The 144,179-nt window shown below is 34.6% G+C and overlaps 4 protein-coding genes across 12 annotated transcripts in view; 1 reads left to right on the top strand and 3 right to left on the bottom strand.

Annotated features, from left to right (window-relative positions):
- The window catches only part of LOC136031204 (sushi, von Willebrand factor type A, EGF and pentraxin domain-containing protein 1-like), a 196,603-nt gene extending 170,998 nt beyond the window's left edge, over positions 1-25,605 (top strand). For 3 of the 4 annotated variants that reach the window (XM_065710568.1, XM_065710569.1, XM_065710571.1), the window contains 4 exons: positions 7,956-8,132; positions 19,420-19,599; positions 22,078-22,293; positions 25,263-25,605. In XM_065710568.1, coding sequence (XP_065566640.1) covers positions 7,956-8,132; positions 19,420-19,599; positions 22,078-22,293; positions 25,263-25,456 — 767 coding nt within the window. In that variant the 3' untranslated portion in view covers positions 25,457-25,605. The remainder of the gene's footprint in view (positions 1-7,955; positions 8,133-19,419; positions 19,600-22,077; positions 22,294-25,262) is intronic. The other variant, XM_065710570.1, reaches the window with a different exon arrangement.
- A 4,543-nt stretch (positions 25,606-30,148) lies between these two features.
- On the bottom strand, positions 30,149-43,464 carry LOC136031202 (uncharacterized). 2 transcript variants are annotated; one of them, XM_065710566.1, is made up of 3 exons: positions 43,100-43,464; positions 37,060-38,476; positions 30,149-31,742 (listed from the first exon to the last, which is right to left on the bottom strand). In XM_065710566.1, the coding sequence occupies exons 2-3, from the start codon at positions 38,461-38,463 to the stop codon at positions 31,380-31,382; spliced, it is 1,767 nt and encodes a 588-aa protein (XP_065566638.1). In that variant the 5' UTR covers positions 38,464-38,476; positions 43,100-43,464; the 3' UTR covers positions 30,149-31,379. The 2 variants fall into 2 exon arrangements, with proteins under 2 accessions (XP_065566638.1, XP_065566639.1); XM_065710567.1 differs by lacking the exon at positions 43,100-43,464 and adding an exon at positions 42,021-42,419.
- Positions 43,465-52,169: 8,705 nt separating this feature from the next.
- On the bottom strand, positions 52,170-88,633 carry LOC136031201 (STE20-related kinase adapter protein alpha-like). The gene is made up of 8 exons (XM_065710565.1): positions 88,562-88,633; positions 81,656-81,837; positions 73,134-73,346; positions 70,456-70,685; positions 69,032-69,203; positions 65,741-65,945; positions 64,182-64,448; positions 52,170-52,330 (listed from the first exon to the last, which is right to left on the bottom strand). The coding sequence occupies exons 2-8, from the start codon at positions 81,770-81,772 to the stop codon at positions 52,254-52,256; spliced, it is 1,281 nt and encodes a 426-aa protein (XP_065566637.1). The 5' UTR covers positions 81,773-81,837; positions 88,562-88,633; the 3' UTR covers positions 52,170-52,253.
- A 19,191-nt stretch (positions 88,634-107,824) lies between these two features.
- LOC136031200 (protein madd-4-like) overlaps positions 107,825-144,179 on the bottom strand; it is a 369,461-nt gene continuing 333,106 nt past the window's right edge. For 4 of the 5 annotated variants that reach the window (XM_065710561.1, XM_065710563.1, XM_065710560.1 and 1 more), the window contains 5 exons: positions 132,464-132,635; positions 129,187-129,269; positions 116,043-116,232; positions 112,742-112,890; positions 109,382-109,631 (listed from right to left, as the gene is read on the bottom strand). In XM_065710561.1, coding sequence (XP_065566633.1) covers positions 109,593-109,631; positions 112,742-112,890; positions 116,043-116,232; positions 129,187-129,269; positions 132,464-132,635 — 633 coding nt within the window. In that variant the 3' untranslated portion in view covers positions 109,382-109,592. Of the gene's footprint in view, positions 109,632-112,741; positions 112,891-116,042; positions 116,233-129,186; positions 129,270-132,463; positions 132,636-144,179 lie in introns of all 5 variants that reach the window. The other variant, XM_065710562.1, reaches the window with a different exon arrangement.

Raw genomic sequence — 144,179 nt, 5'->3', positions numbered from 1 at the left:
ACGGCAGAAGTTGCAACCTATCTATTTCTAGCAGCAGTTTTCACACCATGAAGTGGCAAAACCATGAGACTAAGTCGAAAAATTTCTGAGAAAATAGGAATAAAACAAGAGCTAAGAGCTCATATGGCACTTGTGACGAGGTCGGAAGAGCCAAGAGCTCATATAGCATGAGCTCTAGCAAAATTATAAGAATCAATAGATTAATTTAGAAGAAATATTAGAGGCGTAATGCCGGTCGGCATTTAAAATAAGAGCTCTGAGACACTAGGTCCTTTTAAATATCAAAATTCATTAAGATCCGATCACCCACTCGCAAGTTATAAATACCTCATTTTTCTATTTTTTCATCTCCCTTCAGCCCCCCCCCCAGATGGTTGAATCGGGGAAATCAACTTTATCAAGTCAATTTGTGCAGGTCCCTGACACGCCTACCAATTTTCATTGTCCTAGCATGTCCAGAAGTAGCAAACTCACCGAAGCACTGGACCCTCTTAACTACCCCAAAGAGAGTGGATCCAGTCCGGTTTCGTCAATCACGTATCTACGACATTGGCTTATTCTACCCACCAAGTTTCATCTCGATCTCTCCACTCTAAGCATTTTCCGAGATTTCCGGTTTCACCCTCCAACTCTCCCCCAATGTCACCAGAACTGGCCGGGGTTTAAAATAAGACATATGAGACATGAGTTCCTTCTTAATATCAAATTCAAAAATACCTCACGAACGGTCACCCGCTCTTAAATTAAAATACCTCAATTTTTATAATTATTCCAAATTACCACCCCCTCCAACTCCCCAAAAGATATCGAATCCATTTCATTTATGTCAATCACGTATCTAGGACTTGTGCTTATTCTTCCCACCAAGTTTCATCCTGATCACTCCACTCTAAGCATTTTCAAGATTTCCGATCCCCCCTCCCAAATCCCCCCAATGACACTAGATCCGGTCGGGATTTAAAACATGAGATCACAGTTACGAGGTCCTTATAAATATGAAATTTCATCCAATGAAATTCGTGAAGATCTGATCACTCCTTCGTAGGTTAAAAATACCTCATTTTTTCTAATTTTTCAGAATTAACCATCCCCCCAACTCCGCAAAAGAGAGCGAATTCGTTCTGTTTATGTCAATCACGTATCTAGGACTTGTGTTTATTTTTCCCACTAATTTTCATCCCAATCCCTCCACTCTAAGTATTTTCCAAGATTTTAGGTTTCCCCCTCCAGTGTCACCTGATCCGGTAGGAATTTAAAATAAGAGCTCTGAGACATGATATCCTTCTAAATATCAAATTTAATTAAGATCCGATCTAATGTTTGTCCTCCCACTCCCCCCAGATGGTTGAATCGGGGAAACAACTATTTCAAATTTAACCTGTTCTGGTCCCTGATACGCCTGCCAAATTTCATCGTCCTAGCTTATCTGGAAGTGCCTAAACTAGCAAGACTGGGATTGACAGACTGACAGAATTTGCGATAACTGTATGTCACTTGGTAAATACCAAGTGTCATACAAAGTAATTTTTCTCTGGGGATGGAATATTTGGTTGAAGGTTTGCTTCAATTTGACTCATTTTGGAAAAGGGCTATTTTCAGGCTTTGGGCAAGCCATGGGTGGAAGAAGTTGTAGGCCCTACTAAACTGAAGGAAAACTCGACTTACTTAAAACTTGAACCCCCCCCCCTTCACCCTATTTTAGATAGGGCTTGATATCAGAGCTCGATTTGAGCCCTGATCCTAGTCATCTTTGGTCTAGCTTTTATTTGGATCCGTTGCTCCATTTGCAAACTATACTAAATTAAACCGTAAGATTTCAGCACTTAAAACCCACTCCCCCTCGTTCTATTTGAGCTAGGGTTTTCATCTCAAAACGTGATGCCTGTCACGGTCTTAGGCACCTTTGGTTCACTATTCACTAAGATCCATCAATCTCTCGCAAGTTACACTGAAGTAAGTGAAAAACTCAACTTTTTTAGCACTTAAAGCCCCCTCCCCCTAATTAAGCTAGGGTCTTCATCTCCAAACATTGTGTGTCTTATGGTTTTGGCATCTTTGGCTTGACTTTCATTGAGATCCATTACTTCATTCCCTAGTTAAACTGAGTCAAACAAAAAACTCAACTTTTTTAGCACTTTTTCCTCCCCCTCTTCCTAATTAAGCTTGGGTCTCCATCCTAGAACTCAATGCATATCATACTCTTGGGCATCTTTATTCAATTCTCATCGAAATTAATCTCTCCATTTGCATGTTACAGTGAAGTAAATGAAAAACTCAAATTTTTTTAACACTTAAATCCCCATCGCTCTAATTAAGCTCAATTTTAATCCAAATAGTTCAATTTTCATACAAATCCGATTAGCGGTTCTCCCGCTATACTCGATTGCACAGACGGGCGGACAGACAGACAGATCTCAAAAACCTATCTTGATGGATATTTCCCACTATCCAAATAGGTGATGATGCCTGGATGATGATATGCTATTGTTTTCCTTTTTTGGATCCAATGAGCCAACATGGCTACCTAAGACGTTGCAAAATCCGTCCGTCCGTCTGTGTAATCACACTTAGGGGGAGAACCGCTGGTTGGATTTGGATGAAAATTTTTATGGCCAGATTTGGTGCCAAGGATCATGAGACACATTAAGTTGAAAGATGAAGACCCTAGCTCAAATAAAACAGGGGGAGAGGGCTTTACCTGCTAATAACAGTTTTCGCGTAATTCAGAGTAACTTGCGACTAAAGTGATGGATCTGAATTAAAATTGAACCAAAGAGGCCTAAGACCATGACACATTTCAAGTTTTGAGATAAAGACCCTAGCTCAAATTTAACAAAGGGGAGTTGGTTTTAATTCTTGAAAAATTTAAGTTTTCTGTTTAATTTAGTATAACTGGCAAATGAAGTAACGGATCCGAATGAAAACTAAACCAAAGATGCCTAAGATCTGGTTCAAGTTCTGGTATCACAAACCCTAAATCAAACAGGGTGATGGGGAGAGGGTTCTAAGTCTTAAGAAAGTTGAGTTTTCCTTTAATTTAGTAGGGCCTATAACTTATGAATGGAGTGACAAATCTGAAGTCAGATTCGTCTGAATACCTGAATTTGCTGGAACAAATTTGACAAAATACCACTGCATTGGATCCAGCTAGAATTAAATAAAAAAAAAAAACAGTTTTTTAACTGAAAGTAAGGAGCAACATTAAAACTTAAAACGAACAGAAATTACTCCGTATATGAAATGAGTTGTCCCCTCCGCAATCCCTCGCTCTTTACGCTAAAGTTTTTAATTGTTTAAAAAAGTAGAATTGTGATAAAGAGTCAAACTTTAGCGTAAAGAGCGAGGGATTGCGGAGGGGACAACCCATTTCATATACGGATTAATTTCTGTTCGTTTTAAGTTTTAATGTCGCTCCTTACTTTCAGTTAAAAAAATAGTTCTTTTTATTTAATTTCTGAACGTTTTTGAATTAATACATGTTTGATTTTGGCTCTCCGCACATAAATTATTAAAATGAAATTTGCATATTAATTCTTTTTTGGGCTAAATGGCTTTCTCTTAGTTTTGATCAGACGATTTTGAGAAAGAAGGGGTGGGGAAGGAGCCCTGTTGCCCTCCAATTTTTCGGTTACATAAAAAGGCAACTAGAACTTTTAATTTTTAACGAACGTTTTTATTAGTAAAAAATATACGTAACTTAAGAATTAACTTACGTAACAAACTTTTATATTCTTATATTTTTATTATGTATATGAGGAGGTTTGTCCCCTCGTTAATACCTCGCTCTTTACACTAAATCTTAAGTTTTGTCCCAATTCTTTAAGAATAACCCCTGAATCAGAAAGGCTATAGAATAAATAGTTCAAATTACTAAAAATACTTTAGCATAAAGAGCGAGGTTCATTATCTTCTCCTAAATACTTTCGCTCTTTATGCTAAGGTATTTTAGAACCCCTCATATGCGTAATAATCTCTGTTCGTTTTAAGTTTTAATGCTACTCCTTACTTTCAATTGAAAAAACTATTTCATGTTTATTTTTTCATTTTTTTTTATAGTTATGCTAGAAAATCCCGCGCCCTTTTCATTGAATTTCTCTTCCCCCATGACTTATTCCTCCAAGGAAAGATCCTCCCACAAAGCCCCCTCCCCTCAACCCCCCCCCCCCAAAAAAAAAGAAAAAAATCCCCCTGAAAACGTCTGTACACTTCCCAATAACCATTACTGTATGTAAACACTGGTCGAAGTTTGTAACTTGCAGCCCCTCCCCCAGGGACTGTGGGGGAGTAAGTCATCCCCAAAGACATAGTTATTATGGTTTTCGACTATGCGGAACAAAATGGCTATCTAAAAATTTTGATCCGTTGACTTCGGGAAAAAAATAGCGTGGGAGGGGGCCTAGGTGCCCTCGAATTTTTTTGGTCACTTAAAAAGAGCACTAGAACTTTTCATTTCCGTTTGAATGAGCCCTCTTGCGACATTCTAGGACCACTTGGTCGATACGATGACCCCCGGAAAAACAGAAAACAAATAAACAAATAAACACGCACCCGTGATCTGTCTTCTGGCAAAAAATACGAAATTCCACATTTTTGTAGATAGGAGCTTGAAATTTTTGCTATAGGGTTCTCTGATGCGTTGAATGCGATGGTGTGATTTTCGTTAAGATTCTATGACTTTTAGGGGGTGTTTCCCCCTATTTTCCAAAATGAGGCAAGTTTTATTAGGCTCGTAACTTTTCATGACAAAGACTAAATTTGATGAAACTTATATATTTAAAATCAGCATCAAAATCTGATTTTTTTTTTTTATGTATCTTTTAGCATCAAAATTCCGTTTTTTAGAGTTACGTTTACTATTGAGCCGGGTCGCTCCTTACTATAGTTCGTTACCACGAACTGTTTGATTCCCTAGACTTGTTTATTGCAGACAACATTTAGATGGGCAAAGATTCATAGCTTCAGTAGTTTTACCAATAATATGGTCCTGAAGATCATGAAATGGTAGAAATCTGGTTCAGTTGATGAGATGACAAAACTTAAACACCAATATCAGAAATATAAGCCCATATGGACTACAGTATGCAACATTTAGCACAAAACAAGGGATTTTAGCTCACTATCGATCAGTGAACTGTGAAATAATTTCAATTTTCTTTGTTATATAACTTTTAAACAAAAATTAAACCAAGGGTTAATCATACTATAATTTTTTTCGTCAAAAACAAATACCTTATTTCATATAAAAAATAGGGCATGGAGCTACATCTGAGTTTACTCTAAATTTAAAGGGTCATGTTTTCATGTATCAGTAATGGAAAATTTTACTTAAGTAGTGCTTCAAGTAAAAGTACTTCAAGTAAGTGACAGCACTGGTGTTCACAATAATACTAATACTACTACTGCTGGAACATTTACTAGTTCTGCTACTACTATTAATATTGCTCCAACTATTACTTTTACCGATACTACTTGTAAGGTTAAGAAAATTAAGATCAAAATTTTAAAATTATATGGATATACAGGTTGTGAAAAGAGCAAGTTGACAATATCATCGCAATGCCTAATTGTATTGAGTTGAGTAGTTATACTGCTGCTGCAACTATACCTAAGGGTACGAAGGTGAAATTTTCAGAGAATATTTCTGAAAATTTCTGTTGTACGGATGACAACCTGCCATCCGTATGCTGGTTATCAAAAGGTCAAATAAACAATATCTTAGGAACAATTTCGTCTGTGAAATTATTACTTAGAACGCTTTTTTTGGGTAATGTTGAACTAACCAACAGACAATATTTGCATCACAATACCACCCCTTCTATTCCTATGACTACTACTACTGCTAATATTATTATTACTGCTGTTACTACTAATGCAACTAAAGATAAGACTACTACTATTAACTTTACTCCAACTTCTACTACTATAACTGTTGGCGCTACTACTACTACTAATTAACTTATGGTTATTAAAACGAAAATTTTGGGCAATATTTTAACTGTACTGAAATGAATCAAAACACACTACGCCCACATAGGTTGCCAAGAGGACGTATCAGCAATGCTTCAGGACCGGTTGATGGAATTAAGGTAAATATTTCATCTTGTGTTGAAAGAGATGCTAAAAAAAAGGTGCTATGAGCATACTGCTACTAATGCTACCACTTCTACTACAACTGTTCCTACTGCACAAGCTAAAGGTACTGGAATGAAGCTTTCAAGGAATATTTAGGCGGATGCTGAACTAAATCAAAGCGAACTATGATCATGCAGATTGTCAATACGGTGACAAAGCAGTATCACAATAACGGTTTACATTATGAAGTCAGACTTTTCAGAGTAAGTTGTGACAGATTTTGAACTTTTCAGAAGACACTGTGTATACTTTTGATACTATTTCTACGGTTACTGTAACTAATGACATGCAGAGCTGCTGTATCATAGCAAGTAGCATCATTGATATTTTAAAGGAGCTAATTTGATTGGAAATTCAAATCTCTAGTGCCCTTTTCAAGAGTCAAAAGTGATTGGAGGGCAATCAGCCTCCTCTTTAGCTCTTAATTTTCCAAACATTTCCAATCAAAATTTAAGGAAGCAACTTTGTTCAGCATAGCTGAACGATCTTGTAACTCTATCTCTAGGGTTATTGCGTCGACCAAAGTTATGAAATTTGCCCATTATGTTAAAAAACTAAATTTGGGCTTAAGATTAAGTCAAAATCATTATGTGTATGCGGATTGCCAATAAGGCATCTCAGCAGTATCCCAAGAACGACTGAGGGTAATATATTTAATCTTTGAGGGTTACTTCTGTTACTACTTCTGCTCTTAAAATTTAAGTATATCAAAAGAGTGCATGTGTATACAGGCTATCAAAGAGCAAAGATGAATTTTTTTTTTCCGAATGGTATCAAGTTTATTTACAGGTCAACTAGAGGTTGTATAAAACAAAATTCAACACTACTATTTGTGTCCAGATTTTCAAAAGGTTGTATGTTTTTAAAAATTGTTGAAAAATTTTCTCCAGCATATAAACAACGGGCTAAACTTTAAATTTTGTAAAGAAAAACTGAAAGATTTAAACTATTTTTTTTTCCTGAAAAGACGATGTCATTGTAAAACGAATAGAAATTAATTAAAAAGTGTCTTCCACAAAATAAGTTTTTCAAGGAAAAATAAAGAACTCCACTAAACCGAAATGAGCAAAAATTAAATCAAATAAACTACAAAGCGTAAAACTACCGCAAATCAGCTTCGATAATAAATGAAACCCAAAACAAACAGAAATTACAATAAATAACCGGTTCAAACTCAAAACGAGCAGGAATTATCATGAGTAGGGGTCAAAACCCCCTGTACTATTATTAACATTTAACGAATAAATATCAGCATTTGTATATTAAATTGACAATGCACATTCATTTTCCAACTATATTCCAACTATAAAATTTTAACTACCTTCATATTTTCGGTAGCTGATCCAGGGTAATAAAGCATTTGCTTGATTTTTTTGCTAAGTTTTGCTTTAACAGTTACCATTTCAATTAATAAATCTAATTTTTGTTGTCACCTAGGTTAACAATTTTTTGTAACTCTATTCCACAAGGGCTACGATTATAGCTTAAGATTATTTTTTTAGCCTAAGTCTAAGACTAATTTTTACTCTTTACCTTCTTCTCCATACCATTTGAGTATCACCTGTAACTATAGCTTAGTCACCACACCAAGATTTTTGATTTTGAGTAAATAGCAAAGAAACAGTTTTTCCTTGTTTTGCCCTTAATTTCCATGTCTAAATAACTAGAATACACTTGGTTATATATATTCATTGTATACTATTTTCAATTGTTTTGAGGGAAAAGTGTTAATAATATTTTACTTGTTTAAAAACGGAGAAATTTGTACTTTGAATTCCATTCTACTAGAATAAGTGGCAATCATTTGCTACGTTACATTTCAGCGGTTCAGTGTCAATCTTTAATGGATCTTAGGCGTGGATTAAAAGTTTCTACTGCAGCGAATAAGATGGCAACGAAAGTTAACTTTACATGTGCAAATGGCAATAGTTTAATTGGCCCTTCTGAGTTAACGTGTCTTCCTTCTGGCAATTGGAGTGCAAAGCCGCCTCATTGTGAAAGTAAGTTCAACTCAAGTGATCTTCCATTTCCTATATTTAATGCTATGTTTTGTTATTTTGCCAGCATCCCTGTTTTGTATTTCTTGAAAATATGTAGTTTTGGGTTTGTTTACTTCTGAGATGTGTATAGTTGTCACTTTCATTATGCACTTTCATTTAATATGCTGCTTGATGGCTTAGCTTAAATGATCCGTTTCTGTTCTTTTTAAGTTTGAATTGATCTTTTATTGTAATTTCTTTTTGTTTTGTGCATTATTTAGTCATTCATAGTGATCCCTATTCGTTATAAGTTTTTGAGCTATCGTGATTTCTACAGAAAACTGATTAAACTGCACTGTTACCAAAATAAGTGCAAAAACGATGAGTGTGCTTTGTTTTTATTGTTTAACTCCAAGCTAGTAGAAACCCCTAATTAAAGTGAATTCCTGATTTTTTTTTTATTTTGACAAACTTTTACAATTTTCCTTTCAACCAATTCAGGCAATCTGGTTTCCTGTTCACTGTCCTCGGTACTTTATGAATTTGCTTTATTTTTATTGTTTAACTCCAAATTAAAAAGAATTACTCGATTAAAATCACTATTTTCATTTTGTTTTTCAAAAATATCATAAGAAAATTTCTACCTTCTCTTAGATATAGCGTAAGAATCAAGCAAAATACAAAACGTGGCTGACAATTATGTAGTCGTATCTGAATCTAACGAATTAAGAATTTTTATATCATTGTGATTTCTACAGAAAAATGGTTAAACTGCACTGTTACCAAAATAAGTGCAAAAACCAGTACAAAACACAAATCCACAAACTCAGTGTCTTGCGTAGGGCTATATTTAACAAATACGAGGTGCTGGGTGAGTCAGATGCAGTTAAACTGGAGGTAACTGAAAATTTAATCAATTGGAATTCTCTGAATCTAATGAAGTAAGAAGTTTTTATATCATTTTATTTGCTCCTGGAAAATGTTTAAATCGCCTTTTTACCAAAATTAGTGCAAAGAAATAGTACAAAACAACAAATCAGCAAACTCAGTCTTTGACATAGGGCTATATTTAGGACCTAAGAGGAGCTGGGTGGCTGATAGGCAGTTAAACTGGAAGTAACTCTTTAAATCTAATTAATTGAAATTCTCTTAATATAATGAAGTAAGAAGTTGTTTTTTACTATTGTGTTTTCTTCACAAAAATGTTTACTCAGCAAACCTTAGTGTTATTAATAGGGCTATATCTAAGAACTAGGAGGTGGTGGATGAGTGAGAGGCAGGTAAACTGGAAGTAATTTTGAAAATCTAATAAATCGAAATTCTCAAATTCTAATGAAGTAAGCAGTTTCTTTCTACCATTGTATTTCCTTCAGGAAAGTAAATAAACTGCACTGCTATCGAAATAAGTGCAAAAACCAGTAGGCTACACATGTCTCAAACTGCATTGGTTTAATTATAAGCATGTGCTAATTGGATTTCACATACGTCTTAGTTATCCTAACGTTGCTTAAACTATATTCGACTTTATTTATTTTGTTAGAATGTTTTAAGAGGCTTAGGTTTCAGTTTTGAGAAAAATATATGCCTTCATGTCTCAAATGGCATCCTATAATAAGACGTATTTCCAATGCCTTGTTATATAAAAATAAATTTGACTCAACAAAACGCTTTATTTAAGTTGTTTATGTTGAGACCAATTTTTAACCCTTAGATGGAACATTTAATAATCTAGTTATCATAGATGACTCCCAAATAAATTCAATTATCAGCAAATCAGTAAACTCAGTGCTTGGCTTAGGGCTATGTCTAGGAATTAGGATGTAGTGGGTGACTGAGAAGCAGTTAAACTGGAAGTAACTCTGAAAATCTAATAAATTTTAATTATCTGAATCTAATAAGTATGAAGTTTTTTATCTTTTTTTTCCTTCAGAAAAATGTTTAATCAACAAATCATAGTGTTTGGTATAAGGCTATATCTAGGAACTAGGAGGAGGTGGGTGACTGAGAGACAGTTAAACTGGAAGTAACTGGGGAAATCTAATAGATTGAAAATCTCTGAATCTAATGAAGTAAAAAGTTTTTTTCTGTCGTAGTTTTTTTCATAAAAATTTTTAAATTGCAATGTTACCGAAATAATTGCAAAAACTATTACAAAACAACAAAATCAGCAAGCTCGGCGTTTGGCATAGTGCTATATCTAGGCATTAAGGCTTCAAAAACCAATAGAAAACAACAAATCAGCAAACTCAATATAACAGGGGTCAAGCAGAGTGCCAATACTAGGGTGCCATAAAAGGACCAACCATATTTTTGAAAACTCTACCCCCTCCCTTGTCCCAAAGCAATCAGGTTTTATGTTCACTATCCTTGGTACTTTGTGAGTGTGCTTTATTTATTGTTTAACTCCAAATTAAAAAGGATTCCTGATTAACATGACTTCCTGAATTTTTTTTTCTTAAGATATATTTATGCAGGTTTAAACTGGTTTACTTTATCCACGCGAGTTAAAGTTCTGATGCCCTTAGAAAGGATGCTCTACTTTAATCCATAACAGCCATAAGAGAGTGCTCTGCTTTAACGTACTATCGAATTACTAAGGGCTGCAATGTTTTGCGCAGTCCTTTAACGTAGTATGGTATTAATAAGGGCGAAGTGCTTTTTGCAATGCTTTAACGTATTATGGACATACTACTGCTGTATTCAGGGGAGGGCCGCTAAACAGGGTTTAAGCGTGGGTCTGGTTGTGTTTATTCGCATTTTAATCGAAAAAGGTTACTAGAATTTTCCATTTCCAATCGAATGAGCTCCCTGGGAAGCTTGTACAAATAATATTTACATGTGCACACAGCAATAAACCCAGCAATGAGGTGTGTTCTGCCGTTTTGTGCCACAAAACAGAAACTTTGCCGAAAGAGGATTCACTGTCAATTGGCTTGTCATCTTCTGTAGTCCTAAAGTATAAAGTTTTTGGGTAAATAGATTTCTAACATTAGGCCTAACATGGCGAAATGGGTTTTCTTTTACTATGACGTGTTATCATCAGTTTGAATTTGAGACCTATAAGGATTAAAAGCTTTGAGCATGAGTAAGGCGAGCATAAAATGTATGAATGTGAGTGTTTTTACAGAACTTCGATGAAATATTAAGCAGACTAACAAACAGATAGTGATAAAACAAGATATATAGCTATAGCTTTTGGCATTATGTATCTATTAATAATAATAATAATAATTTATTTCTTAGCCACAACAACACTATAAAAGTATTAAAATGTGGAGTACAAACAATTAAATACGCACAAAAAAAGCAAAACATACAAAAAATGAAAAGTAATGACAATAGAAATTTTTTACGTTAAAACAAAAAATTAAATAAACACACAAAATAACGAACTATGAAAAAAAAATGAACATTAGATACACACAAAAAATGAAATTCAAAAAACACAAAGAGAAAAACAAATACATACACAAAGTCAATGAAAAAAACGGATAAGACGGTGGTGAGGGGATAGGCGCGCAGAAGCTGTAGATAGCAGAGGTATGTTTAATAACTTAATTAAAAGCTGCTGGCTCTTATAAATTCGTCTCGGTAACTTTTTGTGAAAACACCATTCAGGCATATGACAATTTTTGGTGTCATTTCTAGACCTGAGATACTGGAAAGTATAACAAAGTTACTGCTGTCCTCTCCATGGTCGAACAGCTTAAATTGGATGTATACAATTCCTTTTCCTATATACTCCACCTTCTAATCACTTATTATGTGAAAACTGAAAAATCAGGCTTTAAAAAAAATAAATGTATAAAACGTTATTTGTTTACTTTTATGAAAATAGCTAAATTTCTTATGTTCAAACTCTCAAATATATTGATGAAAACGCACCTCTTGGGCTCTTTATTTATGTTACATATTTGCACATATCTTGAGTGGAAATTTAAGGGCCATAAGAATAAAATATATGCATAATGACCTTAAAAATTTCTTAAGCATTTTTTTTTAGTTTCATCACCCAAGTTAGGGAATCGTTAAGGCTAAGTCAAACGTTTTTTACAGTTTGTTCTTTATACATTATTTCAAAAAATTAGAAACGAGTAAAAATTAATTTCAAAAACCAAGTTCTTATTATATAAATATAGACTAAATGATTGCGTCGTAAATAATGAAAGATACATCTACAAAACTAGCTCAAATAAACTGACTCTTGGAATAACTGTAGGATTCTAGAAAACAAACACTTTACTGAAAACTGTGCTTGCTTGAGCTTTCTTTGGAGCATTACTATTGTAACTAAAATTATATTGATATCATGGTCGATATAGATAATTATTAAATAAAAAAACAAGTTTTTTTTAACTGAAAGTAAGGAGCGACATTAAAACTTAAAACGAACAGAAATTACTTCGTATATGAAAGAGGCTGCTTCCTCATCAACGCCCCGCTCTTTACGCTAAAATTTGACTCTATCTCTCAATTCTTCTTTTTAAAACAGTAAAAAACTTTAGCGTAAAGAGCGGGGCGTTTTTTCATTTTTTAGAGTTTTGGTTACTATTGAGCCGGGTCGCTCCTTACTACAGTTCGTTGCCACGAACTGTTTGATAAGTTAGCTTTAATTTTCTGTAGGCTACTCATGGATTTTTATGCTCCTAAATGAACATCCTGTTTTTGGGAGATTGGTCTTATGTTTTCAGCAAAGCGGCTGTTTTGAAATTCTCCAAATATGAAAAAACATCACTAATCAGTATATTGAAGCTGGTTTTGCAGATATTTTTGTGTTGTCTGCGAAGCAATAATTTTGTTCGTTTTAATGTTTATCTTCACTCTTTGCTTCCGTAAGAAAAGCTTTCTTTTGTTGTTTTTTTTTGTTAGCCCAAAGGAAATAATAGCCTACATGCAAGAATAATATTTGTAGTAATAGTAGTAATAGCAATTTATCATATATATATACTAGCTGTTGGGGTGGCGCTTCGCGCCACCCCAACACCTAGTTGGTGGGGGCGCTTCGCGCCCCCCAAGCCCCCCGCGTGCGTAAGTCGTTACGCGCCATTGTAGTTGTGTCCCTATGTCCCACCTGTGAATATAGATAGATATATATATATATATATATATATATATATATATATATATATATATATATATATATATATATATATATATATATATATATATATATGTTTTTAACAACGTAAAACTTGCGAATATACAACATTCTTTGCTGTCCCATTGTCTGTGCATATAAATAGATTGTCAGATTTACCGACTCTTGAACATAGAACATATAATGGTCCATGGGAAAACAATCCGTATTCAGATCTATACCTCATGATCCTAATGATTTTCCTTGAGCTTTGTTGATGGTGATTGCTAATCGACCATTCCCTGTGTCACCGTCGTCATTTATATATCCCCCTGTGCCCCCCGGCGTCCCCTTTGTAGTTGTGTCCCTGTGTCCCGGTCGTCATTTATATTCCCTGTGTCCCGGTCGTCATTTGTATCCCGGTGTCCCAGTCTGTGATTTCTCTTTGAGTGTCCCGGGCGTCATTTATATTCCTTGTGTCCCGGTGTTCCGGTCGTCATTTGTGTCCCAGTGTCCCGGTCTGTATATACATTCGTTTTTGAATTTGTCTTTGTTTTGGTTTTTAGTTTTTTACCTTTTTTTAATTTTTTTAGTTATACCTCATGATTCTAATGATTGCCCTTGAGCTTTGTTGATGGTGATTGCTAATCGAACATTCCCTGTGTCCCCGTCGTCATTTATATATCCCCCTGTGCCCCCCGCCGCCCCCGTTGTAGTTGTGTCCCTGTGTCCCGGTCGTCATTTATATTCCCTGTGTCCCGGTCGTCATTTGTATCCCGGTGTCCCGGTCTGTATATACATTCGTTTTTTTAGTTTTGTTTTTCTCCTTTATTTTTCTTTTTTTTCTTTTTTTATTTTTTTTATTTTTTAGTTTTTTAGTTTTTTAGCTTTTTTAGTTTTTTTTATTAGTTTTTAGTTGTTGTTTTTTTTTTAGTTTTTTTGTAGTTTTTACCTTTTTTTTAGTTTTTTTAGTTTTTTTTTTTACTTATGTCCTGGTCGTCATTTATACTCTCTGTGTCGCGGTCGTCATTTATGTCCCGGTGCTTTGTTGATGGTGATTGCTAATCGAACATTCCTTGTGTCCCGGTCGCTTTCTCTTTGAGTGTCGTCATTTATATTCCCTATATGCCGGTGTCCCGGTCGTCATTTGTGTCCCGATGTCCCGGTCTGTAATTTCGTCAGTCGAAAACATGACGTCAGTCGACACACAAACATGACGTCACTCGACAGACACACAGACAACTTATTTATATATATATATATATACTAGCTGTTGGGGTGGCGCTTCGCGCCACCCCGACACCTAGTTGGTGGGGCGCTTCGCGCCCCCCCCCAAGCCCCCCCGCGCGCGTAAGTCGTTACGCGCCATATTAGTTATGCGCCATTGTAGTTGTGTCCCTGTGTCCCACCTGTGAATATAGATAGATTTATATATGTGTTTCAAACTACGCAAAAATTGCGAATAAACAACATTCTTGGCTTTCCCATTGTCTGTGCATATGCAAAGCCGTATGTACTAATAATGACGTCATATACAAACGCTCTTTTTACAAACAAACAAACATGCATCCACATAACTCGTTTTTATATAGATAGATACAATACAAATTAACTGCGTAAAACTTGCGAATAAACAACATTCTTCGCTGTCCAATTGTCGCTGCATATAAATACATTGTCAGGTTTACCGACCCTCGAACATGCAACGTACAATTGTCCATGGGAAAAACAATCAGGATTAAGATCTATACCACATTTTTCTAATGATTGACCTTGAGCTTTGTTAATGGTGATTGCAAATACTAATCGAATTGGGAATTGCAATCTTTTAAATTGAAAAAGCAGATCCGTTGGAATCATGGGAATGCGAGGAATAAAAACAGCCTCACCCTCATAAGGCCCTGTCAAGATTGTGGCCTCTATTAGGTTTTCCATTGTTTTTTTTTAAGGCAAGTCGCGTGCCATTGCAAAGCTTTGGTGGGTTGATATTTCTTAAAAGTATTATTGGTACGCCTATTTTTAGTTGTAGCACGTGTGGTGGAAACCCTGAAGGATCTATGGAATTTAAAAATTCAGATGGATAATTAACCGCTTCATTTGGTTCCAAAACTGTGTCAACTGACTTGTAAAGGACTGCCTGGTCTCGAATCTTGTTCAAAACAATATTGTTGATTTCGTGGACGTCTATATTTTTGGGTGCGAGAATGACATCATATGCAAACGCTCTTTTTACAAACAAACAAACATGCATACATACAACTCGTTTTTATATAGATAGATAGATAGATAGATAGATAAAATACAAATTAACTGCGTAAAACTTGCGAATATACAACATTCTTCGCTGTCCAATTGTCGCTGCATATAAATAGATTGTCAGGTTTACCGACCCTCGAACATGCAACGTACAATTGTCAATGGGAAAAACAATCAGTATTAAGATCTATACCACATTTTTCTAATGATTGACCTTGAGCTTTGTTAATGGTGATTGCAAATGCTAATCGAATTGGGAATTGCAATCTTTTAAATTGAAAAGGCAGATCCGTTGGAATCTTGGGAATGCGAGGAATAAGAACAGCCTCACCCTCAAAAGGCCCTGTCAAGATTGTGGCCTCTATTAGGTTTTCCATTGTTTTTTTTACGGCAGGTCGAGTGCCATAGCAAAGCTTTGGTGGGTTTATATTTCTTAAAAGTATTATTGGTAGGCCTATTTTTAGTTGTAGCACGTGTGGTGGAAACCCTGAGAATAATATCTCGAGGTAAAAACTGATCACCGACCATAACGATGGCCACTTCGTCGATAGTTGGAGCATTGTATCTACGCACATGTTGGCCAGGAGGCGTTTTGTCAGCGGAAATAACAATTTTATGCGTATAAGTAGGCATCAAATCGATGGCTGTTTTGAACAGACGCACTAAATTATTATTTTCGTGGAAAAGATGTTGTAATTGGGAAACGATTGTCCTTTCAATGTTGGGAGAAATTTCGCAACGTGCATTCAATTCAGAATTTCTATCACTGATGAAGTACAATTGTAAAAATTTATGATTCTCGCCTGAGAATGGTAGAAGAGACCCTGCTCTATGATAAATTTGCCCTTTTACTTTGAAAGTAGACATAAATTGATCTGGATTTTCAATTTGGGCTCCAAACGACGTCATTTGGAAACATGAGTTGTATTTTCTGATTCATATATATTCCTTATGTCCCGGTGTCCCGGTCGTCATTTATATCCCCCTGTTTTATATCCCGCTTATTTTTCAGTTTTTTCCTTTTTTTAGTTTTTTTTTTACTTTTTTAGTTCTTTTAGTTTTTACGTTTTTTAGTTTTTTTTAGTTTTTTAGATGAATTTTTTTTTTAGTTTTTTACCTTTTTTTCTTTTTAGTTTTTATTGGTTTTTACCTTTTTTTAGCTTTTTATCTTTTTTAATTTTTTTTATTTTTATTTTTAATTTTATTAGTATTCTTTTTCTCTTCTATTTTTCTTTTTTCCTTTTTTTTAGTTTTTTTTAGTTTTTAGTTTTTTAAGTTTTTTCCTTTTTTTAGTTTCTTTAGTTTTTTTAGTTTTTCGGCTTTTTTATTTTTTTATTAGTTTTTAGTTTTTTTTGTAGTTTTTGCCTTTTTTTAGTTTTTTCAGTTTTTTTTTTAGTTTTTAGTTTTTTACCTTTTTTAGCCTAACCAGGATTTGAACCTGGGACCTTCATTCTCCGTTCTGACACCCTCTCTCACCGAGTGACTACTCCAGCATGTTCATTTTGGTGTTTTAAATGGTATATTATTAACCAAATTAATGTGTTTTACAATATACTAAGCATCGTCATAACAAAAATGACGGCAACTAATTTCATGACGTCAGCCGAAACATGACGTCACCTGATCCACAGATCCACAGACCCACAGACAGACAGACAACTTATTTTTATATATATAGATATATATATATATATATATATATATATATATATATATATATATATATATATAATACATATATATATATATATATATATATATATATATATATATATATATATATATATATATATATATATATATATATATATATATATATATATATATATATATATATATATATATATATATATATATATATATATATATATATATATACATATATATATAGAAAAAGAAATGAAAAAAATAATAATAAGGGTGAAACCGTGTACCGAAAAAAAAACATCCGTAATTAATTCATACACAATAGAACAACATAATATCATAGCCCCGTAGCAAAAAAAAAACTATAGACACTTATTGTCAATTTTAATTCCATAAATCTCAATCTGTTTCGAAGGTATACTTACCAAGCAGCCCCTCACGTAGCTCAGATTTAAATTAACTAATGGGTAATTCCTTGGTAGTTAGAATAAGCTTATTCCATAGTTTACTACCTCCATAAATAACTGAAAAAGCAGTCTTACTGAAACGAGGCGAGGAGCCTAAATATTTCCACTTGTCCGAGTTCCGTGCCAATGAACGTCGGACCTTTCCCGAAACCTTCCTGTAAAACAGTCTAGAAGGCACCCATAACAATACGTGTACATAAGAGCCAGGGTATAAAAATCATGCATTAGCTCCAGTACTATACACTGGCTCAAACTATCTCCTACGAAGTATCTTTAATCATCATTATTCTTTCCCCTCTTATACTAAATAAGAAATTCGACCTAGAGGGATACTTAATTTGCTAAAATCAACTAAGAGGATTTTTCTGCTTTCTACACCATAAACTTTGTTACATCATACGCCACAATCAACAGACTAATAAGTGAAAAGAAATTATAGAAAAAAAACGGTTATAACTTTTCGATAAGAATATTTCCAATATTTTGACTAAGCATCCAGAAACGTCTATCAACGAGGAAAAAAAAAGGGCAAATTAACTAGCCTATAGTAAATAAAATATGAAGGAAAGTGCAAAGAAGAACAAAACTATAAAAAAAAAATCAAAAGCCTACACAAAACTAAAGAAAAACTCACATCTTGTTGAAAAATTATTCCCCCATTTTATATATTTTCGTTTCGTTTTAATTATAAATAGAAAGGCAGTGTTGTCTACGAAATCATATTCTAGTAAACGAACAGGGTAAACCAACAAACCAATGTTTAGCTCAATTTTTGGTGATTTTTCACCCACGTATCTTTCTCCTTTTTTGACAGCCCCTACTGCCGATAGCCACATAACTGCACGAGGAATTCTTTTTCATTAGGATTAAATTCTCTTTTATTTTTGATTTTTATGGTATAGATGGTTGTTTAAGGTTGCAATTAATCAATTCAAACAATAATAATTCATTTTTGTTTTCCTTTGTACGTTAAGGTTGACGTTGAAAACCGAACTAATGTTAAAAATTATAATCCAAACAGGCCAAATATTTAATTTTAAAAAATTAGCAAAGACCTGATAATAAGGAGAGGAAAAGGGGAGGGGGTCAAAACACAAAAGAAAACTAATTTTTGTATTTACTTTTTCTCCTTAGATGAGCGTTCATCTTGTCAATCTCAAAGAAGCAGTTACAATCTAGTCGCTAAAATTTCATAAGTCCAAGATGAATTGAAACGATCTCCTGTGGAGTACGTCAATCCTACTATTCTCATTTTCAAATATTAAATTGTTCTTATTTGCTTAATTGTTCTTATATGGGAGAGAATTTGCAGTTTTATGGAATTACCTGGTTAATTGTATATGCGAGTATTAATTATGCATATACTTAGGCCATTTTAGTTATATATTTATTATTTGTATTATCTTTATCGATATCCATCAATTAGTTAAATTTCAATTCATTATTTTTTGAAATAGTATTTAAACATTTTTAATTGTTGAATTTATTTCCAAAAGTTTCAAAGACTGTTATTGTTTTTGACGCAACTTCTTTGTTTGAAAACGAAACTTAGTCTTAAAATTTTAGCCTAATAGAATAATTTTGCTAGATTAGTAGTATTGCTTGACCTTGAAACTTGAGATCTATAAATTTTTCTGACTTCAGTAAGAATCAGGGGCGAATCTCCAGCATTTTTATTGGGGGAGGCAAGAGGAATCCACATCCGAATAGTCAAAGGCCATGGGATATATAATAATTTTTTCTCTATGTTATTGGGGGGCAACTTTCTCCATCCCCCCATAAAAAAATAACGACGCCCCTGTTAAGAATCTGTGCCTTTTAGTGAATTAATCAGGTAATGATTCGTTTCATGATTCACTAGGTATTCAGTGTCCTAAGTTATCAGATGATACAGATCGCGTTCTTAAAATCTCAGTTGTAAGCAACGAAGTTGGTGGCCGAGCCTATTTTTCATGTCCTCCAGGCTACAACCTAAAAGGACCAGCCGAAGTGGCATGCAAAGATAATGGTAAATGGTCTCACCCAGGGCCTAAATGTGAAGGTAATCATTCTCATTTTTTTTTGCAATATTTACATAACTCGATTATGTCTTCTCTATAGGCTAATCAGTTTCCCAACCAAAATATTATCAATTACTGATATAGGAACTATTTGAAAAGGTTTAATCTGGGCTTCCACCCAGACTAATTTTTTACATAATTCCTAAGGCAGATCTAGATCAAAATCTTGGTAGGGGAAGGGAGGATGTGACAGTGAAGCCAATAATTGACCAAATTGACAAGTATATTTAAAAAAACGAATAAGGGTGCGAGAAAAATCTTTGGGGACCCATCTGGATCTGTCCCTGCATAAACCCACTATAAGAAATTGCCATTGCTTTATGATCGTACTGATATCTAAATACGAGTAATTCTTTGAAGACAAAGCATCGGCCAGATTCTTTGTTGACAGTATGTATTCTAAAAAATTTAGATTCGAGTTCTAGCCCAGGTCTAAAAGTGTTCTCAAGATAAACTACATATGTCAACGCCATGCTCATATTTTCTAAAATTCGCATCAGCAACAAAAATACTATCTATGTATAGCATAGACACTATTCTAAGAGGTTTGACCTAAGTTGTTATCCGTGTCTAATTTTTACATGGATTTATTGTCGTCAAGGAAATTGGCCAATGTTTTGTGGCTAAATATTAAACACTAATAATTTTATGAACTTAATATTTATGTCTTTAATATCTTAAAGCATAAATTAACTATATGTCTTAAAAGACCCAAAAGTCAAATTCACTTGAAAATATACTATAATTGAAACGAAATAAGAGGATATTTATACAAAGGACACAAAATAGTTTGACTAGTTCTTAGGTTTTCCTTTAAAATTATAAAACAATGAATATATTATAAGTGCTGCGAAAGAGTTCTAAAGTGAAAATGAAGCTAATTTTGGGTTAAAATAACTTTTGGTTCTTCAACCAGCATACGGATGCTTGATATTAGAAAATATAGCTACGAAGAGGCCAACAAATCACACGATAAATACTGCAAACAAATCCAGAGTCTTTAAGAATTAGTGTCTTATTAGAGTCGGAATTGATAACCTTTAGTGTTCAAGAGACGTCCGGATTTCCAACTGAAATTCACCAACAGCCTGGCAAAGTTTTCGGTTTTTTCTTTATCTATTGTGTATTAAAGGTAACAGAGTATGAAGATAATAGTATCGGAGTCTCCTTTGAATATTTTTAGGCATGGAGGATAGGGCTCAGGATTATGTTTTTATGTTTCAAAGAGAATATATGAAAAATATCAACGTTGATGGTTATTTACAAATTTGTCTCACAGTTCAACTATTTCTCAGTTCAGTTTTTATATAGATAATCTGTATAACATATTTAGTCTGTAAAAGGTCTCCATAAAAGTTTTGCTATCGTAAATTTACAAATATCTTTTTCTATTGTCATCTAAATGATTTACTTGGAAGACAATTTGCCCCTTTAATTTGGGTTTCTATGTCACTTCTTAGCCTTGCGCTTAATTTTTCAGTTCATTGCTCTGAAATTCGTTGGAAATCCCCTCTTATTCCACGGAAAAACGAAGTCAATCTTCCAAAAACTACTGTAAATTTCAAGTAAATAAATTGAGTGATGTTCATGAAACATCTAAATTAATATGCCTTCAAGATCTTCCCTCCCTCGCTCCGTCAAATTAAAATTAGGAATGCCTGTCCTTTCCCCCTCCCATCCCAATTAAAATCAAAGCTGTTCCCATTATTTCATCTTTTAAATGCTGGTCAGAATCCCAGAATATATGAAATTAGGGATGTAAGTAGAAATGGAGGGAGGGGCAGGGGTACTTCTATCACGAAATGATTCAGTTAAACGGCGAGATCGTGTAATTTTTAGACTATTCGCTTCTGTGTGCTATTTTGACGAATTTTTATTATGAGCAATTTCGCTTTAAAATTTATCACATTAATGAAAAAAAATGTGGATTCGAGTTTTCAAATACTATACTTAATAAAAGTAATAAACAGCTCATTTTGCGATGTTATCTTCACTAAAACATTGAAAAAAATACACAAAAAATGTCGCAGCCATTTCTTACAACACTACTGTGTTTTCAAATACCTAAATATGATGACTGAATATGATGATAAATATGATACTATGTAAAATATAATGACCAAATATAAGGTCTATTTAAGCCTAAGGAATTATCCTTCTCCATGATATGTTAGTTTCATCTGAGGATAATCTGCAGAACCACTCTTTTTTTTACAGTACAATTCTAAGTGATAAACAATTAAAATGATAATAACATAAGCAACATAAGTAGTAATACCCTGGAAATCTTTACGATATGACCTTTCATCTTCGTTCTTTTGAGGAGACATTTTTGGCATTCTTTCAAATTCCTTTTCTTGTGTTTTGTACTAAAGTGAGGAAAATGGTTTTTCTCTTCTGAATAATTTATCTCTCCAATTAGCATATTTGCCTCTAAAAATTTCCTTTTTACTTTCTAGAAGTTATGTGTGAGCCCCCTGAGCCCCCTGAAAATGGTTACATTCCGACGACTGGAGGCTATAGAGCTGGTGATGTTTTGCAATTCCAGTGTCATCGTGGTTTCATGATGGAAGGGCAGCCCTTAATAACTTGCCAAGAAACAGGGAGATGGTCCGGCCCTACCCCGAAATGTGAGTTTGCGCCGATTAGAACCAACCATAGCCGGCGAAGTCCCGGTTTGTTTAATTTCCCTTTTGAAAAGCCTTTGATTGTCAATTTAGAATTTCAGTTCATAAAAATAAATCTTTCTTTTTAACTTTATCATATTAAAATTTAAGTATAAGCCAGGACTCGGGGCTGTTGAGAAGGAAGTTTATTAAGAAAACAATTCTTACTTCAGAATAAGCAGAATAATTGTAATCAACACATTTTGAATAAACTGGGTTAGATATTGGAGCATTAGGGGGGGGGGGGTTAAAGCACAGTGAAACGACACTCAAAATGTGTTAGCTACAACTTTTGCATATTATGGAGTAAGAATTGTTTTGTTAATGTTTCCCTCTCAACAGCCCCAGTTCTAAACTTTTACCAAAACTTAGAAAATTTTATCTCGAATTAACTGCTATTGCCTGTGTACAGTTTTTACTGAGTTAAGCATAGTAAAGTCGTTTGGACAGAGTTTTGAAGCTAGCGTGGCTTTAAAAAGTAGAAATGTAGAATGTCCCATACTTCTAATCCATTACTAGGTTTTGGTTAGTAGGACGTCTGCTCCAAAATATATAGAAATTCTAAGATAGTTTTAAAATAATACTTAACGAAAATGCCACCATTAGATTCAGCGTATCAAAGAACCCTACTGTAGAAGTTTCAAGCTCCTATCTATAAAAATGTGGAATTTTGTATTTTTTGCCAGAAGACAAATCACGGGTGCGTGTTTATTTGTTTGTTGGTTTTTTTTTCCCAGGGGTCATCGTATCGACCACGTGGTCCTAGAATGTCGCAAGAGGGCTAATTCTAACGGAAATAAAAAGTTCTAGTGCCCTTTTTAAGTGACCAAAAAAATTGGAGGGCATCTTGGCCCCCTCCCACGCTCATTTTTTCCCAAAGCCAACGGATCAAAATTTTGAGATAGCCATTTTGTTCAGCATAGTCGAAAACACTAATGACTATGTCTTTGGGGATGACTTACTCCCCCACAATCCCTGGGGAAGGGGCTGCAAGTTACAAACTTTGACCAGTGTTTACATATAGTAATGGTTATTGGGAAGTGTACAGACGTTATCAGGGGGATTTTATTTTGTTTGGGGGTGGGGCTGAGGAGAGGGGGCTATGTTGGAGGATCTTTCCTTGGAGGAATCTGTCATGGGGGAATAAAAATTCAATGAAAAGGGCACAGGATTCTCTAGCATTACTATAAGAAAACCATGAAAAATAAACATGAAAACGTTTTTTCTAATGAAAGGAAGAAGTAGCATTGAAACTTAAAACGAACAGAGATTATTACGCATATGAGGGGTTCTAAAATTACTTTTGCATAAAGAGCGAGGTATTTAGGAGGAGATAAATACCTTGCTCTTTATGCTAAAGTATTTTTAGTAATTTCAACTATTTATTCTACGGCCTTTCTGATTCAGGGGTCATTCTTAAAGAATTGGGACAAAACTTACGATTTAGTGTAAAGAGCGAGGTATTAACGAGGGTACAAACCCCCTCGTACACATAATAAAAATATAAGGTTATGAAAGTTTGTTACGCAAGTTAATTCTTAAGTTACGTATATTTGTTACTAATAAAAAAGTTCGTTAAAAATTAAAAGTTCTAGTTGCCCTTTTAAGTAACCGAAAAATTGGAGGGCAACTAGGCCTCCTTCTCCACCCTTTATTTCTCAAAATCGTCTGATCAAAACTAAGAGAAAGCCATTTAGCCAAAAAAAAGAATTAATATACAAATTTCATTTTAATAATTTATGTGCGGAGAGCCAAAACCTCAGAAATTAAATAAAAAAAAATAATTTTTTTAGCTGAAAATAAGGAGTGACATTAAAACTTAAAACGAACAGAAATGGCTCCGTATATGAAATGGGTTGTCCCCTCCGCAATCCCTCGCTCTTTACGCTAAAGTTTGACTCTTTGCCACAATTCTACTTTTTAAAACCATTAAAAGCTTTAGCGTAAAGAGTGAGGGATTGCGGAGGGGACAACCCATTTCATATACGGAGCAATTTCTGTTCGTTTTAAGTTTTTATCTTTTTCAAAAGATATATAAAACTAAATCTTGGTAATTAAGTGGCAACAAAAATTCTTGTCATGCTTTTATTATTATTATTATATTAAAACCAAAGGATTTCAGAAATTAAAAATAATTAGTTTCTTCTGTATTTATGTTTTAATTTCTTCTAAGTGAACTTAAGTCCTATTCATATCTAACTTCTTTATATTTTTGAAGCTGACCAACACACGTCGGGATAACAATTTAGTAACTACCTCATTATTCAATTAATAATTTTTACTGTTCTTTTTCAAATTTTAGGGGACGGGAGTAAATTTCGTAAGGGGGATTACAAAGAGTGTACATGGCTTGAAAAGGAGGTCTACAGTTACACAGAAATCAACACATGCCCTATCCTCTTGTAGTTATTCTCTGTTGTCTTTACTTTGTTTAAACACCTTTTTTAGTTCATCTGAATTAACATTTATTTTTGATGTTGTAATCATTGGCAATTCGATTTAGAGTTGCTTAAAGACAGTCACAAAAATGGTTTTACAAATGATTCGATATTTTGCGCCAACTGGTCAAGTTTCCTTGAATTCTTTTGCTCAAAATTTTTTATTTTATTTAATTTTATAGTTAACCAGCTAATTCTTTAATAATTATTCTAGAAAATAATTCTTTATCGTCATTTAGAGGCTATAAATCTTTTGAACTTAATGAAAAAAAAGTGAAAAATAGCTTTCTTGCTTGGAAGCTCAAATGATGAAATTGCATTTCCTCTTAAACATTTGTTTTGTAAAATGAGTAGTATCAAAGTAAAATTGCGGGAGCAATTCATCAAAAAGAATTTTATTGTTTTTCTTCTACAGATAGTTGGGCGTAGAGGGGGACTTAAAAGGAGCAAAATTATAAATTTCTATAACTCTCCCTTAGGTATTTGTAGTCATATAGGTGTGATGGCTATATGTGTGATTAAAAGAATTAATTCTTTTAGGTGTGATGGCTTGTACGTATCCTGGTACAACAATTGGTGGTACCATATCGAGTGTGAAATTTTATTATAGCATTGGTGAAGTAATTTACTTTGACTGTGCACCAGGACTTAAGCTTCAGGGTGCCACCAATGGTCTGAGATGTTTGAAAAATGCAAAATGGTCAGCAGCAGTTCCAAAATGTGTTTCCACGTAAAACATCAATGTTTTTCAAAACTCTTTTCCACTTCATTTCTCATTATCTGTATTCGTCTATCCGTATTATCTTCTTGATTCTATTATTTTTTATGAATTATAAAAATGTTTTACTCATCTTTGGTATTAAAAACTCCTTCTTTATTGTCACTTCTTTCAACTCTTTTAACAAAAAGACTGTTCTGTTTTGATAATTTCTTTAGTGTTACCCCACTTTAGTATTTGAACCAATCATTAACCAATTTTTTCAAATCTGTGAAGATATAAAAAGGAAAATGACACTCTACTGTGTTTTAATTTCCAAGTCAAACAAAAGAAATCGAACTGTTTAATTTCTAACCAAATATGAAAATTTCTGGGCGTTTAGATGTTTGCTTATAAGAAGAAGAAGTGATATTTGATAATGATTGTGCAGAAAAAATGGAAGTGGTGGAAGCACTAAGAAAGCTAAAAATCGTAACAAGGCATCTGCTCTTCTGGTATTTTGAGAGCGGAGGTAATACAAACAAACACTTTGAAGTAAGAAAAGGGAACAAGATTAAGTCAGGAGCTTAGAAATTTATAAAAATTTTGTAACAAAGAACAAATTCTGATAACTAGTACGAGGATCTTCTAACCCTTCCACAACAGAGCAAATGCTTGGAGCTGACACCTGGCTCGAATACCTTGAATCACTGAATAACACATAGGGGATGGTGGACTGGAGAAATTATCACAGAGGCGTGCTACCAATTCAGAGAGGAGGATTATGCATCAGGAGATTGTTTAAGTCCTGAAGTCTATGAAGGGGGGAATCTGCAAAGGGGACAGATGGGTGATAAAAAACTTGGTCGGGGAAAACATATTTTGCTGCAATTTTAATTAGTTTATTTTCAGCTTTGGTAAGTTCGTGTATGTGGCTTGAACAGGGGAGTTTGTTATGATACCGTTATTTATGAAAGGGGATAGGCCTTGTCATTATAATTATCGAGAAATTCATTTAGAGAATAGTTTACCGAAGTTATTTTGTAAGGTGTATGACTTTAGACTAAGGATGTGGATAAAATATTAAATAGTGATTTTTTGGATAAGGTCCAGGCGGGTTTTAGAGAAGGCTTTGGAACAACAGGTCATATATTTAGTCTGCAGGCTTTGGTTAATCAATGTGTAAATACTAAAAAAAAAGGTTGACTGTACACGGCACTCATAGATATTAAAAGAGCTTTTTATAATGTCTGTAGGTTTCTATTAATGGAAAGTTTGTTAAAGATAGGTCTCCCGATCCAATTTGCGTTAGTTTTAGTTCAAATGTATAGTTTTACTAGAGTGGTGGTGAGAGATGGTAGGCAAGTTTCAAGGGTAGTTAGAGGGTACAGATGTGTTACACAGGGTTGCACATTGTCTTCTAAATTGTTCACCTTGTTTATGAATTCTGTAGTGGCGTTTCTGAAAAAGAACGAGGCGCCGATGGTGAGTTTAGATATTGTACCCACTTAAATTATGTTGTTCACAGATGATATTATCTTGGTTGCAGATTCACAAAGGAACCTTCAGAAATTACTTGATATTTTAGGAGAATATCTGGATAGAGAAAAAGTTAGAACTTTATTTGGATAAAAGTGTAGTGCTAGTTTTCGTAAATGTGGTAGGCTTGAGGAGGATCTTAAACTTATTTTGAAGGGTGGAAGGGTTAGATTAGTGGATGGATGGTTATATTTAGATGTTATGTTTACGGCAAAAGGGAATATGTTTAGTAGCCATATAAAAAGTAGGATTGAAAAAGGTAAGGTATGTTGTAATACGGTATTCAAAAGTCGGCTTAGGGATATTAAAAAGATCCAAGTAGTTAAAGAGGTTCTCAAGGCTAAAATTTTAGGTATGATGCACTATGGATCTGAGGTATGGGGATATGCGAAGGGAGGCAAGAATATAAGAGGTGGCTTGGGATAAGTAAGCACACAAATAGTTTAGCAGTTAGAGGTTACTTAGGTTTGTTTTCTTTAAGAAGTTGTATGTTAATTAACATGGTTAGACTTTGGGAAAAATTTTTTAGTGATGCCTAGGCTGTGGGTGATGAAGGCGGCTTATTTAGAAATGTTGAAGGGCAGCTCAGTTAGGGGTTACCACTGGGTCAAAGAAGAAAGTTTATCGGGGGGAAAAGGTCAAAGGCTGGTCTTTATTTGTGTTCTATGTGCAGATGTTTAAATTAGAGTGCATATCACAAAATGTGTGAGTGTGATGAGCTGAGTGATTGGAGCTTTGAAGTGTTTGGTAGGGGGGTTATGATTTTGAGAGGTTCGGGAGAGTGTGTGTGGAAGAATGTTTTTATGGGTGTCAGAAGCTTAGAACGATCCCTTCGTCTCGCGATAAATCATAGAAGTAGATTTCTGTACGAATATATAGGAATTTGTGTAATTTCTTTGTAATTGCTTTGTTTATATTTTTTGCTATGGTATGTGGGCTTTTAGCGCAAATAAATTCTATTCTATTCTATGCTTGAGCATAATGTCCTTAAATGCATTGCAGAACGGATTAAAAAATTATCTTCTACTCGATTACGAAACTTTTTTCTGTCATTTCTATTATTACTCCTCGTATTTAGAGGCTACTCATTTCTACGGGGAAAATCTTGGATGTCAATACTTCAAAATCTTTCAGGATAGATAAAAGCATGAATTCAAGAGTTTTTTTTTTTGCTCAACTCGATTTAGGCATCATCCAGACTGTGTGGCTGTATTGGGGCTCCTTCTTTTCTGAAGCTTCGATAAATTTGGGAGCGGTGTTTTGATTGGTCCAGTGCTAGTCAGACTAGCTAGAAGAGGTTATAGGTCTGGAAGTTGACTATCCATCCCTTCCCATATTGGCCTTGGGAGCGTGTGCCGTGTACTTGTCCTTCAAAGCCAATATCCTGTAGGTGGTTGGCCAAAAGGAGTGTTGAAATCAACTAAGCCATTGGAGTTGTTTACTTTTTATCTGGTCTGCGATGGTTCGAGAGCAACGGTCAAGTTTACGGAGATCTTCATTTGCTGCAGAGTATACGCAGGTAATCCCTTCTGTGCGGTGAAGGTTGAAAATTCTTCGTTCATCATCAGTTTTTATTGTCAAGTTTCACTAGAGTATAAAGTGATGAGGAATATTAGGGAGTTAAAAAGTTGTATATTTAAAGATATCAACAATGACTTGCTTTTCCAGATTGATGGTAGGCCCTTGAAGCTGGAACTGGTCAGGGCAAATCTTCACCTTAGTGATAATTGTTAGGAACTAGGAGACTGCCTGACGAAAAATTCGAAGTTTTCATACATTGATTGTTATCTTACCAGTTTTTGACACAGGGTCTCGATATACCCACCTGAATTTAGTTTTAGTTTTATTTATAATCATCCCAGTGGCATCAGTGAGTGCAGTTACTGACACTAGTTTTTGAGTGTCTGCTTAAAGAAGGTGCTTTCTTTTTTTTTACTAGAAAGGTATCATTTTTCTGATCATTGCAGAGTTTTTGTTATTCTGTATATGTTCTTATCCCTCTTTTGTGTCTTATTTTATGTACATCCCTACTTTTCATTAGGTTTGAGAAGGGAATGCACCCAGTTTGATCTCCCTAATCTTTTTGACAGCCTTTTACATTAGCAATAGAAAATAATTGACATAAGAACTCAGAATTACTGGAATATCATTTTTGGGGGAACATGCAGCCTATTACGGCATTTTTTAAAAGCAACATTTATGGAATCAGCAATAATTACGGTACGTCGCTAATTTCAACATTTATTTCTTATAATCTAAGGTGTTCATTTCTCCTTTTTAAAAAGTTATAATATTGTTCTGCAAGGTCTTCTGATGGCATTTCCTGCTTAGGCACTATCCTACGTTGTAATTGATGCCACAGGTTAAAAGTTTATGGTGAAGGAACACATTGCGAGGATACCTTTCAGCTGCTTCAACTTGCCCCGGTTTCATGTTAAAATTCTCGTCAAAATAGAATAAATGCTCGTGTAATACTAAAAAGCGCAACTCTTTTTCAGTTTTGCTCACTGGTTTTTTTCACAACGGAATATAGAAATAGAAAATTTAGACGTCTATGCTCTATAAAGCTATTTCAGAGTTAACTTGTGTATTTGAAGTTTCCGAAATTCCATAAATGGAACAAATTTGTCTTATTTAATTTGTTTCTTATTTTTTTACTGTGAAAATAAGTTATTCTTCAAAAATTGACATTTAATAAGCTTGAGCATACCACACAGAAACAATTTCCATAAGAATTTTATGTTAAGGAATCGCATAACCCAAAGTATGCTTTAGTAGCCTACACATTGCTTTGAAAATTGATAATCTTAGTGTAAATAAAAATCTTTATTTACCGCTGTTGCAAAACCACAATTTTTCGCCAATTTCAATATAAATTCAAACGTTCACGTTTCTTTTAAGGAAAATTGTGCATGTTGACCTCGTAATTTATAGCCCTATCCATGTACTGATATAGATTATGTACAGGAACACTATAATACGTATCTAAGATTTATTCTTCAGTTATTTTTCTTTCATTTCTAAATTATTGAAAAAATTTTGATTAAAATTGTGCTTTAATAGAAAAGCTTCTTAAGACATTAAAACTCGATATATATCCAAGTCAAAGAACTTGCAATCTCCTTTTTGACTTGGACTTTGAATTTAAAGAAATGTCGAGGAGCAAAACAGGAAGAATTGCATGGAAAAAAGTTTTTTCTTCAAAGAAGTATCAAATAAGTCTTAAACGAAAAATGTTGCTTTAGATTTGACCATCAAAGTCACTTGCTTTTTAGTCTGCCAACATGGACTTGATGGAATTTTTATACGTAAAGAACTTAATGTCATTATTATTTAACTGCAATAACGTCAGCACAGTCATTTTTCAAAACACTCTGAAGCCACTTGACACCCAGTCTACGTGCGCTCCTGAGTGTATTTATATTATAAGATACGTGTCTGAGCATAGGGAGTGCAAATAGTAAAGAATATAAGAAATGTTTTAATCAGTCTAAAAAACAAAATTTCTTTTTCATGAATTTCTGATACAAACAAGATCACTTTGTAAAAATCTACGCATCAAGGATGGTCCTACCCGAGTGGATTGGTGCGTTGGATTTGGGATCCTTCGTTTGAGAGGACAAGGATTTGAATCCCAGTGTATCTAATTATTTCGTTTGAACAGGGGTCAGTACCAAGACTCTACAACCTGAGCCAGTGTTGACCCAGCTCTAAATGGGTACTTGGAGAAACCTGGGGAAGATGAACAGGGAGGCTGTGCGAAAGCACAGGGTGGTTGGCCCCCATGCCCCTATTGCACTTCCTGGCTGAAGGGCCAAGAAACAGAGATTAGCACCGCCGGTATGCACTGTAAGGTCCAATGCCGTATTCTTTACCTTTACCTTTAGCATCAAGGATAGAGACAAAGCTGATAAAGCTACAAAAATATTATAAATAAACTGTTCTGTTCCACATTCATGCTCCATAATTTCTGCTGCTATATTTTTCAAACTATTTTCTATTTTGTTTTTTAGTACAATAATAATAGCATCTAGCTACATTAATATTATAAAAATATTAATGCTATAATAATCTCAATATCTATAGCACGCATCACATGTGTCATGGGCTACAAATCAAATACAATTTCTTGGCGTGTTTTGGGGCAGTTTTCTCTTTTCTTTACTATTTATATACTCATGGTAAATAATTCTTTTATTAGAAAAATTAATTTTCGTAAGAAGCTCATTTTTTCCTGCATGTGTTTTGCGTAACTATTAATTATTCACGGAACTATTATCCTCCTTTTTTACAATCGGCTGCTCTAAAGCTGTTATAAATTACCATCAACATTTATGAACTGTAGTGTATATGCAAACGAATAATAATCTTCATCACTATCCTAAAAGCCTTGTAAATCTTTATCAAATACCCAAAATAATTTATTTAGCTTCCTTAGAATAGATGAAAGATTCTATTCCAAAGGTGATAAGCCCAAATAGTAAGCCAAAACCAAAAACATAAAAGATACCCTGCAAATCTTCCATTGAGAAAGCTACTGTTTCTTCGGCTGTTTCTAAAATGCCTTTCGGAGTTGCTATTCGTCTATACGTATCAATGGCTTTGACCTTCAGATGAATAGAAAGTCCTGCCTGAGATATTCTTAAGGAAATGGGATTCAGTAGATCTCGAAGAACAGAATCATTCCTGACAAGAGCACCAATATGAAAAGACTTCAGGTAATCTTTCATAAGTTGTAAGCGCGGCTTGCCGTATTGATCTGTATATCGAACCATTGATTTAGCCTTAAATTGAAAAAAATAATATACAGTCTACATTAGTGGGATCCATGTATATTCGAATAGGATGTTAAAAAAGTGTCTAGAATATGATGCTTGCATTCAGAAACGATTTTTTTTAATTTATAGTTTATTGAATTTTTATCCCGAATAATCTAACGCTTCACAAAAAAAGAAATCTGAATTCTAATTTAATTGACAGGAAATACAAGAACAAAGAGTTTTCAACTTATATAGATAAATATAAAGTAAAATATAAAGTAAAATCCACTATTCAATGGCACTTGCAAAAATTTTGGATTCCCCTCATAGGTTATCGATCTCTTATTTCTTTGCTGTTCACTACAATAAAATAACTTGTGATTAAAACGAGTTTCAACTAGCCTTGATATCCTTGAATACCATTTTTTATAAAATTTCTCTTATTTTATTTGAAGAAATATACGTAAAATCTTCCCAAAACTTCTAAGATAACTAGCATATAACCCGACGGCTCATACTATAGCTAACATTGGCTGACGGACTAAGACGTGCTTTATTTCAAAACTTTTATTACATTACTCCTATTTGAGAGAATTCTGTGAAGCAATGAGAAACGATGTAAGCCAGCGTTCCCCCTTGTGTTTCCCCCTACGGAAAATTCACATGGAAAATTACTACCGCAGAAATCCCCCCCCCATGGGAAATTCCACAACACACAAAATGGAGAAGGCAAACAAAATAAATACCTAAAAGAGCACATTTCGATGTCCAAATTGTCTAATTCTTCATGAGCATTCAGATAAATATAGGAAAGAGTCTAAGCGAGATAGGAGTTAATCTTTAATCTCCCTTCATTTAGACTGAGCCTCGGTAAAGGTACTGCTGGAAGACACCCATCTTTTTATCTCACAAAACTTTTCTTATTTTATTTTGAAACTTTATTTAGTTAAACTGATTTGCCTCATATTTCTCAAAAATTATATGAAGTCATTTGTAAGTACACATCATTTTTATGAAAAAGTGGCGAGAGGCAAGTGACTCAAAGAGCGCATTTAATGCCCAAATATTTTAACCCTTCATATAAATATGGAATGAGTTTTGGGGAAGGAGGAGAAGGAGGTAGAAATTGATATTTAACCCCTCTTGATTCCCGGGAATACTTTTGGCATATGCCTCTGTTATCTGTACTGGGAGGGGGTTTACAAAAAAATTCTTGGGGGATGAAGGGTCAAGTACTACCAGGGGCTTTGTTTTCACTGGTTTTAAATGGTAATTTTCCTCTGTATAAAAATATGTAAATGTGTTTAAACATACGTGTACAATGTATTTCAACATCAGAGGAGTTTCCATCAATATGAACAATAATACCTGTCTCCGTCTACGCGAATTTCTTAAATAAAATTTTTATGAAAAACTTATTCAACAAACAACTGTCCTTCGAAAAATTTGACTAAATAATCAAATCTTGTTTAAAATTTTACTTACAATCGAACATTTCAATTTTCAGGCAGAAAACTGACAAAGTGGAAAGCTACCAACCAATTTACAATAATTGGTACATACATTTCAACAGAAATAAATCGTACGTCTTTTGGCTGGTAGCCCAAATCATGTCTTGGTTAAAACCTAGCATGATTTGAAAAACAATCAAAAATTCAGTTTTAAAAAATGACTTCCTCAGCTGAAAGTAAGGAATTAAATTTAGCCTTGAAAAAAATAATAATTACTTCGTATATGAGGGACTACTCCTACCCAAAACCTCACTCTTCATGCTAAAGTTGGACTTTTTGCCACAATTCTGTAAAAACTACTGCTAAAACACAAGAACTTTTGAATTGGAATAAGAAACTTTTTAAAGATCACTGCAGTTGGTAACAACTCATTCGATTACAACTGGTTGAAAAGCAGGCTAGATCTTCAAAAGGGAACTGAAACTTCTAATTTCCAGGAATGAGCCCCCTCCAAAGTCTATTCGGGCCACCCTTCCCATTGAAACCATACATCCTGCTAAGGGGTAACTTGCATAGCTTACAATCCTTCTCCCGGGGGCTATATGGGAGTTGTCAAACCCGAGGGCACGGTATGTGATCTTAGGACTATTTTCAGCAAGGTTTTGGGTTCTTGGGAGTAAGTGAAATAAATATTTAGTGAGTTTAAAATGTACTTAGTGGAGTTTACTTTTATCTGTTTGTGTTAAATTCTTCAAAGAAGTTTTGTATTGCCTGGAAGCATTGTACTTTGTTTCTTGAGTTTTCTCTTGGGTGATAATTGTATAGAATAAGCATTGGAGATTCTTCATCAATTAGAACTTCCCGCAGTTAGTTTTTCAATCGCTTGATTACCACAGGAGGTAAGGATTCTCGACATATTGGCACATACATTATTCCATAGATAATTCCAGTACTACAAATCAGAAGTGTGTCAATTTTTCATGCAATCATATTTAACATAGTTGCAGATCTAATTTATCAAAGCTACTGTGTCTAAAAATGGCAATGAAAAGATTTCTAATAAAATTCGCATGTCAAAAAGTCAATGTTACATTGGTAGGAATCAACGTGTTCATAAATTAATGACTTCACTAATAGTCTATTAAAATTGGGGTTTTAAATTGTGGTATTAAAATTGTATAGCAAACAAATTGCTATACAAATGGTTCTTTCTCTATCCAAATAAAAAATATGTGCTGATTCTCGAATCGGAAAAGTTTACTGCTCTAGCTCTTTTTCAAAAATTTGAATTTTTTTAGGTTGAGACAAAAAAGTGTTCTTTTTGCTTGATCTTTTTTGCTGATGAACATGAAACTAAATGCTTAAAGTCCAAAGAAATGTTTGGGGTTTATAGCTTTGAGAAAGAGTGAGGTTGGGGGAGAGATTCTAGCAAAATTGTGAAAAAATCGGTCAATCTCATACAAATTGCTAGACAGTTGATTCAGTCACATTTCGACTAAAAAAATGGACTGATTCCAAATCTGAAAAGTTTCCCGCTCTAGCTATTTCACAAATTTGAGTTTTTCTTAAGTTGAGGGTGAATTTTTTAATGTAAAGGATGCCGTCCTGAAAAGACAATTTTGAATTTAGGAAGTGGTTTAACATCCCTAATACATCAGAACATTGTAGCAACTTGGACTGAGGATAAAGAGGGTGATGTAGTCTCCGAGGCAAATTTGAGGCACATAAAAGTCTGACTTTTTCGAAAGTCGTCATCGTCCACGAGTTTTGAACGATTTTCGCGTCTCCGATTCTTTGTCTGAAAATTCTACTTTCTAATTGATGCTGGTGAAGGTTTGCGGTAGATACGGAGGTAGATTTGAGGTACAAGAATTAACGAAAAATCTGATTTGTCAATTAAAACTAGAATAAGTCCTGAAAATTTTAACAGAATCGCTAAAGTTATTGTTCAAAATGTAAAAATATTTATGGTGTCCGAGTGATAATTTTCTTTTATTTATTGTTTTTTATTCAAACTAGAAAAGTACCTGAATATTTTAAAATTAACTAGCTGGAAAAGGTTTGATGCTGAAGCTGGTAAAGGTTTGCGGTAGATACAGAGGTAGATTTGAGGTATAAGAGTTAACAATATATCTGATTTGTCAAAACAGCTAACTATAAAGCTAATACTTCAAACCAAAGACGCTCCAGCGGCCATCCTATGTTTATACAACAGGCAACAAAAACCCAAGAATGCGTACCTGGCGGTTTCGCTACTCACATTAGATCTAGTTCTACTATTCCGTATTTGAAACTATAACTATCGGCCACAAAAGTAGGCACAACGGCCTTTGTATGAGTGTTTGTGCCATATAATGAGAAAGCATCCTAGTCCCTTTAAGCTTTCAAATATATGTGCATCCAGCAAGAACAAGATTAAACTATATTGGTTCAAAAGTTCTTTAGAGTGGATAGTTCCTTGAAATGTTAGTCGTTATCTTTTGTTATAAGCTTTTCTCAATGCATTTCCTTTGGCATATAAAAAATTTTGAAGATACGTAAGTACATAGCAGTTACTTAAGTACCTCAGACCTAAGTTCTATCGTATCTTCCAGTGAACCGACTTTAGTTTCTTTACTTCGTGTGGATGCTGATAAAATACGAAAGATCATTTACTGTCCATATCTACATGCGCTACCCTCTTTGATAAAGTCCGACGTCATCTCTTTTAGTGTTTTGTATACTGTTCTACTACAATGATTGATTAATTTTTAAAAATTTCAGTAGCTCTTAGGAGCCCTAGCGTCACCAGATATTTTGAGAAGAAATCTCTTTGAAAATAGCGAAAAATCTTGGATTTTTGGAATTCCTGAAAGAAATTTTACCTAAGTAAAAAAAAATAATTTCAGGAGAATCTTCCAAATGAGAAAACACTAATTTGAAGCTTCAGTAGCTTCAGAAAACACTAAAGCATTGTTGATCAGAAATACTGATTAACAAGAGAGGCAGTAGCTTCAGGTTTGGAGCGACCAAGTGGATATTAACTTTTGGCTAATTGTGGGAGACGGATCTTAAAAATGTTGAGCCTAGATACATGATTACATACATAATAGGAAACAGAGATTTTCCAAGAGGACAAATATTGTTGCTGTTAACGCATCTCAAATAGGCTTAAATTGTCAAAGCATAGACCAGAAACAAGAGACTGCTGCTGAAAAGAAAAGCTTAAGCCAAAATATTTTTTTTGCGAATTTTGACAGGGAGCTAACACTTAGTTGCCCTATACCCCCAAAATACATGAAAGATTAGATAGTAAAAATTGTTTATGATTCTTCAGTGGTAATCTTTTTTTGCTTAGAACAGGATATTCTTGTGATTCTACAATTTTAGTTTAAGAGTCGATTAAGTGCTCTGGCCACGAAAATTAAAAAAAAAATCAAAAAAAGAAAAAAAAAGTGTAGTTTGTCAGTTTGACTTCTAAACTTTTCGAACGTTGAACCTTTGATCAATAATTTAAATTTTTCAGAACAAAGATCTTTCATTTGAAGTAAATAATGTGCATTCAGTGCTCTGGCCATAAAAATAAAAAAAAATAAAAAAAAAGTGTAGTTTGTCAGTTTGACTTCTAAACTTTTCGAACGTTGAACCTTTGATCAATAATTTAAATTTTTCAGAACAAAGATCTTTCATTTGAAGTAAATAATGTGCATAGAGAGGCTCAAACCCTTCCTCTGGGCCTTTGAAATTTTAGATATCTTGTATGCACTAGAAAACTAAGGGATTCTCTTACTTTTTAAGAAACGCAAGGGCATTCCGTAATGTTTACCTAGTGACGAAAAAATTCATTGATAGTAGTTAACCTTTGTCTTAGAAAGAGCTAGTAGCAGTACGTAAAGAACTCAGATTTTTACCTTTAGGGATTCAGATGATTCCATGAAAATTATTTTATCATTTGCAATATCATTTGCAATTTGATCCATATCAATACTAACATAAAATCTTTCCGCTAAAGCTTGCATTATTGGATCAGAAGATTCTTCGAAGCTTCGTAGAAACGAATCACCTGTTGAAACAACAGATAGTCCAAGTTGATAAGCATCTTCAAAAGTTTCTATTGGTGGCTCAAATAACGGTGCTGCTAAATTTGCCAATAAACTGGATTTATAATATATCCCGACGAAAAAATACGCAGCCCAAAGTAGAGAAATATAAACTTTCAACGATTCAGGACTTGCGTTGTTGCTAGCAGAGCTTCCAAAGAGAGCTTGAATATTATAAGTAGCAGCATTAACATAGCCATCTAGGATTCCGACTGGTTTAGACACTACTCTCTTGTAGGTTTTTGATATACTTAAGATTGCTATATAGCAGAATATCACAAAAGTAAATATAATTAGCCATGTTGTGGGTTTAAAAGGGACAATAAGTGATTTCCACTTTGCTAATCTCTTTCGAGGTGGTGCAAGTGCTCCAAACGTATCATAATCATGCGGATAAATATACTTAGCGTATGGTAAATAACTGTGCATGAGGAAGTAGTTTGCGACACCAATATCAACTTCTCCATGTACAATCATTCCAGTGTTGCCTGTGTGAAGTCGTGAATCGTTTGTTGGAGCTCCCCATAATAGGCCATCTGCTGGCTCAATTATTTTCAAATTTAGCTTTAAATATTCTGCATAAATGCGTGCGATGTCAATGTCAAGTCCTTCAAATCTCTCGTTTTTCTCATCGAAGATAATGCTGGGTGGAAAAGCAAACGTACCAAGTCTCATGTTAGATCCTTTTATTGAATTTATTCCAGACTTGAATAGGTTGGGTAGATCGTAAACATCACCTCGTGCTTTTAAGTCTACGTCTCCCTGAAGGTTCTGAATGTGTTGGGAATAAATCTGAGGTCCAGTCTTAGATAATTTAATGACTATTGTACTGCTAAAACTACCGATTAATTTTTTTCCAATTCCCCTTGGATTAGCAGATATGATTAGTAATTTATCTAGAGGTAACAAGATTTTCTTTGAAAGTAACTTGAGCATTATATTTTCTACTGATTTGTTTTTCTCTGGTGTTGAAAGCAAAAGAATATTATGACAATTACTAGGCTGGATATTTTGAAGGGACTTGACGTTGGTAATTCTGATCACAGGAAATTTAAGCTTTAAGTTTGAAATAGGGATTTGACTGATGACAATAATGCAAGTAGCTTCTGGAAACGCCCTTTTTATGAGATTTTGAATCTGTTGTGATGTGTGAACATAAGTGCTAATGTTAACGTAGAAGACAGCCGTTAGCAGCCCAACAGCCAGACATCTCATCTTTTGATGGTACCTAAAAGAGAGACGTAAGAAAGACATTATTCGGTTACTACTAACACGAATACCTCTTACTTACAGTGTCTTCTCGCAGTTTTTTATTCCATTTTTTGAGCCTTTTGTGTTTATTTAAGAAGGTTACTCTTTATTCACTGTTCGTTCATTACAAATGAATGGTTTGGTTTTTCTTAATCTTTGTTTGAGTATGTCCATGTATTTGAGACTTCGACAATTAGTGCAATGTATTACAGAGCTTGACATTAGCTAATAGAGGGGAAGTAAGGGGATGTAGGTGTCGGTATGCGTTGCTTAAAGCCCCAAAAAGTGCATTCTTGGTCTACATTTTTATAACAGCTCCTTTGGATCAATACTTAGCAGTGGGAAGGCTGTTAATATGATGGATATGAGATTAGAGATTAGCTACTGAAGATTATTAATATGATATTTGAAAAAATGGAAGTACTTAGCGATTCTAGAAAAAGTCGAACTAAATCCCTCTATAAGAAATGTGACAGGAATTGCTATTTTACTTATATTTACAATGGTCTGATTTCTTTATGAAGCAAATTAGTTATGTGTATGATGCTTTTTACACTTAGATCTGATTTAGATAAAATTTTAAGAGAAGAATAGTGTGGTTTTAAATAGTGGAGGGGGTGCGTCAACTATGTTTTCACTCTAAGATTAATAATTGATTAGGTTAATAATTATTTTTTTATACTTGAAAGATACTTAGATCCGCTGTCTAGGAAGAACTCCGAATATTTATGAATCAGATGAAAATGATAAGTGTACAGGTCTTGAAAGCATGTTAAATGGTGAACACAAATTATAGATAAGAAACTGAAATTATGCAAATTATTTTGCAAAGGCGGAAACATTCAATATCAAAGGGGAAATTTTACCAAACTAAGAATAAACGTAGTAGCTATAGACATAATGGCTTGTTTTAAATTTGAAACAAAACAAACAGTTCGTGGTAACGAACTATAAGGAGCGACGCGGCTCAATAGTAACCGAAACTAATAAGAAACGGAATTTTGATATCAATAGATATGCGAAAAGAATCTGTTTATTTCAAATATATAAGATTCATCAAGTTTAGTATTACCCCTCAAAGGTTACGCACCTGAAAAAAATTTGCCTTACTTTAGAAAATGGGAGGAATCGCTCCCTAAAATCAAAGGATTCTTATGAAAATTACATTGTCAGATCCAGCGTATCAGAAAAATGTGAAGCAGAGGTTTCAAGCTCCTACCTGGTAAAATGCGGATTTCCTTTCCACAAGAAAGATTTATTGGTTTTCCCCAGGGGTGATAGTATCAAATAAAAGGTCCTAGAATATGGGGAGAGGGCTCAAAAGGAATTAAAAGTTCTAGTACACTTTTTAATTGATCAAAAGATTGGACGGCAGCTAGTCCCCCCCCCCCTCTCACGTCCGTTTTTTCCTTAAAATTATTCAGTCGAATTTTTTAGATAGCCATCTTGTCCAGGATAGTTGAAAGGTCAAATAACCATGCATTTGGAGATAACACGACCCTTAAAGCCCCTGGAGAAAGGTCTTTAAGTTATAAGATTTGTCCACTGTGTACGTATAGTGTTTATTATTGAGAAGTGTGCTTACACTTTTTGGGTGGGTTGTGAGTTTTCTACCGGAGATTTTCTACGGAAAAAATTTTCCACGGGGAGAGATATTTCGGGGGGGGTAGAAATTTTCAAGGGAAAATTTAGATTTGGGAAATTTACCAAAATTCGTATCTGAAATTATTTTATTTGTCTTACTTTCTAATTTGCCGACTCAATTTTACGTGTGGAGATGTTAAAGGTAATTCTCTGGGGTAAATTTCTCCCGGTATCGAATTGTCTGGAGGATCTTTCAGTGAGAAAGGGGGGGGAGGGTATAGAGTCAAATTTTCTGGCATCATTCAAAAAAAGATCGGAAATTAAATTAAAAAAAATCAACTAAAAGTAAGGAGCAATATTACAAACGAACTGAAATTACTACGTTTATGAGGGAGATTGCCTTCTCATCAACACCTTGCTCTTGGCGCTAAAGTTTAAATGTTATCCCAATTCCTAAATAGCGACCCCTGAAACGCAGGGGCTGTTTAATAAGAACAATAAGAAGCTTTTTTTAAATTATCAAACAACTTTAGCCTAAAGAGCAAAGTGTTGATGAGGGGGGCAATCCCTCTCATAAACGAAATAATTTCTGTTTGTTTTAATGCTGCTTCTTACTTTGAGTTGAAAAAAAGCTTTTTTTCTGTAATCAATTAAAAGCATACTGCTTGTTATACTCGATGCGTTGGTTTGGAAGGAGATGATATAACCTAGCAAGGTTTTCACATCATTATCATTATTTCGGAAATTCCCTAATCATCAAACCCCTTTTATGAGATCGGCTACAAAAGTAATGCGTTAATGTGTGCTTTATTCATATAAGGTACACCCAATAAGCACGTTAAAAGTAGGAACATGGTTTTAAGTATTCCTTTGACTGACTATATAAATTGGGCGAAGAGAGGACATTAGTTGTATTGTACTGATACAAGATTGCAGCTATAAATGTAATGGAGGGGAAGACCAATGAAAGCAGTTCTAATTACTTTGGGGTAGCTTGATGCTGCAATGGGTTCTTGCTAACTGCGCTAGTAGAGTTTTGTTGAAAACAAGTTTCACAACGTTTTTTGAAACTTTCACAGAAACTAAATGATCAAACTTTCACAGAAACTAAATGATCAAGACTGAGATGTATCATTTGAAATTTTAGTAGAATATATTAAATTTCTCGGTTAATAAGTAAGATGAGGAATACGGCATTGTACTTTATAGCCCCTAACGGGGGTGCTGATATCCGTTTCATGGCTCTTCAGCCAGGAAGTGCATTAGGAGGTCTAACATTCTTTGCTTTCGAGTTACAGAGTCACACCAGTGACCTACATTCAATACCAAATAACGTACAACATCAAAACTCAAACCCCTGGACAAAGGATTTCAAGCCTAGAATGGCAATCAATCGGCTAGGACGGCTTTGTTTTCTAGGACTATATGTAAATTCAATTATTCCTTGGCGAGTACTTGTCGAAATTTTTTTTAACAAGGGTTGAATTTCAAATTCCCTTCCCCCCCCCCTCTTCTGAAAGAAACCTCAAAATTCAGGGAGCACTAAATTTGCCAAACCCATTTTTTGATAAAGCTCAAGTTTTTTGGTTTAACAGGACATTTTTTAATCACAAACCTTTAGCAAAATGAAAGCTATTTAAAAGAGAAATCTAGCTTTTTATGAGGAAACTAATATAGTCTCCTTACAATCGGTTTTGTCAGCTACATTGCTAAGTGAAAATTCCAAATTTTTATCATCTTGTTTCGGAAGAAGCAGAATTTATACGAGCTAACTGATACACTTAATTTAACTACTACTGAGAACTTGCTATTAAAGACTGACTCTTTAGTTTACTTTAAGTGTATATTAAACAACGAAAGCTACCTAAAATGATTTATGGGTATAAGAAACACTTCTGGACTTTAGCAAATGACATTCACATTCTAAATGTACTTACTTTTTGATCTGGTTAACTAGAAGAGACAGAGATAATAACTCACTTATTGGGAGTGAATTGTTCCCTTAATGTATCTTTATATAATATTGACTAAAACACACACGCCCATACTAACACTTCTGTATTTTTAATTCAAGGAGTGGCTCTTCGTTTTTTTTTAATGTTAGCAATAATAGACATGTCAACATCGGGAATAATGCCACGATTCGACCATCATCTATAAATTTTGTAGTAGCCCCTGTTAAATAACATGAAGTCCAAGCAGCTCATGAGTCGAATATCATGTCTATATTCCTAATTTTCCATTTTCTTTTTAGAATTTAGAGTCATCTCTGGGACATTCTGTTAAAATAGACACTGAGAGGGGCTGTCGTTACCGGTAATCAAAATCTCTAGAATCAATCCTAAAAAGAAATGCATGCATGAAGATTCAAAATTTACTTCAATTAAATTAGCCCAAAATGAAAAGAAACTAGACGCAAATAGTTTTGCAGTCTTTTAAAATTTCTCTAAAAACTCGAGTGCCTTTGCGCTTTCTTGAAAACAAAACGATTTAAGCAATTTCGCTTATAACATGTAATACAAAAGAAAAAAAGCTGTTTAAACCGTCAGAAAATTTTTGTTCGATATTTCAATATATTTGTAAAATATTACTAGTCTAACATTTTGTTCATTTTTATCAACGTTTTTTTTCTTTTTTTATCTACGATCTTTCCATACTACTAGAATATAATGTGGTCAAGAAATCCCTATACTATTTGTTTTAAGTCTTCAGTATAGCAGTTTCAATCTCAAACTTCTGCCGACGTTACTAACGACGTCGCATTTTGGCAAATTCTAAGGCTATCCTTTATGGCCTGTTCGAATAGTTTGTATAACTGTATCGAAGAAGGAAAAATCTTATCAAGTATTTTGCTACAGATCACATGAAAAAGCATCATTAAGTGAGGCGTTCATTTTGCCTTTTGAAGAAAACGTCATCAATGCTTCAAAGAAAAAAAAACAACAAAAGGAGTTCAAAGTACATTCATTGAACTGGCCAAAATTCTGGATGTGTATAGGGAAATTATGGGAATTACCTGTGCAGACAGTGTCTCTTCAATCTCGTCTACCCTCGTTAACGCAAAGAATGAAATTTCTAAATTTAAAGAAAATCTTCGTCAAGATATTCACAAACAGGTGCCTGAGAAATGTCAGGGGACAAAAATGTGATCAATGAACAAATGATTAACACTGTAGTCACTAAGATCTATGATGCAATCAATCTCGACTACAGCGCCAAATTTCCTAGTGTTGAAAAAATGCTAAAGGGCTTCATGCTCAAATTATATCGCTAGAAAACCGTATTGAGATTGTAGAATACCGCAACAATGATCTAGAACAGGAAAGAAGGTTGAATGCTCTTCTAATACACGGACTGTCTCAAACAGGTGGAGAAACACTGACTAATAATGTTTTAAGATTATTTGGTACAAGTTTGTGGATCTAAGTGAAAGAAAAGAGTGGCAGGTTATGGAGTGAGGAGGTTGGGCATTGTCGAAAAAGAAGGAGTTATGAGTAAAGACGGAGTAATCTATATATATATAAAAGTAATTTGTTTGTTTGTGTGTGTGTCTGTCTGTCCGCATATGACGTCTGAATTATTTCATCATATACCAATTCAAAAACGAATGTATTCAAGCCGAAGTAGCTGAGTTGGTAAAGCGTTATGTTCCAGGTTCTAGGTCCGAGAGGTTCCAGGTTCGAACCTTGGCTTTGGCATTATTACAAAAGAAGAAAAATAACTAAAAAAGGTAAAAACTACAAAAAAACTAAAAAGAAAATACCAAAAAAAAACTATAAAAGCTAAAAAACTAAAAAAACTTAAAAAAAAGGTAAAAACTAAAAATGAAAAAGAACTAAAAAAGGTAAAAACTACAAAAAGAAACTAAAAAAATAAAAATAAACTAAAAAAGGTAAAAACTACAAAAAAAAGCAATTCAAAAACGAATGTATATACAGACCGGGACACAGGGAATAAAAAAAACTAAAAAGAAAATAATAAAAAAACTAAAAAAGCTAAAAAACTAAAAAAAAAAACTAAAAAAAAGGTAAAAACTAAAAAAAACCTAAACAGAAAAAAAAATGAAAACTAATCAAAAAACTAAAAAAACTAAAAACTGAAAAAGAAAAAAAGTAAAAAAACTGAAAAATAAAGGAGAAAAAGAAAACTAAAAAAAAAAAAAAAAAATAAAAAAGGTAAATGCATTCAAGCCGAAGTAGCTGAGTTGCTCAAGCGTTATGTTCCAGGTTCTAGGTCCGAGAGGTTCCAGATTCGAACCTTGGCTTTAGCATTAATACAAAAGAAGAAAAAAAACTAAAAAAGGTAAAAACTACAAAAAAAACTAAAAAGAGAATGCTAAAGAAACTAAAAAAGCTAAAAAACTAAAAAAGGGTAAAAAACTAAAAACTAAAAAAGAAAAACTACAAAAAAAAACTAAAAAGAAAAAAAACTAAAAACTAATAAAAAAACTAAAAACTGAAAAAGAAAAAAAAACTAAAAAAAAAGGGAAAAAACTTAAAAATAAAGGAGAAAAAGAAAACTAAAAAAAATAAAAATAAACTAAAAAAGTTAAAAAGAAAAAGAAAAAAAACTAAAAAAGCTAAAAAAAAAGGTAAAAATCAAATAAAAACCAAAAACAAATAAGGAAAAAAACAAAAAATTTGTTTCATCATATACCAATTCAAAAACGAATGTATATACAGACCGGGACACAGGGAATATAAATGCCGACCGGGACACTCAAAGAGAAATTACAGACTGGGTTACCGGGACACAAATGACGACTGGGACGTGTGTGTCGACTGATGTCATGTTTATCGACTATAAATGACGACTGGAACACAGGGACACAACTACAACGGGGACGCCGGGGGGCACAAGGGGGATATATAAATGACGATGGGGACACAGGGAATGTTTGATTAGCAATCACCATCAACAAAGCTCAAGGGCAATCATTAGAATAATGAGGTATAGATCTGAATACGAATTGTTTTTCCTATGGACAATTATACGTTGAATGTTCAAGACTCGGTAAGCCTGACAATCTATTTATATGTACAGACAATGGGATAGCGAAGAATGTTGTATATTCGTAAGTTTTACGTAGTTTAAAACATATATATATATATATATATCTATCTATATTCACAGGTGGGACACAGGGACACAACTACAATGGCGCGTAACTAATATGGCGCGTAACGACCTACGCGCGCAGGGGGGGGGGCGCGAAGCACCCCCACCAGCTAGGTGTTGGGGTGGCGCAAAGCGCCACCCCAACAGTTAGTATCATCATATAATGATGATGTTTTTATTAGGGAGATGGACACTTGAATAGAAAATTTTAACAGTGAATCTATATATTGGGTGATTTTAATATTGACCTCCTTAAAAGTTCAAATCGTCTAGATTTTCTTAATTTAATGATTCCTTCTTTTCTATATCCACTGACAACTATCCCTACACGAGTTACTGGGAAATCGTAGATATTCGTGGGCGGAAATCTACTTGAATGTTAGCATGCCGATGTTTTAATTACGGATGGATCGGACCACTTTTTTCTCATGAGTAAAGTAAAGAATTCCTGTGGAATAATAACCCAGAATGATCATTTAAATAAAAGAATCTTCCGTGATTTAAGAGAAGAAAATTAAAAAAAAAAATATGATAGATATGGGTGATCTAGATTTTCTCCAGTATTTGAAGATGATACATGGGCTGCGTATGATATTTTATTGGACTCTTGCAAATGTATTAAATAAGATGTATCTTCTTAGAAGACCTAAAATGACAAGGGCGAAATTCGCCAGAAAACCATGGATTACTCAGGTTATTCTAAATTCTACAAACCGAGAAAATCGACTTTATAAAGTGTATTTAGCTTAACCATGTACTATTAATTTTAAGAAATTTAAAACCTATAGGAATATCTTGAATGGATTGAAAAGAAAAGCTGAAAAAAACGTATTTGCAAAATGAATTTACGAAGTGTAGAGGTGACATAAAAAAAAACCCTGGAAAACAGTAAATACGCTCCAGGGTCAAAAGGGTAAATGGAGGTTATCACTAAACTACAAACTTAAAGAGGACATTTGACCACACCGAATGACAGAGTAAACTATTATGTAATATTTAAGTATTTTTTTAGCGAGAGTGCAAAACTATGGGAAAATGCTGGGGAAAAAATACAGGTTCCCAAAATAGTTCAATCTGAAGTTCTAGTAAATACTCAAAGGACTTTTAATCCTTGTGATGTAGATGAAGTGGGAAAAATTATCAATAGATTGCATTCGAATGCAAGTGGTGTAGATGGGATTTCCCAGAAGATTGCAAAATCGGTTCAGTCAATTATAATACCCATTCTTTGTCATTTGATTAATAAATCAATGGAAAAGGGCATTTTCCCAGAAACCTCAAAGGTCGCTAAGATAATACCATTACACAAAGGTGGTTTGTGTAACCTTTCAAATGAGACCTATTTCTATTCTTCTTTTTTTCTAAAGTATATAAAAAGATAATTGGACCTAGGCTAAATGATTACACTGAAAAAAATAAAATTCTTGAAGACACTCAATATGGTTTCAGGAAAGGACTATCAACAGAAATGGCTACAATCAAACTTGTGGATTGGGTAAATAAAGTGTGCTAATTGGGTTTGATTCCAGCTGCCTTATTTCTAGATTTAAAGAAAGCCTTTAACACAATTGACCAAAAAGACTTATTAGCCTACTTGAGCTGGATAAATTCGGTGAGACTCGAAATAGCATCTTATGGTTTAAATCTTATTTGAGTGGATGGAAGCAAATCGTAGTGAATGGCTCTTCAATTTCTGTAGCTAATGGGATAAGATGCGGAGTAACCCAAGGGTCTATACTGGGTCCTTTTTTATTTTTACCAATCGAATTCAATATTATTTTTCTGAGACTGGTATAATCCTTTTTGCATATGATATTCTTTTACTTGTTGCTGCGCTATCGGTTAATCTACTTCTGATAAAATGAGAAAGGCATTGGTCGAGTTTATTGAGTGGGCAGACTTTAATCTTTTGACATTAAATTATACCGAGACTAATTACATTTTGTTTTCTCTGACATTCTATTATTGAGACTAATTCAGAGCTAATTGTAAATGGTAATCAAATAAAAAGAGTACTGATAACAAAGTATTTAGGTTTTATGATTGACGAAAATCTCACACTCTAATATTATAGCTTAAAAATTGTCATTATCTTTGGGTGTGCTTCGCCGAGTTAAAAACTTAGTATTAAAGAAAATTATTGGATTACTTTGTTTTGCTATTTTTCACCCGTATATTTCCTATGATTGATCTATATGTGCAAGTAATTTTGTGTCATGTTTTAAAAAATTCAGAAAAAGCTATTGAACTTTTGTCACCTAAAATATTTATTACTGAAAATACTAACGAATGTTACATTACCAATTAACTTCTTGATATTTCAAAAACTAGAGATTATCAAGTTAGTATTCTCATTTACAAACATCTTAATAATTTGCTTCCCTCTTCTTTTGAATTTTTTTTTATTAATAGTGATCTTCATAGTCATGATACACGAACAGCATCGAATCTACTACATCAATTTAGCAAAACGACTAGAGCTTCTTTTGTAATAAGAAATTTTGATCCCTGTGCATGGGATATAATACCGGTTGCGATTCAAAATGCAAGCCATCTGGTAACCTTCAAGGCCACAGCCAAAAAAATTTTCCTTGCAAAAGAATAGTATTTATGTATGTTTTGTGTAAGTAGAATGGTTATTTGTTTATGTGTGGATTTAGTGATACTACCAAGTAGAATAATATAAAATAGTATTTTTTAGAATACCTAGAATAGAAGATTTCCACCTGCTCCCAACAATCCCTTAGGGGTTTTCTTAGCAGGTGCAGCAAAATTATTCTTTTTTTTTTTGGCAAATAAAATTATCTTATCTTATAAGGGATTTGAACGGGACGGAAATTCCAGACTCATAAAACTCTTTGCTTAGTGCAACCTCATTTGTTGGAACATGCACTGGACTTGTCCCTATCTATATATATATATATATATATATATATATATATATATATATATATATATATATATATATATATATATATATGTGACATTTGAAAATGGCATACCTGAAATCATAAAAGTAACCAAGGAAGAAAGAAGGGGTTACTAGACTGCAAAGGTAACAGCAACCTAGCATTTTACCGTAGCCGAAAACTATATTCAGGAAACTCTAGTCTCCTTGTTAAACAACAACAACAACAACAAAAAACTTTTTTGCTTGAGCATCACTGATGTTTCTTCTTTTTCCTGTTTGTTCCTCCAATACTAGCAGGACAATTATAATTACATAGAAAGCTTTCCAAGGACCCATTTTAAAGTAAATCGCTCCATTTACGTGGCAAAGAATAACTTTAAAACCAAAATCAATTTTTTAACCAAAACTGCATCTTCGCTTACTATATGATGAGGTATGACCTCATAATCGTATGTCACATCCATGAATGATGTTACAGTAAAACTATATGATTATGTCAGTTACAACTAAGATTCGTTCTTTACTATATTGGGATAGTAAAAGATGAACTATGGGGAATCAGGCTTCGAAATCTAGCACCATACCCCAGGGAAGCAATATTTCAAAAAATAATTGTGTTATATCATCTTGTCGAAAGATAAGTGCATGTTGAATCACTAATTGTATTATGATTCATTTCGACACTTCGGTTATTATGGCTATAGCTCGTTCTTTAATATAATATCTCTGGATTTGATACCCTGCTTTTCCATAGCCGATGCTGTATTCCTTAGGAGCATTTGAGAATGCCCAATATGAAAGTTTGAAACAAACAAATCTTCTCTTAAAATCATATTCCCTCATATGTTAAATCTCCTTTCTGATAAATGTCCTTGTCTCATTCCAGTGTTTTTTTGTTGTTGCATACGTCTTATAAAAATGTCTCATTTTTGTTTTGTGTGGCACATTACAAGCAAAGCTTCTTGGGGTTAGTAACCGCTTTACATTTCTAATAGTTTTTTTTTTAGTATTAATAAATTGATTGACTGACTCTCCTTGAACTATAGTCTGCACAGCAAGACGTCATTTTATAGTAACAGTACTAAGATCATAATATCGGTTTTACTTTTTATGTCATTTGTGGTAATAACCTAGGGTTACGACGTCATTCATAGCCTTGTATACGAAAATGCGGTTCATTCTAAAGAGAAACTGATTTTATTTTAGACATTTTTTTTTATTTAATCACAAAAGCAGGTAGATGTAGCAATTTCCTTAAAAATGAGCCATTAAATAGCTCTTTTTGACATTTCAGTGCCCAGTTAGCTCCAGAGAAGAAAAAAGGAGAAAAAATGCTTTCAATTCCCAATTTTGTGGTTGCGGCCAATTTCCTTGTTTTTCAAGCCAAGGGAATATAAGTTCCCTTTATAGAGTGCCTTGCCAAGGCGGTTCCAGTAGTGTAGTTTGTTTTTCGATCTGCCACCATTTTTATGGTTTTAGGGCTTTTTTTGTTACAATGACGTGTCCATATTTTACTATGAGACTAGACCATACAGAACAGCTAAAGCAAAGGGCATTAAAAAATTGTAGGAAGTATTGAAAATCAAAAATGAGGAAGAAATTTAAAGAATTTTTTTTTTTAATGATAGCAATGATGATTGGGTTTCGGATTTTGACATGGATGAGGTCGTTAATATTTCCAGTGCCTTTGTTAAAAAAAAACAACGTTCGGCCATACGTATTTCATAATGACCAAAGAGAAGCCCAGGCAAAATGTAAAAATCCAATCAGAGAAAAAACAGTAAATAATGACGTTCAACATTTTATAAGACCTCTAAGCGATGAAATAACTATAAATAAAGACACCAGAGTTTATAAGATCATTAACGAACAGATTGATGCTGTATCGACCTCTTTTTGAAAAAAAACAACAACAAAGATTCAGTGTTATGTTTTTCATAAGGACAAAAGACAAGCCGAAGCAAAAGGTCCAATCAAAGAAAACGCAGTAAATAGAGACACTCGCGTTTTTTAAGAGTTCCTACCGAAGAACCGGATACTACGTTGAATGCTGTTAAACTTCACCTTAAAACTCTTAGTGAAAGAATAGTAATAGCTAAGGACGTTGATAATTCTATGTACTTCGACGAAAGATGCAACTATAGGCAAGTCTAAAGAAGAATCTGGTAAAATTTCAAAAGCGTAATTTTAAAAAGGCGCTACTTCAAATATAAGCTCCATTTTCTTAAATAAAGTACAAACAACATAACATGATTTAACCGACAATTGTTGAAACGATATTTCGTTGAAAGACAATTTCGTCCAACACCCCACATCATCATATGTGACAAGACATATTCAAACAGCTAAAGAAAACGATGTGGAAAAAATGTTCAACAGCAGCTTAATAAAAATGAATCACGGATAAATGTATGATTAGAAAACAAGCAAAAGTGAGAATGTCAACAGCTAAAGCAAAAGGCATGGAACAAACGACAGCGAGAATCACAATGAATTACCAACGAAAATTTGGAACAGCGATCTGTGGTTAGAAGCTGGGAAAAACAATTTTTGGTATCTATGATGTCTTAAGAAATCACATTGGATGATACATGAATCCAAACTGCTAAAGCAAAAGGGGTGGAAAAAATATCCTAGGTAATGATAAACGAAAATGAAAGAAAGAATCGTATTTGAAGAAGAAACAACAACACATTGAGATGAAAACGAAAATGTGTCTTTAAACTAACATGATAATTATGCTATTGCCGACCTTTGAGAAAATTACGACTGAATAAGGAACGTGTTAAGCAGGAAAGAGGAATGAATTCACGGCAGGAAATTTTAACCCAACTGAAATTGCTGATTTGCCATCCTATTGCTAATGATGATTATGCGAAATTTGAGATAATTCAGAGAACATAGGCATTTGAACACCTTATTTTGAATGAATCAGAACAGCCAAAGTAAAAGCATGGATAAAACTATGAGGTAATGATGCACGAAAATGAAGCGCAAGCGAGAGCTGCGGATGAAAGACATATTACAACCAGTACCACAACGCATGCATCGAATCCTAAATGCAATCTACGGTTAGGAGAAAAGCAACAGCAGGAACGACATCCACTTCCAGAAGAAAATCCCATTAAATAGATAATTCTTTAATGCTTTAACTGCAAGGAGGAATTGAATTCACACCAGACATTCTTGACTCAATTGTTATTGCTTATTTGACACCTCATTACAACGAACGTTTGCCCTTTTAGTATTATTCCCATGGTGGTTGTATAGAACCTAACGTAAGGCCATGACATCAAGAACAGTCCACATTATCTGCAGTTACAGGATAAGCAATAATGAAAATCATTATATACAAGCCTGCCGCGTGCGAAGGCCCGGCCTCGAAATCGGCTATATAGTTTTTTTTATCTTAAAACTGACCTATTGATATTTCTGGCTACAAAACCGATCTAAATAGGTCATAACCTTGAGGAGTAATTCGTCTTTATCCTAGGGTGATTGTATCAGACTTATATATAAATATATGATAACTGTGAATCTCTTCGAGCTAGAAATTACCAGCAATGGATAAGATGACAAGGCAAGCGCTGTACATGGATGAGTTCTACTCTTTTCTAATTGATTGAGTATGAAAACCGCTCTACTTAGATAGCTGGTGGTTGTGTATTATCTGGTATCTATTGTAAAAAAAAACATAATACTTGTTTATCATCTGAATTCAGACGCATCATTTTTTTTTTGTAGACCATCAATTCCTATAGTTAAAAACATTCTATGCAAGGAAGCCATATGGTTATTGAAAAAAGGGAAGCTGGTTCATCCTTGCAGCTACGAAAAAAAAATTAAAAGCAATGTGAGTTTTACTTAGAGTAGTTAAAATAAGTGATCAGACCCCAACTCGTGAGTATAGTAATACTAGTCCATCAAAATTCACGAGAAAAATCCCTCCCCCCTAATGACCTTAGTTTTGGCAAATCCTTGAACAAAAGAAAAAACACGACGCAATCTTATTTTTTAGTTGGTTGAGCAATAATAAATGAAAATTTAAAATACAATATAGCACAACAAATATTTTGATTAAAACATGAAGACACAAAAAAAAAAAAAATCACAGCTCTAATCGAGCAGTTAAACAGAGCGGTCAATCGAAGTCCCACTCTGGATATTCGGAAATCTGCTCTTCTAAATCGGGAGATATTGACTCCAGTAATGAGGTATCTGGAAAATGCAAAGGGTTATCAAATATCAGTAATTCAACCAAGCATTATAAAAGGGACAGGCTTAAAAACAGGTTGGTCATTGACACAGCATACATGCAAGAACAATGATACACTTAGCTACATATTGCGGAGCTTATTGTTTTGTATAAATCATTTTCGCTTTTTAACATAAAAAAAGGATACACACAGCATCAAATCTAAATTTAATCTAGAATAAAATTTAGAACTTAGTAATAACAAAAACATGCTTGGTCATCTATTAAAAATATGGGGATGCTGCATTCTTACCGGTCTAAGAAGTAGTTTAGCAGCATACTTTTTTGGCAAAACTCATTCAAAACAAGCCCATGTTAGCAGATGAAGAAATGAAAAAGAGACTATGGGATTAAGATATAAGATTGTAAAATAATCTTAGATGGTTCATGAAAAATGAGCAAATTATTTTACAATATTTTCTTTAAACCTAGAATTTTAGACTAATTTCAAGATTAAACCTTCACCATTGACATAACTGATCTTGGCCAGTTTTTTCATCGAAATTTTTTTATACAATCAATATTCTGGTAAATAAGATTAAAAAGGATAATTTTTTACAACTGAAGGTAAGCAGCAACGTTAAAACTCAAAACGAACAGAAATTATTTCGTATGTAAGAGGGGCCGCTCCTTTTTCAACCCTCGCTCTTTACACAAAAATCATAAAATTCTTTAAAAATACTTCTCATTCAAATTCAGCATTTTGTAACAAAATTTCAAAGTTTAGCGTAGAGAGTGATGGTTGATGAAGCGGCAGTCCCCATCTTATATGAAATAGTTTCTGTTTGTTTTGAGTTTTAATGTTGCACCTTACTTTTAGTTGCTTTTCTTTTCATTTAATTTCTGACCCTTTTTCAAATCATGCCAGTAAAATCAGCTTCACTCCTTCCGTGTGAAAATCACTCCGGGAATTTTCTTCCCCTGCAAACAATCCTGCAACGCTCTACAGTAGGATTTGGTGATATCCTGAAGTTGAAGGTGAAATTTTCATTAAGAGTGCTTGATTTTTGGGGATGTTCTCCACCCCCTTTTTTAAATAAGCCAAATTTTCTCAGAGTCGTAGCTTCTGATGGGTAACGCTAAACTTATATATTTGGAACCTTAGGCCCTCCTCCTTACAGAGGGCAACTACCCCTCCCCTCCTTACAGTCTGTTCTCCTCAGATATAACCCGATAGAAATTTTGAGATGGCCATTTGTTCAAAAACAGTCCAAAGATTACACAACAAGGCCTTTGGGGTCGACCCAATCCCATGAATGTGGGGGGAAGGGTTGTAAGTTATGCCCCGCGGGCATGTAAGCTTTTTATAGAGAGGGTGGCTGTGTTATTTGATTTGAAATTAAAAGTTCGAGTTTTCTTTTAAGAGTCAAAAGTGATGGAGATCAACTGTTCCCTGACACACTCTTTCTCCAAGGGCATCCGATCAAAATTTGAGATAGCCGTTTTGTTCAAAATAGTCCAAAGAACATAAAACAAGAACGTCAGGTTGGACACAACCCCCCAAAACCCAGGAGCAAGTGTTGCAGGATATGCCCTGGGCATATAAGGTTTTTATAGAACAGATGGTCGCATAAATTTCGGATCGTACGGGGCTCATTTGATTGGAAGTCGAAAGATGTAGTGCCCTTTTAGGAGTCAGAAGCTAATGGAGGGTAATCAGTCCCCCCCCCACAAGCTTATCATTCCCCAAAACACATCCGAACTGAATTTTATGGGAACTATTTTGGTCAGCATTGTTGAAAGGTCCAATAGTTATGTCTTTTGGGATGTCAACCTCCCGACAACAGGGTTGCAAACTACCAACGTCAAATGAGAGTGCAAATAAAGGCCAAAAAAAAGTACAAGCTGTTAAAAAAGAGTGCAAGTCAAGAAACTGCGCATGCGCGGCTGCCGCCACGCGCTCACCTCTTTTCATTGTTCTGACCAATCTTACGCCATTTACAAATAATTATCAATTATCTTTCGATTAATAGACATATTACCTTTAAATTTTTTAAATGTATTTAAAATAAAGTTAGAAGAACTTCCTACTAAAATCTCAGTCTAAATAATTGGTTAGATAATGATTATCCTTCTGTGTTTTTTTTTTAAGCTTGGAATTTGCAGGTGTTTATTTTGATTGCTTGGATTTTTAACTGAACTGTAGTTGACTGCATCAAACGTTTAGTAAAAGTTTTGTCTCCATTTTATCCAAATGTTTTGAAAGGAATATAAGGGGTCCAAGTAAGTAGTCATGAACTATAGCCGACTTCACTGTAGTCGAGTCAAGGATCGTACCCTAGCAGCGAAAAAAAAAATGGTGAAAACATTTTTAGTCATACAAAATAATTCGTCTTCTTCATTTACTGGATTTTCTCCTTTTATCCTTTTCTTGTAATTCATGTCCAATTTTTATATGAAGTGAATGTTTTCTGGGACATTCCCAGATATTGGAAAGCTGCTTGTTCGGCGAATGTACTGCGTTGCTTTGAAAACATTAAGTTTGAGCCCATTAATGAATAAGAATAAATGCGAAAGAGACAAGAGTTCTGTGAAAGGGGTATTTTAGATCCTGTCAATCGGAGCCTTTCTTGGTTGTTTATCCCGACAGCACAGAAGTGCAAATTTAAATTTTCTACTATGGAAAAACTGCATCAATAGCTTGCAAAAATGTTCAATGATACAAGTGACATAACATTTTATTTTGATGTGTTTGCAGTGTCGATCGAGGAGAAGTCGAAACCCATCAATAACTACACAGAATTTCATAAGCAATAATAAATTTAATTAACGAAATTTTTTATATCTTCAAAAAAATAGTTGGCAAATGACCAAGACACAGAAAAGAAAAACTATTTAACACGACGAGCAGCTACAATTGTGGCAAACATTGGGAAGCTAGCTTGTAGTTTGCAGTTGTAGTTTGTAGTTTGCAGAGTTTTGAAGCTAGCTTGTAGTTTGGAGTTAGCGATGATCTTATCCTTGTATGGTATACCAAACAAATACGTAAAAGTGATTAGTGCAATGTACGAGAATAGCACTGCTGCGGTTAAGGTAGGAAATAACGTTAGCAGCTGGTTTTGCAGCTACAATTGTATTTTTTTTTATGTATTAGGATTATGCTACTAAAATTGTGTAAATATTGTAAAATTTCAATTTTAAACGAAAGATTATTTTTGATAAATTAAGAGATTGTCTCTAAAGGTTCGACAATATTTATTAGTTTAGTTCAAAACTGCTTTAAGGGCTTTTTTTGCTGTACAGTTATCACTTAACAATATTAGCTAATTGTCTGTTGAAAGGCAGACAAAACTGTTTGCTAACAGTCCACAGAAACTCAATAATTGAACAAGAAATGAAAAAAGATTGAAAATTCCTGCGATTTTTTTTTGACCGATTACACCTTAAGACAGCCAAAAAAATTGTTGAATACATTGGTCGCAGAAATTTTTTTGTATTTTGTTGGATAAAGTTTTGTTTTGTCAAAATGTTTTATCTAGAAATATTAGCAGTCAAAGTAACTAGACATGAACTACAGTAGACTCAATTGTAGGTTATGAACTACAGTAGACTCCACTTGCAGGTTTCTGTCATAGTTACTTTTGAACGACCTTGAACAATTAAATTTAAAAAAAAATGAATTTTGATTAACTTAATTTTTGTCAACATAAAAGAAAAACTTAGGGTGTTTCCCCAGTGTGACAAAAATTAAATAATAATTAAAACTGAAGTTTTTGCTCCAGGAACGAGGAAGATAACAGCTGGAACAATCAAAATTAACTTCGTATTGAATTTTAAACTGTTCTTTTTGAGAGTACAGGTAACTAGTATCATTATTAATTTTTGTCAAATTATAATTAGATGGGAAAAACCAAAGGACGAAAGCAGTAGTCAACAAAACCGTTTGAGGTGTCCAGTTAATTTGAATTAACTTTGAACTAAAAACAAATCAAATTGTAATTTTCAGTTTGCACATACTCAGTCACTCATGACAATTTCTTCTTCTTCCTCAACAGGAGTTTCTAATTCATCAATTTACTTGGAAACTTCTTTCAGTTCTTATAAGAAATTAGTAGTTCTTTCTCACTCAAAAAGTGGATAGTTGCTTCAACGGCGAATGTACTGCTTTGAATACATTAGGTCCTGTACTGTTTCTGTTACAAGTCCGTTCCTGATTTTAGTTTTTAAGTGGTCAAGTTCGGAGAATTTCCGTTCGGCACTCCCGCATGCGAGTAGCAAAGCATATAGATTAAGAATAAAGCCAGCTCCTTATATCTGGATTTTTTTTTACGGAAGACCAAAGGTGGACGGACCCTGGGAATATTCCTTCCCTTCCCCCATTACAATGTCTCATATACTCTCTGGAAGCATGGACCATTGATTTTCAATTGAACTGCGCATTTTATCACGTTACGCCTCAGTGTCACCTAGCAAATTAGGAAACCGTTGAAGAAGAGGCACAAGGGTGTCCACATCTCGAGATAAGGCAACATTTGAACTTAGGCACTTGAGATTTTCCAACGTTAGGTCATTGTAGTCAATCCGTTCGCTCATTTGTGAGCACAACTGCAAAAAAATTCAGACACCTCGTCTGGATGCAGTGAGTCAGCTGAGCGCTCAATAGGCCAGTATTTTAATTCTAATGAGGCACAATGCATTTGGTCCCCATTTTATACTATAAAAGGCAAGAAAATGAGCTGGGCCCAACCGAACTTTAAATGGTACGTCTGTCGCGAACTTTCCAAAAGCCTGTGAATCCATGTTCCCTCTACCTGAAAATCTTTGTTTAGTGCGTTGATCTTTTGTAAAACAAATGAAAGAAACTACAAAGTGAGTTTCACAGATGAATGACGCATTAAAGCAAGAATCTTATTAGCGTTTTCTTTGGCTCCTCTATCTTCAGCGGAGTCACCTTGTCCATGGTTGGTAAAGAATGGGAGGAGTGGGTTCCACTGCTCCAGGATCCGTTAAACGGGTGCTTCAAGGGAGACCCATCATGCACTTGACGTCTGCAAAAGCTTGTGATTTTCCACACAGCAGATATTTTGATAGCACTTTAATTCATGTTATCTTTTTGGGCTGCTTACCACATATGCAACTAAGTCACGAATAAAAATGTCAATTCCATCTAGCAACCTCTTAGCTGCACATCCAGAACAGGGAGCAAGGGAATGACTAGTAAAGCCTAGCACAAACTAATCTGGCCTAATCTGGTACATGTTCTTTTAATAATGCACCAAGACCTTTTGATGTCCAGTGTTAACACTGGCATTGTCAAAACTATTCCCCATCAAGTTTTGCAAGGGCATTCCTAGGCCTTCAAAGGGTCCAAGTATAAGTCGTTTCTGCCCGTCTGAACTGGCATCACTTACTGGGGAAAAAACAGAAAGTCTTCTCGCACTATATCTTTAGAGTCTTTATACTTGGCTATAAGGAACAAGGCCTTCTGCCGAGCTTTATCTGTGGACTCCTCCGTGAGGGTACTCTGGGATACAGAAATCTTTTTACATTGTCTCTGGCAGTATGAAGTTCACATTATATTCTTCCATTTCAATCTCTAAAACCTCGCTAGCAAAATGCTTTGAATTTTTTTTTATTAGCATATAGAACGAGCACAAATTATTTTTTATTTCTTCTTGGTAGGTTTTCTTACAGCCTCTTCTAGGTCACTCAGGTGTGATGAATCATCAGTGTCAACACAGAGATCAAAAGAAGCAGTATTACTACTAATGTCACTAAAATGTAAAGACGCCTTCACTAGCTTTGTTTCCTGTGTTCGCATTCCTTTCGTAGTCTAGTACTTTTTATTTTCCTTTGCTTCTTCATTCTTTTTTCTCTTGAGATCTCTGTGTCTTTCTGCTTCAAAAATGACATCTTTAAAAGGGATTGCAGTAAAATCTCTGATTGGCCAGGTTTTCTTCCTCTCTTTTTTCTCTGAATGCCAACTTGACGTTGAGGAAAATGAAGTATCTGACTTAAAAGACAATGAACAGAATTATCAGCATTCCGATTCCCAGGCTCTGGCTGCCGGCCAGATGAGCTGCTCTCTTCACCTGCATAACTCGGCTGTTCACGCTCGCTCTTCGACGGAGACACCGGACCGCTGGGATTGCTGATAGGAGTCAAGGATGTCAGAAAGTCAGATTCTTGCCGGACATTTGGATTGAAAGGATTAAATTCCTGGTTTAGAAAAGCCATTCATGATGTTTAATGGCGTTAAAGCTTCAGGGAAAGTAACCCCAAGGAGTTCAAAGGTCTTGTGTTCCGTGATTAGTCTCCCAATATGGTTTCTAAGCCAGTTTTCACTAGCTTGGTAAAAACTACTTTTTAATGGTGAATAGATAGTGAATAGATGGCTGTAGCTTATTTGACATGTGTGGAGGGAATGTAATAATTTGCAAGCCCATTCCCTTTCCTATGCAGCAGAAATAAAGTCGTAGCTCATTTAACCATCATGGTTATCCATGAGAAGAAAAACTGATTGCTCAGGGGAGCATGGCATATACCTTTTAAAGTGGTCGAAGCAGCCAAAAGTAGTTCTGTTACTTTGTCCTGTGGTGGCACAGTGGATTTGACCTTAGCTTGGTAATACGGGACCCAGAGATCGAATCACGCTGCAGGAATGCACTGCAGGGCCGACGCAGGGACCTTAGTAGTCAAGAAGCGTCGTTAATTCTTAAATAAGTAGTTCTGTCGTCATCCATGTATTTCCGGGCTTTCCACCGGGTAACCGGTAACGGCCCTTGTTCCTGGTTGAGAACCATCCAAGAGCATTTCCACGAAGCGAATTCTTCCAATGACAAGGTATGGGGAATAAAGCTCCCCATTGCTTTGATAGTTCCAACCATTGTGACTAGTTTCCCTCTTTCATGTGAGATAGTTGCTCCTAGCTGCTTGGCCCCTTCAGGAATCAGGACCTTCAGATATTTCTGTTAAATATTCGATACGCCTGTTTCATCCATGTTATAAACGTGGTCATTTGGGAAATTATACTTTGATCATAACTGTTCCCATTGTTCTTAGATTGCAGTAACTGCATCACGGTTGAAACCAAGATTGCATGGAAGACCAGTGCTTTCCGGTCTGCGCAGGAAAATTTAGTATGTCTCTTAATGAACCCCTTTTACAAGTCTTTTCCTGCTGCTTCGTTATGATCCCACGATTTGGGATATTTCATTTGTTTTTGCCTTGGTAAATTCCCAGGCTAATTTCTTTGTCCGTTTTTCGTAAGTCCGTTGTTCATTCGCAAAAACAGCATAAGACTCGAAGGATTCTTCAATTTCAGAAGTGAATACATTATTTACATCATAGCCGGGTGAGAAGCAAACTTCTTAACATTATACAGTTTAGATGTGGATCTGAGTGGTATAGGATCTTTCAAGTGGGCAATTAAAGCAGCCGTCATGTTTTCTTCGTCCCAGCCATGGAGAGACGGATTTACCTTCCTTTTCTTAGACATTCTGAAAAAACTGAGAATGTTAAGAAAAACGAAAGCAACAGGGCAACTGTAGATACCACTTGAATTAGAATCGGACGTATATCACCTATTTCCATCTCCCAGCTTTACCTTTGGCAGGAGTTGCCTGATGTAGATATGTGTTCCTGGGAACCCTGGGACACTTTTTTATTCATTGTGTCCCAGGGCACTCAGGAGCACAAGTCCCAGAGTACCGAAACAGGAAATTTTTCACAAAGGTTCAATTTGTATCACTAGATGGCAACGTAAATCAGTCACAGACTGCAGTTTAGATAAGTTGTGGTTATACCTAGTTAAGAGTGTATTAAATCAGTATGGATTAAGTCATTTGTAGAGGGATGGCTTAGGGGTTGTGGATATGAGGAGCCAATTAAGGGTCATTAGTTGAAAGAATTCTACAGCACCAGAAAATACAGACATGGCAGGCCCTGCGTTCACACTAAGTTTCTCGAGGTCTTTATTTTCAGTTGAAGGAAGTTTGAGGTGATGTTATATTCTTTACCGTGGGTTTAAACAAAAGGGAAAAAAATTTATTCACTGAAATGAGGGCTGATATTTGGCCACTAGACCAAAGAAGAAAGTTTATTGGGAGTGAAAGGTCAAATGCTGGTCCGTATGCTTGTCCTATGTGCGGACTGAATGAAAGTACATATCACTTGATGTGTGAATGTGATGAACCGAACAATTTTTACCTGGTTTTTATCTGTTAATAATTTTTATCTGTAGAATTTGGACTTTTCACCAACACTGCGGACTTTTCTGCAAAAGGGCAGGCACACTTCACTATCATCAGTTTTCCAATGCGTATTTCACTTGCATGAAAGTATTCAATTCTGCTTGAAACACACGGGACACGTATCTTGAGCCAAGGGGATAGAAATGATGGCATTTCAAGAGGCTTATGCCACTTCTCCACGCTACCTATCTTCCATAATAAAGTGCTAAGCTTCACTTGAATTTTAGTAAATAGGTATCTTTAACCATGGACACTTCATCACGGAAACGTTAGACCGCGATTCAATACTTCGAAGTTTCACTGTTTGTATATTTCTCCTCTAACATGCAACATCATTAATAATGATGCAACAGAAAACGCAGATTGAAGTTTTTTGTTAGTGTTTATGTGGTAGACATGTGATGACAGACATATTATTAAATTTTTTACCATAGAATTCATCGAGAACAAATAATAAACGCAACGTATTGCAAAAAGTAACGTAGCTTTATTCTAAGCATGCTTCATTTTTTAGAACTAATAACATAAAATTGAGTTACGCTTCATATTTTGAGGCAACATATTACAACATTAGCTTGTATACATTGTGTACTTTAGAAGTAACAATAATGATCGGATGTCAGGTAATATAAAGTAGAGTTGGTCTTAAGCAGAAACAGCGCATTTTGATACTGTTTTATGGAACAAATTTTTTGTTTTTTTATTCACTTTGGAATTAAAATGTGAAAAATTTTGAGGGGTTGACAGCTACAGCATTTAAAAGATGGCTGGTGAGGCTGTTGGTTTCTGTAACACTTGTGTTGGTGAGTTAGTTTCTGTTGCTTTCATGCTTGCCTTGACTATTTATTTTAATTTCTCTTCATTTTATGTTCAAAGATATAAATTCATAGCCATTTTTGTTTGTTGAAAGTTTGAAAGATTGTGGTTTTATTTCTGCCAGTTTCAAGTTGTAATATTGCTCTTTACTTTTCTTCCAAAAAAACAGCTTTCATGCGTTTCTTAATTAACAAAAGTAGGACACAAACTGGACTTACTAGGAGTTTCAGAAACTCATATTTCATGGCTAGGAAGCATGAAATTAGGTGATATTAAATTTTTTTACTCAGGCAGGAAGGATGGGTTACATAAACAGGGAGTAGGGCTCATGATGAATAAGGAAGCTACTAAGTCTTGTTTAGGCTGAGAAGGTATTAATAATAGATTACTAATCGCTCATTTTATAACTAAAAAGTTCAGGGTATCGGTATAGTATTATATCCCCATGCAAAACCGACTGACGGAGAGAATAGTGACTCGGATGAATTTTACTTCCAGTTATAGGAATAAATAAACGGGGTCCCAGATACATGGTGTTTTATTAGATTTTAACACCCAGGTCGGTAAAAAACAGGAATAGATGGAATCGTAGCCTAGGCAAATTTGGCGTACGAAAAGAAAACAGAAATGCCTGCAGATTGTAGCAATTCTATAGGTGTAACAATCTAGTTATAACCAATACAGTGTTTGGTCATGAAATGGCCCACAAGTTAACATGGTATCCATGTGATGGCATGATAGCAAACCTTATTGATTATGCTATTGTAATCGGAAGATTAGTAGGATCGATACAAGATACTAGGATATATAGGAGTATTGTTGTTGAGGTTAAAAAAGATCGCCATCTAGTAGTGTCTATGGTTAATTTAAAGCTGAAATTTCGGAAGGGTTTCTTCCTCCTGGGAAGTTATGATGTTGATAGACTCCAGGATGAGAAATTAAGAGAAACTTTCCAGGAACAGTTGAATACTAAACTGGAGATTTTAAAATTTGACAATGTGGAAGATGGATGGAATAATTTTAGGAAAAAAAAATTGTGAAGTGGCTGATGGTGTCTTAGGGAGGAAAGTAAGGACCACAGCTGGGAATTTCAGTGAAGAATCTTTATGTTTAATAGAGCAGAGGGGGGGCTTGTAAAAAAAATTATCTCAGTGATTTTAAAAAGGAATTTAAAGAAAGTGGAGAAAGCATTGAAATATGAACTAAGGAGGTGTGAAGTGGAGGCCATGAATAAAATCTAGCTGTATCTGGAAGATACAGCTAGACGGCATAATAGTAAAATATTGTACTGGCATTTTAATAAACTGAGAGGGAGTAGTCAATCTGGACTTTTCCCAGTTAAAGATAGGAAAAGGGCCACAATTAGTGATAAAGAAAGAGTAAAAGAGAGACGGACAACAATTTGAGAATCTGCTAAACCGAGATAGAGTTTCAGGAAAAAATATAGAGGAAAATGTAAAAGCTTGCGGTGCCTTGGATGTGAAGGAAAATTCGTTTTATAAGGAAGAATTAGCGACAGTACTAATAGGATTAAAAATAATTAGGCTCCAGCTGCTGATAGTGTGGTAAATGAGTTTCTTAAATATGGTGGCTCTGAGGTTAGTAATAAGTTAATGAAGATTATGATTTTTGAAAAAGAGGAAGTACCCATATGATTTTAGGAAAACCTTAATTAAACCACTGTATATGAAAGGTGATAAGAGTGAGTGTGGTAATTATCGAGGTATCGATATGGTTTCTGTAGGTAGCAAATTACTTGGTAATATGATACTTTTTAGACTGAGAGATGATGTAGACAAAGTTCTAAGAGAAGACAAGTGTGGTTTTAGAAAAGATAGAGGATGTGCTGACCAACTTTTTACCTCTTAGGTTGATAATTGGAAAGTGCCTGAGTTATCAAACACCTTTGGTCCTCAGTTTTATAGATTGTGAGTAAGCGTTCGATTCTGTTTATAGAAGAACTTTAGAGAAGGTCTTATGCTTGTATGGTATACCAGACAAATACATTAAAGTGACTAATGCTATGCACAAGAATAGCACAACTGCAGTTAAGGTAGGAAATGAGATTAGCAGCTGGTTTCCTATCAAATCAGGAGTTAAGCAGAGTTCTGTTCTATCCCCCTTTATAAGGATCACCTTGATAGATTTTGTCTTAATGAGCACAGGAAGGGCAATAGGAGACCAAGGAATCAAATGAGGAGGAAAAACTCTCCTGGACTCAAGTATCCTAGATGAAAATATGAGCAAAATGAATGAACTTTGAAAGGTTTTGCGATTTCAGGGTGATAGAATAGGTTTGAAAATTAATGTTGAGAAGACTAAGTCACTAAAGCTAGGAATACGTGAAGATTAAAAGGTGATATTGGATAATGAAAAAATTGATCAGCTGGGCCGCTTCACTCACCTTGGCAGTATTATTAGTAAAGACTGTGGGGGCAGTGAAGATATTAAAAGTAGAATAACCAAGGCTCAGGGTGTTTTTTCACAGTAAAAAAAAGCTTGGAGGAATAGGAAGATAAATCTGTAAAAGGAAAAACGTCCTCGTCGGCAAACCGTCTAGGGCTAAACAGGAAGCAGGTCGTCTGCGGGTAGGATAGGAGGATTTTCTGAAAAAAGATTTAAAGAATATGGAAACTTCCTGGGAGGGTGTATAGAGTGAGGCCTTGAACAAATTGGGAGGGAGGTGGAGAGTGCATAGCTGTGTCCGCTTCAGGCGGCTTGGTACTGCGATGAGTTGTTAGTAGTAGCAGTAGTAGGACTGAAAATATGAAACAATGGTAATATAGGAAATAAAAAAATATCTTACCGTTTTCATGAGTAAGAGAAACGAGGGGTTGCACTAAAGACAGGGCCTCTTTGAATGAATTCATATACTTCCTATTCACATTAAAAAAAGAGTGTTTCTTCAGCTGGGAAGCAGTTGGTCTAACAATTATGTCTCTTTGTACACATACAGCAACAAATTCGTGAAAATCGTCACTAAAGGTCCGTTTTGCAGCCGACTGCTCTCTACTTTGACATTGACCTGCTAGCGGTTGCATACTTTCAAATACACCAGAATCTGCTGGCACGGCTAAAAGAACACCAAAAGAACTAAAATTATTTCGTCAGATCATAGTTGTGTCCATTAGAATAAAAATTCGCATAACTTATTGATTTCAAGTCATGGGAAAAAAAATCCAAGTTTCTAAAAGTCTCGTCACTCCTGTTCAATTTAAACACCTGTAGAGCCTGAGATAGACCGAATTATATGGTGGTCTTCTCTGCACTTTGGCTTCCAAGCCTCAGGTATGGTCTCTTTTTAATCTTATATGTTGTTTGGCGATTGATTTTTTTTTTTATTGCTTATATTATATTATTTTTTATCCTCTTTGTGTCCCTAACCATGGATCCTTACGAGGGGGACTATGAGTATTTTAATTTCAAAATGTCTTGACTAGCCTGTAGCTCTAAGCATATTGTGACCGAAGCGTTTGATAGGAAGAGATTTAAGATATACGAAGAAGATAAAAAAAAAGGACACTGAAACAACTGTGTTTTGCAGTCTTTGATTAAACAGTCAATTGGCGGAAAGATTTAAGACTTTTTCTAAAGCCTTTTATTCGTCTGCTCATGTGTTATAAATATGTAAAATATGTTTTTTAGCGTTCTTCTGTTAATTTTTCATGATATTTATAATCATGAGATAAAACTAAACATACAAACATGTACAATCTTTTCTAATTCAACCTGGGCTGATTTGAGTTCCAGTCTAACCTTGTTTGAAGTATTAAAAAAAAACCTGACAGGATCTCAATTCAAATTATTTTGGAAAAACAAATGCTAACTTCTCTTTTGTGATTATTAAGAGAATAAACTACCCTATTTAACAAAATAAAAATACACCTCTAATATAGTTAGTAAGCTATTCTTTTTTTCTTTTTCATTTTTTTTTAGAGGGGAGGGGGATAATTATTTAGATACAAACCATGATTGTTTAAACAATTCTTTTATTTGGTTTGTATAGCAAAACTAAAAACGTGGTCATATATTTTCTAGTCCTCAGTCCGGGTTAAGACCTTTTCCTCTTTTTTTTTTGTCGGAAATCTCAAGAACATTATTGCAAAAATCACTACATAAAATAAAAAGGGCATTTTTGAACCCAGCATTAAAAACAAGTATGGAACTTTTTTTTAAACATTTCTACTTTATACGAGTATCCAGTATTCTGCAAAAACTGTGACTATATTTCAATTAGGCCAAACATTATATGTGAATTATAAACTATAGGTCTTGGCCCAGAGATAAAAGTCTATTTTTTTTACTCTGTGCAGCTGCTACTATACATTGAAAAAAGAATTGCGTTAAAGATATATATGAATTTACCATCATGCGTTGTTGTCTCGAGTTCATATGTGAATTCAGCCGTAGTTGTACTATCATGGAGTCTTGGATTGAATGTACCCGTCAGTTTCATAAGCAAGAGCTCCGTGAATGCCACACCAGAAAATGGAGGATTCCCATTGGCTAGCTCACATGCTAGAATTCCCACACTGTATATGTCAGACTTTTTGCAATACCCTTGAAGATTCTGCAAAGTTTATTCTTATATTAGGAAGAACAAATTAAAATTACAAGCAAGAAACTGCTGATTTTGGTTCTGCAGTGGTGGAAAGTACTACAAGTCAATACTTTGGAACCATTTATTGGACAGACGAAACTATCGTTACAGCGTCGAATCATCTTAAGGTGAAGCAAAACAGCAGGATTGGTCGGAGACAAAAATGCCAGTTCGAAGAAGCACTGGGGGGAAGGTTCAAAATTTCAAGTGGATACCCCGCATAAAACGCTACATATAAGGAATCTACAGAAAGAGTAGGTTTATTTTGAAAATTTTGGCTGGGATATCTCTATCTACAGTTCAAAACATTCAGGCCTGAGAGGAAATCAGTGCAGGAATCTGACAAAACGAGTGGGTTAAATATTCAATAAACAAAATAAACTCATGAATAACTTGTATCTAGTTGGTAACTCTAGTCTAATTCTGAAACTGGTAGAAAGCAAACATCCCTCGCTAAGTGGGGTGGCGGAGAAGAATTCTGGTTTTTCAAATGATGCGAATTGGGAATTCTAAAAAATAAAGAAGAACTTGAACTTTTGGTCTAAATTATCTCTTTGGGACATACTTCCATACAAACTAATCAAACAGTTCTGGGTAACAAACTTTGAAGCGACTAGGCCCAATAGGAACCAAAAGTCTAAAAACAAGAATTTTGATAACAATGGGCCCATCAAAATGATTGATTTTTATGCTGATTCCAAATGTATAAAATCTATTAAGTTTAATGTTACCTATAAAAATGTACGGGCCTGCGAAAATGTGCCTGGTTTTCGAAAAGGGGGGAAAACACCCCCAAAAAGTCAAGTGAGCTTAATGAAAATAATACTGTTATAGAGGTGCCAACCTCCTATTTACAAAAAAGTGAAATTTTTTATTTTTCATTTATTTGCCAGAAGAGAGCCTGATAATTCCTAGTGCCCTTTATAAGTTACCGAAAAGATTGCAGGGCAGCTAGTCCCGATCCCACGCCCCTTTTTTGCCCAAAGACATCCGATTTAACCATTTTTTTATCTAGCCATTTGATTCAGTATTGTTGAAAGGTCCAATAGCTATCCCTCTGAGGATGGCACGATCTCCCATAGTCCCTGGGAAAAGGTCTGGGCTGACAGTTACGCAATTTGCTCAAATGTAGTATTTGTTAATGGGAAATGTACGAAATCCCTGAGAGGAATTTTCATCCGGAGGGAGGGGGATTTTCTACGTGGAGATTGTTTTCTGAGGAGAAAATTTTCCAGGTGATATTTTACACAGAGGAAAGAGAACGGGATTTCTTGGCATTATTTGAAGAACGGTCAGAAATTAAACATAAAAAAACAGCTTTTTCAACTGAAAACAAGGTCTTGAATGAATTAGTTTAATGTTTCAAGTTTTTGAAACATTAAAACTTAAAAAACAGAAATTATTCCGTATATGAGGGGGGCTGCGGCTTTCTCAACCATCACTCTTTACGCTAAAGAATTACTTTTTGTCACAGTTCTTTAAGAAAGATTATTCAAACACAATGATAGTTGAATTTGAACGAGAATTATTTTTAAAGAACTTTAAAGTCTTTACCATAGAGAGAGAGAGGGTTGTGGAGGGGGCAGGCCCTCTCATTCACGGAGTCTTTTAGTCTTAAAATTTGTCCTTATTTTCAGAAGAAAAAGCGTGTTTTTTTTGTTTTATTTTTTTTTAAATAAGGAATATGGGCTAAAATCAATCATCAAAGCCCTATGACAATAAACAAACATTCCATAACCTTTCTTCAAATAAAACATACTTCTTTCTTCTTGTAAATCGATATGTTCAAAATCTTAAAAAATGGTATTTTTAATTCTGAAATTACTTTCTGTTATTTGAATACGTATAGCATTTTATAGGAGTTTTTGTTGGAAATCTTAAATCGCCTCTTCATGAGGACATCTGCAACCCCCAGTGAGTCCAGTTAATTTCTTTACCCTCAAAACAGAACAAAATATAAAAAAAAAATTTGTTAGTCAAGAAATAGTGCTGATACTGTAACATGTAACTTGAAAATTGTAACGTGGAAAACTGCCGAGACATTGATTTGTACCGCTTTACAATGCAGGCTCTGTATATGATAGGGCCACAAGTTATGATCATAGAAGTAGAGGAGTATTAATGCCTTTGCAGTGAGTGGGGGAAGCTAACAATAAAAAAAATGTAAATTTAAACCCATATTCTTCAAAATTTTTAGGGAGATTTATCGAAACAATTTAGGGAGAGTGGGAACGACCCCTCCCCACTCTGTTTTAGTCTAAATATACAATGAAAAACTATGAAACCTTTCAATTAGATAAGGACAAGATATAAAAAGATTTTCAAGTAGGTAAAAATACAATTTTCAATGAGATAGACTACGCAATAATAACTTATGATGAAAGTTCTATTACAACAATAATATTAGGTCATTCAGTTAGTACTCATTAAGTGTAGTTTCTTCTGCCCAAACTCCGGCTCCACCTATTCCTATTTCAAGTTAGCTCGTACGTACTTTCATTAAATATTTCATGGAAGTCCCGACAATTTATAATAAAAAAACCTTCAAAGTAACCTTATTTACTTAAATTTGCTTCACACATACTCAATTTCGTTCAAAAAAATCAATTCTATTTTCTAATTTCTTCTCGGTTAAAAAAAATAACATTTTGGTATTAACCTCTGCATTACTTTTAAATGCAGCATTTCGCAAGATACTGTATCTATCTTAGAGATGAGAGGATAGAAAATAATTATAGCTTTGACAGAATAGCTGAATTAAAGCTGAATAAACCCTAATTTTAAAATTCTAGGTTTTATGCAGGCCTTGAGCTCAATACCCATAGCACGCAAATTCACGGATACATCAGAAAATATCCTGCCGCAAGCGGAGAGAATAACATATTGGTTTATTGGTCATTTGTCTGACATAGGTTATCATCAGACTAAGTGACAAATCTTGGGGGCGGGAGATTGTTGTAATGTTGTGGGGGAGTTACAGTAATTTTTAGCGCACTTTACTTTCAACCTTTTAATTCGTATCTGATTTACACTTTGAAATTAGAAACAAAACTCACTTGAGCTAAAACTTCCGGACTCAACCAAGGAAAGCTGCATTTGGCCATACGGGGTAATTCATACGCTTTGACTCGCATTTCACCCCCTTTGATGCAATTAAATGCGTCACCAAGTCCTGTCAATATCACTTTTCCGTTTCCTGAGATCAAAAGATGGCTGGCTTTCAAGCTCCTGTAGATAAAACAATTAAAGAGTTCAATCAGAGACATAATTGATGAAAACCGAATAAACAAAAAGAATTTCTTGACACGAATTCACTGACTGCAATTACCCTATTCCTACTGTAAACCCATTCCTACAATATCCCTCAATCTTCAAGAAAATTAGGTTCAAGAGTAAGTTCTTTGCCTACCAAATATTTAAATATACAAATATTGATCTTTGAATCACAGAATACCCACCATGTATATAACGATTATAAATTACCACGGGTAAAATTAGGAGGGTCTTGTTTTTACCCTTAATTATTCGTTCCCTTAAATTACAACCACGTTAAATTAGACCCTGCCACCAGGCATCTTGAGCTAAAAGTTCAAAAATTTGATGACGTCGAGGATACTTGAACTCGAAAAGGTACAACTTGACTATTTTTATTTTTTGTATGTTATTGCCACTTCTGGAACCAAAAACCCTACGCGTATACTCCTTCATTTGTATCTATTTCCCTCTTCAATCATTAATATTTTTGCGCATTCTTTATCTTTTACTAATTGTTCTTTCCCTTTGGCGTTCCCGTTTGCATTAGATAAACCATGTCCTCCTAAGGTACCCATGTATACCTGTTAAAGGTATGTACTATGTTTATTTAATGAACAGATCTTGGTCTACGCAAAAATTTCCACCATGGGATTTGAAATAGTGAAAAAAAAAAACATTAAACAATGTTTTTACCAATAACTAGCATACATAGTTTACACGTTTTGCCAGAAAACGACAGATGCAAGAGGTTCAATTAGTTATGTAACCTGTGACATTAGCTATCAATGTAGTTGGCCCCTCAAAGCCAACACACTTAACCTTTTGATAAAAGGAGAAAAAAAAAGATCAATTGCAGTTTGAAGTTGCAAACTTATATTAAGAGAAATACAAAGTCAAATTTTGAGTCCAAACAAATCAATACGGATACACCAAGAAGTTGCATATACGTCACCAATCGACACATCGCGATCGAAAATAAACGCTAGTCAGCAAATGACACATACTCGGTTTTAAATTTTTCTCTGTATAGGGTTAATACAGCAATGTCACATTTATAATTTTTTTTCTCTTCCTTTTTGTTTTTATTCCTTTGTATTTCCTTTTTTTAGAGTGGCTATTGGATGAACTAGGACTACAAAACGTACAACATTCAAAAAAATTGTTTACAAAAAAGAATTAGAGCTTTTCGATAAAGGTGATTGAAAAGGGCATTGAAAAAGCTTACCTATGAATATACCCCCTTGAGTGTAAATACTCTAATGCCGATAATACATCTGACAAAACAGCAGCACACATAGATTCGGAAAATCCATACTGAAATCTTGCACTAAGTAAATCCTTAACTGACCCGTATACCACCAAAGGAAGAACAACCATAAGCTCAGAGCCACGAACGAAACTGCCAAAACATTGCAATAAATTTGGGTGCGAAAATTGTCGCATTAAAAGCACCTCCTATAAAGTAAATAAATAAATGAAATTATGGTAGCCGCAACAATTAATTTAATTATGTTCTTTATTCTTCTGGTTTTTTAATCAAAATATTAATATTAAGTTCTTTTTCATGTTAATAACAAAACCACGATCGAGGGAGGAAGAGTTTCTATCCCCTCCGCATAAAAGACAGAATCCCTTAGCCCAAAAGCCTGGAGGAAATTTTATATATTGAGGCTATCTCTTAAGGGGTTTTAAAACTCTTAGTATAAGGGTTGATGAAGTGTACTTAAAAACAACAACAAAAAGGACAAAAATATGCTGTAAGTGACTCGATATTATGACCTTTTTACCAGGACTGGCTTAAATTCTCAGACTTATTACTTGTCTTTTGCTTTCATATCCGGGATATTGCTTTTTAACACTTCGCTATTCTCTGTCAATTGCCTTTACTGCTGACACAATTCAGAGGGCTCAGAGACGTTAAAGCTACGCCTGTTTTTGGCACTTTCTATTAGCTTTAAGTTTGATTTGATTATTCTTAGTAATTTCTATTTGCTTTGGGTCTCATTTATTAATTTACAGTGATTTCTGTTCGTTTTACACTTGAATTATTATTTAACTTTATTTCATCATCCCCGATAACATGCTCTGAAGGTTCGAACGTAACACTCCTAGCTGTTCGTGGGAAGCTGCACATATACCCTTTTGACAATCTGGATACATATATTACTTACTTGATTTAGTTTAATACCACTATCAGCTTCCCCTGAAAAATAAAACCTTATATAGTACCTTAACCTGTTCCTGGGACATTGAATCTACGCCATTTTAAAAACCGAATGCACCTAAGCCTTTTAGTTCGATAGCAGTAGAAGCAGTAGTAAGTTGATTCCTAAGTTTCAAATTAATACCCTCAGCAGTTCCCTGGGATAGTGATGATCCGTCTTTTCGACACCCTGCAAGCACTTTGTAAGCACAACCAACCCTGTAAGTTTCAACTTAATACTTTAATCCGTTCGAAATATATTGCTTATTCATACTTTCAACAACAATGCATAACAAGTTTTGATTTAGCTCCACTTCCCTCAAATCCCCTGAGATTTGCCCCTTGATACCCTTAGCCTTAGTAGTATTAGTAGTAACAGTAGTTGTGGAATTAGTAGGCACGTATTGCAATGTGGTCAGCTGAGCCTCCCCTCATAATGCCCTGAAAGTTTCACTTTCACCCTAAGCCGCTTATGCACCCTTTTGACAACCTGCATGCACATAGTATGTTTTGATTTAGTTCAACATTCCCTGTGATTTTAACCTTAATACGCTTGGCCTTAGTAACAATAGCAGCAGTTGTAGTAGTAGCGTAGAAATAGCAATAGTAGTGACATGCACATGTGGCCTCTCGGTTACTTCAGTCCCCCCAATATGCACAGTAAGTTCCGACCTACTGTTCTAAAGCGCTCCTAAGATATTGCTGATAAGTCTTTTTGAATACCTGCATCCACATAGTGCGTTTTGATTTATTTCAACTTCCCCTAAATATTACCTGATATTTTCACCTTAATACCTCTAGACTTACTAGTAATTGCAGTAGAAGTAGTAGTTGTATTAGCAGTAGCAGCGTGCAAAAATTACCTTTTGGTCAGTTGAACATCCTCCTCGTCATTCCCTGAAAGTTCTAACTTAGTGCCCTAAGCGGTTTCTAGGATACGTCCTTTTGACAACTTCTATGTACACAAGTTTAGTTCAACACCCCCCCCCCTCGATGTTCCCTGATGACTTTACCTTTAATATCTTAAGCTTTTTGAGACACCAAGCCTCAAAACATGCCGCCCTTTTCCAACAAAAATATTATATGTAAACAATGGGCGAACTACATAGCTTACAGCCATTTCCCCAAGGGTTATGGAGGTTTTGTCTTACCCGGACGCATAGTTATTGAACCTTTCAACTACCGTACAAAATGAGTATTGGGTATTTTAAATTTCTTTAGTATTTCAAAATTCTTTCCATGTCTATTGCAATATCTTTGGGGAAATGAGGGCCAGGGGGGCTGCTTGTCCTCCAATCACTTTTGACTATTAAAAAGAGTACCATAAGTTTTAATTTCCAGCCGAATGAGTCCCTCCGAAGTTTTTAAGACAAATCTTTCTAGACAAGGTTTCATGGCAAAAAAATGCTACTTATTTGGAATTAATTTATTCAAATTTAAATTTTATTTCATTTAAAAGCAAATTTATTTACTTATTTATTTTAAAGTTTATTTCATTGAGGCCAATTCGCTCTTTACTTTGGCATCGCTATTGCACCACCTATGATTACTATTTATTATTTTCTGGTGTTCAATATTTTATTCGTGGTTTATTTACCAAACTTTTCTTCTTTCAGCATCATTCTTTAAAAATTAGAATCATTAGAATAAGGAGATGGACAGAAGAGAAAAAAACTAACTTGCCTAGCCTTTTACATTACCTCTATAAAAAAGGAAATATCTCTATAGGAATCCAGATCAAAAACTTTGACTGACACATAACTAGTCCGTTGAAATTTACCAACAAACAGCGTCCCAGCACCATCACTTGTTGTAGCAAAACATTTCTTTGACTGGATCTCAATGTCAGACGGCTCAAACTGAAAGGCTTTGTTGGGGTTCCATCTAAGACACGGAATCTTTTGATTTGTTTCCTAAAAACAACAAGAAACACTTGGAGGGTTTAGTACTAAATCAAATCACATTATGTTGTCCGCCCCTCCATTTTTGACTTTTTTCAAGTAGACGACCGATATTGAGACGCTACGTTTATTTTTTCAATACATCCGCGAGCGTATATCTATGAATTAAAATGTGTTATTAAATATAGTTTGAAATATAATTAACCAAAGTTATAGCCAAGAGTGAAGAATTTGTTTAAAGTTACTTGATTTTGGGAGTTTTTTTATGTCAAAACTACAATTCTTGACTTAGCCCGCTGTAATACCAAACCCAAAACAATAAAAGAAAACTTAGGACAACGAAAAAACGAGGAAAATTGACAGCTAGGGAAAATAAGGATACAAAGTCAAAATTTCAACCAAGAACTCTATTTAGCCATCTTCGGAGCAGAAACATTAAAAACAGACTAATGTCAATAAAACGAAATAAAAAGACAAACCTAAAAAAAAAAGAATAGAGTTACCCTCACACATAAACTCTAAATGAGTCAGTCATCTTTAGTTGCACCATACAGTCCTAAGTTTGTTTAGCGGTTGGGAGGAGACACAGCTATTTCCAGCATTTCAATAGCACACTCTAGTGATAATAAAGGGAATTAGGTCACCAAGTAGCTATTTACCTAGAAAGCTGTCTAGCTTCCTTAACAGTTGACTGACCTAATTTCTTTCATCCACACCTAAGTTTAAATGTACTAAGACCATAGGCAGTATTATCTTCAGTAGGGTAGAAACAACTTGGTTGAATGACACAAGTTAAAAAATACATATTACAGTGAAAGTAGGACAAGTAGTTTATTGCGGCTATCAAAACCTATGAGCTCTTACTTGGTTTTCTTTTTTTGTTCTAATCTGGAGCTCAACTCCAGCTTAAATCTGGGATCATTGCAACAAACGACGGTAAAGAGCTAGATCTAAAGAACGACTGAGGGTATTAAGTTGAAAATTTCATGGTGTGTTGAGGAGCTATCGGAGGGTATATAGCCCCCTTGCCTTTTTTAGATGATCTCTCCTCTCATCACTGACCAAAAGGCTAAGGGCATCGAGTTGAAACCTTGCAGAATGTTGAGGAATATATTATACTAAATCAAAGGCACTATGAGCATCCAGTTCATCAAAAAGTAGGATTTGCAAGATTTTAAAAACGGATGAGGGTATTAAGTTGAAACTTTTAATTCATGCTGGGGGGGGGGGTGAAAAATGACTGGACGGCCACCCAACAGAACCCTACTATATGTTTTAAATTGAAATCCCTCCAAAAATATTTGATCAAAATTTTAAAACTGACGTCTTGTTTAAAATAATCAAAAGCTCAAATAACTGTGCCTATGGGAATGGCATTATCCCCTATTGCCTTGGAGAGGGGTGCTGAACACAACGAAACACACTGTATGCGTGCTGATTGTCTGAAGGACACACTATCAATATCTAAGGAACGACTGAGAGAATCAATTTGAAATTTTAGAGGATGTTGAAGAGCTATTGGAAGGTACATAGCCTCCTTGCCCTTTCTAAGATACACTCTCCTCTCATCACTGGTAAAAATTTGAAAAGTGATTTTGGTCAAAACAGTCTAAAGGTCTAATAACTATACCTCCAAGGATGCAATCCCCCCCCCCCCATAGCATCCAGAGTAAGGATTGCAAATTATAAAATTTACGTTTTTTACATGCATGCTTTATCATTACGAAAAAGGATGAATTCTTTCTTCTGTGTGTTCGAAAAGCCTAAGGGTATTAAGGTGAAACTTCTGGGAATGTTGAAGAGGATGTTACGCTAGATCTAAAGATACTATGTGCATCCTGTTTATCCAAAAAGATGTATCTGTAATATCACAAGAACAGATGTCTAAACATTCAGAAGAATTAAGTCTAAACATTCAGAGTATGTTAAAAATGGGTCGCATTCAACGAGCCAACTAGTCAACTAGCCATCTTGTTCAAACTAGTTAATAAAGTCAAATAACTGTACCTCAGGAGATGACTTAACCCCTACACCCCCTCGGAAAAGTGTTGTAAGGTACACAAGTTACCAATTTTTTTTATATACAAGGTTGTCTATTAGGGAAAGATGGCATGTTTGATCCTGAGTCACCAAAACGACTAGGAATATTATGGTAAAACTTTTATAAAATGTTGAGGGGGATGTCAAGCAAAACCAAAGCACACAATATGCAGGAGGGTTTTTGAAAGGAAACAGCAGCAATATCTAAAGAGTGCTAAGAGTGTCGAGTTGAAACATTAAAGGCATGTTGAAAAGGGAACGAAGGGCAACCGCTCTTCCCCCTCTTGCCCTTTAAATTCTCTCTTTAACACTGATAGAGATCTTAAAAAAGCTATTTTATTTGAAATAGTCACAATGTCTAACAGACAAGCCTCTGAGGCTGCCATGCCCCCGTAGCCCCTGGGGCAAGAAATATAAATCATGCAATTTGTCCATTTTGTACAAGCAGAATTTATCATTAAAAAAAGGGAGAATGTTTGATCCTGGATGTACCCGAAAAGGCTAAGGGTATGGAGGCAGATATTTTGGGAAAGGTTGAGCTAAATCAAGCGAAACTATATGCATCTATGTTATCAAAAAGGCCCATCTGCAATATCTTAGGAACAGGTTAGGCTGTTAACTTCAAACTTTCAAGGCTGCTACTACTACTGCTGTTATCGCGACTGCAAATGAGACTCGGTGTGACTACTTCCAACTACGACAACTTGCAACTGTGACTGTTTGCAACTGCTTCTATATCTATTAGTGCCTACTTTCAAGGAATATTGAGGGGATGTTGGGATGTTGAACTTCGAAATTTTAATGTTGACAAAATCGACACCACTTTGATGTTTCGACGCTTTGACGAAACTTTGATGCTGAAAAAAAAACGTAATTTTGAAACGGTCAATGTTGGAAAACTCGAAAATTTGGGCAAGGCTGAGCTAAATCAAGCGAAACTATATGCATCTAAGTTATCAAAAAGGCCCATCTGCAATATCTAAGGAACAGGCAAGGGTGTTAACTTCAAACTTCCAAGGCTGCTACTACTACTGCTACTTTCGCAGCTGCAAATGAGACTCGTTGTGACTACTTCCAACTACGATAACTTGCAACTGTAACTGTTTGCAACTGCTTCTATATCTATTCCTGTCTTCTTTCATGGAATGTTGAGGGGATGTTGAACATCGAAACTTTAGTTTTGACAAAATCGACACCACTTTGATATTTTGATACTTCGGCCAAACTTTGATATTGAAAAAAAAAATGTAATTTTGAAATGGGGAATATTGAAAAACTCGAAAGTTTGGCATCAAAATGAACAAAAATTAATTTTAAAAAACATTCAGAAAGAAAAGGAGCTTTTCAAAAAACACCAAAGGTCAACGATAAAGAGTAAGAATCGAAATCAGAAAAAGCCATAAATTAGAGATAGCCAATGTGGTTGGACGGAACAAAACCCCTCACTGAGTGAGGGGGTCTATATACGGGGGGGCATATAATCTCGCCTGTTTGCTCCGAAAAAAAAATATTAAAAACTAGCTGTTGGGGTGGCGCTTCGCGCCACCCCAACCCATAATTTGCAATCCTTACTCTGGATGCTATGGGGGAGGGGGCATTGCATCCTTGGAGGTATAATTATTAGACCTTTAGACTGTTTTGACCAAAATCACTTTTCAAATTTTTATCAGTGATGAGAGGAGAGAGTATCTTAGAAAGGGCAAGGAGGCTATGTACCTTCCAATAGCTCTTCAACATCCTCTAAAATTTCAAATTGATTCTCTCAGTCGTTCTTTAGATATTGATAGTGTGTCCTTAAGACAATCAGAACGCATACAGTGTGTTTCGTTGTGTTCAGCACCCCTCTTCAAGGCAGTAGGGCCATTGTGGTTGGACGGAACAAAAACCCTCACTGAGTGAGAGGGTCTATATACGGGGGGGGGCATATAATCTCGCCTGTTTGCTCCAAAAAAAAATATATTAAAAACTAGCTGTTGGGGTGACGCAAACTCGCGCCACCCCAACACCTAGTTGGTGGGGGCGATTCGCCCCCCCCAAGCCCCCCCGCGCGCGTAAGTCGTTACGCGCCATATTAGTTACGCGCCATTGTAGTTGTGTCCCTGTGTCCCACCTGTGAATATAGATAGATATATATATATTTTTAACTACGTAAAACTTGCGAATATACAACATTCTTGCCTGTCCCATTGTCTGTGCACATAAAGAGATTGTCAGGTTTACCGACTCTTGAACATGCAACATATAATTGTCCATGGGAAAAACAATCTGTATTCAGATCTATACCTCATTATTCTGATGATTGCCCTTGAGCTTTGTTGATGGTGATTGCTAATCGAACATTCCCTGTGTCCCTGTCATCATTTATATATCCCCCTATGCCCCCCGGCGTCCCCGTTGTTGTTGTTTCCCTGTGTTCCGGTCTTCATTTGTGTCCCGGTGTCCCAGTCTGTAATTTCTCTTTGAGTGTCGCGGTCGTCATTTATATTCCCTGTGGCCCGGTCGTCATTTGTGTTCCGGTGTCCCGGTCTGTAATTTCTCTTTGAGTGTCCTGGTCGTCATTTATATTCCCTGTGTCCCGGTCGTCATTTGTGTCCCGGTGCTTTGTTGATGGTGATTGCTAATCGAACATTCCTTGTGTCCCGGTCGCTTTCTCTTTGAGTGTCCCGGTTGTCATTTATATTCCCTATGTCTCGGTCGTCATTTGTGCCCCGATGTCCCAGTCTGTAATTTCGTCAGTCGACAAATATGACGTCAGTCGACATACAAACATGACGTCACTCGACACACAGACAACTTATTTTTATATATATAGATAGAGATATAGATAGATAGAAGATAGATGTCCCGGTCGTCATTTGTGTCCCGGTCTGTAGTGTCATCTTATAATGGCGTCATATACAAAGCCTTATATACTTATAATGACGTCAAATGCAGGACCACAAACAAACAAACATGCATATATACAACTTATTTATATATATATATATATATATATATATATATATATATATATATATATATATATATATATATATATATATATATATATATATATATATATATATATATATACAGTTTCTTTTTTAGTTTTTTTTATCTTTTTTAGTTTTTTTCTTAGTTTTTTTCTTTTTTTTTAGTTTCTTCTTTTTATTTATTTGTTTTCTTCAATTTGTCAGTGTGCATTCTAAGATTGACACTTGGAAAAATCTTTACGTGCCAAGCATGCTAAAGCTCCAACAATTTATAATAAACCTCAAAATTTTGGGTATCTGTTTTAAGGTTTTCGAATTACTTTAATCTATTGTCAAAATATATTGAAATATTTGTGCAATTCCCAGTTTTTTCTTTTTGTTTTTTCTTTTTTAGTTTTTTAGCTTTTTTTAGTTTTTTCTTTTTAGTTTTGTACCTTTTTTATTTTTTCATTTTTTTTACATTTTTTCTTTTTAGGTATATACAACATTCTTCGCTGTCCCATTGTCTGCGCATATAAATAGATTGTCAAGTTTACCGACTCTTGAACATGAAACATATAATTGTCCATGGGAAAAACAATCCGTATTCAGATCTATACCTCATGATTCTAATGATTGCCCTTGAGCTTTGTTGATGGTGATTGCTAATCGAACATTCCCTGTGTCGCCGTCGTCATTTATATATCCCCCTGTGCCCCCCAGCGTCCCGTTGTAGTTGTGTCCCTGTCGTCATTTATATTCCCTGTGTCCTGGTCGTCATTTGTGTCTTTTACCTTTTTTTTAGTTTTTTTAGTTATATCTCATGATTCTAATGATTGCCCTTGAGCTTTGTTGATGGTGATTACTAATCGAACATTCCCTGTGTCCCCGTCGTCATTTATATATCCCCCTGTGCCCCCGACGTCCCCGCTGTATTTGTGTCCCTGTGTCCCGGTCGTCATTTATATTCCCTGTGTCCCGGTCTGTATATACATTCGTTTTTGAATTGGTATATGATGAAATAAATTTTTGTGTTTTTCCCCTTTTTTTCTTTTTAGTTTTTTTTTGGTTTTTACCTTTTTTTAGTTTTTTTAGTTTCTTTTCTTTTTAGTTCTTTTGGGGTTTTTACCTTTTTAGTTTTTTTTTTATTTTTATTTTTTTAGTTTTGTTTTTCTCCTTTATTTTTCATTTTTTTTCCTTTTTTTATTTTTTCCTCGGCACGCTTTCTTTACTTACTTTCTCTATCAGCCGCAAGTTTTTTGGCATAGAATCTTTGAGCTGCTTCCTCGGCTGTTGCCATTGTATACAACATTCTTCGCTGTCCCATTGTCTGTGCATATAAATAGATTGTCAGGTTTACCGACTCTTGAACATGAAACATATAATTGTCAATGGGAAAAACAATCCGTATTCAGATCTATATCTCATGATTCTAATGATTGCCCTTGAGCTTTGTTGATGGTGATTGCTAATCGAACATTCCCTGTGTCGCCGTCGTCATTTATATATCCCCCTGTGCCCCCCGGCGTCCCGTTGTAGTTGTGTCCCTGTGTCCCGGTCGTCATTTATATTCCCTGTGTCCCGGTCGTCATCTGTGTCTTTTACCTTTTTTTAGTTTTTTTAGTTATATCTCATGATTCTAATGATTGCCCTTGAGCTTTGTTGATGGTGATTGCTAATCGAACATTCCCTGTGTCCCCGTCGTCATTTATATATCCCCCTGTGCCCCCGACGTCCCCGTTGTATTTGTGTCCCGGTCGTCATTTGTGTCCCGGTGTCCCGGTCTGTATATACATTCGTTTTTGAATTGGTATATGATGAAATAATTTTTTGTGTTTTTCCCCTTTTTTTCTTTATAGTTTTTTTTTGGTTTTTACCTTTTTTTTAGTTTTTTTCTTTTTTCTTTTTAGTTTTTTTTTGGAGTTTTTACCTTTTTAGTTTTTTTATTTTTATTTTTTTTAGTTTTGTTTTTCTCCTTTATTTTTCAGTTTTTTTCCTTTTTTTTATTTTTTCCTCGGCACGCTTTCTTTTCTTACTTTCTCTATCAGCCGCAAATTTTTGGGCATAGAATCTTTGAGCAGCTTCCTCGGCTGTTGCCATTGTAGGTTCTTCAGTCATTTTACAATTAAACATTTTCCGTCCACGATCTTCTTACAATTAAAAATTTGTCTTTTGAGCAGCTTCCTCGGCTGTTGCCATTGTAGGTTCTTCAGTCATTTTACAATTAAACATTTTTCCGTCCACGATCTTCTTACAATTAAAAATTTGTCTTTGAACGATTTTCTTAAATACCTTTAATGACGTCATCGTCATAATGACGTCAGTCGACACACAAACATGACGTCACTCGACACACACACAGACAACTTATTTATATATATACAGATATGCAAAGCAATCTGAGAAAATAAAGCATCGTCTATATATGAAAGAAAATATTTTGAATAATTATCTGCCTTAGTATATATTGACTGGGCTAAATTTCTCCATGATAAAATTTGTAATTGAATTAGGAGCTTTTGAACATAAGTAACTTTCAGCATACAATTAAAATTGTCTTAAAAACATGAGCGTAATTTATTTATTTATTTTATAGCCACAAAGTCATTGAAGAGCATAGAAGATCAAAGAAAGTCATCATCATGAAAAAACTTTTGTCCCCTTCATCACAGAAAAAAATGACTAAAATACCCCACAAGTTTCTTCTTTTTCACTCTCTCTCTTTTATCTTTATTGGCTGGTGGTGCTGCCCAGGTTGTTGCACTTATTTGCTTGTTTCCCCCGCCCCCTTCTGTTTTTTTAGTTTTCCTTTTAATTTTTATATATTTCCTTTTCTCTTTTTGTGCGTTATATATATATATATATATATATATATATATATATATATATATATATATATGTGTGTGTGTGTGTGTGTGCTGTTCTTTTTTGTATTTATTCGCTTATTTTGCTCCCCTTCCCCTTTTTTAAATGTCCCTTTTAATTCTATTTCTGACTTGTATTTGTTTAAGTTTAGTTTGACTAGTTTTTATCTTTTTAATTAACTTATTACAGTTTGATTATTGACTTATAAATGATTATTCATTATGATTTTTCTTTTCGTTGTTTGTTTGTTTTTTGTTTTGCATTTTTGGCAGTTTTAGTGCAACCATGTGATTTGTTGACTCCGAAGTCCGAATTCGGCCCTTTGTGGGCTTCTGATAGATTTTTTTTTAAATTAATATCTCATCTTATCTAGCAAAAAAAAATTAGTAGGGGCGGGGATCAGATTTCAATTTTTGTAATGAAAACAAAGATAACAAACTACAATGAAAGCATAGCAAAACAAACCAATAGTTCATGTTCCTCCTCAGTTAAATTTGTAATGCTTGTCCGACTTGAAGTCTTATGTCGAACTGATGCTAATGCTCGTGATAGCTTCCTTCGACAAGACCAACGACATTCCATTTTTTTAATGTTTTCTGTCACCTTGGCATGGTGAAGACACAGGGGATGATTGGCATTGACAAAGTCTAAAACAATAAAATAGTTAATTCATCATTGAATTTTCATCATAGTACAACACCTACCTTAATCGAGGGGACCCTTTCTTAAAGATTAGTCTATAGGTCTCCACTTTTCTTGTAAAGTTCTGGCATTAAGAGAACTGTTTTGCAATTTCAAGCCCACCTTCCTTCTGAGGCAAGACGGGTTGAAATCAGTTATTTGGATACCATTACATACCCAAACACATGGGAAGACAACTGCAACAAATGTTGGCTGTCTGAAGCAACAGCATCAAACAAAAGTAGGTACACACACTTTCAAGCATGAGATTAGAAAAAAAGGTCTTTTCATGTGAAGTTTGTCCATGGAACTTTCAGCACATCCTGGGGGCGTCACAAAGGGGTGGGAAAACTTGCGTTAAAGTCTTCATTTATAATGCAAATATATATGCCAGCTTTATTCTAGGATCAGAATTTGTAGCCCGAAAACTGGCTCGACGTACGTGCTTACATATCAAAGTTAATAACTTTTTGATCTCCTATATTCATTGGCAAGCATCTGGTATAACAAAATCCCTGATTTTTGTAAACTTGACATCTGCCCTGAATTTACGAATAGACTTGAATCCGAAAAACCAGAATTGTGGATCGACACACAAGCCATCAGACACAAGAAAGGATTAAACACAGAAACATACAAGGTATTTCCAAAAATTTGGTATTTGCAAAAATTCATGGTATTTCCAAAGATCATTAATTTAACACAAACGTACATATAAGTCAATACTTTAGAAACTATTGTCTTTCCGACTCGGTAAACCTCTTCCAACAGCCTACCCTCCCATCTCAGGTTGTCTTGAAGGCGTCAATGGGAACCTATAGACAAGAGTTGAAGCGTCTTTTACACCTTCCAGCTTCCCATGGTGATGTTTTTTGAGCGATCTCTTGATTCTCAGGAACAAAATCTCTGGATTTGACGCCCACTTTCACTAGGAACTCGCAAATAATGTGCGCGGTTTGACTCAGTACATTATCATGGTACAAGATCCAATCATCACAGATGTCTTTTCGGGATCAGCCAACCCTGTCCCTTAGCCAATTTAACACTTCACAGTAATACCAACTGTTAACAACCTGTCATTGGGGCACCAATTTGAGAAGCACTAAAAAAAAATAGTCAAAAAAACTATGAGCAAGACCTTTACCTGCGTTAGTTAAAAAAAAAACTTTTTTCACAAAATAAGTTTTTCAAAAAAAGTAAAGAACACCATTAAGCCAAAAATGAGCAAAAATAAAATCGAATACTCTACCAAGCGTAAAACTACCACAAGTGAGCATCAATAAATAAATGAAACCCAAAACGAAGGGAAATTACAACGAATAACCAAGTCAAACTCAAAACGAGCAGAAATTAACATTAGTAGGGCTCAAAACCGCTATGCCTTTCCAACGCCAGAACATAATTTGCACTTTACTGAAAAAATACAAATGAATGTGTATTGTCAGTTATCTATATATATACTGATATTTATTAATTAAAATGTTAATAACATGTGATTTATTAAAGTTATAAAAATAAAAATATTTAAAATTCATTTTTTTTTCAGTAAAGTGCAAATTATGCTCTGATCTTGGGAAGGCATAGGGGGTTTTGAGTCCTACTAATGTTGATTTCTGCTTGTTTTGAGTTTGACTCGGTTATTTATGGTAATTTCTGCTTTTAGTGGCATGTGTATATTGCCTTTTGGTCAGTTGAACATCGCTTTCATGATGCCCCAGAAGTTTCACCTTGACACGTTAAGCCCCCCAAAAATATTGTTGATGTGCACTTTTGACAACCATTTCACCTTAATACTCCAGACTTTCCAAGTTGTTACAATTGAAGTAATAGTCGGAGTAGTTTAATAGCAGTAGTAGATTAAGAAAAAGTAGCAGTAATAGCAGTAATGGTGTATAATTATTAGTAGTAACAGTGTTAGTAGCAGTAACAGGTACATTTTCCCCTTTGGTCAACTGAACATCCCACTCACGATGTCCCTGAAGTTTCCTCTTGATACGATAAGCCGTTCTAAATATATTGCTGATACGCCCGTATCAGTAATCTGTATACATATAGTATGTTTTTATTTAGTTCAAATTCCCCCCTAAACCATAGTAGTACTCACTACAGAAGTATTCGTTTTAGTGACAGTAGTGGTAGTAGTAATAGTACTTGTGTTAGCAGTAAAAGCAGCAGTAGTTGTAATAGTAGTAGCATGCGAATATTGCCTTTGTGGTCAACTGATCATCTCCTTTATCGTTTGTTGAAAATTCCAAATTAATATACTCATTCATTCCTGAGTTACATCTTTTGACAGCCTATATAAACAGAACATGTTATGATTTAGTTCAAAACTCCCTAAAAGACTCACCTTAATGCCCTTCATATTTTGAGAAAGTAAAAGTCAAATATGCATACCTTTTCTCAATAACATATAATATATGTAAACAATGAACAAATTGCATAACTTGCAGCCCTTGCCTTGAGGCTTTAGGGGGAGGGGGTTGACATCCCCAAAAGTATAATTACTGAGCTTTTCAACAATGCTGAAAAAATGTCTCAAAACTTTGTTTGGATGTTTGTTATGGAAAATGATGGGCGGGGGGAGGGGGTCTCTCAAATCACTTTGACTCTTAAGGGAACTATAACTTCAAATTTAAATCCAATGGGATCCATCTGAATTTAATGCCACCACCCATTCCATAAGAACCTTATATGCCCCCCCGGCATAACTTAAAGCCCTTGCCCCAAGGGTCTGGGCAGTTGTTCTAACCTTGGAGGCATTGTTATATGTTCTTTGGACTATTTTAAACAACATTGCCATTGCACAATTTTAATCAGATACGAATAGTGAAAACAGGGGTAGCAGGGGGGGGCTAGTTGACTTCCATCACTATTGACTCTTAAAATTGAAATAGAACTTCCAATTTCAACCAAATAAGCCACCTTGAGTTTTCACAGCCACCCTTTCCACAACAACCTTAAATAACCTAACCTAACCTAGCTAACCTGGGGGAATAACTTACATCCCTCGCCCTTAGGCTCTGGTGGTTTACTTCAATCTCAAAAGCCTTATTATATGATCTTTGGACTATTTTAAATAAAAGGCCTGTCTCAAAATATCTATTGGATGCATCTCGGGAAAAAACGACGTGTTTGAGTGTGTGAGGCGGTGGGGGGGGGTGGTAGCTTTGCTCTGATAACTTTGACTCTTAAGAAGGGCACTAGAACTTCCGATTACCAATCCAATGAGTCCTCTCCAAAGCATATAAGACCACCCTCTCTATAAAACCTTATATGCCCACAGGGCATACCTTACAACCTTTGCCCTGAGAGCTGTAGGGAGGAGGGTTGGTCTTACTCACAGTCATAATTTCCAGACCCTTCAACTTTGGTGAACAAAATTTTTATCTACAAATTTTGATTGGAGGTGTTAAGGAAAATGATGAGCATGAAGGAGGGGGGCTGGTTGTTCTTGAATCACCTTTACTCTTAAAAAGGGCAATATAACTTCTATTTTCAAATCAAATGAGCCCCATCTGAAGTTTATACGACCGCCCATTCCATAAAACTTTATATGCTCTCATGGTATAACTTACAACCCTATCCCCAGGGTGCTGGGGGGGGGAAGGGTTGTGTCAATCCCAGAGGCATTATTATAAGTTCTTTGGACAATTTTGAACAAATCACTGATCTCATAATTTCAATCAGATGCGTTTGGTTAAAAAGGGGGTTGTCAGGGAGCTGGGGGGCTAAATGCCCTCTACCACTTTTGATGCTTAAAAAGGAACAAGAACTTAAAATTTTCAACCAAATGAGCCTCTTCTAAAGTTAAACAATCACCCCTTGAATAAAAATCTTAGATGCTCTGTGGAATAACTTACAACCCCTGCCCCAGGCTTTGGTGATTTGTGTCAACCCCAAAAGCCTTGTTATATGATCTTTGGACTATTTTGAATAAAAGGACTGTCTAAAAGAAATTTTTCAATGTATTTCAGGAAAACACAACATGGGGAAAAACGACTATCAAAAGGGGCACTAGCCCTCTCAATTTCCAATCAGATGAGTCCTTTTTGAAGTTTCGGTGACATAACTTCCTATAACCCTTATATGCCCCCAGGCCATAACTTAAAACTTTCACTCTAAGGGCTGTGGGGTTGTCACCCTCAAAGACATAATTTCTGGAACTTTCAACTACATTGAGCAAAATGGCTATCTCAATGATTGAATGAATTTGGGAAAGGGTGGACATGGGAGGGTGGTTAGTTACCCTCCAATTACTTTTGACTATTAAAAAGGGCACTAGCCATTTCAATTTTCAATAGAATGAGCCTTTTTGAAGTTTCAGCAACAACTCCTTGGATACAAAGTGCCCTGATCTAAGACCAAAAAAAATAAATAAAAACAAATTTTCCCAACCTCAAATCTGCTACTATGTTAGGGGGGGAGCACACACACACCACCTGGATCTGCCACCATATTTAGTGGTTGATCTCTTCAGAACACTATAAAAGTCTAGGAAATGCTTCAAAAAATTACAAACACTTAATTAAATCATTCCTAAAAGTTCATCATTTTAACTTAACCCCTCTCTACTCCTTGAAATGTCAAATACATAGGCTACCCTGAATTGTATAGATGAAATTAATTTTCTGTATATGACTCTTATTCTTTAAAATAATTTAATGGCAAACAAACAATGTCAATAGGAAAATTCAAGAATATAAAGGGCATATAGATTATTTGAAAATAGAAAATCTATTCAAACGAATCTTTATTTTTCAGAATTCAGTTTTTAAAAAAGCACAACAGTTAAAAAAGTGAAGATAAAGGTTGTCCCCCTGAAAAATATGTTAACTAGGATTATTCTGTATATTATGAAGAAAGAATTGTTTTCTTAACATGTTTCCTTATGTACTGGACTAACCCTATACTTAGGCTACACCAAGCATAGCATACAAATTTAAAGGTCAAGCTGAATCTTGGAATTAACTGAGAATTAAGCCTTATCCTAGTTGATTTTGGTGAATAGATTTTCAAAAATGTATTCAAAACCCTAATGATCTCTTGGGAAGATATTTTATAGTCTCTATCTATACTCTTTCTCTCTTTAGAGGGTACTGACCAATTGATGACCTTTAACAATCATACAATTTAATACTTTAAGTTAGATCTTCAGTAAAATTCTACTTTAGCAACTTTTGGCTATCTTGGGAAGGGGTTAGGTTAGGAAAATGAAACCTTCAGGGATGGGCGTAAAGGCTAAAGTATGTCATGGGAAGGTATTTTGAAGTACCTACCTCTACTCCCTCTCTCTCTCTCTAAAGGGTTCTGACCTTTCAAAATATGTGTGTTATAAAAAATGGTAAAATTCTAGCTAATTGACTTCTTGCTATCTTGGAAAGGGTTTAGGTTAGGAAAATGAAACTTTCAGGGATGGGTCTACAGGCTAAAGTATGTCCTGGGAAGGTATTTTAAAGTTTCCATCTCCACTCCTTCTCCCTCTAGAGGGCCCTGAAATTTGCCTACATGATAGGTCTATACCTATTGAAATTTTGAAAAAACAACATTTACCTTAATTTTCAGTTACTAGTTGCTTTTTCTCTGCCTTTAGTTCTGAAAATGCAATTCCTGTTATTTGAGTAGAATTTTGAGCCATATCAATGGTTTTTTTTCAAAATTTAGGAAATGTATCTGCATATCTTAAAAATCTTATAAAATGGAATAGAGCTAAGTTATGAAGCTGAAAACAATTTTGTTGTACTTCAATTAAGCAGAAGATCTATTTTGCAAGGTTTCACTTTTATAACACATATTTTATTAAAGGTCATCAAAGGTCAGGGCCGTCTAGAGGGAGAATGAGTGGAGGTAGTTGCTTCAAAATACCTTCCCAGGACATACTTTAGTCTGTAGATTCATCCCTGAAAGTTTCATTTTCCTAACCTAGACCCTTTCTGAGATAGCAAGAAGTCAATTAACTAGAATTTTACCAAAACCTTAATAAATAGATCTTCTGCTTGAATGAATCCAAATAGTGCAATAGTATGGTAGTACAGCAAAATTGTTTTCAGCTTCACAACTTTGCTCAATCCCAAATTATAAGGTTTTAAAGATATGCAAATACATTTCCTAAATTTTGAAAAAAAAACATTGATATGGCTCAGGACTCTACTCAAATAACAGGAGTTGCATTTTTCAGAACTAAAGCCAGAGCCTGTAGACCTATCCCCAAAAGTTTCATTTTCCCAACTAACCCCTTTCCAAGATAGCCAAAAGTCACTAAAGTAGAATTTTACCAGATCTTCTGATCAAATGAAGCACAAAAAGAGTGGTTTGAGCTTCATTTTTACCTAATCCCGATTTATAAGGTTTTAAAGATCTGTAAATTAGGCTATGAAACACTCATAATAGCCTAATGCAATAAAAAAAAATAATTTTTAAAATAGTTTTCAGAATTTTATTTTATACCATTTGGAGAAGCTAACCCCTATACCAATACCATGTTTCCTTCAGAAGTCGATTTTTATCCAGTAATACCGAACCAACTAGCCTATATTAGCCCTGATGCTGGAAACTTTCTCTCACTGCTGAACTTCAACAAAACATTCGCAGCCGAAAGGCTGTATCCTTAATCTTTGAGAGAGTTGAAAATCTTCCCCAAAAGTTTCATTTTCCCAACTAACCCCTTTCCAAGATAGCCAAAAGAATCACCTTCTATTATGGCCAAGAGTCCAAGACACAAAATGATCAACACGATAAAATATTCTATTCAGCTAATTTTACACAATCGATGTCCATGGAGGAAAAATGTAGGTAGCGTTAAATTAGCGCTAGGTCCATTTTCGATGCCTTCATTTTTTGGACTTGTTCTCAGTTCTCTTGTCTATATCTGTCAAGAGCTTGAAACGTTAGGAATACATTTCCATGTCCAGTATTCTGCTAGTTTTTGTTTACATTAGGACATAGACCGTGAGATGACTTTGTTTAGGTTTTATGTACTTTTTCAATGAACCACACGCTTTTTGTCACTAATCTTGGTTCTTTACACATCAGCTTAGCTATATTTAGTTATTGGCTACAATTAACGTTTTCGATCTTGTTGCATCGAGAATAAGTAACGTGAAAAATATTTATTAGTGAATAATAATTCCTTAAACTAAAAACAAGCTGGTAACTTAAGTCCATGATCTTATGAGCTAAGGAGACTCTAGTGCCCAAACAAAATCAAAGGTTTGAGGTGTGGGACAGCCAAAACGGGGTACAAAAATGAGCCAAAAAACTTTTCTTTTCGGATCAACCTGAAATAAATTTTTAGTTCTTTCGGGCAAAGGAGCCTCAATGAGCAAAAAATTGAAAAAAAAACTGGTTCACCAAAAGATAGTAACCGACAAAGTTAAAATAAATTTCTAATTGTAAAATAAAACCAATAAATAGATCCATACGTTTCTAGTCCGTGGGACATGAATCTTCAGTAAAATATAGTTCCATCATCTGAAAAAAGTAAAATGCCGCTTTTTGATCAGGCCTGCCTTAAAGGAATAATTGGACTCTAATTGATTTTGATAAGACTTGACCAAAAAACCAAGAAACTCGATAATCCAAAACAGAATCACAATTTGTTTTGTCTTGGATCGGCTTGGAAACTAGATGGCCATGAAACAGAAATGAGCACCACTGGTATGGACTGTAAGGCTCAAGACCTTGCCCTTTACCTTTTACCAGGTGAGCTTGAATGAAGCAAAACAAATTTGAAAAAGAATGGTCAGTGCATGTCGAAAAACAAAAATATTCAATTTGTCTCTCCAGGTTGGCTTGAAACTTATACGAAATACAGATAAGAACCAACGAGCAAGCCCAAGTAAGGCTCAAATTTTTTTTGTGTCTCCGACCGACTTGCATTATACAGGACTTGTAGGCTGGGTAAAAACTGACCTCAGTGAAGACAAAACATGAAAAAAAAAGGTTGCATCGACTTATGGCGGCCTAAGACGGGAAAAATACTGATTCTATAATCAGCTTAATATTTACAGGATATGTAGACTATGCCGAGAAAACCTCGAGGAGCACAAAATAAATTAAAAATAAGAATTTTGTTGTATCTATTTGTGATGCAAATATTTTGAAATTCCTTTTTTGGTCAAATGCGTTAAATTTTTTAGAGCAGGTAGACTGAGCTAAAAGAAACTAAGCAAAGGCACACTTTTTCCAAAACTTTTCGTTTGTTTTTTATTGCTCATCAGTATTTTTGAAGAAATTTTTCTTTCTAGTGAATCGGAGTCAAGCTCTCCAAAAAAAACTATCTGTTTATTTTACAATAAATCTTCAAATAATTCTATGAGATTGGAGTAAGAAAGACTAAACATTTTATCGGCTACAGACCTAAGAGATTTTTACTATCTACTTGTGTTTAAATACAATAATAATAGTTCAATTTATGTTTCTCATGTTTATTTCAGTTTCGGTTTGATTACCACACCTGTAATTCGCGCATGAGGAACGAGCTTTCAGGTGCATCTGCCATAACTGCAATTTCCAAGTTCTCCTTTATTTATTGAGGAACGAAGCTATGGAATAGTAAGAATAACAAAACTGTCGCAATTCTTGAAAAACGGCTCCATTTTTGAAACATTGGCTTCTTGGGATTCTCTACCTTAAAAGAGCGATCAATAAAGGTCAAGAGATTAAGAAAATTCGTTCGGCTTAAATTTGAAAAAATGTACGTAACGTCATATTTATGAGCACATTTCAAGAGCATATATACGTCACACTTACCTCAGTAGTGGTTGTATCATTTTTAGTGTCTATGATTCAGGCAAAATTACACAAGGAACAAGTCATCGACAACAAAAATATGATTATTGACGTCATATTTATGAGTATATTTCAAGCGAAAAAATTACACCATCCCCCCCTTCAAGGAGTACTATCGTTTTTATGTCTATGACGCATGCAACATTACAAATGAACACAGCTAAGTATAAAACACTAAGTTCAATTAGTCCATTTACAAAAGGTGTTTTGAGCAGTTTCATAATCCCTAGAGGACCATAGAACAACGTAGACCATCAAATGTGACAAGGCCAATTCGGGCAGCTAAGGTAAAGGGTATTGAAAACATGTCTAAAGTAATGATAAACGAAAATGAAGAACAAAGGATAATTAAGTCAGAATACTAGCGTCAGTCACAATTACAACGAATCGAAAACAAAATGAAGAACAAAGAAATACGCGGTTACAAGACATACGACAATGAGGAGCATAACGAGTTAAAAATTAAAGTGAAAAGCAAAGAAATATATTGTTAGAAGATAGGCGGCAGTGAGAATCGCGACAATGCCGCGTAGCCATGCAAGGCCCAGGCCCCGAAACTGGTTACATATTTTTTTCTTAAAACTGGCACAATGACATTTCTGGCAACAAAGACGATCAAAATAGATTAACAACTTTAAAGAATAATTAGTACTTTTCCCTGGGTTGTTTTATCAAACCTACGATAACGCCATGCCATCAAGAAGAGGTTCACATTATCTGCGGCTAGAAGATAAATGACAACAAGAATCCATATGCAGAAGCCTGCCGCGCAGTCGTGCCGGGGCCCAGCGGTGAGGTCGGGGTGTCTTCAGTAGTCTTTGATAGCGTCTTTAGCAGTGAGTCCCGTCACTACTGAAGATATTTCAATGGTGGACTGGCTTAAAAGAAATAAAGATGTTTTCCTTGATAGTAAAAACCGCGTCCATTTAAGGAGGGACGGTAATTATTTTTATCAAGTTCAGATGCAGCTGGATTGTTGCGACCTGGACCTGAGATTTTTCATTCTTTACTTCGACAAAGGAGATATCCACGTGGAAAAAATAAACCCTGACATAAAAAATCTGGCAACTCAAAATATTGCAAAGCTCATAGATTTTATATTGAAGCTTTGTTACCTGAAATTGTGGACGGAAGAGTGACAAATAATAAGACAATCCGAGAGCCAGCCTTGGGCGACTCGACAGATTAATACTACCCTCATATATTCAAGATTGGCTAGCTAGGTTAGTCTGCAGCTGAATTTATACTTATGTATGCAGTTACTTTATATTGCACCAAATATACGTCTCTTATACACTTTTACTTTTATATACTTTTCATCAAAATTCAGGTTAGGCTAAGATCTTGGTAGGGTTTCCTTCAAACTTACCATTCATTTTATATTTTTGTGTATTTATAATGTTCCAGTTATTTCCCCGGTATATTTTTCAAATGTCACTAAAAATCTTAGAACGATTATCACGGGTAAATCGAGACAAAAAATGTGGTTTCAAATTACACCTTCAACGAAAATCTCTAATTTGCTTATGTATTTATAGTGTCCAAATCATTCCCCGTTCCCCCACCCAAAGAAAATTCTTTTTAATTCAACTTTCAATGCTTTTGTTAGTTGTTTGTGCATTTATACTTTTTTGCTAATGCTCTCCCCCTCGTATGATTCCCTCCCTAGACGGTTACCTCTAACAAAAATTATCCCTGCGTCTTCTCTTGTACTTTTTTTCTTTCGTCAAGATGCGATGCATTCATAAAAACAAATGTGCTTTTACTCATTCATTTGCAAATGTCAATTTTCTTCACCAGACAAACCCTTTAATTCTTGATTGATGTTGGTAATTAAATCTGCTGGTCAAAGCTTTGTCCTTTGGCCAATTCACCGACAAGTGGGAAAGATTGAAAATCAAGAAATAAGAGTGAAGTAAGGAATACCGTTAAACGAGTAATAATTGTGCATTTGTGTATCTATAGTCACGGCTGCATCTTTTTTTTCTCAGTCACGGCTGCATATTTTTGGGAAAATTAGCATCCAGTGATTTTCTCGGTTGAAAAAATGATCTAGATAGACCATGAGCTTGAAAAAATTCATTAAGAGTCTCAAATTCGGAAAAAAATTATATGAGTAACGTCATATTTAAAACATCAGTATTGTAATGACGTCATGCATTACCACCGTTTGGAAAGGTGGCAGCATATGTGTATGCGAATTAGTTTCAAAAACGTGGACTACTAATTTTAATATAATAGCATTTGCTATTTTAATTTGTCTTGTGATGGAATCCGTAACCCTGGGGAAATGCATCATCTTGCTTCGGATGAAATTCCAGATACCGACCATCCTTTATTTGGAGAATTAATCATAAAGTGAATGATTCATAATCCGTGCGGTAAGTTAAATCCAAATGGGAATTGATGATTTAAGTTCTTATCGATAATTTATTAAGTCAATTTCTTTTTAGAAAGTGAAACAGTTAACATTGAAAAAATGCTTTTTACATGTCCATTATGTTTCAATACATCGGGCAGCTCGTCATCTTGTAATAGTTGTAGTAGTATTGTTGAAGACTATAATAAAAATCGTATATTATGCAAAATACATGTAAATTGCATAGAGGATACGCAGTGCAATTTAAAGACTCTAATTCCCATATTGAAGATGTTTGTGACTCTTAGACTAGAGGTTTCCTATGCTCCAATTGCCACTTTTATAAATTTGATCAATGGGAAATTGCTTACCATGGTATGATTGGAAAAACCCCTAAACGTGATTTTAGTTTATTTTTAAGAGACTAGTATCTTGTGGTTTTAAATTGTTTTGGGAGGAAGAACCTGGTCTACGCTTCAATTGCTGAAATAATAAGAGAGTCTGGTTTTTACAACATTGTTGTGAATATACTAGCTAATATGACTATAAACCTACTGATTTTTACTTGGCTGTTAGAGAAATTGATTTTTCGTATAAAAATGTTGTATTGACATAGCTTAAAATAACCTAATTGAAACATGTGAATTTTTGTCATTTGAATCAAAATAATATTATTGACTTTACAAAGAAATCCAATAAAAATGAATTTAAATTATGTTTAAGAAAATGTAACCATGAGTTTGCATATCAAGATGAGTAGGAGCTGAATCTTGATGAGCTGCCGCCACTTATCATTATCGCTGTCTATCTTTACGTTGAACAAGGAATCTAAATAATGAAGGATCTTTTGCAGATACAGGTTTTATTAATTAAAAAATTCATATACATTTTAAAAATATTTCACTCTTAGTTCACTGAAATTTATATTATACAGGTAAGAAAGGGTATTTTCAACCAGAAAGTTGTTCAATCGAGGATTGTCCACATAAATGCTGAGAAATTCACTTAAACATATACTTCAGTGTAACTTTATTTTGTAACTTTATAACTTTTTTGTAATTCGATTGAAAAAAACATAATATTGCATGAAAAGCAGAGCTTTTGGTGGATAGATCTTCTATTCCTTTCCGATTTTGAATAATCGATTTTCTACCTTTCTCAAGAAAGGTTTTGATTTAAGGTGAGTAAATGCATACGAAGGACAAGAGGATCTAAAAAATCTGTATTTGTTAAGTCGATCAAATCTGTATCTGTATTTAAATCTCTCCAAATAATGATAATTCTTTTTAATGTTGAGCTTAGATCTTCAGTTAGACACTTATATGGGACTTCAGGAATATATTCTTTGGATCAATTTCATACAATTTCTATTTCTAACATTTGTCATGATTATTTATGCAATAGTTTACCTTCAAATTTCTCTGGTGTTTTTCAACGAATTCTCAATTTCATAATTATCCAACCACTCACCTCTTACTCTTACTCTCTGACTCTCACTCTCTCCGTGTCACAGTTTCTCACTTTCTCAGTCTCTTAATCTCTCCCTCTCTCACTCACTCAGTCACTTACAAACGTCTCTCTCTCTATTAATCCTATTATGATAAACAAACAAGTTAATTTTAATGACAAAAGTGTCTTTTGACACTATGATAACCAATAAATTATTGGTCCCATAGGGGCTTAGTATAAAAAAATATTTCGTTTAATCGGGGACGAAAATGTTGAGCCTCTTCCCTCTCCTCCGACACAAAATTATAAATCTAATTTTCCAAGACCTCTTCCTTCCCGAAATAGTGCCTCAAAACTGTCCCTGAGACATCACAAATATGTTATTTCGATGCCAGGATATGCATGCGTCACTTTGCTGGAGTTGATATCTATCCAAACATTGAAAATACCTTAAGAATGGTTCTTAGTGTGCTTGCCACAGGCTGCAAAGGAGGGAGATCCTTCTCCACCGTTCTTCGGATGAAGAACTACTTAAGGTCTTCAAACAGCCACGACAGATTCGCATCTTTATCCTTGCTCACTATTGAGGGGGATAATGATACGTTGTGAAAACATCATAGACAGCTTCGTTAGACACAGACTCGTAAAAACGTAAAAACGAGTCGTAAAACAGTAGCAAAAATGCACATAAATAAATTTTTGATGCGAAGTACAAATTATGATTCGGTAAATAGATTCTACGCAACAAACTATTGATTGCATGTTTCCAAATTTTCTGGAGTAGGTCAAAAACAAATTTTTCTGGAGTCCCTCAAGGGCAAATTTTTCTGAAATCCCTCAAGGACATATTTTCTGAAGTCCTTCAAGGACAAATGTTTTTGGAGTCCTTCAAGGACATGTTTTTCTGGAGTTTCTCAAGGACGAATTTTTGGAGTCTCTGAGATACAAATTTTTCTGGAGTTTCTCAAGGACCCATTTTTCTGGAGTCCCTCAAGGAAATACAAGGAAATATAAAGATTTTGATATCAGGTGAGTAGAATGTCTACGGCAGGCCAAGAGGATCTAAGAATTCAATATAATTTGCTGTTTGAAAGATGCAGAGCCAATTCCCTATCTCTACAGTTGACGGACTACTATTAAAAATAATTAGGGTGTTGTTAACTCTTTGAGTCTGGTCAAGGAAATCCGAGGCTATGCAATAGGATTAGTATTTGAACATGTACTGATCAAAGTTGGCGGTTTTTAATAGTACGAATTACAAAAAAGTTAAAACCAGTTTCCACTTGGGCAAGAGACAGTTGCTTGTTAGTTGGCTTGGATACAAACCTGATTTTGATTCTTAGATTGTCGCTAAGACGTTCACAACGCCTAATGATTTCTATGTGATATTCATGTCCAATGTCCCTGACTCCCTCTACAATGATTTGAATAAATCAAGCGATTTTTGGACAAAACACTCCCCTGCCATCAAATTTGATGGAAAGTATGAAGTTGTTATTGTTGATTGCTTTCTTAAAAATACACATGATATCCCGCGGAAAAGGTTTAAAAAGGGCAAGAAACACCTCATCACTCATCAGTCTCTACTCAGTTCAGAAGTGAAAAACATCATTCTTGTCAAAGAAGACAAAGAGACCAAGAGTAAAAAAAATGTTGGATTGAAAAAGCATTTCTCTTCCTAAAAATGACATATTTACCTCATAATGAGTTTCACCCTTCAGTCTCCTCGTCTTTAATGCAGAAAATGTTTTTAATGCAGAAAATCTTTTTAATACAGAAAATGTTGATGTGAGTGTAAGACATGGTTACTTTGAACAATTTTATTTGCAACAACTGCTCTCTGAAAACGTTCATTTCCAAATCTATTCTAGTATAAACTATTTCACAGATTTGACTTCCACAAGACATTTGAATGTCATTGCAAATATATGTTGTTTTCATGAACTCGATCAGTAGTTTCAGATTTTTTCTCTTTTTTGTTGAATGGTATTGAATTAAAAAGCGTTGATCAGTTTAAATACCTTGATGTTATTTTAGATGAAAATTTGTCGTTTCATAAACACATAAAAACACTATCGTTAAAAATTTCCCGAAATATTGGTTTTCTATCACGTTTTCGTTATTTCTTTCCTAAAAATACTCCAAAATCAATTTATAATTCTTTCGTCCACCCATATTTTCTTTATTGTATTTCTGTTTGGGCTGATTTCCCTCACTCTCACTCTCTCTCTCTTACTCTCCCACTCAATCACTCACTTACAAACGTCTATCTCTCTCTGTTAACCCTATTATGATAACCCAACAAGTTATTTTTAATGTCAAAGTGTATTTTGACATCATGATAACCAATAAATTATTGTTGCCATAGGGGCTTATAATGAAAAAAACATTTCGTTGAATCGGAGACGAAAATGTTGAGCCTCTTCCCTCGCCCCCAACACAAATTTTAAATCCAATCTTCCGAGCCCCCTTCTTTTCTGAAATAGTGCCTCAAATTTGTCCCTGAGACATTAAAGATAACTTATTTTGATGCCAGGATATGCACGCGTCACTTTAATGGAGTTGAAATCTATCCAATCTATCCATCAACATCTATCCAAAGGAAAAAGATCCTTCTCCACCCTTCTTCGGATGAAGAACTACTTAAGATCTTCAATCAGCCACGACAGATCCACATCATTATCCTTGCTCACTATTGAGGGGGATAATGATTCCGTCTGAAAATATCATAGACACCTTCGTTAGACATAAAACGACTCGTAAAAACCTAGCAGAAAGGTGCATAAACAAATTTTTGATGCGAAGGACAAATTATGATTCGGGAAATAGATTCTACGTAACAAGCTATTGATAGCATGTTTCCAAATTTTCTGGAGTAGTTTACGAACAAATTTTTCTGGAGTTCTTCAAAGAAGGATTTTTCTGGAGTCCCTTAAGGACCAGTTTTTCTGGATTTTCTTGAGTCTCTCGACAAATTTTTCTTGAGCTCCTCAAGGACAAAATTTGGAGTTCCTCGGAGTACCTAAAGCACAAATTTTTCAGGAGTTTCTCAAGGACAAATCTTTCTGGAGTCCCTCAAGAAGACATTTTCTGGAATACCTCAAGGACATGTTTTTCTGGAGTCCCTCAAGGACAAATTTTGTTACCACCGTTTGGAAAGGTGGCAGCATATGTGTATGCGAATTGGTTTCAAAAGCCAGCCATTCTGTGATTTCCCACGCTATGTATACTTTGGTCATACAAAACAAACAAATAAATGAAAAAAGAGGAAATATAGTTTAGTTCACAGATTAGAATAAAAAAAAGAGATTAAAAGTAAAGTTGGAAAGGATTAGAAACATTGAAGCAGAGTGTGCTTCAAACCAAATGCAGACTGTACTGACTCAATTTTTCTGGACTCTAGAAAAATTTATCCTTGAGGAACTCCAGAAAAATTCGTCCTTGAGGAACTCCATAAAAATTTGTTCTTAAGGTATTCGAGAAAACTTTGAAACATGTAATCAATAGCTTGTCACGTAGAATCTATTTCCCAAATCATAATTTGTCCTTGTGGGTGCATTGTGGGTGATATGGGTGCAGATTTGGGGAGGGGGGCAACTATACAAGAAATTTAAAAAAACGCATCAAAAATTTGTTTATTTTCAATTTTACTACGTTTTTACGAGTCGGACAACATTTTGTTTGTGTCTAACGGAGGTGTTTATGATGTTTTCGCACGGTATCTCTTCAGTTAGCCTCCCCTCAATAGTGAGCAAGGATAATGATGTGGATCTGTCGTGACTGATTGAAGATCTTCAGTAGTTCTTCATCCGACGAAGGGTGGAAAATTATCTTTCTCCTTTGCAGCCTGTGGTAAGCACAAAAAGAACCACACTAAGAACATGGATAGATGCCAACTCCATCAAAGTGACGCAAATTCTTGCGAACATCAGTTAGAGTCTTTCTGTTTTTCTTCATCAGTAATCTGTATTTTCTATGGTGCAGGAGGGCGGGGGGAAATGCTCCTCCCAGACCTCAGTTTGCCCCTCTCCCCCATACCTCAGTTGCCCCACAGCCGAAATTTAGTTTCTTCCAAAATCTTGTCAACACTACAGATAAACCCGCATAATTTTTAGTGCATATTTACCTTTATAGTCGCACAAGTTACCTTTATAGTACTAATAAAGTACTAATTACCTTTATGGTACCAAACAGCCATGTCATTTTCACTTGATTTAGGAAAACTGTCTCCGACTTTGCCCCCCCCCCAGAATTTTGACAAAATTAGTCGCCTGAATCATAGGCTCTGGGTCATAGGGATAAAAATTTAATGCCTCACTCGCATGCTTCGTGATTTCTGAAGGGTGGATTTGCGTGGCGGCGGAGTGCACCTGGCACTTTGACGACAAATCACATCAATCCATTTTTTGGTAAGAAAAAAATTGCTCAGTGATAATTTGTTGCGTCCCCTGGTATTGTGCACCCCAAGGCCCGGGCCTAGAGGCCCTATTGGTAAATCCTGGCCTTTGTGTATATTATTATTTTTATAAATTATTTTTAGATTCAGTTACTATTACCACGCCTGTCTTACTTACAGTTACCAAGAACTGTTTGAGAATTCTATATGAAATTATTAAAAATACTTTAGCGTAAAGAGTGTGGCATTATACGTAATAATTTATGTTCGTTTTAGGCTCTAATGCGTAATAATTTAACTTTTTTAAATTTTTTTTTTATTTCCCATTGTTTTTTTTCAAATAATGCTAGAAAATCCTGGAAACTTTCTTCCCTCATCAAAATTCCTCCATGGAAAGATCCTCCCACGTCACCCCTCCCCCCCTTAACGTGAAAAAGTCCCCTGAAAACGTCTGCACATGTCCCAATAACCATTACCATATGTAAACAATAGTCAAAGTTTTGTAACTTGCAGCCCCTCCCCCGAGGACTGTTGGGGATTAAGTCGTCCCGAAAGAAATAATTATTAAGTTTTTCGACTATACTAAACGGAATGGCTATCTCAAAATCTTGATCTGGTGACTTTGGGGAAAAACGAGCGTGGAAGGGGGCCTAGGTGCCCTCCAATTTTTCGGTCACTTAAAAAGGGCAACATAACTTTAATTTTCGTTAGAATGAGCCCTCTCGCGACATTCTAGGACCACTTGGCTGATACAATTACCCCTGAAAAAAAACACACGCATCCGTGATATGTCTTCTGGGAAAAAAATAAAAAAAATCACATGTTTGTAGATAGGATCTTGAAACTTCACAGTTGGGTGACTTTTAGGGGTTTTTTCTCCCTGTGTTTTAACATAAGGCAAATTTTCTCAGGCTCATAACTCTGGGGAAAAACGAGCATGGGAGGGGGCCTAGGTCCCCCGTAGGCCCCCTTTTATATATAGACTCTTTTATATATAAAATAATTATATATTCTAAATATATAAAATTTATATATTTAGAATCAGCATGAAAATGCAATTCTTTTGATGTAATTATTGGTATCAAAATTCCATTTTTTAGAGTTTCGTTTACTATTTAGCAGGGTCGCTCCTTACTACAGCTCGTTACCACGAACTATTTGATAGAAACATTTTTTTTTTATAATAAACTTCTCCAAAAAATCATAAAAATAAATGAAAACCGAATCCTTTTCATTTTATTATTTTACCACTGTTGAAAGTAAAATTGTTTCTTCTAAATTAAAATTTCAAACTTCTTTTTAAATTTGTTTAAAATTATTCTGTTCCAACCTTTTGAACCTATATATTGAATTTATTAATTCATACTAATATGTACCTACATAAAACACACTTTTTGAACTTATAAACTGTATACATAGCTCTCAAATATTTCAACTATGAATAGCAATTACGTTATAGCAACAGCACCGTGTCACATTAGCAAGTACCATTTGTTTCTTATAATAAATTTAGTTTTCAACTAATTAGCTGTAAGTAAAAGGCCAATGTCAGTGTCTAACAATAACTAATTAAGACGTATTAATGGACTGAACAAAGCAGTAGAACCTGAAGAATTTTGACAATTATTTATCATAAGTCGTTTATCAATAGTGTCGTTTCTAAAGAAACTTAGTTCCGAAAATAGGTTTTTCAGTACTCACTATCCTTGTAAATAATGATTGTTGCTTGGAAAGTTTATAGTAGACAAGAAAACTGAAAAAGTAAACTATAACTAAACAATTAACAGGAAACATAGAAAACTAAAATATTTGATGACTACTCCCCCATTAACCTTTTGGCCCTTTTTTACTCTTGACCACCCCCGAATTAAAGGAACTGTTAAATGTTAGATGAAAACAATCGGGAACTGTTAAATGTTAAATGAAAACAATGGTTTTTGCTAAAACATCAATACTTAAAAAAAAAAAAAAATAGGCATTTGTTGATACTTCAAAGATAAAATCTAAAACTTACTCTAAAATCGAAGACTAGAATATAAAATCTCTTTTATATTTCGCGGACCAACACCTAAAATATCAATGTCGAAAAACAAATTTCCCTTTTTTTCTTTTAAAAGTTTTATCTATGATGCCTATTACACTTTTGGAGACTAACACCACGAAAAAGAAGCGATAAGATGTGAACTGATCTGTATGCGAAAACAAATCGTGCACTTATAGAATAATTTTGAAAGTCATTGTAACATATCCCATTTCTTTGACACCCTGGCGTAAATAAAAATTTTGGAAGAAATGAAATTTTTGAAATCCTAAATTTTCAGTTTTAGTCCTTTTTTATTCTCGCTTTGACGACTCTTTCTTTTTCTTTTTCCATTTTCTTCTAACTTCCTACATTAAACCGTTTGAAAAATGTTTTGCGGTTACAGTAAACGTTAAAAACTCGTAATGCAGATAATCAAAACAAAATCTTTGTGGGCACAAAGATTCGTAAGAAGGAAGCTTCAGTTTGCCCATTTCATGATTGCTTTTACAACGTCAAATTTGTTTCTTAAATTTTTTAACACCCCAGTGAATGTGAAACGCAATATGCAGTTTATTCACCTGAAATCTAGCCACATTCAATGCTCTATTGCTGTAACCCATCGACACAGTTGCCACAACACTTCAAGGAACTTTTGCATAGGAAGTCTAGTTCATGTTGTAAAAAATACCATACCTTGCCATTTACGGCATGGAACGGCATAATACCGATCCTTGCCGATTTCTCTCCCCGAATTATGGAAAAATATTTAAGAACACGCAATTTTAGGCATGTAAAAGCTAACAAAAATGTCTTTTTGTCCCCCCTCCATACTGGTTTAGCTTTTTTATCACAAAAAAAATTATTCCTTCCCCCTCCCCTTCCTTCCGAACGAAAATGTTAAGAGTAACACTGATTATGAACTATTTTTATATATTCGTGTCTGTTCTGCCCTGCTGTGCTGAAATGGTTGCACCAGCTCCTATAATAAAAAAAGGCTAAAGAGTTCATTTCTCCGTCAGATAGCAGTAATGTAAAAGTAAGACATGTTTTGCTCTAATGTCGTGCCTATAAAAACTTGACTGGATAATTTCCCCTTGGTGATTTATGCACTTGAGCATCAAGAAAATAATTTTTTTTTCATAATGAAGTCATTGATAGTATAGCCACAGCCAGCAAAAAAAAAGAGCAGCCACCCCCTTGTAATTTCCAGTGGCTGCTCTTGCATCCAGATTCAGTATACATCCGGTATTGCACCCAGTTTATTTTGTATATTTTTGTCCCTTTTCACCATAATACCTGAAACTGAATTTTGGCTTCAACACGAAAATATAAGGAGGGAGGGAAAGATATATTTTGAAAAATCGGGGGAGGGGCAGTTATTTTCCTATTTTCTCAATGAAAATACCAAAGAAAAACATTTTTCAACCAAGATAAAAAAAAAAACAATTGGCGCCTCTGAAGACAATTTAAGAATGGCGATATAAACTTTTAATTATTTAGCATTAATGAAGCTCGACACTAAACCAACAGGGTAGGACAAATTACTATACGTATGATCTTTTCCTTATAAAAAAAAGAACTAAAAGATGGATAGAGAGAGAAAGGAAGGAAGAAAGAAAGGGAAAGCGTAGCAGGTAGGAGACATGATAACATGAAATTAAGTAATCCTGAAGAAAATATAGCACTTTTTACCCGAATTCTTCCAAAGAATCCGAAAGAATCAGCAAACATCCGGTATTGCACCCATTTTTTCGTATATTTCTGTCCCTTTTCACCGTAATACCTGAAATTGAACTTTGGCTTCAACACGAAAATATAAGGAGGGAGACTGATATATTTTGAAAAATTGGGGGGGGGGCAGTTATTTTCCTATTTTCTCAATGAAAATACCAAAGAAAAATATTTTTCAACCAAGATAAAAAAAAAAAAAAAAAAAAAAAAAAAAAAAAAAAAAAAAAAAAAAAAAAAAAAAAAAAAAAAAAAAATTGTGCCTCTGAACAATGGTGCATCTTTAAGAATGACGATGTAAACTTTGAATTATTTAGCATTAATGAAACTTGACACTAAAGCAACAGGTTAGGACAAATAACTAAATGTATGATCTTTTCCATATAAAAAAAAACGAGCTACAAAAATAGATAGAAAGAGAAAGGAAGGAAGAAAGAAAGGGAAAGAGCAGCAGGTAGGAGACGTGATAACATGAAATTAGGTAAACATGAAGAAAATATAGCACTTTCTACCCAAATTCTTCCAAAATATCCGAAAGAATAAACACATTCTTGTATAAGTTCTTCCAGTTGTTTCTTTTTTGAGACTTCATACAGCATTTATTATAGATAAATTAGCCAAAAGAATAGCTGGGCAGAAATATTAATAAATCATTATAGAAATTAACTTTCGGTCTTTATTATTGGTTTGAGAAAATGGTTAGCTAATTTGGACTATGCAGTCAAGAGGATCTCTAATTTTAGTATCCCACTTATATAATCTCTTCTTAATGAATCGCAAACATGTTATATTTCTTACGTATAGTTGATTTTTAAGGCTAACCTACCTTCACTAACTGTTTGTGAAGCCTAAATTTCTTTTATTCGAATCCAAATAACTGAAGCATTCGACCAACTAAATTAAAATTGCTAAGGACAATGAAAATGGAACCTGATTGTTGAAACCAGACACTAACAGGACATCAGGACATCAGCCTTTTTATTCCAGTGTTTCAAAAGCGTACGTATTTGAAGGATAATATTCTTATTTCCCTAGAAATATCCGTCTTTTCTTGGCAGATATTTTTGAAATTGTTGGTGGCATGTTCATGACTGAATTTTAAGCACAAATTTGGTGTTTGAGAATTATGTTTTGCAAAGTCGAACTCTCAAATTTACTAAGGTCTGAATGAAAAAAAAATAAGCATTGACCTAAATGGATATCAAAGTAATAAATTCCGGCATAAAATACGCTCATATTAAAGAAACGATTATGTTTAGATATATAGATAAACTTTTATTTTCATTAAAATTTTCATGGCACTGCCAAATTTCTTTGGTATAGTCGCATTAATAAGCGACGCAAAGAAAACAAAAACAAAAACAATTCCGGCGTAAAATACGCTCATATTAAAGAAACAATTATGTTCAGATATATAGATAAACTTTTATTTTCATCAAAATTTTCATGGCACTGCCAAATTTCTTTGGCATAGTCACATTAATAAGCGACGCAAAGAAAACAAAAACAAAAACAAAGAAAACAAAGCACTAATCAATCCTCCTGACTTTCGTTATACATTTTTACAAAACCAGGTATAAAGCTCTTCGCTAAACACTGGTGGGCACAGCAACCGGCTGAATTTTCTGAACAGGCACTGCAACCCTGCGCGGGAGTCATTTTGTTGTGGACTGAGGGAGAAAAAGGTTTTGTGGATTGGGTGGATCAGAGAGACGCCTTGCTCAGCTGTTAGTCCAAAATGCCATACAGGAGCTGCATATTCCAGAATTGGGAGGATAAAAGATGTAAATATTCGGAGGAGGTGATCTGGAGGGGCGCTATGTTTCGAAATAAGCTTGAGCATCTGCAGCCCAGCATTACCCCTTTTTACTAAACTAGTTGCGTTTTTATTTCCCATATTAAATCACTGGTAATAATAACTCCCAAGAGTTTAAACTTACTGACTTTAAGAGAATCAGAGATAGTTGGTAGGAAATTTAGTTCAGATGAATTTAAAAATTAACTAGTTAAAATAGAAGATTTGCTGTCACTTACTGTCATATTCGAAACGGAAGCTTTAGTTTTCACGTTATCAATTTAAAATTTGAGCTTAGCTACATTCATTTGTTTCACAAGTTTCTCCAAGGGTAAAGTCATCAACATATTTCCAGTGGTCTTCACAATCATTAGCAATATCATTAATCATAACTAGAAAAAGAATAGGACCCAGCATGGTACCTTGAGGAACACCACAAAAAACTGGCTCAGGTTCAGAGAAAGACTTCTTATATTTTAAAATTTGGAACCTATTTATTAAAAACTCTGAATGATTTTCACAAGCTTTTACACCAAGCCTTTCCAGCTCTAAATGTTTAATTACCTCTGATTTTCAAATTGAGAACTCAAGAAAAATCTCTCTTTACTTTTTGCTTGAATATTCAAATTTCTAACATTACAAAATAAATAAGGATTATGAAACAAAAATCACTTTTATTTATAAAAATCCATCAATAATTAACGATTTCAGCACTTTCTTGAAAGGTAGATAAGCTACCCAGTATAATATATAGCTTAAATGAATTACAGGAAATGCAAATTTTCCATAGTAAGTAAAGCTTTCTACCCAGTAAGCAAGGCAGTTAGGTTGTGCAACTGACAAAGTGATTTTTAATAGCTCTTTATGCTACCAGAACATTGTGAACAATGCAACTTAAATCTTATTATCCCAATAATTCTCTTAACTACTTATCCAACAGTATTTATCTAACACTGTTTACCCAATGAAATGGGCACTTTGTTATAAATATATTAAAATATGACTCGACAAAACTATCATATTATACTTTGTATCCACAATGCACTGCATAGCTCCAGTAACTGACAGTCTTTTACCTTTGACATTAAAATTGAGAGATACATTCTACAAATCTAGAGTAAGACCTAAAGGAAAACTTGCCAGCCCATAAAAAGTCTATAGTATGGGCCAAACTTCGAAAACTACATTGTTTTTTTATTAAAAAAATGTCTTGACACTGTAGAAGGCTATCACTTGAGCCTTTTCCTCACCTCACCTAGTTCACAATAAAAGCCTGAAGTGTCATTCCTCGCGTGATTAGAAACAACCACATTGGCGATTTAATGCCATCCGGATGGTCAAAGTTTCTGAAGTTTGTAGTTGTGGAAAAGTATTTAATTCTATATGACAAAATAAAGATAATGATAAAAGTAGAAGCTTATTTTTTTTTACTAGGCTAAGTCTTGAAACTTGTTAGAATATTTTACATGAGAAGCAGCTATATGGTCACTGAAAACAATAAAAAACAAAGCTTAAAAGCACTTTTATCTACATATGCACTAATTGTGGAAAACATTTTATCTCCCAATTACATGAAAGTTGAAATTATTTTCAAGGCTAAAAATGGAAACTTGGGGCCTTTTTGGCGTTTATTATAGTGGTTGAATTTGGCTTTTTGTAAGATGACCAGCTCATGATGGACGTAAGCAGGGGGAAGGGGCCTCCTGAGGCCAATAACCCTCCGAAATCCTTAATTGTCTTTCATTTCTGGGCATTTCTCATTCAAAACAGCGATGAAAATTGTTTATTTATAATCGCTTATCTCGGAAGAATCCTATATATGTGCCTGTACTCGATGCTCCCATTATTAATCTAAAAACTTCAAGTTTTCCGGGTAGTAGGTTTTTTAAGCTTTAAGTTCATTCTTGATAAAAGTGCTTTTGGTTTCTTAACTTCTTTTGGTTGAATTTTCATCTGCAAATTTTTCTTGATATCGTTGTTTTCTTCTCAGTTTTGAAGCCTTATTAATGGCTGTTAAGTTTGCTCTAATTGTTAAGAACGTTAAGAAAACCTATCTTTAAAGATGAGAGCACAAGATCATTAACAGAGGACCTACTCTTTCTTTTGTTACACTTAGATTAACAAAATACAACGTAGAGACAATAGGGAAAATTTCAAGACAGTGGAAATTATTTCTGTAGATATTTCGGCCCTATGTCCAAGGGCCGTCTTCAGCACAATACAAGAATAAGAGAGAAACTATATATATATATATATAAAAGAACTTACATCAAATTGTGAGGATTAAAACTGAATAATTAAAAACACTTTTTAAAACTTTTTTTAAAAAATAGCCCTAGCATCCTTACTTCAACGAAGTTCAACCAGGAGTCCTGGTTGAACTTCGTTGAAGTAAGGATGCTAGGGCTATTTTTTAAAAAAAGTTTTAAAAAGTGTTTTTAATTATTCAGTTTTAATCCTCACAATTTGATGTAAGTTCTTTTTATATATATATATATATATATATATATATATATATATATATATATATAGTTTCTCTCTTATTCTTGTATTGTGCTGAAGACGGCCCTTGGACATAGGGCCGAAATATCTACAGAAATAATTTCCACTGTCTTGAAATTTTCCCTTTGTCTCTACGTTGTATTTGTTTGTTATGGAAAGGCAGTGTGGTCTTCGTCGCTATTTTTTACACTTAGATTCAAAGGGGACCACTAGCAACCGAAAGGAGGAACGGATTGGGTATTACCCCAGGATCCCCCTACACATATTGACAGAAGTAAACATTTCCAACATTTGAAAAAATTTCAATGTTCGGAAAATGCTTTTTCAAGCTTTTACTTGCAGGATTTATTCTGAAGGTGTCCTTTACCGAACCCTTGGGCTTCGCAGCAACAGAATTTCTGCAAGATTTGGCGAAGCAATTTTTACTATTTTCTTTACCAGATTTTTAAGGTTAGAGCTCTTAATGTTTATTCACGGTGTACGACGCTACAAAATGAGAAGAAACCACATGTCTAGTCTCAAATGACATACACAGAGAAATTTGTCTAAGCTGCACAAAACTGTAAGTCAGCAGCTAGCATCAGGGATGTCATGTATAGAGGGAGGAGGGAGACCACACCCCCAATATTTTCCGCTAATTTGTAAAAAATTCGAGTTGGTAAAATAGTGGCTAGAAGTGCCGGTAATTTATTGACTTTTTTTTCATTGGGTAAATGGGCTGATGGATATAAATGGCATACAGCCATGAAAGAAAATCAATCAGTCTGTGAAAAAATAAAATAAAGAATGAAATTTTTAAAGCAATTTATCCCAAGTTAGTCGGTAAAAACGATCAGCCAGTCAGTAAAACCCATTGCCCTCCACCCCAAACATTTTGACTCGTGACACTTCTGTCGTGCATTATAGTAGAATTTAGTAATTCAATAGTTACATTTTATTTAGCTAATAATATACAAAAACACCCAAAAACAACTTTATTTTAGGTATTTTTCCTTAGAAGTAAAAACATTAAATAAAAAGCATAACTGTTTGTTGATTCAGCACACATACTGTAATACAAAGGTACATAAATTTGAGTCATTTCTTGATACCACCATAGATTACAACACATTATAAAGCCATGAACAAATTAATTTCTACTCAAGAGTATATTGTACAGAAAGAGGGTCGTATCTGAGATCCAAAGAGAAGTAGATTCCAGAGTTTTCCCTCGGCTTGGACAGGAATTAGTTTATATACATCCAATATTTTACAAGCACTTGTAAAAATCTATCACAAAGACCAATGATTTTAGATTACATTTGTCTCTAAATATATGCTTTACCCTATCAGTAATGGAGCTTAATCTTTTTCTCTTTCTTAATTGAAATGTTTGTTATTTATTTCTTGAACAATGAATAAGTAGTAGAAAGAATTTATTAGTTATCTATTCTGTTAAATTCAAAATGAACAATGATTTTGTATGGTGGAAAGCCCCTAATCCGCATTCTCGTACCTAACCCCCTCCCGATGTTATACAGGCTCTGGGTGCACAAAGACAGCCTCTGACAAAGAAATTTTTCATTAATAGATCCATTGAAATTTGTCTTGACTACAATTAAGGAATAAAACTATCAAGAGTAATCTAATAAGTATTTATAACATGCCGTGTATAATTAAAAGCATCAATACGCCAATACACAATAATATTTTAGAACAGATAAGGAGTGATTCGTCATCTGAGAAGCAATTATTGTCAAATACATTGCAAGTACTATTGTGAATTTTAAAATTATATTTTTTTTCATTATGGCTGTGAACTATTTATGCCATCTAGATGAACCTTCTGTTAAGATACATTGCTATCTGATCTCAAGAAAAGAAGACCATGAAAATGATTATTTCAATTTAGAGTTTCATTGTCAATAGTTTTATCTAGGTTTGAAGAAAAAGATTCAGTTAATGAATCTGAAAAATGAATGCAAAAAAAAGGTTGCTTGTATAAACAATTAAAACCAAAAAAAAAAGTATGAGCCTGACAAAATCAAACCGTCAAAAATCATTCCATGTTCTGCATGCCAGTCTGAGAAGATCACCACTACAGTTCAGCGACACTTTATTCTCCGGATGTGGCGTAACTAGGCTTAAATGTTCCTTCTAAAAATACAAGAATAAAATGCTTGACGGTTAATAAAATATACCCTAGGTTGAACGGTTTTTGTTGGTATGCGCACGAATAAAAAAAGCTTCAAAAACTATGGCTAATTCGGAAACATTTAAACATGGAAATGCAGCTTATCAACCACTTGGGTATTAGCACGGCCATGTAACTGATATTTACGTCTGTTGTCGTAACAATTGTTTCTTTCTTCAAGAATGGACTTCATATTTCATCCTTTCCACAACTAATCCATAAGAATACAAATGGGATAAAGTGTTAACACACATTTTTCAGTCACTATTTTCACTGTCATACTACTAAATTAGCCTTTTCGAGAATTAAAATTCACAGAATAGAATAGTTTTTTTTTAAGGTCATCACGATGAAACAAGAGCTAATCAGTCCTTTGGCTTCATTTAGTCGACTTCGTCACACTTGTTTTCGATTGAAGCATAAAATGGCATTAAATACGCTTGTTTCAAATTGAATTGGGAAAATCCAAAGGGTTTTTCTTGAATAATTTTTGCCAAGAAAACACATCAACTACTTGCTGAATCGTCGCTGGTAGGAATCAAAGGCTGAAAAAAGGTTACTATTAGTAGATGGAAAGGCGAGAAAATAAAAATGAAAGTGTAAAAAGCGCGTCGAAAGCTGTGTAAGATAAAGTTAAGAATGTTGAAAAATAAACGATATTTTTTTTAATACTTTAGTCACAACAATCACGAAGAAAAACTCCTTTTCCACAATTTGGAGCTAAAGACCCTGATTTTCATCATATTATATTATAAATATAATTTTATGGAAGGTTTTACTTAATTGGACAGTTTGTATTCTATTTTCAGTAACACTGAAATTGTCCAGTTTATCTCAACAATACGGAACTTCCGAAGCCTTTTTTTAGCATTACAAAGTAATTACCGCAGTGTTCACTTCCCCTCCCCCTACCACCTTCCTCGGTAGAAATCCTTCGTACCAGTCTGGCCTAATCAACTTATTATTCAAGATCATTACGAACATTAATATTTTTACTTTATTCAGGTAGCAACTAGCCTTTCAAAGAAATGTTAAAAGAAAGTCGGAAATTCTTGGTACAAAACTTTTCTAAGAGTGACTCTCCAATAACAAAGCAGGTCAGTATCATCATGAATCTTTCCAAAAAGTGTTCTTGTTCTTGATGATGCAATGCAATGTTTGCTCTGGAGCCTTCTTGAACTATTGATTAGCATCAAAATTATTGTCAAACAAGATATATAGCCGTAAATGCATTAATAGTGTTTACATTATTCCCATCTGTTAACTCCCTCGATAAAAAATCTATTAGGCTTCCTTTTTCCAGAGACATAACAGGTTTTGAAAACAAGAAAGCTGGCTTCATTGGATTACTTCAATCTAAGGCGAAACTCTTCTTCTGACATTCCTTGTGAAGGCAGTAACGAATCTAGAAGAAGGAAAAATGCTGCCTGTGCTACCCAAAAGGTTCCAAAAGGCTTACCTAAATTTTATTTATTTTTTTCTACTTGAATAATTTTTTATCTGTCATGCACACTATATAAGGCGGCTTCTTTATAATTATACCAAATAACATTAATAAGAAGACCCGAAAAGAGAAAACGTATAGTGAACAAGCAATAGACTGGTAGAAGAAGGAGAGGTGACAAAACTAAGGATGATGCTCTATTCAATAACACTTACTGAATTATACACAAAGCAAAAGGAAGGGTAGAAGATAACACACAAAAAAAGAAAAAAAAGAGTCTCAATAAAGAGAGACTATAACATAAGACCAATTGTTTATTTTTATTAAAAAAAATTAAATGAATAGATCTTGAAGATGAGGCAGTAAAGAGTTCAAACTGGAATTGAAATATAGTAATTTCGAATTTTTGATGGAAAATATGTGCTTCTATCGATCTATGCGTAGGCTCCAAGACAATCTTTTAGGTTATAAGGTTAAAATATCGACCACCATATAAAAAAACTGAAAGCGTGCATGAGTAAAGAGATATCTTAACTGATATGTTTACCATAAAAAATTATTCAACAGTTGGCTTCTTGTACTTTAATTCGCTATTTCATCCTAAATATTTTTTTGTAAGGATAGCTAACGAGCTCATCCCAGAATAACGAAATGCGCACTAAAATCAGGTGTGCAAACAATATTGTTTTCATATTAGCCAAATCAGTCAAAACCGAGTTATCCTAAGGACGACTCGGTTGAGTCCTCCTTAGGATAACTAACAATGAGTAATCCTAGGGATATTTCATCAAAATTGTCGCGATTAAATTAAAAAAAAAGATTTTCTCCAAATAAAACTAAATGCAACAGAACAAAAACCCATAAATAGCATAAACTTGACTGACGCTTTTCTGAAAGAATTTTCATAGAAAACAAATTTAGTCATTTGGCAACTTCAAGTGTTTTATTTGAGGATTATATTTTAAAACAGTTCAACTGGCCATTTTATTATTTAAAGCAAATTATGAAGCCATTTCATTCTCAAAGCAGCGCAATAAAATGTTAGTTTTTATTATATTTGTGGAAAAGCATCCATTTTTGAAGTGTTAAAAAAAAGAAACACTTTAGAACAAAAGGCACAAGGGAGGGAGTTAAGAGGATAGATGTCTCTCATTTATAGGCTAATCCACGATCTGTTTAAGTTTTGATGTTGTTTCATACTTTTATTAAAAGCTTGTTTTCATTTAATTTATGTTCATTTTAAAAACAATATGCAGATTATCCCCTTACCCCGGACATGGCCTTCAAAATGAAGGGAGGCTAGGCAAGCTAGAATTAAAAGTCAGGTATTCAATCTAGTGATTAGCGAGGGGACTGTATCACTTGAAAGAGGGAGAGGATTCAAATTTTTTAACACAACTAAAAATTTTGGACCAAAAATTCTAAGTTCCGTGTTTTGACAAGTTTATGTCGAATAGAAAAGCATAAAACAAGATCTTGAGCGCAGCAGGTTGATCTTATACAGAAAGACTTATTTAAAAACTAATTAAAGCCTAAGGTAGTTTTTCTTGGAGAGGGAGGGTAAAAACGGTCGATCCCATCACTACGTCCACACCCCCCAGCTCACACACACAAACAAATTCGGCAACTCTCCCCTTTAAGATGACACACTACGCTTCAGTTCTGTGTAGAAAGTCATATTACTGAATAAACTACCTTTAAATGATCATTCATTTTGTATAGACTCCACAAATTTTAGGCACTAAGAATACGACACAGTGATATATATTCGCTGAAATTCAGAGCCTTTAAAATTAGCTTTCAATAGTTATAAAGTAATTGGCTATGTCATAATTGCTACTCGATAGCATTTGTTCCCAATTTGGATTAAAATTGTTTTGTTGTTTTTTGCGGCGCAAAATGACGCTACCAAATACTATGCTTTCTCAAAAAGCACTTTTTAAGCTTAAGAAGGCAGCCAAGAACTTACTTGACTTGATTTAAAAATAGAAATCTTCAAATATCTAGCTATTTATTGGCATGCTTGTGGTTTTAAAATTACTTGCGAAAAGAATATCAATTAAATAAGATGGACAATTCCGTTTAAAACTAAAAGTTATCAGAGGCATACTTGCCTAAAAGCCCTTGTTTCCCGCAAACTTCAGTGCATTTATTTTTCTTTTGTGGAAAAACAACAACAACAACAACAAAGCCGACAATGGGGCTACTTACCTCTGACCACTCATCTGCCTGCCAGGCTCCTTTGCATCCGTCGTTATAACATTCTCTTTTCATAGCTGGTTTTTCTAACTCGTTGCATAAAATTGAGTCAACCTCTTTTCCAACATCCAGAATACACAGGACATCCCGTTTTTGTAAAGCTGAAATATCAATATCTTTAGTAGAACAGGCATAAATAGAGGGCAATTAAATGAGTGACAGCGTTTACAAACAAAAGGAGTATGTTTTCTGCTGATGCAAGTAGATATCTACTTATAGCGATGTCAAGCGAACCAATTTCCATCGAAATTGTCGTAATGTTTGTTCCTTTGACTAAGATATAACATATTTTGAAAAAAGTGAGATAATTTTGAGTCTTCCATTGCTAGTAAAACTATTTGTAAGGAAGTCACACTCCCACATCCTCTTTATATGCTTGCCCTGACGCTTTAATAATACAGAACCTAGGGCCCTAAGTCACCCACATAGAATTTCACATATGCTAATTGATTGATTTAACTCTAAGCAGACAGTGGTTAAAGAAGAAGTTCTGGAAAGGATTTAATAGTTTCATATTAATTATCTCCCATTATTTTCCATATAGACTAGCTTAATTAAGTGCCAAGCAAAGAAAAGATGGAGGCATGTGTAAAAGATTCATTTCGGAACCGCTTGCTCTTGAGCAAGATAACACTACCAATATCTGTGTTAGAAAGGGTATTCAGGTTCTCTTTGAATACCGACCTTCATTGATACAAGTCCTAAAGTCCATTGAGGTAAAATCCCAAAGGGTTTGCAACATAAATGGTTATTTTCCTTGATATGGAGTTTGATTTTCTAAATACATACTAAGCAAATTTAAATTACAAAGCATGACCTTTTAAATGGAGAAGTATAGATAAACTTAATTCAGCATAGAATGGAACATAACTGAATTGATATTGATGGTACACAGGTTCCACTGCTTGTTTGACTCACTAGTTAATACATGAAAAATGAAACTAGTAAAAAGTTTCGTCTCGACTGGTGAGCATTAGTCATTCGATTATAAAATCATATCTCTTAAACACTATTCCTCTAACATAAATCCTTTCATGCAAAAGGTTATAAAAGTTATTTATCTTTCGGTTTTTCCTTTGTTTGACACAGCATTAGTTTTTCGTAGACATTTATTCCAAAGGGAAGAAAATATAATAGGCTTTCACCTGTTCAAGAAATCAATGAAATGCAAAATTTGATTTATTTGCTCTCTCAACCACAAAATGCTATCAAGCAACAAATTCCCAGTACAAGACTAGTGACGCTGATATTTCTACGGAGAAGAGACAAGAAAATTGTAAATAAGACTTTGATAGAACTATCCCACCCCAAGGGAAACGAGAAAGAAATAGAAATAGGTTCTAGAAGGAATAAAATCAAAGCAGATCCTTTAAATACAAATTGAAGAAGAGCAAAGAAAGCAAACGATAACACCCATAAGTTTCCCATTTCATAAATAATTGGACTGCTATGTTATTCTTTATCAGCAAAAATGACTAACCGAAAAGACTCAGATAGCGATTTGCCTTAATTATTGTGTTTATTTATCACAAGGCAGTAGAACTTTGATAATAGTCTCCCTTACCCTTTTCCCCCAACTGACTCCCCTTACACAGTCATTAAGGCAAGCTTCTGTCTCTATGTTAATATGAAATTAAAAAATTCTTCACAACACGAACTTTGATCAAATCACCACAGAGCTAGCTTTGCAATAACACATTTGTGTCTAAATGCGCAAGACTTGCACTTGAAAGGCTCGTTTCTGTGAGAGATTAAATAAAAAAAAGTTAGAAACTAAGGAGCGACATTAAAACTTAAAACGAACAGAAATTATTCCGTATATGAAAGGGGCTGTCTCCTCCTCAACACCCTGCCCTTTACGCTAAAGTTTTCTTTTATTGTTTTAAAAAGTAGAGTTGAGAGAAAGAGAGAAACTTTAGCGTAAAGAGCGGAGATTTGAGGAGGAGACAGCCCCTTTCATATACGGAATAATTTCTGTTCGTTTTAAGTTTTAGTGTCGCTCCTTACTTGCAGTTAAAAAATACTTGTTTTTTTATTTAATTTCTGATCGTTTTTTGAATTAATACAGGTTTTGATTTTGGCTCACCGCACATGAATAATTAAAACGAAATTTGCGTATTAATTTTACTTTTTTTTGGCTGAATGGATTTCTCAAAGTTTTGATCGAACGATTTTGAGAAAAAAAGGGCAGGGAGGGTCTAAACGTCTTTAAAGGGGTTAAACAAGCCCGTTATTCCTGGGCGTGGAATGAAGGGGCGGCATCTCGAATTTTTAGAATTAATTTGCATGTAAAAGATCATTAATCAGCCATCTACATTTATTTTTTTACCGTTCCTCGTTCGTTCGATCTGTTCATCACTTCTCATATTTGCTAATATCAATTTACTTCGCATTATTACATTCATCAATATCAGGTAAAAAATATTGGTAGCTATGATTTTAGCAATCAAATTGAAGAATACTCTTGTCCAAGTATATTACAATTTATTAGATCATCAGTGCATCATCAAAAGTTAAAGCTACCACCAATGGTCCATCGGTGGTTGGCGTTTACCCCCTCGGAAAATACCCCATTCAGAAAATGCCCCTCACAGAACTTTAAAAACGATTTACCGCGGGGGGGGGGGTTTCTGCATTGGGTATTTTCCGAGGGGTTAACGCTAGCAACCGATGGATCATTGGTGGAAATTTTAACTTTTTATGATGCACTGATGATCTAATGAATCCTAATATACTTGGACAAGAGTATTCTACCGATTAATTGCTAGATCATAGCTACAAATATTTTTTTGTAAATGAAAAATCTACGAATGAAAAGAAGCTCGGGACGCCCCTGTCTGTAGATACAATAAAAAAATTAGCAATAACTTTTCTGAAAGTTTGTAGCTACATCAAGGGACATTGAGTTTGGTGAATTGATTTTTTTGTAATGAAAATCAGAGAATTATTTAGAAATACAAATCAAAATCAGGGAATTGTAAGGTACAGAATTGAAAAATCAGAGAATTGTAAACTAAGGTAGTTTTCCTCTTTCTTTTTTTTTCATGGGTGAACAGTATTAATTGGGCATACCATTATTCAAAGAAAAACATTTTGGCTCTTCACACGGTGTCCAAGATCCTGGCTGCCACTTAGGACAATCAGGGAATTGTAAATCAGAGAATTGTAAAGTACAGAATTGAAAATCAGAGAATTGTAAACTACAGTAGTTTTCTTTTTTTTTTCATGGGTGAACAGCATTAATTGGGCATACCAGTATTCAAAGAAAAACATTTTGACTCTTCACACGGTGTCCAAGATCCTGGCTGCCATTTAGGACAATTGGCAATGCCACATTCTTGAAGTGTTTCGGGCAGAGGGGATAGCCCCGCCAGTTCACAGAGGCTACTTCTAACGCTTCTCGTAGAATTGTATAGCCGTACGATGCACTGAGCTGCTCTCACCTGAAAACAGGATAGTAAACAATTAGCAAGATTTTGATTACACTTACTGATACACAAGTAGAAAAAATTGACACATGATTTCCATGGCTGACGTCCTTACATAGCGAAATTACAACTGCAGCACGGTGGGGTTTTCTTTGGGGCTTTTATATTTGGAGTGTATGTTAGCGATGTTATTCGCACCAAAAGCTGAATATTTATCAAAGTCTTTAAAAATTGACTAATCATTAAAATCGTTTCCGTCAAATCAAGACAAGCAGCTATTAAGCTTTCCGTATTTCGGTCAACGAACGAAGAAAACTAGTAGCTATGGTAACTAAAGTCAGTCCATGTTTCTTGAGGTAAGGACCATAATAACTATAAGAAGGAGTTAGATGCTTTAAGAATTAAATAAAAAAAAAGTTTTTTAACGGGAAGTAAGGAACGACATTAAAACTTAAAACGAACAGAAATTACTTCGTACATGAAAGGGCTGCTTCCTCATCAACGCCGGCTTTTTACGTTAAAGTTTGACTCTTTCTCTTAATTCTACTTTTTAAAAGAGTAAAAAGCTTTAGCGTAAAGAGCGGGGCGTAGATGAGGAAGTAGCCCTTTCATATACGAAGTAATTTCTGTTCGTTTTAAGTTTTAATGTCGCCCCTTACTTCCCGTTAAAAAAACTTTTTTTTTATATTTAATCTCTGAACGTTTTTGAATCAATGCATGTTTTGATTTTGGATCTCCGCAGAGGAATAATTAAAACGAAATTTGAATTTTTTTTTTTTTTGGCTAAATGACTTTCTCATAATTTTGATCGAATGATTTTGAGAAAAAAAGAGCGGGAGCGGAAGCCTAGTTGACCCCCCCCCCCGATTTTTTGGTTACTTAAAAAGGCAACTCGAACTTTGAATTTTTTACGAATCTTTTTATTAGTAAAAGATATACGTAACTTATAAATTAGCTTACGTAAAGAACTTTTGTATTCTCATGTTTTTATTACATATATGAGGGGGTTCGCCCCCTCGTCACTACCTCGCTCTTTACACTAAATCTTAAATTTTGTCCCAATTCATTAATAGTTGATAGTTTCATTAATAGTAGAATAAATAGTTGACATAATTAAAAACACTTTAGCGTAAAGAGCGAGGTATTAGGAGGAGGTGAGCCCCTCATATGGGTAACAATTTCTGTTTGTTTTAGGTTTTAATGCTGCTCCTTACTTCCCCCTGAAAAACGCCTTTTCATATTTATTTTTTCATTGTTTTTGTTTTAATAATGCTAGTAAATCCTGCGCTCCCTTCATGGAAATTTTCTTCCCCCATGACAAATTCCTCGATGGAAAGCTCCCCCAGCATATCCCCCTCTTCTCAACCCCTCCCCCAACCAAAAAGTCCTCCTGAAAACGCCTGTACACTTCCCAATAACCATTACTATATGTAAGCACTGGTCAAAGTTTGTAACTTGTTGCCCCTCCCATGGGGACTGTGGGGGAGTAAGTCGTACCCAAAGACATAGTTATAAGGCTTTTCAACTACGTTGAATAAAATGGCTATCTCAGAATTTTGATCCGTGAACTTTGGGAAAATAATTAGCGTGGGAGGGGGCCTAGGTGCCCTCCAATTTTTTAGTCACTTAAAAAGGGCACTAGAACTTTTCATTTCCGTTAGAATGAGCCCTCTCGCAACATTCTAGGACAAATGGGTCGATACGATCACCCCTGGGAAAAAAACCAAACAAACAAATAAACACGCATCCGTGATCTGCCTTCTGGCAAAAAATACAAAATTCCACGTTTTCAAACAGTTCGTGGTAACGAACTGTAGTAAGGAGCGGCTCGTCTCAATAGCAATCAAAACTCTAAAAAATGGGTTGATATCGATTGCTACATCAAAAGAATCGCATTTTAATGCTGATTTTAAATATATAAATTTCATCAAGATCAGTTATACCCATCAAAAGTTAAGAACCTGAGAAAATTTGCCTTATTTTAAAAAATAGGGGAAACAACCCCTAAAAGTCATAGAATACTAACGAAAGTCACACCATCAGATTCAGCGTATCAGATAACCCTATTGTAGAAGTTTCAAGCTCCTATCTACAAAAATGTGGAATTTCGTATTTTTTGCCAGAAGACAAATCACGGGTGCGTGTTTATTTGTTTTTTTGTTGTTTTTTTCCCCCAGGGGTCATCGTATCGACCAAGTGGTCCTAGAATGTCGCAAGAGGGCTCATTCTAACGGAAATGAAAAGTTCGAGTGCCTTATTTAAGTGATCAAAAAAATTGGAGGGCACCTAGGCCCCATCCCACGCTCATTTTTTTCTCCAAAATCAACGGATCAAAATTTTGAGATAGCCATTTTGTTCCACATAGTCAAAACCATAATAACAATGTCTTTGGGAATGACTTACTCCCCCACAGTCCCTGGGGGAGGGGCTGCAAGTTACAAACTTCGGCCAGTGTTTACATATAATAATGGTTACTGGGAAGTGTACAGCGTTTTCAAGGGATTTTTTTTGGTGAGGGGAGGGAGCTATGTGGGAGGATCTTTCCTTGGAGAAATATGTTATGGGGGAACAGAAACTCAATGAAAAGGGCGCAGGATTTTCTAAAATTACTATAAAAAAAAACAATGAAAAAATAAACATGGAAAAGTTTTTTCAATTGAAAGTAAGTAGTAGCATTGAAACTTAAAGGGAACAGAGATTATTACGCATATGAGGGGTTCTAAAAATACTTTAGCAAAAACAGCGAGGGATTTAGGAGGAGATAAATACCTCGCTCTTTATGTTATAGTATTTTTAGTAATTTCAACTATTTATTCTACGGCCTTTCGGATTCAGGAGTCATTCTTAAAGAATTGGGACAAAACTTACGATTCAGTGCAAAGAGCGAGGTATTAACGAGGGTACAAACCCCCTCATATACATAATAAAAATTTAAGAATATAAAAGTTTGTTACGTAAGCTAATTCTTAAGTTACGTATAATTTTTACTAATAAAAACATTCGTTAAAAATTAAGATTTATAGTTGCCTTTTTATGTAACCGAAAAATTGCAGGGTAACTAGGCTTTCCCCACCCCTTATTTCTCAAAATCGTCTGATCAAAACTAAGAGAAAGTCATTTAGCCAAAAAAGGAATTAATATGCAAATTTCATTTTAATAATTTATGTGTGGAGAGCCAAAATCAAACATGCATTAATTCAAAAACGTTCAGGAATTACATAAAAAACTAGTTTTTTTTAACTGAAAGTAAGGAGCGACATTAAAACTTAGAACGAACAGAAATTACTCCGTATATGAAATGGGTTGTCCCCTCCGCAATCCCTTGCTCTTTACGCTAAAGTTTGACTCTTTGCCACAATTCTGCTTTTTAAAACAATTAAAAACTTTAGCGTAAAGAGCAAGGGATTGCAAAGGGGACAAACTTGTATATTTAAAATCAGCATTAAAATGCGATTCTTTGACGTAGCTATTGGTATCAAAATTCCATTTTCTAGAGTTTTGGTTACTATTGAGCCGGGTCGCTCCTTACTACAGTTCGTTACCACGAACTGTTTTACAAGTTATATAGGCCCAAGAAAAGGCAGTTTTAAGTAATATATTGTGGCCTCAATTTTCAAAGAAAGTTCAGGGGTTCAAAGGTACTGATGCAAACACGAACTCTGAAACACTTGCAACTTCAAAATCTTTGGTATATATTAAGTCAATCTTAAATAACAAGTAAGTTCTTGCGTTCTACTGGAGAAATAACCAATATCAGAAAGATCCACTGAGCCTCGGAAAAGTACCCCCTAAAAAGCCTTTACAGGAAAAAAATTTCTCTAAGCGAAGTTTACATGCATGTTTACCTCTATATTAACAGTAGTTTACCAGTATAATAACTGTACTAACTAGTACTCTGCTTTAACAGTAGAGGTACACAGTTTTTACATCATATTAATAGTATTTTTTCTTTTTTATAAGAGCTTCCAGACAAAGATCATATGCTTGACTTTGACTCGGAAGTGGGTGGTTATTGGGAAGAGCCATAACTGGGGAAGGTCAGTGGATATTTCGATGTTGCTGTGCCCAATAAATGTCAAAATAGGTTGGTTTCAGCCCACACTTTCCAAGATTCGCTGAGAGATCCTTAAAATTAATGCGGAGAGGGAGGGAATAAATTACCCCTTTATCTTAGCCCATATTTAGGGATATATTCCGACCAGTATTTTAGATTGAGTGATGAGGGTGTCAAAATTCCCTCTTATTGCGGAATAATTCTTGGTATATATTTGTTACATTTAATAGCCTATCTATGTAGGATAAAGAATAATTGAGGCTTCTCTGAAAGGAGTTTTTTTCCAAAGAGCCCCCCCATCACCTCAAAGTTATGGAAATTATGAACGGAAATTTAATTTTTATATCTCAACTCCTTTCACCCCGAAGCAAAATCCTACTTGTGGGTCTGTGAATAAGCCATAATTAATTTTTTTCAAAAGAACATTAGACTTTACATAATCTCGGACACCGTTTTTGTAACGTACTATTTAAAATTCGTGCTAATAAATTACTTGTATATCTTGTATTGTTTTGGGAACCACCCTTTGACGGCTCCAGGCATCCCACATCTTTCATGCAAATTCGTGCTTATAATTCCCTGACGAAGTTGAACCATCCTTAGTTGTCGGTACTGGCCCAGCAGTTAAGACCTGTTTGTTGTGTTTTTTTTTAAGTGTTTGTTTTCGCCCTTAATGTGTTTTTCTTCTTTTTTCTTCGTTTATTGTTCCGTCTTTTCCTTTCTTTGTATGACGGGTTTTCAAATAAATAATAATAATCCTAAACACAGATAACTATTGCTTATATAATAAAGCGTTAATTCCTACATATGACCGGGAACGGTCTAGGGAATGATCTCGGATCATTAACAAGATAAGAGGGCAGCTATCGACTCCCTCAGAACCACCATAGCACACTCAGTCCAAGAAAATTTCTCCAAATGAGCGATAGTTAGGTGTAAATCCCCTTTCCATGTTGATCTGAAGCACCTGTCACAGATATTGCGAGATTTTTGATGTGAAATATTCTTTTTGATATTTCAGCCCCCCCCCTCGCAGAGGCATTTTTGGATGCTCCTCCTAACAGCTGGTGCGGAGCTATGGAATAATGCGTACATGAAAGAGGAAAGCCTGAAATGAATCAACCCAGTTGAATGAATGTTGATGTATTGTATGTAAAAACCATTCAATTTATACGTATTGCATCCATGTATTGGGACGATTGCAATGCTGAGCGGCAAGCTTCTGAGGGGATATGGGGAAAACCCTGTGCCTTTGTAGGGGAACGCAAAAAATTGATAGAATCAAAGAAATAATTTTTTAGGTAAAGTTATGTTGAAAACAAATTGTTGGATGGCAATACCGAGAAAAAAGGATTATGAAAAAATTCTCAAGCCAGGAAAATCCTTCAGACTAGGAATTAACCATAGAACTTCGCACTTTCATGTGGTGTGACCGCTTTTGCAACTCAAAAAGAACATAAAACTTTATTTTTATTTGAATGAGCGATATTTTACGGCTACTGTTTCAATATGATCGGGCCCGGTGAAAAAAAAAAAGAAAACATGACCATTTTCTTCAGAAAGTCTAAGAAAATTCGTCTTTTTTTCCTTTTTTATACGCAGAGAAATAAAATCACTGCCTTTGAAAGTTCTCAGATATGGGGAGCTTGAGGGCACAACTTCTCTAGGACGACAAATCTTTCTGAGGGTACATACCAAGGGATATATTAGTTCGAATATGTTGATTCAGTCGAATATATTACTTCAATCTATGAAAATTTGTAGTAAAAAATTCACCTTTAAAAAAAGTTTAATGGTTAAATTTTTCTATAAAATTATAAAAAAAATAACATATCCAGGTTTTAATAACTATCAGTGAGCTTGATTTCTTCAAGAATTCGTAATATTGCAGGACATTGCGGTACTGCTTGAACCAAATAATATTCTCAAGCCAGATATTAAGCAAGAAATATCACCCAAATAACAAGAACTATTGTAAGAAGCAGGAACACATCGATTTAGTTGTTTTCTCCCTTTCCCAAAGTTTTCAGATTTTCTTCCGCTTATAACTTTGATCAGCAGTTTTAAACTCAATTGACTTAGGAATTTGACATGAGCATTAAAATTTATTTTCATGCATGTACTCAGCTCTAATTTCTTGTTTTTAAGTTTCGGTTTAAACTGAATAAGCTCGAAATTTACGTACCGTCCATTGCTACGCCATGAACAGTTTGGTAAATGCGAAACATTTAAACCGCAACTATACAACTTAAGAAACATCAGAAGTTGGATTGAAAAATCTAAAGGAATCAAATTAATTGACCTATTAGTACGGATTGTAAGAAATATGCTTTTTTTAGCTCTTATTTGAGAATTTGCATAAAATATTTTATATATATATATATATTTGGTGTCCGTTTCAACGCTATTGGCCTTCATGAGCTTCCTATTTAGGGTGAATGGGGGGAGGGTGAAATATAATAAATCAAAATTGCGCTTTGTACTTATTCCACGTGGGTAGGGGTAATTTTAGAGTAAAATTCCTCAACTTTCTATCTATCCGACAAGATGATCAAAACATTATGCTGTAAATTGAGTTTCAGATGAGAGGGTGAACGGAATCCTCCAAAAGATTAGCCACATTCTCTACCAAATTTTCTTTCCAGAAAGACTAACTACTAATAGAAAGCAAATGGAAGGGAACAAAGGAATCAGGAAATTGACACGAAAGCATCTGGTAATCTTGTTTTTTCCCCACAAGTATTAGTAGAAAGGACATCAATAGGTCCATCTTTGATTTCTATCCTTTGCGTATTCTTGTGTATTCCTTTATAAAATATAATAATATCAGTTGCTTGATATTAATGCCAGAATATCAATTTCAATGTGTTGTTATTAATGTGGCTTCGTATTGTACCGATCGCACGCACTATTTATATGCAGTACTCTACGAAGGTCACCATACAACTCAAGTCAATCCAATAGACCACTTTTCACCTCGACCCCGATAGAATTAAATCTGCTTCGGCTTAATCCTTGCCACTCAGACCTATGTTCAGCTCAAACCCCTTTTAACTCCAACGCATTTGAAACAACCCTAATCAGCTCATCCTCACACAGCTTATCCTTATTAACTCATTTTAAAACAGGGATACGCTCAATTAAATCGAATAATGGTATAATTTCATCGAAATTCCATCAAAATTATAATTTAATCAGTACAATGAAGCTTTAGTCTATCGTACATTGGCAGTTTGTTGTTCTAGAAGTTTTGTGTTTACGAAATGTAAAATCTGATATATTTACTAATTTTAATGGAATATTTTACCATTTCTAATTGAAATATATTTGTAGCTGATTCAAAATCGTTATTGTTGAAAATCGTTATCACTGAACTGACCAAGTAACCCTCAATTGCGTGTCCTTCACTCAATCAGCATCAGTAGCAAAAATGCATAAGACCTTCGGGCTGCCTCAAATAGAAGTTACTTCACTGATATTTCATTTCCATAGTTATATGATTTTTTTTTCTTTAAGAGACATTATATAGTCGGCATGAATCCAGACTCGAAGCTAAATCAAATCTAGCCACTACATTTTTGCACATATGTTCATTATGTTTGTTATTTTTATGTTTAATATGGTGCCATTTTACAATTTTCTGTTAGTAATTTGCAAGTAAATTTTCGAGGTTCGACTTTAAAGAAACGGCATTTTCCTGAAAACGCTTGCATTTTGGGCAGCCTCTTTTGGGATATGTTCGCAGGGTGTATTGTGTTCCGAATACACTCAAAGCATTCTGCAAGTGCATCAATTTGAACACATTACCAAGGAAAACATCCAAAACATGAATTGTCAACCACAAAGATTTATTAAATATTTTCAAAACCAGTCTCTGGTAATTCAGCCACGGGCACAGCCTAGGTATACATACAGTCATGTATGTTAAAGGATATGGGTATAAAGGTTAAAGGTACGTTAAAGGTTAAAGGATATATGAAGAAGATGTAACCAAGATTGGTTGTTGATCATTGAGCAAATAACTAGGAACATAACCTATTTGAAGCACATGCAGCTGTAATTTATCCTGTGTAAAGGAAAAAAACCTAAAGATCAGTTTTGAAAAAACCTCAAAGGACAAATTAATCAGACCCCTAAGGACAAACCTCAAAGGACAAAAAAATCAAAGGAAAATAAGTATCTTATCTTTCAAGCCGACTTTTAAGGTAACAGCATAGACTAATATTATAAAAACCCTCCGCCTTAAAACAAATCTATTGATTCCCTTCAATGGTCAGACTTGTGTACAACTATAGGCTGTTCAGAAATAAAATACATTCACTACAAATGCAAGAAAAACCGATTTGAGTTAATTAGGTAACTTTGAGAAAACGCTAAATGCCCTTTTTGCTTTATGATTGCTGTAATCGCCAACATATGGCATAATATCTCGCATATCCCGTAGGCGACAATTCTATTGGTCGACATGAAACTGCTGACTTTGTCGAAGAGCTCATGGCCTGTGTCAATAGTAACTAAAACTCTGAAAAGAGATTTTGAGAACGATGGATACACTTAAAAAAATTTCATTTCCATGGTGATTCCAAGTACATATTAAACAAAGAAAAACAAGTTTTTTTAACTGAAAGAAAGGAGCAACGTTAAAACTTATAAGGAACAGAAATTACTACGTGTATGAAAGGGGCTGTTCCCTCCTCAACACCCCGCTCTTTACGCAAAAGTTTGACTCTTTCTCTCAATTCTACTTTATAAGGCAGTAAACAACTTTAGCGTAAAGAGCGGGATGTTGAGGAGGGAACAGCCCCTTTCATACACGGAGTAATTTCTGTTCGTTTTAAGTTTTAATGTTGCTCCTTACTTTCGGTTAAAAAACTTATTCTTTTTGTTTGATTTCTGAACGTTTTTGAATTAATACATGTTTGATTTTAACTCTGCGCGTATTATTATTTTTTTTTGCTAAATGGCTTTCTCTTAGTTTTGATCGGAAGATTTTGAGAAAAAGGGGTGGGGGAGGAGGCCTAGTTACTCTCCAATGTTTCGGTTACTTAAAAAGACAACTAGAAGCTTTAATTTTAACGAACGTTTTTATTAGTAAAAAATATTCGTAACTTACGATTTAACTTACGTAACGAACTTCTATATTCGTATATTTTTACTATGTGTATTTGGGGGTCTGTCCCATCGTTAACACCTCGCCTTTACACTATAACTTTAATTTTGTCCCAATTCTTTAAGAATGACCCCTGAATCACAAAGGCCATAAAATAAATAGTCGAAATTACTAAAAATACTTGCGTAATGAGCGAGGTATTTAGGAGGAGATGGATCCCTCATAGAATTAATAATCTCTTTTCGTTTTAGTTTTAGCTCCTTACTTTTTGTTGAAATTTTTTTCATAATTATTTTTTCATTGTTTTTTTTTTTAAATAATGCTAGAAAATCCTTCGCCCCCTTCATGTAATATCTCTTCCCCCATGACAAATTCCTCCAAGGGAAAATTCTCCCATGTCGCCCCTCCCCTCACCCCCTACCCCCAACCAAAAAATACCCCTGAAAACGTCTGTACACTTCCCAATAACCATTACTGTAAGTAAACACTGGTCAAAGTTTGTAACTTGCAGCCCCTCCCGGGACAGTGGGGGAGTAATTCAGCCCAAAAGACATATAGTTATTATGTTTTTCAACTATGCTGAACAAAATGATTATCCCAAAATTTTGATCCTTTGACTTTGGGAAAAAAGAGCGTGGGAGGGGGCCTAGGTGCCCTCCAATTTTTTGGGTCACTTAAAAAGGGCACTAGAAATCTTAATTTACGTTATAATGAGCCCTCTCGCGACATTCTAGGACCACTTGGTTGATATGATCACCCCTGGGGGAAAAAAAAACAAACAAACAAACAAATAAACACGCACCCGGGATCGGTCTTCTGACAAAAAAATACGTAGTTCCACATTTTTGTAGATAGGAGCTTGAAACTTCTACAGTGTGGTTCTCTGATACGTTGAATATGATGGTGTTATTTTTGTTAAGATAATTTTCTCAGGCTCGTAACTTTTGATGAATAAGACTAAATTTGATGAAACTTATATATTCAAAATCAGCATAAAAACCCTATTCTTTTGATGTATCTATTAGTATCAAAATTCCGTTTTTTAGAGTTTTGTTTGCCATTGAGCCGGGTCGCTCCTTACTTTTTCGTTACCACGAACTGTTAGATAACTCATTAAGTTTATAATTGCATATCAAAAAGTATAAGCCCAAGAACAGAGGGAACAGAGTTGTTGAGGGAAAGGTAGTTGTTGAACAGAGGGAAATATTCCAAAAGGGGGGGGGAGGTAACAAACTTTATTTATTTTATTAATTTTTTACTTAGTGGCACACCCTTACAATCTCAGCTTTTTGTGTGATAATACTTCGTTTTAATTTGTTTGAAATAAATTACTGTACTACTACTTCTACGGTATCATAATTTTTTCAAGTACTGTTTAAGGCAAAGTTATGACGGGTTGTTCATTTTTAAATATCCCTCTCGACAAAAAGCCTACAATGAAGTCTAATAAAGAGAAATTAAAGTTATGTAGACCAATTAGTTATTTATTCTTTCTGATCCAAAATAAGAAAAGTCAGTTGCTTGGTCCCGATGTACTCAGGCCTGTTTGTATCTAAAGTTAGGGTAACAGATTGCTGATTTTTGTACTCAAGAAATTTAAACATACCTAAGACTGGGCTTTTATTTTTTTTTTCTTTCCTATTTGTGTACTAAAAACAATACTTAGCGAAAGGGCTTTCAAATACGTTGAGTCTGATGCACTGATTTCACCAAGATTTCATCCATTATTCGTGTTTGTTCTTTGTAAGGTTGTCGAACATTTGGACAATAACTTTTGATATGTGTATTTAAAGTTATTTAATTCTACGCATTGAGAATCAGTACCAAATCATTTCTTTGAATCATCGATTCAAAATTAAAGTCAATAGGCTTAAGAACTATGCGTCGCTTTCTAGTTTCAACTGTTACCTTTCAAAGGTTGTCCTAAAATAGATAAGATATTTTTTCATTTTATCTTTTTTCTGGATTATTTTCAAAACAATCATCCTCCAATAATTAAAGAAACGTTTTTTTATTAGTCTTTCTCAATTTTGGTCTTATCAGATGCTTTTGTTTGCTCACTTCATTTGTCTTGTCGACTTTTTCCATAGCTTTTGGCAAGTTTAGAAAGTTTGGTGGACAGTCTATTACTTTAACAAGAAAATCAGTTAGACAAAACTTGTGTAACTTCTTAGAACCAAGAGTACCTTTCTAAGCAATTTCTTCCTCTTTCAAAACTTTCACTTTGACAATAATAACTTTAAAAAAATCACTTCTAAGAGAGCTGTACAAGAGAACGAGAATTAAAAGGAATAAATAAGAGTTGAGTTTTGCTGCTAAAGAAGACTGCTTTTTCTCAAACTCTAGCTTAAAAGAGGATAATCGTTAGAACCAAATTATTTGAAGAACAGAGTAGCCTAATGAGCAATTACTAAACCTCCTGTTATTTTATCAAGATTAAAAGTTTGAAGGAGTCAATATGATTGCAGTGGTAGCTGCAGCCTAATAAAGAACGAACCACGGACTATATTGACAAAAAATTTAAAAACGTGTTAAAAAAAAACTTGGTATTGGCAAAAATAATGGTTAAAAATACAAAGTAGTCTGTATCCTTGTAATTGAAGTGACGTAGAATATTGTCGAAAGAAGGTTTACCAGAGAGAACACGCCAACTCTTATAGACTTTCTTCCCATTATTCATAGAAAAACCACACTCCTTTTCAACTGAATGTAATATTGGCTGTATAGCCTCCATTTATATATATATGTATATACATATATATATATATATATATATATACATATTTACATATTTTCTTATAAAGTTTAGATAAAAACTAAATTATCTAAATAGTCCTAGAGGTATGTGCTATTACTGAACTTTCTGCAATAAAAAAAAAAACTTTTTGAGTTCCTCCCAGCTGATTGCAAAGTCAGAATTACGAAGCTCATAATGAGCAAAGCCGTAACTGAGTTACTTTTCAATTCAACAAAATAAAGACAATCATTCACCTTCCCATACACATAAATTTCATATGAGCAAAGCCCTAACTGTGTAACTCTTCTATCGATCAAAAATAAAGAGGATTGACTCAGGTTGCCCATGATGTCCATGATTGCTCATGATTCGGGTTGCCCATGATAGTTGGTAGACTTAAGCCTAAGAACTGGATTTGAAAAAAAATCGTCAAAACTTCTGAATTCTGTTTTCATCTGCTTCTTTTTTCCCAGTTTAAGCTTAGACAACAAGCTTTAAAGTATTCTTCTTAGGTTACACTGATGTTGTTGGAAACCATTATTGTTTATGGTGTTGGAGAGTGTCGAAGGACAGTTCATAAGCCCCTCAAAAATTACCAAAAATAAAAGTAGGTGTTACATTCCAGTGTAACAAACCAGAGGAGTACTAAAAATACTTTTATGCGATTGAATTAAACGTTAAGATTTCAATGTTGGTGGATGACACAAAAAAGTGACGCACCATGCTATTTGTGATATTGAAGGTGTGATATTTGTGATATTGAAATAAGTAATACTGAGTGATAAGTAAATTCGATTCATGACAGCATATAGTATGGCCAGACTATTTAAATGTATTTTTCAAAAATGATGTGTCTATAAGCTAAAGATGTTTAAATTTCTCTTTAAATGAAAAATTTTTTAATTAGGGAAAGGCTTTAGCTGAAAGACAGTTCAAAAATTGTCATCTAACAAGATTAGAGTTACTCAAAAATAACTGAAAGGAAAAACTAAGGATAGAATTTAATAAGTCAATGAAACGACTTAAGTATATTTATACAGTCTTTAAATGAAAGTAAATCTAACATACCTGAAAACCTCCTCCACCGCAGGTTTGAGAGCACTTTGACCAAGGAGTCAACAACCACTCAAATTTCAAGCTACTGAATCGAACTGCAAGATTATGGAAACTTTAAGAGTCAAATTTATAGTCAAACATTATACTAATGAAAGAGTCAAGAACAGCTTGTAAAGTCAACTACAGGATAGGAGTAATAAGAATAACATAAACAGGAAGAAACAATCAAGAAAAAACGAAAGAAAGCCAGGGAGCATTGGATGGCATATTTCCATCAAATTAGTCAAATAAAATGTAACAGGCCAAAATCCGGATTGAATTTGACGGACAAATTTCGAGAGAAGCAAACTGTGTACAGCTGACTTTGGGAAGAGCCTTCAATCATTAAAAACACACATCAGTTAACCGTTGTTTCTATTTCTTCTTTTTAGTTTTCCCACCAAAGTACGGTGTTCTTTAGAATAGGAAAATATTTTGTCATGAATGTATTCTGTGTGAATATATTCTTTAGAATATATTCTGTCATGAGTTGAAAAATATCAATGATATCTGAAAATCAGCATCAAAAAGTACCGTAAGCCTTTTCTTCTACAGAAGGGTTGATACATCTCCATAGGAAACTAACAGTTTTCTTTCAACTTAGCTTATCTTTCATGCATTCCTTTAATCTATATATATAAAAATAAGTTGTCTGTCTGTGTGTCTGTCTGTGGATCAGGTGACGTCATGTTTCTGTGTTGACTGACGTCATGAAATTAGTTGTCGTCATTTTTGCTTTGACGGTGACGTCATTAACGGTATTTAAGACATTTGTTCACGGGAAAATGTTTAATTGTAAAATGACTGAAGAACCTACAATGGCAACAGCCGAGGAAGCTGCTCAAAGAGTTTATGCCAAAAAACTTGCTGCTGATAGAGAAAGTAAGAAAAGAAAGCGTTCCGAGGAATCACGAGAACAGCAAGAAAACAGGCTTTCGGCTAAAGAACGCAAAACCGCGCAGTTAGATGAAAATCCACCGGGACAGCGAGAGTCAAAACATATCAAAACTGAAAATGATAGCGATGATGATTGGGTTTAGGATTTTGACTTGGATAAGGTCATCAATGCCTACCAGATTTAAGTTAAAAAAACAAAGGTTCGTCGATATGTACTTCATAGTGACGCTGAAAAATAAAGAAGAAAAAGAAAACTGAAAAAAGAAAAAAGGTTAAAAAACTAAAAAAAAAAACTAAAATGAAAAAACACTCAAAGAGAAATTACAGACCGGGAAACGAATGACGACCGAGACAGAGAGAATATAAGTGACGACCGGGAACCTCAAAGAGAAATTACAGACTGGGACACCCGGACACAAATCACGACCGGGACACAGGGAATATAAATGACGACCGGGACACAGGGACACAACTACAACGGGGACGCCGGGGGCACAGGCGGGATATATAAATGACGACCGGGACACAGGGATTGTTCGAATAGAAATTACAGACCGGGACACCGGGACACAAATGACGACCGGGACACCGGGACACAGGGAATATAAATGACGACCGGGACACTCAAAGAGAAATTACAAACTGGGACACCGGGACACAAATGACGACCGGGACACAGGGAATATAAATGACGACCGGGACACAGGGACACATCATTAGAATAATGAGGTATAGATCTGAATACGGATTGTTTTTCCCATGGACAATTATATGTTGCATGTTCAAGAGTCAGTAAACCTGACAATCTATTTATATGCACAGACAATGGGACAGCGAAGAATGTTGTATATTCGCATGTTTTACGTAGTTAAAAACATATATTTATATCTATCTCTATTCACAGGTGGGACACAGGGACACAACTACAATGGCGCGTAACTAATATGGCGCGTAACGACTTACGCGCGCGGGGGGGCTTGGGGGGGCGCGAAGCGCCCCACCAACTAGGTGTTGGGGTGGCGCGAAGCGCCACCCCAACAGCTAGTTTCTAAATGAAAATCAATAAAAGTTAGCCTAAGAAGTCACTAAAAATCACAGTAATAAACCTACAATGAAATCAAGGAACTTAACTACAATGAAATGTTTCAAAAGTATGTAGCATCCTACACCTCCAGATATCCGAAATTTCGGGACTAGAAGACAAGGAATTACAGTATTGGTAGCTTGCAGTTCATAAATTTCCATGGCTTACCACATGTAGGCGTGTAAATTAGTTTTTGGTAAGGTTTGTTACTTTAAGCTAGGTCTTCCAAAACGGTGCACAGGAATATGTATTCAGTGTCTGGCTAACTGTTTCCCAGTTGATAGTAGGGATGTTTAGTATATGGGAGTGGGTATTACAAATAGTGTAGGGTAATTTTTCAAAACTTTAGGAATTGTGCCCTGAGATTTGATCATAGTTGTCTTTTTGTGGTAGCTATATCCAATTTGAGGCGAGCCAATATTTTGATCTAAGCCCAATTTTTCTTAAGGAGCTCAGCTCTATTGATTCATGAACTTTTCACTACTAAGTTAACTATAAATTTCATTTAAATATCATAATCTTCAATTTTGCGTCTATGATTAAAGAAATGACAACTGGTCTTTTGATGTGGCATCATCAATACGTAAGGAGTAGAAGATCATATCAGGCCTATTTCATTGATGCCCCGTGATTTTTAACATTTTCTTCATAATTGTGTACAGTATTCTGTATTGTTCACGGTTTTTTCCCATTTTCAAAGATTTGCCTTCATTCAAAATATATTGATACGCCTTATATGCATTCCTGAAAATGTGCCTAGGTACTTTCAATACCATCACAAAATAAAGAAAGTCACGTTTGGAGAAAAAAGGCAAAGGAATTGGTTATATCTCATTCGTCTCCAAATCGCTTAATATTATTTAGGAGAATAGCAATAACAAAATCCACAAAAACCAGCAAATAAAAGCAAAATCCATAAAAGGCTGTGTCTAGGGGGCTTGGGTTAAGTTCAAGTTCCTTTATTCTTTGACTATACATATTTAAAACTATTCACATAGGATTCCTAGCAGGGAGACTGGCTCGAAAGCCGGGCGACAATACAAACAGTATAAACAAACAAACCCAGAAGAAATGGATGTCATCACATTTATCACTCTATCTCACACCAAAAAATAAATGCCAAAAAACATTTATTAAAATTATTGTCATTAGTTATCCGACAGCTGAACGGCAAAGCTTTGATTTTAGTTTTTAATGTTAATAGCGATAGACTCTGATAAAAAACAAAAACCTATCACCTAAAGATCATGGAAAAATAATGAGGTCTACCTTTTCCAAACTTTCCTCTCAGCTCTTTTTGAAGTATTTTCTTTGTTAAAGCATTCTGCTTCTTTATTTTTTTGTCAAAAGACTTTATGAAGGGTTCATTCCACTTTTTCAGCCGATGTCTGGTAGGACCTTTTTCTATACCAAGCACTGATGCTCCAATGCTTCCAAAAAGCTGAAAATATTACAAATTCGATATTAATTAGATATTAGAAATAAAAAAATTGTAAATTACTAATATTTCTATTACAAAGTTTACGAAAAATTAAAATGGCTGATAGGTAAAAACAATTTGAAGAGGTTATCTGTCAACAGTCGGCTCGTCATGCTCAATGAAAACATGTTTTCTCTGCAGACTAAAGAAAATAATCGAGTTGTTTTTATCCTTGTGGTTTTTAGTAAAAAAAAAGCTATTTAATAATTCTTTTTTCAAACTCCGAGACCGAATGGATTGTATTTTTGAGAACTCAGTGAAGGAATTTCGAACAGGTGACAATGAAAAACAATAATCAGAATATAGTAATAACATGTAGAATGTAACTAAAATATAACAATCTGAATTCAGATTCACTTTGTAAATTTTCAGCGCTAATTTGACTGTACTTTTTTGAATGAAAATTGAGGGGAAAAGCTTAATTTCAAAGTGTACTAAATCAGTCTACCTGCTTATGAATTTTTTCTGTTACGCACAAGTAATAAGCCATTTTTTGGAAATTTAAATATTTTGAACATCACTTTTCAGTGTAAGAGACTGTGCAAAGAACGTTTGTTTGAATTTGGGACGGGATCGAAATATTTTCAAAGAAAAACGTTGCGAAAGGATCAAGAGAAAACATATTTAACTGATTCTCTAGAGCCTTTTTACGTGTCTCTCATCAAACAGTTCGTGGTAACGAACTGTAGTAAGGAGCGACCCGGCTCAATAGTAACCAAAACTCTAAAAATTTGATATCAATAGCTACATCAAAAGAATCGCATTTTAATGCTGATTTTAAATATATAAGTTTCATCAAGTTTAGTCTTACCCATCAAAAGTTACGAGCCTGAGAAAATTTGCCTTATTTAGGAAAATAGGGGGAAACACCCCCTAAAAGTCGTAGGATCTTAACGAAAATGACACCATCAGGTTCTGCGTATCAGAGAACCCTACTGTAGAAGTTTCAAGCTCCTATCTACAAAAATGTGGAATTTTGTATTTTTTGCCAGAAGACAAATCGCGGGTGCGTGTTTATTTGTTTGTTTGTTGTTTTTTTTGTTTTTTTTTTCCAGGGGTCATCGTATCGACCAAGTGGTCCTAGAATATCACAAGAGGGCTCATTCTAACGGAAATGAAAAGTTCTAGTGCCCTTTTTAAGTGACCAAAAAAATTGGAGGGCATCTAGGCCCCCTCCCACGCTCATTTTTTTCCCAAAGTCAACGGATCAAAATTTTGAGATAGCCATTTTGTTCAGCATAGTCGAAAACCATAATAACTATGTCTTTCGGGATAACTCACTCTCCCACAATCCCTGGGGGAGGGGCTGCAAGTTGCAAACTTTGACCAGTGTTTACATATATAATGGTTATTGGGAAGTGTACAGACGTTTTCAGGGGGATTTTATTTTGTTTGGGGGTGGGGCTGAGGAGAGGGGGCTATGTTGGAGGATATTTCCTTGGAGGAATCTGTCATGGGGGAAGAAAAATTCAATGACAGGGGCGCAGGATTCTCTAGCATTACTATAAGAAAACAATGAAAAATAAACATAAAAACGTTTTTTCAAATGAAAGGAAGAAGTAGCATTGAAACTTAAAACGAACATTGATTATTACGCACATGAGGGGTTCTAAAAATACTTTAGCATAAAGAGCGAGGTATATAGGAGGAGATAAATACCTTCCTCTTTATGCTAAAGAATTTTTAGTAATTTCAACTATTTATTCTACGGCCTTTCTGATTCAGGGGTCATTCTTAAAGAATTGGGACAAAACTTACGATTTAGTGTAAAGAGCGAGGTATTAACGAGGGTACAAACCCCCTCGTATACATAATAAAAATATAAGGTTATGAAAGTTTGTTACGTAAGTTAATTCTTAAGTTACGTATATTTTTTACTAATAAAAACGTTCGTTAAAAATTAAAAGTTCTAGTTGCCTTTTTAAGTAACCGAAAAATTGGAGGGCAACTAGGCCTCCTTCTCCACCCCTTATTTCTCAAAATCGTCTGATCAAAACTAAGAGAAAGCCATTTAGCCAAAAAAAGAATTAATATACAAATTTCATTTTAATAATTTATGTGCGGAGAGCCAAAGCCAAACATGCATTAATTCAAAAACGTTCAGAAATTAAATAAAAAAAACAACTAATTTTTTTAGCTGAAAGTAAGGAGCGACATTAAAACTTAAAACGAACAGAAATTACTCCGTATATGAAATGAGTTGTCCCCTCCGCAATCCCTCGCTCTTTACGCTAAAGTTTGACTCTTTGCCACAATGCTACTTTTTAAAACAATTAAAAGCTTTAGCGTAAAGAGCGAGGGATTGCGGAGGGGACAACTCATTTCATATACGGAGTAATTTCTGTTCGTTTTAAGTTTTGATGTCGCTCCTTACTTTCAGCTAAAAAAATTAGTTTTTTTTTATTTAATTTTCAGCAAGGACTAAGTGGTACTGTTATAAAGTCATTATGTCTCCAACTTAGCCAGAAAGAAATTATTGGTTTTTATTGGCAGAAAAAAATTATGTTTATTCATTAGATTTGAATTTAAAATTCTTCATTTTATTCAATAAGGAAGATACAAATTATAGTTTTCAATACGTTCAAGGGATATATAAAAGAGCAAAATTGAATTACTTCATTACAGTCTCATTTTCAGGTTTTTGGGCGTATCCTGATAATTTAAAACATATCCATTATTATGGAAATTTGCAGTGTCTGTAAATAAGCAATCGCAGAGAAAAACTTCCATAAAAAGATACAATCGTAAAAAAGCGATTGTAAATTTCTTCAATTAATATAATAACCCACAAGCAAGCTTTATTGAATAAAAAAAGAAGAAAAAAACTGGTAGTTTTAGGAATAGAGCCAAAAATTGTTCAAATTGACTTTCTTACCAAAAGAGATTAAAAAACAAATAAAAAGACATAGATGATACAAGTATTGATAGAAGATATGACTTTCTTACCAAAAGAGATTAAAAAACAAATAAAAAGACATAGATGATACAAGTATTGATAGAAGATATTTGATAATAATAATAATAATTTATTTATAACCCACAAAGTACATTAAACTGTGGAGTAAAAATGGCCAAAGAGGGTCAAAAACACCGATCATTTGCCGAGTTTTAAGACATATATCTTTAGATAAATAAGTGTATCCAAATATAATTATTGTGAATCAATATGCTATAGACCAGAAATGACAAATTCAATCCCTTGAAGATCCAATTGTACTTAAGAATGAGTAAAAATTTAAAATTACTTCACCGTTTGTTCGTCTTCTGTACAGCAATTAAATAAAAAAAAAAACAAGCTTTTAAGGAGCGACATTAAAACTTAAAACGAACAGAAATTACTTCGTATAGGAAAGGGGCTGCTTCCTCATCAACGCCCCGCTCTTTGCGCTAAAGTTTGACTCTTTCTCTCAATTCCTCTTTTTAAAACAGTAAAAAACTTTAGCGTAAAGAGTGGGGCGTTGATGAGGAAGCAGCCTCTTTCATATACCAAGTAATTTCTGTTCGTTTTAAGTTTTAATGTCGCTCCTTACTTTCAGTTAAAAAAACTTGTTTTTTTTTATTTAATTTCTGAATGTTTTTGAATCAATGCATGATTTGATTTTTGCTCTCCGCAGAGGATTAACTTAAACGAAATTTGCATATTCATTTATTTTTTTGGCTAAATGGTTTTCTCATAGTTTTGATCGAATGATTTTGAGAAAAAAAGAGCGGGGGAGGAAGCCTAGTTGCCCTCCGATTTTTTGGTTACTTAAAAAGGCTACTAGAACTTTCAATTTTTTACGAATGTTTTTATTAATAAAAGATATACGTAACTTATAAATAAGCTTACATAACGAACTTTTGTATTCTCATGTTTTTATTACATATATGAGGGGGGTTCACCCCCTTGTCAGTACCTTGCTATTTACACTAAAGCTTAAATTTTGTCCCAGTTCATAAAGAATGACCCCTGAATCACAAAAGCCGTAGAATAAATAGTTGAAATTGCTAAAAATACTTTAGCATAAAGAGCGAGGTATTAGGAGGTGGTGAGCCCATCATATACGTAATAATTTCTATTCGTTTTAAGTTTTAATGCTGCTCCTTACTTCCAGTTGAAAAACTTTTTCATATTTATTTTTTCATTGTTTTTTTTTTAATAATGCTAGAGAATCCTGCGCTCCCTTCATGAAAATTTTCTTCCCCCATGACAAATTCCTCAATGGAAAGTTCCCCCAACATATCTACCTCTTCTCAGCCCCTCCCCCAACCAAAAAATCCCCCTGAAAACGTCTGTACACTTCCCAATAACCATTACTATACGTTAGCACTGGTCAAAGTTTGTAGCTTGTAGCCCCTCCCACGGGGACTGTAGGGGAGTAAGTCGTCCCAAAGACATAGTTATAAGGTTTTTCGACTACGTTGAATCAAATGGCTATCTAAGAATTTTGATCCGTTGACTTTGGGAAAATAATTAGCGTGGGAGGGGGCCTAGGTGCCCTCCAATTTTTTGGTCACTTAAAAACAGCACTAGAACTTTTCATTTCCGTTATAATGATCACTCTTGCAATATTCTAGGACCACTGGGTCGATACGATCACCCCTGGGAAAAAAAAAACAAACAAACAAATAAACACGCATCCGTGATCTGCCTTCTGGAAAGAAAAAATACAAAATTCCAGATTTTTGTAGATAGGAGCTTGAAACTTTTACAATAGGTTCTCTGATACGCTGAATGGTGTGATTTTCGTTAAGATTCTATGACTTTTAGGGGGTGTTTCCCCCTATTTTCTAAAATAAGACACATTTTCTCAGGCTCGTAACTTTTGATGGGTAAGACTAAACTTGATGAAACTTATATATTTAAAATAAGCATTAAAATATGACTCTTTTGATGTAGCTATTGGTATCAAAATTCCATTTTTTAGAGTTTTGGTTACTATTGAGCTGGGTCGCTCCTTACTACAGTTCGTTACCACGAACTGTTTGATATATAGAAATTAACATGAAGGTCCTTTCACCTCTAAGAGGTGGTTCTGTGGAATAGCTATAGGGCCTGGTATTGGCAATCCAGGTAGTAAGTGATTATCTTCTTCTTTAGAATAGTATTATTATACTTAAACAATTGAATTTGTTTTAAATTTTTTATTTTTTGGTTTCCTGATTAGTTTCACGGCTGTTTATTTGTAGCCTTAGTAGTTCAGCCTGGTAATGTCCTTTTAAACTAGAATTGCTGACGTTGAAAACTAAATTATCATGACAAGCAAATATTGTTACTGTGTGAGCATTCGTGTGAGCCTAGGATAAATTTAGAATTACATTGGAAGTTTCTGGGTTATTATTTTATTTCAAAACTGATTCCTACATTTAGCATTGCTTATCCGGAGATATTTAGGCATGATTAAAATCGTAGCTTTTCATTTATTTTTTTAGATAATTTTTTTCAGCTCAAGCATTATGTTTCAGCTAATGGATGCCACTCATAGCCCTCGCCACTCATGTTGTATATTTGACACACCATTTATGGGCCAACTGATTAATCGTAAATGTAATAATAAAAGAAATTATTATCAATAATTTCATAGTATTTCTGTCAATAATATTAAAGATTGTCGTGATTTTCACCATTTGTTTTATTTTCAACTTAACGAAGTTCGTTTACCTCATAATATCAACAATTAATAAGTAATAATACATTTTAAACGAAACAACCACAAAAAAATATACAATTTATTTCATAAGCCTGCAAACTAAAACTAACATCTCCTTTTCAGGTGGAAAAAATCGAACTGGCCGTTTGTCTCAGCTGAGGTTAGCCGAAATATTTACAATTATCGATCATATTCACAACATTATTCACCTATTTTTAGCATTTTTTCTAAGGTTTTCCCTCCAAATTTCAATACTGCAAACGTGCCTGGGTTGAAACTCCCCTTTTAAACTGCTTTCTTCAAAATGGAGAAGAAGCCAGGTTCTAATGACAAGTTCCAACCACTTTTAATGCAGACAACGCAAGACATTTTCTGGACATTATCCACAATTGTACTTGCATATATACAAAGACTAAATTGGTTAATTCAGCCTAAATGAGCAGGCTAAACACGTTCCCTTTTTTAGGAAGACACGAGAAAGAATTTATGATTCCAGAGCCTTCTTTGCATTCCCAGTAGAATTTTGACATGGAGAATACCTATCTTATCCTCGTGAGGATACATTCCAAGATACATAAATAAGGGGGACAAAAGTCGAGGCTATCCCTGTCATTTAAAAAGATTGAAGGAGTTGCCCTTTAATTAGAAGCAAAGAATAAATGTAGTATCTTTTCTTTACTTTTTCTCGCTCAGAACAACATGATTTTAGGACATAGAAAATTAAATGTTTACCTACTTTAGGGGTTAATTAAAAGAAAAATTTCTCAAAAAAGAATCTTTTTGCAGAAAAGTAAAAGTCCAAAATAAAGCCCAAGAGAAGTAAAAATATGATCATATAATAATTAAAACTAAAACATACAGAAATTAAAATAGCTAGTCTAGTCAAACCTAAAACTGGAATCTATCACAAGAAGGAGTACGACTACTATCCCCTAAACTTCTAAAAGCCACAATGTTACTTGCAACTTACTAAAAACGATATGCATTTTGAACACTGCAGTCATTACCTGTCAGAACATCTACCTGATTCCATGATTTCATGACTGTCTGCCTTAGTTCTGCCCTAGGGTGGACGGATGGTAGACTATCAAACAGTTCGTGGTAACGAACTGTAGTAAGGAGCGATCTGGCTCAATAGTGAGGAATTTTGATACACATAGTTGCATCAAAAGAATTGCATTTTTACGCTGATTTTAAATATATAAGTTTCAACAAGTTTAGTCATACCCATCAAAAGTTACAAACCTGAAAAAATTTGCCTTATTTTAGAGAATAGTGAGAAACACTCCCAAAGAGTCAAGTTACCTTAATTAAAATCACACCATCGGATTAAGGGTATCAGAGAACCCTACTGTAGAACCCTACCTACAGAGGAAGGGGGTTACGTGGGAGGATCTATCCATGGAGGAATTTATCATGAGGGAAGAGAAATTCCATGAAGGGGGCGCAGGAATTTCTAGCATTATTTAAAAAAAAACAATGAGAAAATAAACAAAACTGTTTTTTCAACTGGAAGTAAGGAGCAGCATAAAATGAACAGAAATTATTACGTATATAAGGAGGTTCGTCTCCTCCTCAATACCTCGCTCTTTATGCTAAAGTATTTTTAGTAATTTCAAATATTTATTCTATGGCCTTTATGATTCAGGAGTCACTCTTAAACAATTGGGACAAAATTCAAGCTTTAGTGTAAAGAGCGAGGTAGTGACGAGGGGGCGAACCACCTCATATACGTAATAAAAATATACATATAAAGAAGTTCATTACGTAATTTAATTCGTAAGTTACGTATATTTATTACAATTAAAAACATATAAAAATAAAAAAGTTCTAGTTGTATTTTTAAGTAACCAAAAATTGGAGGGCAACTAGGCCTCCTCCCCCAACCCTTTTTTTATCAAAATAGTCCGGTCAAAACTATGACAAAGCCATTTGGCCAAAAAAATATTAATATTCGAATTTCGTTTTAATTATTCATTTGCGGTGAGCCAAAATCAAAACATGCATTTATTCAAAAATGTTCAGAAATTAAATAAAAAAAACAAGTTTTTTTAACTGAAAGTAAGGAGCGACATTAAAACTTAAAACAAACAGAAATTATTCCATATATATAAAGGATTGTCCCCTCCTCAACACCTAGCTCTTTATGCTAAAATTGTTCATTGTTTTAAAAAGTAGAGTTGTCAGAAAGAGTCAAACTTTAGCGTAAAGAGTGGACTATTGAAATTGTAGACTGATAGTCAAAGTTCTACTTTTTAAAACAATAAAACACTTTAACATAAAGAGCGGGACGTTGAGGAGGGGACAGTCCCCTTCATATACGGAATAGTTTCTGTTCGTTTTAAGATTAATGTCACTCCTTACTTTCATCTGAAAAAACTAGTTTTTTATTTAATTTTTGAACGTTTTAATTTTGATTTTGGCTCACCGCACATGAATAATTACAACGAGATTTGCATATTATTTTTTTTTGTTAAATTACTTTCTCATAATTTTGATTGGACGACTTTGATAAAAAATGAGGGGGGAGGAGGCCTAGTTACCCTCCAATTATTGGTTACTTAAAAACGCAACTAGAACATTTTATTTTTTACAAACTTTTAGTAATAAATATACGTAACTTACGCAACGAATTTCTATATTTGTATATAATTCATTACGTAAATGAGGGGGTTCACCCCTCGTAAATACTTCGCTCTTTACACTAAGGCTGGAATCTTGTCCCGAATCTTTAAGAATGACCCCTGAATAACAAAGGCTGTATAATAAATAGTTGAAAGTACTAAAAATAATTTAGCATTAAGAGCGAGATATGAGGAGGAGACGAACGTCCTTACATACAAAATAATTTCTGTTCGTTTTAAGCTTTAATGCTGTTAGTTTAATGCTTTAAATTTTTAATGCTGCTCCTTACTTCCTGCTGAAAAAAAAACTTTATTTATTTATTTTCTCATTTTTTTAAAATAATGCTAAGAAATCTTGCGCCCTCTTCACGGAAATTCTTTTCCCTCAGGATAAATTCCTCCATAAATAGATCCTCCCACGTAGCCCCATCCCCCAGACCCCCTCTCCAACGCAAAAAAGGCCCCCTGAAAACGTCCGTACACTTCGCAATAACAATTTGTATATGTAGACAATGGTTCAAGTTTGTAACTTGCAGCCCCTCCCCCAAGGACTGAGGGGGATTAAGTCGTCCCCAAAGACATAGTTATTAGGCTTTTCGACTTTGCTGAACAAAATGACTATCTCAAAATTTTGATCCGGTGAATTTGGAAAAAATAAGCGTGAGAGAGGACCAAGGTGCCCTCCATTTTTTTATCACTTAAAAAGGGCACTAAAAGTTTTAATTTCCGTTAGAATGCGCCCTTTCGCAATATTTTAGGACCACTGGGTTGAAACGATCACCCATGAAAAAAAGAAAAAAAAGACACACATCCGTTATCTGTCTTCTGGCAAAAAATACAAAATTCCAATATTCCATTATGCAAAAATACAAAAACACATTATTCTGTGTCCAAACTTTGTTAAATTTCGTAGTAATTTTTGATATGTGAGGAAGGTAAATTGCATTTCAAGGTTTGTTTTATCACATGATAAAACGTATTTGGTTTTAAGTGAATGTCTTTTAAGCCTACGATTAATTGTGTAATTAGTAAATGGCATGGGGTAACTGTTTCCAAAAAGTAAATCTCTCAAAAAAATTTACTCTGCTGTTATATAAGACTCTGAGGAAATATTTAGGACATGATTAACGAGAGAAGTTATAAAACCTCTTTTAATTCGTGGGGGGGGAGGGGTGATTGAAATCACTGCTACGGATAACTTAGCTTACGTTTTCAGTTTCTGGAATAAACTACAGGTTTCCATCATATGTGTTGAGGTGATCTAAAAAGCCACTAATTTCGTCTTCCCCGTAGTTATAAAATAAGGTCTAGGCGTTTTCCCCTGGGAAAATTCCTAACCCCCGAAAATTCCTCCCCGTGGAAAACTCCTTCAGGAAAATTTCCCCCATTCCCCCTGGATACTATCGGATGTTCACTATAAGGGAAAATGAAAGTTCTACTCATCTATTTAAGTAAGAGACAATGCTATAGCGTTGCCTAAAGCAAAGATCCATAAGGGTTCAATGTATTAATATTCATGTACCATATAGGCCTATATTTTTTTCAAGGGGTATTTCGCATGGAAGGGGTGGTCGTATAAACTTTAAAAGCATCTCATTTGACTGTAAACTAAAAGTTATAATGTTCTTTTTAAGATTCAAAAGTGATTGGAGGGCAACAAGCCATTCCCCACACCGTTTTTGTAAGTCAGACAAACATTTCAGGGGGCGTCCAAAATCACTGGCCCTTCTCCTCAATATGACCTTGATAGTCCCTCTTGATTTCCAGGAATATATATGGTTTACGCTGTTATTAGAAAGTAATGAGTAGCATTAAACCCCAAAATGACCGGAGTTTATTCCGTATAGGAGGAGAGCTGTCCATTCCTCATCCCCACCTTTGCCTCATGGTCGTAGAAACTTCAGAAGATGCTCATTCGATCAGAAATTGAGAGTTCAAGCCCTTAGTAGAAAATGATTGGAGACCAACCAGCCCCTGTCCTAAAACTATTTTTGATGTCTGGTCTTTTTTTTACCCCTTAGGATATCTGATCGACATTTTGAGGTAACTATTTTGCACTTTCTCTTTGGCTGTTCAATTTTGTGTGTGGTGGAATTTTCTACAGGAGATTTTCCGGGGGGATTTGCCACGGGGGAATATCACATAAAATTTAAGATGCAAGTTCAAAAACTGATCATCAAAAAAAATTTTGCCCTTTTTGGAGGGTCATGCCCCATAATTTTTTTGTACACTAGGTCCCTTTTGGTTACAAGGATCTGTGACTAGAATTTTCAAACTGAATAGAGTTTTGGCCTAAACCTTGGCCTCAGACTTTTTGGCCTGTTTGCTGATTTCCAGGCTCCTGCCTCTCCTTCCTAAACAAAAATATTTGGTCCTTTTGACCCAAAGAACGATCTCTGAAAGCTTCGAGCTAATCGTACACCCAACATCAAACAAGCCGCTTTTCTGAGTATTAAACTTATTTTTAAACAGTTGGTAATTTGCACTATGTATAACACTTGCTCCAAGGCCTCCTGGGGTTTCTCCAATCGGGTTATCAAGGCCTCCAAGGCCTTTGATAAGAGAACTGGGCAGCTCCATTCCTAATCAGTTAAGATAGAAATTAAAATGTTTTGACAAGATAAGTGAAAAGAAGGAAAGAATAATAGCTAAGTATCAATGCTCAACCTTGCATTAGCTCAAACTAACATTGCAAAGAGTTAATAAAACACGGCAAAAAATAGACAAAACCGAAATTATGTAAGAAACAACCTTGAACTCGAAAAAGGAAGTTAATAAATATACACCAATTAGGGCCTAGATTCTCCTCCTCCACCCACACGAACATAAAAGGAGATTTTTGTACTTAGTTTTTGAATACACAAAAGCTACATAAAAATCTTTCATATACAGTGGTAGCTCCACTGAAAATCTTCACGTATGTTGGATGCTCTAGAGCTGGAAATATTGGAATGGCTCCGAGACTAGTTAATCTTAACCATTTTCTTATTAGAAATTCCTTTAGGTTATATTTTACTTCCATTCAGAAGTACGTGTCAGTTCATGTATTTGTCTTTCAAGTGGAATAGAAATAAGAAGTATGTTTGAAAAAGATATAAGTGGCCCTTGATACAGCGTTTTGACTTCATTGTAATCACATACATTTAATTTTGACATAAAATAGGGGGGTTTCATTCTAAAAACCAAAGACGTCGGTGGTGTAAAGAAAGAACAACAACTTACAATGAGCATGCTAAGTAGGTATTTATTAA

Source organism: Artemia franciscana, chromosome 9 (assembly GCF_032884065.1).
Source record: "Artemia franciscana chromosome 9, ASM3288406v1, whole genome shotgun sequence".
Classification (NCBI taxonomy): Eukaryota; Metazoa; Arthropoda; class Branchiopoda; order Anostraca; family Artemiidae; genus Artemia; species Artemia franciscana.
The sequence above is the reverse complement of the archived record's forward strand: the minus strand, read 5'-3'. Positions and strand labels throughout refer to the sequence as shown.

Excerpts from the sequence above, each read along its gene's own strand:
- LOC136031202 (XM_065710566.1), bottom strand. The coding sequence starts at position 38,463 with ATGAGATGTCTGGCTGTTGGGCTGCTAACGGCTGTCTTCTACGTTAAC. Across the intron at positions 31,743-37,059 it reads AATCATCTGAATCCCTAAAG|GCTAAATCAATGGTTCGATA; the intron begins GTAAAAATCTGA and ends TTTCAATTTAAG.
- LOC136031201 (XM_065710565.1), bottom strand. The coding sequence starts at position 81,772 with ATGGAATGTCGTTGGTCTTGTCGAAGGAAGCTATCACGAGCATTAGCA. Across the intron at positions 73,347-81,655 it reads AGGAGGAACATGAACTATTG|GAAACAAATCAAAAGATTCC; the intron begins GTTTGTTTTGCT and ends TGTTGTTTTTAG. Across the intron at positions 65,946-69,031 it reads GTCCGGAAGTTTTAGCTCAA|AATCTTCAAGGGTATTGCAA; the intron begins GTGAGTTTTGTT and ends TAAACTTTGCAG.